This window comes from Canis lupus, chromosome 24 (assembly GCF_011100685.1).
Source record: "Canis lupus familiaris isolate Mischka breed German Shepherd chromosome 24, alternate assembly UU_Cfam_GSD_1.0, whole genome shotgun sequence".
NCBI classification, from domain to species: Eukaryota; Metazoa; Chordata; class Mammalia; order Carnivora; family Canidae; genus Canis; species Canis lupus.
In genome coordinates, this window is record NC_049245.1 from 24,796,426 (window position 1) to 24,923,515 (window position 127,090).

Sequence of the window (127,090 nt, forward strand, 5' to 3'; positions counted from 1 at the left end):
TTTTACAGGACTGCTGTGAGACAATGTGTTAAAACTACTTTATAAATTACCCCAAAAATCCTGTGAAAGTTGGTTATTAGCAGTATAGGTTTTCTGACATGATTACTTCTCTCCCCACTTCCTAATACTTGCATCTTATCTTTTAAATTGTTTTTTTTTAAGATTTATTTATTTTTATTTATGATAGACACAGAGAGAAAGAGAGAGGCAGAGACACAGGAGGAGGGAGAAGCAGGCTCCATGCCGAGAGCCTGACGCGGGACTCGATCCCAGGACTCCAGGATCACGCCCTGGGCCAAAGGCAGGCGCCAAACCGCTGAGCCACCCAGGGATCCCCTTAAATTTTGTTTTAATCACTTTGCAGTTTTATTAGAATGGTGTCTTTTAATTTGCTGTGATCCTTTATGGACGTATACAGAATATAAATAAATTACAATTATTTCTAAAGAGCAATCTCCCTGAGAGCAAGAAATATCCTTCACTTGTTTTGTATAATAACAACTTACAGTAGAAATATATGTAGCTAGAGGGGCACCTTGCTGGCCCAGGCAGTGGAGCATGTGACTCGTGACTCTTGGTCTCAGGGTCGCCGAGTTCAACCCCCATGTTGGTGTAAAGACTACTTAAAAAAAGAGAGAGTGAAAGAAAAAAGCAGCTACAGAATGAACATTTAGCTTTCATTTCTATGCAAAGGTCAATGGAGGTACTTCATACTGAACTGCTAAAATAAGCTGAACTATAGGTCAGAGAATGATCCAGAAAGGGATTTTTTCATAGGGCTTGTACTGATAATGACTGATGATCTAATTATTCATTCCTTCTTCCATTTGTCAAAGTTTATACTGATGCCTACTGTGAGCCAGGCACTCCTAGGGCACTAGAAAAACAAAGGCGATTGACCCAAACACAGTGCCCACTCTGAAGGAGCTCACAATGCAGGATGGAGAGTGGGTATAAAAAATAATAGTTTCCACCTGGGGCAGACAAGACGTAATGGGGGTGGGTATTTGAGCACACATAGGATTTCTCTAGTCAGAAGGGGAAGTGAGGATGCCAGGTGGAGGAAACATACAGCGTGATCTTTTCAGGTAACCCTAAGCGGTTCAGTTTGCTCAGAGAAAAAATGAATTAGAGACTCAGAAACAAACACAGGTCAAATTAAGAAGAGCCTTGCAGCCTCCAGGGACCTGGATTTTATCTTGAAAGGGAAGGGGGTGTGTAGTGGGTGAAAGATGCTGACAGCTGGAATTGAGGGCTTTGGGACATCCCCCACCTGATAGATACAATTCGGCTCTCTAAAAGGCAGCTCCATATTGCAAATTGCACCGTTTGATGATTACTCAGCTTATGGAGACAGGATTTGGCTCTGCAGGCAGAGGTATTAAAAAACGGCCTGTATGGACATAGGCCAGCTGAAATGCTGAGAAGAGGAGTCAAGTTCAGGACCTGAGCTGGACTAAGTGACCTCTAAAGTTTCTTCTAAATCTGCAATTCTGGGGGATCCCTGGGTGGCGCAGCGGGTTAGCACCTGCCTTTGGCCCAGGGCGCGATCCTGGAGACCCGGGATCGAATCCCACGTCGGGCTCCCTGCATGGAGCCTGCTTCTCTCTCTGCCTCTCTCTCTCTCTCTCTCTCTCTCTCTCTCTGTGTGACTATCATGAATAAATAAATAAAATCTTTTTTTTAAAAAAATCTGCAATTCTGTGATTCTCAAGCAAGCCCAGTAGCTGAACTGGTGCTGTGGGCTGGGATCTGTGGCTGGGGAGCTGCCCTGGGCAGCAAATGGGTTAAGGCTCAAATAACTTTTATATATGAATTAATGTGTGGAGTTGGGAGCCAAAATCTGTTCCATTAATTTTTCCATCCATTCCAGGAGCAGTTAGGTACACACAGTAAAGTTTATTTTGGTACATGGTATACTTCACTCCATTAAAAATAAATTAATCAGCAAATTCCTGCCTGGCTCAGCTCTGGTTTATGTAAATAGTGCCCAGCTGTAATGAGTTACAAGGTGTTACTATCTCACACACACAGAGGGGGCTTCACTCTAGAACTCCGCTCGCAACAAAAGCATCTTAAATAAACTCAGAGAAGGCGGTCTGATTTGTAATGTTTTCACAGAAGTGGGATATACCTCACCCATATAGAATTTCTTTATATGACTCATTTTATAGCAAGTTAAATGAAGGAAGTTTGATGGGGGAAGGAGGGGCAATATGGTTCCCCGCCCTCTTTCTTCAATGCAAAGAAAATTCCCCAAGAAATGACCCATACTCAGGAAGGAGGGGACTGATTCAAGTGCACAGACTGAGCTGACTCTGCAGCACATGCTCCAGAAGTTGGGATGGGGTTAGAAAGCTGGGCACGGGCTTGGCCCTGGGATGGTACAACTAAGTCAGAAATAATTTTCTCCTCTTCTCCCCAGTATCTCACGTAAAGGGAGTCAAGAGAGGAAAGACAGCATGTTCCTCACCCCGTTCGGTAGGGAAGTGACAAAAGGACCTAAGTTCTTGGAACTTCTTTCCAAATGACTCAGGATGTGACAAGCCCCTTGGCCATCAGAGGCCTCCTGGGTCCCAGAGGATGGAGCCTAGCAGGCTATGCCTTGGACATAACAGGGACATCTCCATCAACTGGAGATAAGAGCAGCAGCAGAGACCTTCCTGACCTCTTGCCCTCCCTGTCTCTAACTGAGCTGGGTGGGGTCCTCAACTTATGGCAACTGCCATCTCAGATAAGTTTCTAAAAACCCCGGAATAAAGAAGAGCCATGGCAGAGATAAGTCTCTGTTTCTTTTAATGGCCAACTCAACCCCATGGCTCAAAGCCAGAGGACAGAGCATGGTTACCCGTCTTGACTCAGCAGCATTCCAAACTGCCCCTTGGCCACAGCGGGCCCTTGGTGGAAGTGTCCCCTTTCTAACCTATCCCAAACTCTCTGGGGCCTTTAGGAAAAGTTGTCAATCACGTAGTTGCTGGAGGGACCAGGGGAGTGTGTGCTGGAAAGCTCTTGCTCCAGGCTTCTCCTGAGGGGTGGATTCCTCAGAAGAGCTAAGGGTTCTCCCAGCACTATAGTCCACCAGATCAGACTTCTGGGCATACTAAGAGGAAAATCAACACAAATGGGGCCAGATATTTGACAGATGCTGTTTGAAGGTCAGTTCAGGCCACTTTCTGCAGGGTTCTGGGCCAAACAAGCACCTCTCTCCTGGCAGTTCCTCAAAGCCAGCTGGCCAGCTGTTCAGAGGCATCAGCCCATCAAAGACCCTCGTCGTTATAAGTTGGGGAATGGGGCTTCAGGATGCTCTGAGGATTCTTCTCCACGAGAGGGCGCCAGCTCACCTCCCCTGTCAGAAGCAGATCCTCCCCATTCATGGAGTCCAGGTACTGCATCTGCAACAGGGAGAGCAGGAAACAAGACAGGGACAAGGGCAGGAGAGACATAAGATGTCATACGGAACCAGCCTTCCAATGGAGAGGATGGTGGGCGGGGGGAGGTTTGTGGAGGGGACCTGCCCGTCCCATGTCCTGGCACAGCAGATCTCTGATCTCTCAGATTATTTCATTAAAGTGGGTTGGGAGAAACACATCACTGGGGAAGCTCATTAGAAAGGTTTAAGGGAACTCCCCATCATACCTCTGGATAGACAGACATACATGCCCTGATTTTCTGGACTGCAAGAACTTTCTAGGGAGGATGTACTGGGGAGACATGTCCTTGGGATGTGTGTGTGTGTGTTTTATCTGTCTATTCAGGGCAGGAATGGTACTCAAGGTGAGCCAATTCCCTTTTCTGAGATTTAAGTTTCCTTGTCTGAGAGAGGGATAGTAACATGCACCCCACAGGACTCATGAAAAGATGAAATGATACAACATATGTACACTGCTAGTCACTGGCACTTTTTAAATTTTAACTATGTATGTCCCTAATGTTCTCTAGTGAGCCCCAAGCCCACGATTAGTGGACCACCATGCTGGCCAGTGGGCCCAGCTTCACCTCCTGAACAGCAAGCGGAGAAGCGACTCCTGTGATGGAGAATGGGGAATAGCTGTGGAGAAGGTGAGATATGGGTAGTTCTGCAAGAGGCAGGTGATCTAATGAGTGGCCAAGTCTCAGGAGATGAAGGTGGTCTCTGGGAAATCCTCCCCAGGCTGCTGCTAGTAAGGAGGACAGCAGAATGAGAAATGCTATCAAGGGGAGATGTGTATCACATCAGGAGCGAGAGCACTGGATTCAGAGAGATGAGGCTCCATTGTGGGGTGAGAAGGCACTTGGGAGAAAGGGAAGGGACAGGAGTCTGGAGGCCTCATCTTAGTCCCTGGATCATCTCCCTCTTCAAGAATTCCTTCACTCCTATTGTTTCACCTTCAGGCTGCTGACCCCTGAACTCAACTTACCTCTCACAGATACCTCAGGTCTAGATCTCCACATGTCCTGTTGTCTTCCAGAGCAAGGAGAGCAACTGACCTATTACCTTCCCTAAAATATACTCCTCTTTCCAACAACTCCATTTCTGTCCCTGATGCTACCACTCTGTCCATCTTCTGCGCTGGGAATCTCACCATAACCTCTGACTGGGTCTTGGGCTACCCACCAAGCCAACTAGGATTATGGTGCAGAACTAGTCTGCTCAGGACCCAGCTTCTTTGGTTTCCCGAGCAGTGCACTCATACTTAGTCTTGCTTTTCTTTGGCCTTCCACAGCACTTTGTTTCTACCTGTATCACATCACAAACTGACTTATTCCAGGGTTAGCCTTGTGCCTGACTGGCTTCATCGCTAAACCATGAGCTGGCTCAAGGACAGGTCTGGGTCCTATGAATTTCTACTTCCTCAACAGAGTGCCTGGCACAACAGATATTCAGATGTTTTGCTGACAGGACTGGGTCCCCATCAAAGCTCCCTGATTCCTTAAGAGCCCCATCACTGTTTTTCTATTGCCTGCCTCTCATTGGACAATATGGGACTTCTTCTAGGGGCCCTGGTGTGCAGTCCCTTGTTTTAGAGCCCTCAGAGAGGTCCCAGCTATGCCCTTGTTGTGGCCCCTGGCACAAGCCCACCATGGCAGATGGAAAAGTTAAGCTGGTCTCTCAAAAAACTCAGCATTTGCTTTGCCAACTGCTACTTGTGTCTGACAGTGAGTCCAGTCAACAGTGTGAGTCTCAAGAGTTCTCTGTGGGTGGAGCCCTCTGGCCACAGTGCCTTCTCCCAGCTCTGTCAGATTTGAAGAATAATCAAACAGAAGTCCTGGCTTCTGGGGGTTCTCTACTGTCTGGGTCTGAAGAGCCCCACTGTGTGATTTTTCTAGCGATCAACAAGCTGTTCCTGCTGGCTCTGTCTTCTCCCCCAGAGCCAGGGCCTGGCCTTCCCCTTCCTGGCTGCTGAAGGCTTGAAGGCTGTGGATACAGGTGAATAAGAGAATAACTGGGGTGAGGCCCCTTCAGCTACAGGGCCAGGCCCAAGCCCAAGAAGCAAAGGTGTGACTCATGGGACAGCCTGAGCTGATGAACTGTCTGGAGCAGCTAAGGCCTCTAGTGGCTACATGAATCACCAGCTTGGGGTTGTAGGCCAGCTGTGCCATCTGACTCATGGGAGACCCTGGAAAAGCCCTTATGTTCCTGTTCCCTGTCACTCAGTTCACTCATCTATAAGGTATGGGTTTCCCATCAGTACAGGATCAGGGGACAGAGATCAAGAAGTGAAGCCATGGTTTCGAGGAAAACTATGTAGTTAAGCAGTCCTCACACTGGAGTTTTCTATTAGAAGTTTTAGTGTCAAAAAAAAAAAAAGAAGTTTTAGTGTCAGGGAGCCTTGGGGGAAGAGGAGGTTGGGGAATGAGGCGTGGGAAGAGGCTCGAGGGATGTCTGTGGAATGCTGCTTGGAGTCTGGTCCTGCTAGAAATCAGGAGGGGGAAACATGAGCCTTGGAGCTTCGAAGTGGGGACAGAGGGGGTTACAGTGGGTGACTGCACTGTACCCCATTCCCATAGCCTACAGGACTGTGTGTGCCCGGGGTCTCATAGAGCACTGGGCACATAACAGGCAATCAAAGGTGTAGTGAATGAACGCCTAAAAGTTTTTGAGAGCTGACTACTCAGTGCCTCTTCTATCTCATTCCCCATCCCCACCCCAGCTCATGGCTAGGCTGCTAACGTGATATGGTCAGAATAACCTCAGATTGGCCTATGGAAACTCAACCTCTCCCAATCCTCTGCAAGTCCAGCATCCACAGTCCTCAGGAAAGACTTGCTTTCCATGAGCCTCTGGAGGCGAGGGGTAGAGCTGCTCACCTGTTTCCTCACATACTCCACCAACAATTCAAGCTGTCGAGGGTCTTCACATTTCTGGTTGAAGAAGGTTCTCCAGAGGGCAGCAGCCAGCCCATGGTCATCTGAAAGGATCCCCTGGAACACATAGTACAATTGGTCTTCCAGAGAGCTGGGGATATTGTGAATATGCTGGAAACCACAGAATTGGACTGGAAAGGCCTTACAGACACTACAAGAAAGAAATAGGGCAGCTACATGGTAGAGTTGGAAAGGGTCTTCAGAGAGCATCAGATCCAAACTTTTCATTTTATGCAAAGGAAGGACATGGGAGTCGGGGGTGGGGGCAAGTGACTGGCTAAGATTAATGTGGAAATGGGGTTCATGTATGGCTGCCCTCCTAGGCCATAGCTCCCTCGACTCTCCCGCACCATACTTGACCCAGCAATACTTATGAGGCCAGGAAGAGAAATGGTGCCACAATGCTCCTACTGCTATCTGTAAGGAATGGGCACAGAGTAGTGTGGGTGGGTATTTTTTCCCCAGAAACAGATTTGGGCATAGGCTGTACCTTCTCTCCTGGTCCAAGGGCACACATCTGCAAGGCAGCTAGCTTTATGGGGAAGGAAAACAGGCACCTTGGCCTCACTGTCAACCATCTCTGGGTTGGTCATGGCTGACACGGCCTCAAGTACAGAAATAGGCCATTCGGAGGACTGCCATGAGCCAAAAAAGGAACGCTCACAGAGCCTATGTGTGTGTGTGCCTAATACTGTCCTTTGCAGCACAGAAAAGGGCTATGTTAAGAAGCCCAATGTCACAGAGGCTAATCAGCAGCACTTGGGCCTTGGACTAGGGCCATATCCTAGCTTGGACCTCTAAGGGAAAGAGAAGGGAGAGTCGGCTTCATGGGGTGAGGGTGACTGAAGGGAAAGGCCCCAAGAAGCTACTCTGTCCAGAGTAGCTTCCTCAGGGACTGTCCAGGTGCCAAGGTCATGTAGACCAGACAAAACACTGACTGGGACTCAGAAGTCAGAAGGCCTGATCAAGTCCTGGCTCTGCTGCTACTAAGCTTAGAGATGGTGGGCAATTCACTACTCATCTATGAAACAGATGAAACTGCTTGCCCTACACACAGCATCTTTGCATTATAAGAGTCAGATCATGTAAAGGTATTTTGTTAAATGTAGTACGTCAGATACAAGGATCAGGAGCTTGCTTTGGTAGGCAGCTGTGGATATAGTTCAATCAACAGTGAGATCTAGGGATCAGACCACCTACATTCAAATGGCAGCTCTGTGTGGCCCGCTGAAAGCCACCAGCCCTTCTCGAGCCTCAGTTTCTCATGAGCCAAACAAACACAGCAAGATCCAGCCCACAGCACTGTTGTGAGAATTCAGAGATAATAGCCAAGACAGGTTCTATAAGTGGCAAAGCATTATACGAAGACCCCAGATCATGTCTTCAGTGTGATGTTGTGGGCTGGCCTCTGGGACATGGTGGCATCTGAGGTCTGACTTTAGGCTTTCTGCCAGGAAGGGCCAAATCCAGGATGGGGTGCTGATAGTTTGGTGGAAAAACATTCAACCTATTCCAAATGCCCCCTGCTAAACATCCCTGTAATTCCCCAGCTTAAGAGGCTGTGCTGGTACAATGGCTGAGTCAGGAAAATCAGCTTCTTCTGGCAGATGGGGACAGGGCCCAAGAACAAGCTCAGGCACATCACCATTCTCCAAGCTATTTGCTAACACAACAGCCTGCCTGTGTCTGAAGTGCCCTGGGCACAAACTGGAGTGCTGCTGGCAGCGACCCACATGTGCTACATGGAAAGGAACAGGAGTGGTAGCGGGTGTCATGAGGACCTAGAGAATGAGCAATAGAGCACAGGACAGCAAAAGCCATGGGAGCCATGGCCTGCTGCAAATAGGCACGCCTAGCAATGGGTGAGATGGCTTGGAAAGGGGCAAGTCCATAATCAGTCAGAAAGAAAAGGATGACTCAGGACTCAGATTAACAGTGATAACACCTGACTATTCCAGGCTGTCAGAGTTCTTTCACACACCTGATGACTACGTATGCCAAGAACAGATATTATTATCCCCATTTGAAAGATAAGTACACAGAGGCTTGGAGGTTATCTAGCTAATTGATAGTAAACTCAGGACCAGAATGCACTGGTGAGTTTAAGGGATGATGCCCAACTAGCTCTATTTACGATGCAGTACCTAACACAGAGTACAGGGCGGCAGGGGGTGGGGGTGGGTGGGGGATAAAAATGGCTAAATAAATCAATGAACCCAACACTTCAGCCTTCTTTCCACCCAACTGCTATGAGTCAGTGAAAACAAATGGGAGACTGGTTCTGAGAGAGAAATCAGGAAAGGAAAAAGAGTGTTTGGCAGCCAAATATTAGTTTGCATATCAATTTTCCCACAACTTACTATGGGACCTGCCTGTTTTCCCTCACGACACAGAAAAGCATGCTTCAGGAGACTGGGACACCTAGGTCTAGAGTAATTGAGAGGAAGCCTGTGCCTTGAGAGTCCTGGGTATGGTTAAGGGTTTGGAGTGGCAGTCTCACTCAGAAGACTGATTTTGACACCATGATGTGCTTACCCTGATGCTGAGAACACAGAGTCACAGCAAAATGGTCTCAGGTCATAGGCAGCTGACAATCTAGTTGAAGGGACAAGCTAGTGCATACCAAACAACAGCACAAGATTAAATTCAGGAGAATGAACAACTGCCAATCTGTACAGGGAGACTCCAAGGTATACCCTGTGCATGGCTGGCTCCTCAGTCTTCAGTCTTAGCTTCTATGACATTCTACTTGTAACCAGATCTTTATTTGCTTGTTTACCTGTTTATTGCCCATATCCCCACTAGAAGGTAAGCTCCAGTGGGAAAGAACCATACCATGTTTGTTTTATTCACCAAAATATTCCCAGTGCATCCCATATGGTAGGCACTTTATACCTGTTGGATGGATGGATGGATGGATGGATGGATGATGTTGAAATTCAGAGTAAACAAACAGATCTAGAGAGGTCAGGAAAGCTTTGTGGAGAAGGGGGCCTTTAAGAATGGAGAATGTTTAGAGAGCTACATTCTAAGAGAGAATATATTGGTTCACTGAACATTCATACAGAGAGTGCCTGCAAGGTACCAGGCCCTGAACCAGGCCCTCAGACCTAAAGCTGATAGACTTGGCCACTGCCCTCCACACCTAGTTGTCCAGGAGAGCTTCAGTCAAGCACAGGATGTCCACGGAGCAGTGGGGCAAATGGCCTCACTTGGAAAGAAGGTTACACACTCAAAAACCATGGGAGATAACAGTGGATAGGACATGTTGGGGACAGTTGACAGAAGGCCTAAAAGTGCCATGGAGGAATTTGGACTTAATATAATAGAAAACAGGAAGTTTCTGAAAGTGGCCAGGATAGGGGCACAACCCAAGCAACATTCTAGGAAAAGTGCTGTAGAACGGCGCTGTCCAACTTCAGTGGGACTGCCATCCCACTCCCGCAAAACTCATGTTAAATCAATGACGTGTGTAGTATGCAATCTAAATTGCTCTCCAATAATTGAAGATATTTGGTGGATTGAGAATCAGGAGGTCTCCATTTTAACTGCAAATAGTCCTATTTTTGTAAGCTTATCTCCTGACTTTAATTATTATCTTCAGACTGATAACACTTCCTCCAGCCTGAACTCATTTCTTACTTTCATCCTTTATGCCTTTCCTCCCTTCCTCATTCTTCACTTGCCACATGCCAGGTACCATGACAAGCAAAAGAAATGCACACACAGCAGACACTGCCACTACCCAGAAGAAGTCCCCATCCAGCAGGGGTGACAGTTAACACTAGTGTAGCAAATGCTGTGGAGTCCAGGGTGGGTGAACGGAGTTGAGGATGGGGGAGTTCCAGGCCTATTTTCCAGAAGTAGTGCTGCTTGTATTAAAAAGCTGGAGGTCACCACAAAATAAGCATAAAAGCACATGTTTTGTTAAAAAGATGAGGTATGATGAACCCTGTTAGTGTGCATACAGGTGTTCATTACAGCATTTTTTTACCTTTTCGGTATTTTTGAAATTTCCATAATAACAGTGGGGAGAAAAAAATGAGACAGATGCTACCACATGGGTGAACGCTGAGGGCATTATGCTAAGTGAAATAAGCCAGTCATAAAAGAATAAAATAAAAAAGAGTACATGAGATACTCAGAGGATTCAAATTCACAGACAGCAAGGAGAGGGTGGTGGTTACCAGGGGCTGGGAGAAGTCTGAGGGCAGAGTAAGGGTTTAATGGGTACAGAGCTTCAGTTCAGGAAGATGGAAAAAGTTCTGAAGGTGGATGGTGGTGACAGCTGCTCAACAATGTGAATGCACTTAAGACCACTAAAATCTGTAACTTAAAAATGGTAAATTTTGGGCAGCCCGGGTGGCTCAGCGGTTTAGCGCCGCCTTCAGCCCAGGGCGTGATCCTGGAGACCCGGGATCGAGTCTCACATCAGGCTCCCTGCATGGAACCTGCTTCTCCCTCTGCCTGTGTCTCTGCCCCTCTCTCTCCTCTCTGTGTATTCTCATGAGTAAATAAATAAAATCCTTTAAAAAAATGGTAAATTTGGTGTTACATATATTTTACAATGAAAAAAATGAGATCTAAAAGTTCTGATGTGGAAAGAGGCCTAAGATATATTGTTCACGGAAAAACGCAAGGTGCAGAATAGTGCATGTAGTGTGACTCCCATTGTGTAAAGAAAATATACAGATGTCTGTGTATGCAAACATCTGGAAGGACACCCAATAAACTATTAACAAAGTTTTCCTCTGGGACAGGGAACTGGGCAGGACAGGAAAGGAGCCTTCTATTTTCTACTTCAACCTCTTATTTGCAGTTTTATGAGTTTTTGAAATGAGTATGTATTGCTTTTATAATTAAAGCCATAAAAGTGTGTGATGTCTGGCAGCCCATACTGTTTAGATGTGTATTCCTATCTCTGGAGGCTGAGACTGTGACTGATTTGCCTTTGTCCCTACATCTAGCACCTCACAAGGACTCAATAAATGCTACTAGCTGAATGATCTGACCATATTATGCCATTTGTGCTCTTTTTCCAAGCACTAGGCAAATTGCTGGGCATAGTCATTCCTGTTGCCAAGTCACTGATAATGAGGAAATAAATTCTAAGCTGTGATGGCAGATAGTGATGATGTCCCTTGAAGGTTCCCTCAGAGTTTCTCACCAAAAGTCTTTGTATGTAAGTGATGAATCCCTGAATTCTACTCCAGATACCAATATGTAAGTGATGAATCCCTGAATTCTACTCCAGATACCAATATTGCACTGTGTGTTCACTAATTAAAATTTAAATTAATGGGGTACCTGGCGGGGCTCAGTGACTGAGCATCTGCCTTTGGTTTAGGTCATGATCCTGGGGTCCTGGGATCAACTCCCGCATTGCGCTCCCCACAGGGAGCCTGCCTCTGCCTATGTCTCTGCCTCTCTCTCTGTATCTCTCATGAATAAATAGAGAAAATCTTTTTAAAAAATTAATTTAAAAAAAGTCTTTCTTGGGGGAAGTCAATGTTCTGCTTAAAGCTTGGCAAATGATCTTACCTCATCATATCCCAAGATTGCCGCATAGAAATTATTTGTCATAAGGATCATGTTCTTCTTCAGGATATAAGAATTAACCTACAGAAACAAAATGACAAAAACAAAAGTATGAAAAAAGGGGGAAAACCCCCAAAAATATTATTTTTGCCTCTTAACTATGATAAACTCCTAGTAAAACAGAGAGAGAAGGCCCCTAACAGTTGAACTGTTAGGCTACCTCCGTTTCCCTGATCTGTCAGGATTCTCCCCAATTTGATAGCTTCTTTTGGGTTCTGATCACAAAGCAGTAACTTGGTTTAATGAGCTGAGCCCCAGGTACATGTCAGGCTTCATGGTAGACCCCATGAATACAAAGTATAAGAAATGGTTTTTTAGCTGGAGGAGCACACAGTCTAGTATGGAAAAACCGACATGTAAAAAAGAATTAAACTGTAATATGTTGCCTCAAATTCTATCCCCAAGGTGGTAAACAATAAACTAATTTTTTAAAAGATATTATTTATTTATTCATGAGACACAAAGGAGAGGCAGAGACATAGGCAGAGGGAGAAGCAGGGTTCCTGTGGGAAGTCTGATGTAGGACTCGATCCCAGGACCCTGGGATCACGACCTGAGCCAAAGGCAGATGCTCAACCACTGAGCCACCCAGGTACCCCAATAAATTAATTTTCATACAAATGATCTCTGCTCTGGGAGCAAGGGATGAGTTCTCCAGGAAGTAATGCTTATGTGACCCTTGGAGGAAAGAGGACATTCTAGACAAAGGGAACAAGGTGTGCAAAGGTGCAGAGGCAGGAAAGAAAATGTCTGGGGATGCCAGGGAAGGTAAATGGGCAGTAACACTGGAAAGGTAACGCTAGGATCAGGTTAGGAAATGCCTAAGGGCTACTCAAAGGAGCCTGTGGTATCAAAGACAGAAGGAAGAAGTGTGAAGAGGAGGGAGAGAGGGAGGACCTGGAGTGAGATGCTGAGGAGAAAGGAGAGCCAGGAGGCTGTGGGGAGGAGGAGAGAATAAACCAGCTGGAATAAGCCAGGCTGAAGTAGTAAGACCGTTAAGATTAAGAGACTGTTTTGAAATACAATTCCAGTGAGGCCACTGACACCTTGGTAGAACTTTTCTCAGAGAACAGCCAGGTGGGCCTTCAGAGTCTTATACTACAGCTCACTGAATATCTTCAGTAGGGTAAAACTCAGACCTCCAGACTTCTAGGAATATGCTTGAGAGCCTGCTCCATGTTTCATCCCAGCAGAAGGCTGGTGTAATGTGCAGTACATAAGTAAGGACTCACTGGATATTTAAACTGACAGATTTTAGAAACAACCAAGTTATCTGAAACTTTACATGGAGAATAAGATTTGTGCTTAACAACCCTGACCATAACCATGCCCACTGTCATCTCCTCCATTTACTAATAAGCACCTGGTTCTGGGCCACGTGCTTTATGGATATCATCTCCTCTAACTGTGACTGGAATTCAGAGGGTAGGTGTGCCAGAGTCACATTTTTACATACATAGAAAACTGAGCCTCAGGTAGGTGAAGGGACTGGCCCTAGTCCCACAGCAAATTAGTGATAAAGCTGAGATTAGCATCCAAGTCATCTGAGTCCAAAGTTCATGTGCCTTATGTTCCATCATATTCCTACCTCCAGGAGGATGATTTAACTTTGGATCATAAATCAAAGGAGTGATTTAATTCCATGGTTCATAACTGATCTGGAAAGTAGAGCAGAAAGGAGTACTAGAAGGACCTGGGTTTGGTCAGACAACCTGGGTTCAAGTTCTAATTCTGCTGTATACAGAGGATGCCATCTCGGGCAAGTCAAACCTCTCTATTTCCTTGCATTTCAAATGCTCTACACACAGGGCATTTGCTGGTTTAAACAGCAAATGAATTAGCATATATTCATTCATTAATTCAACAACGTATGCTGAAAGCCCCAGTAAACTGTAAAGTGCTCTGCACTTATAGAAAACTAAAACCAGTTCTAATAGGTATAATTTTCGAAGAAGAAACAAGAAGAAAGAAGAAAGAAGAAAGAAGAAAGAAGAAAGAAGAAGAAGAAGAAGAAGATGATGATGAAAGAAGGAAGAAGAAGGAGGAGAAGGAGAAGGAGAAGAAGGAGAAGGAGAAGAAGGAGGAGGAAGAGGAGAAGGAGGAGGAAGAGGAGGAGGAGGAGGAGAAGGAGGAGGAGGAGGAGGAAGAGAGGAGGAGGAGGAGAATGGCACAGCTCAAACTGGAAAATGTGAGAGTAGATATAGCTGGTAATACAATCCATGACCTTTCCCTCTACTATCAGTCCAGGCCAAATCAGACCTCCAGCCTTTATGTTCCTAGAGCTCTATCCACATTCCTCCTCCTGGATATACAATGTGGTTTAGAGATATTTATGTACCTGTCTCTCTCACTAGTCTGTGAGCTACTCAAAGGTCATAAGGAACTCTGTCTGATTAATCTTGGCACCCCCAACATCTAGTCCAGGGCCTGGCCCAGAGCAGGGTTTAAGACTGGCATGCTGATGGCTGAATCCTTACAAGGGCCTGAGTGTCACACAGAGTGTGTTCTGTCCAATGACACCCTTTTGTTTGTTTCCTCTTTTTTGCTGCTTTGAGTACCTTGCATGTTTCTAAAATTTCAAAAATATGTACTGCCTAATGTCTTATTGCATCATCTTCCAGAATGGGTTGAGGTGAAAGGCAGAGTCAAGAAACAAGCCAGAGTTAGAGTTCATTCCTTTTGAAGTGGGAGGATAGGACTACAACCTAAAATGTTGATACTCATTTTGGGGCTCTCCCTACTCCCATACAAGTTATTCTCCTAATCTTGCAAGAAGAATCAGAGCCACAAGCAGACGTCAGAGGTGTCAAACACAAAGGCAACAGCATCTCAGGTGCAAACATTCACTGAATCTGCTAAGCAGAGCTAGTTTATGTATTGTATCTAACCAGTAAACCTTAAACCTGGAAGGGTCATCAGAGATCACCTAGCTCAATGCCTCCAAGAAATTGGTGAACTAAGACCCAAAAAGGGGTAGGGACTTGTCTTGAGGTCACACAGAAAGCTACTGTCAGAGCCAGGATTAGACTGTGATTTCCAGACAAGTGCTTTACCTACTTCACCATCTGTAGGGGCATTTCCAGAGATCAGCAACATGGTAATATGCAAAACTCAGTTTCCAGCAAGGTTCAGTTACATACAAACACACTTTCTCCTCTTGAGATGCACCTACATTCTGGCTGCCTATGACCCAGGAAGAATGGAGAGCAGGGCTAGAATTCCCTATTAGCAAGGCTCCACTACCTCTGGTCCTATATTCTAACTCTAGTGACCTGTAAGCTGCCTCTCCCTCTTCCCTCTAGCTGAAGGATGGCAAGCAGCCACAGCTAGGAATGGCTTTCAGATATCATCACCCAGGCTGCATTAGATCATGAAAAAGGCCGTTCCTGGAAGAGGGTGGAAGCTCGATCAGTGCAGACACATGATATGCAGGCAACAGGTGAGGGTGAGTGAGAACAGCTTCCTGAACTACTGGACTTGCCCCAATGGGCCCTTCTAAACAGCCCAGCAGTCAAAGGAAGCTCGATACTCCCTCTGGTGAACCTCTGTTGGGATTTTATTCCCTCATTTAAGCTTTTGTTTGTTGGCATACAGGTTCTGTGCCCTGCTGCCAGATGGTTCTGTATGGAGCACCCTGCCCATGATGGAAACACAGATGGACAAACCAAATGAAAAACTCTTCCCAGATAGTGTTGGGCTGTTCTCTTAGTAAACTCTTATCCTTTCTATAATGCTTTGCTTTTCATAAAAACCCATACATACAGCACCACCACAAGGAAAAGGTTCCTTTTATATCAGTTACTCATATTTTCCCATTTATTTAAGCTATTAAAATTCATGCAGTTATTTTATAAGCCATCAGGATTTGGTGACTGGTATTACTGAATGTTTAATAATAAACTAAACAGAAGAAATCAGAGGGTTAAATGATGACTGCAATTCCTGTAATGACTTAATTAAATTTTTATTGAGTACATAAACTATGATGTCATTTCTAGCCAACCATGGGTCTGCTTTCCCAGCATGTCACAGGGTGGGAGCACTCAATAGGAGGCTAGGCTAAATGAGCAGCAAGTCTCAGCTGAAATGGGGAGGGGAGCAAGGCTCATGTAACACACTCAATAAATTATCCGTTCATTTTTAAACAAAGTCCATGAGTTATAATATATTTGCCATGCACTTTTTATGACATAATAAAAATGTTACCTTAAGGATTACTTAACACATACTACAAATGTTATAGCAGAGGCAGGCACAAGGGGCAAAGAAAACAAACACGAGCAGGCCAGGGACGGGTCCTGGAGTTTACGTCCCAGGAGGAACAGCATAGTATATTAAAAAGGGAATGCCAAAAAGGGGGTGGTGAGATACAAGAGTTCAGGGTTACTAATCAGCCAATTAATGAATGAGACAACCAACAGGGAACACAAGTAAAACAATAATGAATCTTGCAAGGCATATGTTTAATTAATATAGTATTCTCGAGGAGGAATATTAGCTTTAAAGAGATGCAGTTCGTTTGAGGCTAATTCGCTGCCCTCTTGCCCCTTTTAGCTATTGCTGCTCTTAAAGAAGTTTATGTGACTGCTTAACAGAGGAACCAGATTATGCAGATGGAGGGAGTGATGGAGGATCAAGTTTAAACTCCTCCAGGAGCTCTACATGGTTCTCTGTGATCTGTTCTTGATCATCTTTCCTGCCTCACCTCCTCCCACCTCCCCACTTTTAGCTCACCCTTCAGTCAGGATAAACTATATGCAATTTCCACAAACAGGCCTTGCTCTCTTATAGTTCTTAAGCATACTGCTGCTGGGAATCCTTCCCCCTTCTTTATCCACTGGGATGCTAACTCCTTTTTATCCTCTAAGACATAGCTTATAAATTATACCTTCTGCAAAGCCTCCCCTCTCCCCAGTCTAAAGTGCCACAAAAGTGATTCAAGTCCAGAAAGAGGTGCCAGAACTCACTGTTTACCCTGTTCCAAGAACTATGCTAAGAGCTTCATGCATGTGACCTCACTTAATCCTTCGCAATGACTCTGTGAGATAGGTACTGTTACTATCCCCATTTTGGAGAAGAGGAAACTGATATTTGGGAAGCTAGGAAATAGTGGGTCAAGATTAGAATATAGAGCAGTCTGACTCCAATGCCTATCTACATTAGAACAAACAAAAAATAATATAGCCACCTGTTCATGTACCTACAACTGAGATTCTTTATAGAGGCAGGGCTAAGAATAGCTAATATAGTCTTGGGTAAACACAACTTGGAGATTCCCAATTGCAATGGTGGCTAGAGATGGGTCACCAGATGGGTCATCAGTGGCCAGTTACTAATACATATTAGACATTGCTAGTATAGCTAAGCCCCACTCCTGAGAAAACTAGTGGGAGAAAGGGTGTGATTGTGGCATAGGAGGACAAAATGAAAGAAGGTTGGTGGGGACAACACAAGAACAGGTGCACATGAAGGTAAGAATAAGTTTTACAGCTACTGCCTTGAGGCAAAGCTATTAACAGTAGCAAGCTAATAAGAATTTGTTGGAATGGGGGAGCCTGGCTAGCTCAGTCAATGGAGCATGCAACTCTTGATCTTAGGGTTGTAAATTTGAGCGCCATTTTAGGTATAGAGATTACTTAAAAATAAAATCTTAAATAAAAAAGAATTTCTTGGAATCAATGAATGATAAAGGGTGGCTAGAGCTGCTGACTAAAAAGCATAAGGAATACATGAAATTCATCATAAGGGTAACAGTGCAAAAGATCGCAGGTCAGGTCTTTCTAGCAGTCAGAAACGCCATCAGCGACGCTTTGCACCATGAGCTACAGTGACTGCATGGCAATAGGCTAATGTGCATTGAACATCAGCCAGTCTATTAAATTTAATGTTAGAAATGAGCTCACTGTGCAATATTATGTGAAACACACAGAAACAGGTGAGAGGAGACAGAGAGGAGGACATGGAGAGACTAAATACACATGGGTGCATGCAATTCACTTACTTGTATGAAGACTAACAGATCTACTGAGGACCTCTTAGCAATGATCACAAAACACTATAAAATAAAATTCTTTTTTTTTTAGATTTTATTTGAGAGAGAGAGAGAGAGAGAGAGAGAGCATGAGTGGAGGAGCATGTCAGGGGGAGAAGCAGAAGGAGAGAAAGAAGCAGACTGCCCACTGAGTGGGGAGCCTGATGTAGGGCTTGATCCCAGGACCCTGAGATCATGACCTGAGCCAAAGGCAGATGCTTAACTGGCTGAGCCACCCAGGCATCCCAACAAAATAAAATCGTGTGTGTGTGTGTGTGTGTGTGTGTGTGTGTGGTAGATCCAGAGAAAACTGTAATTAATACCAAGAAGAAAAGGAAAAATAATAAAACATGAAAAGATGGACAGTTTCAATTTCTTCTTTCTTCTTTAGAAAATCATGTGAGGGGCACCTAGGTGGCTCAGTGGTTGAGTGTCTGCCTTCGGCTCAGGCTATGATCCCAGGGTCCTAGGACCAAATCCTGCATCAGGCTCCCTGGAGGGAGCCTGCTTCTCCCTCTGCCTATGTCTGTTTCTGTGTGTCTCGAATGAATGAATGAATAAAATCTTGTTAAAAAGAGAAAATCATGTGAATCTGAGTAAAGCATATTTCAGCTGTGATGAAAAGCCAACCTAAACAAAACATGAGACAATTCTTACATCTTATTTTAATAAATCATTTCAAACTTTTAATGGATAGGGAAGCTTGCTACACTGAAATGCCTTTTTAAAAATATTTATTTACTTACTTTAAAAATCCTAGTCTTGGGCAGCCTGGGTGGCTCAGTGGTTTAGCGCCGCCTTCAGCCCAGGGCGTGATCCTGGAAACCCGGGATCGAGTCCCATGTCAGGCTCCCTGCATGGAGCCTGCTTCTCCCTCTGCCTGTGTCTCTGCCTCTCTCTCTCTGTGTCTCTCATGAATAAATAAATAAAATATTTTTTTTAAAAAATCCTAGTCTTGCAGCTTAGAATCTACATATTCAAGATTTGCGCAGCCTGATCATGTCTTGAAAAATGAGGTACATGGTTTGGCAGGCATTCCTACAGAACCACCAATTTTAATTTCTGAATGGCTGCAGAGTACAGGAGCCTTTTCCTCAGGCTTGGAAAAGAGCAAAGCAAGAGACATCTGTCCTTGAAAATTAAGATCATTTACCCACTTGACAAGGCATTCAAACACATCAGTAAGTCTGAAATCACCTTGAAAAGAGCTGATGAGGGACATTATGGTCCCGGGAAGATCAAACTATCACAACAATTTATTTCTTCTATGTCAGGACATCCAGATAAGAGGAAGATAATAGCTATAATCTACTTTGATTTCTGAAGTTTTTTATAACATCCCAGATGGCAAGACTCGTGTGTACTGCAGTCAAAGGGGCTAACACAGGCTTGAAAGAGTCACTATTTTAACAATAGCACTTAGAGCACAAAGTCCTAAGAGAAACATTTCGGCGGGGGGCGGGGGGCGGGGAGTTTCCCCTGAAAATCTTAACTGATAAAAAAAAAAAAAAAAAATCTTAACTGATAATAATTACAATAGTGGTGATAGTAACAATAAGCATACATCACATTTGATTTATGTGTTCACATATACAATCTTTTTTTTTTTCTCACATATACAATCTTATGTGTACCTCACGACCATAACCTTGCCCTTCTAGGAGCTCACAACCTAGCTGCTACTTCTGTCCCGATTCTATAAACAAGAAAACAGAAGTTCAAAAATGTTCAAGGACTTGCCCCAAAGTCACACCCTGCTTGTGACAGTGCTATGACTTTTATCTCAGACAGCTGACCCCTAAATCTAGTGTCTTCTCTAAAATGTCACACCTTTCTGCTTCTGATGCGTCATATCAGAAATGGAAGAATCACGTAAGCAAAAAAATAAAAATAAAACTGCTAATTCCAATACTTTGAAAAACAAGAATAAAATGGAAATGACTATGAATTGTTGAAAAGTTATTCTAGAAACAAGATGAGATCCCAAAAGGTCAAAGCACAGTAGCATGCATAAGCCAAAAAAAACAATAAGTAATCGGATGAAGGAAGGGTTTGACAATTTATATAGTAATAATATAGCCCCAGAGCAAATCTCTGGTCATGAGCTGATAAATGAGAAAATTTTAATGTGGACATATGAAAAGAAATTCCATATACAAAGGTCAAAACGTTTTTTTTTTCCCTCTATAATTGTAATAGTTAAGAGTCTTTGTAGTCTTTGTAGTCTTAAGTCTACCATACTTAAGAAGAAACATGGAGAAACCAGAGATATTTCAGTGATGAATGTCAGATAGGTATGGTCATACTGGGTTGCCATTGGTCATGAGCTGGGGCATTCAAGATTCTGGACAAAAGGAAATGTCCAGAGGCTGTACCATGAGTTGGCCTGGTTGTTTTCATCATCAGTCTCAACAGATCAGCAGATTTTGGAATTACTCTGATACTGCCTGAGGTGACTATCACTCACTCTCTGCATCCCTTCCTTAGGGCCAGGACCTACTCCTCCCTAACTTCATATGAGTTGGCAGACTGCTGACCATGGAAACCTAGTCCCTCATCATAGAAATCAGCAGAGAATCCCAGCTAATCTAATCTGACTCTTGCTTCTGAGCAGAGATATCCAAAGATAAAAGGTGGCTAAAGTTGGATCATCCCAAAGAGACTATACAAAGTTCCTGTTACAGATACTGAGATTCCTAAGCTTCCTGAGGCCTGTTGTCAAACTCTCCTTTCCATTCTGTGACCACTAGTTACTCTCCAATAAATGCCTTTCTTAAGTTAGCTGAAGTCTGTCTCTGTTGAGTGCAATCAATGGATATACTGTCATTCATCGATTCAATAAAACCTCTCCATAATAATATAATAACAACATTAGCTAACATTTGTTGAATGCCTCCCATGTGCCAGCAACTGTATTAAAAGCTTTATGTATTATCCCTTTAATCTTCACAATAATCCTAAAAGGGGGATGTTATTGTCCTCATCTTACAGAAGATACATCACTTCATTTTCTGTGAAGTCTTTCAAGTTCCCCAAAGTTTGTTGCTTTTTCCTTCACATGGATTTTAATTAATTTCCACCAAGAAGGCATACTGTGCTATTTTAATAATCTGTTTATAATTTGCCCCCCCCCCAGACTGTGAGCTCCTTGAGGGCAAAGATGGTGCATTGCTCAGCACATGTCTGTAGAATGACTCAATATAGTATTTCCTATCATAATTACCTCTTGTATTGTGATATCCATCCACTTTGACAAATTTCTGAAAAGCTCCCTTGAGTACAAGGATTTGAGGAGGGGTTGAGCAGGTCTGTGTACATGTGAGCAGGTCTGTGTACATGATGCTGTCATTTTCATGGTTTCCAAACACGACTATAGACCAAAGAGGCCCACTCCTGTCCTTTCAGTGTGTCCTCACATAGTCTCTGAAACCCCACACCTCTCTCAAAGCAGTGTCTTCCACTGAAATATTCAAGACCATCTCTATTTCCATGACTACCATCTGCTAGTGTTCTAGACCTGAAGTTAAAATACTTTAACAGAAGTCTGAAGTAAGAAGGAGAGCTTTCACGGGACACCTGGGTGGCTCAGCATCTGCCTTTGGCTCAGGTCATGATCCTAGGTTCCTGGGATCAAGTCCTACATCACAGTCCCCACAGGGAGCCTGCTTCTCCCTCTTGCCTAAGTCTCTGCCTCTCTCTGTGTCTCTCATGAATAAATAAATAAAATCTTAAAAAAAAGAAGAAGAAGGAGAGCTTCTGACTGAACAAAGCAAGAACTTCATGACTGTCAGGGTAAGAAAACACAAAGTGGACAACTCAGTTTTTCCTCTCTCACTGATCATTCTAAAGAGATAATATTCAACTAACTCTCTAAAGTCAACAGGTTAAACATTAACAGACCTCTGATCCTTGTCTGTTCTATAACAAGCGATACAGAAGAATAACTAAGAAACTTTCTAAGAAGTGCCCTTTTGCTTACACCTCCAAGTTTAACAAAGGGCTTATGCTCTGCTAACAAGTGCCAGTGCACAAAAGTCTTGATTAGGCTTTGGTTTTCTGTTACCGAAGACAAGATTTGGAAAGTGAAAAGTTTTATTTATTAGTGGTCATTAATGACCAATAATCAAGGTAGAACCAATCAGCAAGGCAATCACCTGAAGTATAATAAGCAAAAGATAATTCCATTCACACCTATTAGGATGGCTATAACTTAAAAAAAAAAAAAAAGGAAAAGGAAAATTGTGTTAGCGAGGATGCAGAAAAACTGGAATTCTCAAGCAATACCGGTAGGAATGTAAAATAGCACAGCATTGTGAGAAACAGTTTGGTGATTTCTCACAAAGTTAAACACAGAACTACTATATGACCTAGTAATTCCATTCCTGAGTAGATACCCAAAAGAGTTGAAAGCTGAGACTGGAACAGATACTTGTACAGCAACGTTCATAACAGCAGTATTCGCAATAGCCAAATGTGGGAAAAGCTTAAGCATTCATCAACAGATGAATGGATAAACAAAATGTGGTATCTACATGAAATGGAATAATATTCAGCCATAATAAGGAATGAAACTGATATATGCTACAATATGCATATACCTTGAAAACATTATACATAATGAAATTAAGTCAGATAGAGAAGGACAAATATTATATGATTTCCCCTTCTGTGAGGTACCAGGATAGGCAAGGAGGCCTACAGGACTTGGGGAGTGGAAATGAGGCAGTTTTTGTTGGGGATGATGAAAAAATTGGTATACATAGTGATGCTGGTTACATAACATTGTGAATGCATTTAATGCCACCAAATGGTACTCTTGTTAAGGGTTAAAATGATAATAATCATGTATATTTTACCACAACAACAAAAAAAGAAAATCTCAATTATAAATAATTTTTCTCAAACAAGAATTTCAATCTGTGACTTAACCATGTGTATACATTAAAGCCTCTCTTACAATATTTATCCCGTTCTGAGCAGTAGTATCATGAAGTAACTTATGTTCCTTGCAGACCACAAGCTGTCCAAGTGTGGAATTCTACATCGTCTTGTACCTTTCACTAAGCATCTACTGAGTGCCTACTAGATATAAGGCATTATAGCATGCAGTGGACATAAAGGACGAATGAAACCCAGTAGCTATCCTGAGGAAGTCTGTGATCTCATGTGAAAGACACACCACACACAAATGAAACACCTAGCACACTATAAAAAAAAAAAAATGGCAGTAGTGAGTCTGGGGCATGAAAGGCTTCAGAGATAAAGCAACATTTATTATATTAGATATTAAAGGGTGAACAGGGATTACTACCTCTCAGACTGAAAGAACAGTATGTGCAAAGCCATAGAGAGGTAAACAAATACTGCATTTTCAGAGGAAAATCTGTAACAGAGAGGCCATGAATGGGAAGAAGCAGAGGCCAAACTAGAAAGGCAGTATGTGTTTGATTAGAAATGGCCCTGAATGCATGAGAAGGTCTAAGCACAGAGAAGTTGCATGGACAGATTTATTTCCAAAAATTAATTCGAGAAGTATAGAGTACAGACCACAAAGTAGGGGGAAAAGCCAGAGGTAGGAGTACCAGAGGAGGCTGCACCAATGGCCCAGGTGAGAGTTGGTAAGGAACTGAATTAACATAAGTGGAAAGAGGAATAAAGAGAAAGGAAGGCTTTCAAGAGAAATGTCTACAACAGGATTGACAGGGTTTGATTATTAGGTGTAAGGGGAGGAGGCTGTGACTCACACATAATCAGACCTCACTGAATGCTAGCTGAAAAAAGAATGCAACAGTTAATATGTAATCATAAGCTGATGACTTTCTGACCTTGGTCACACTCAGGGCAGACAACCAATCTTATAGGGTTTTAGCAACCACAGTGCCCTCAATGTCTCCTGTGTTGCAGTAATGGAAAATCCTACTTGAACAAGATGTAATATGAGCAAGATGTGTACTTAGCTTGAGCCCGGCAGGCGTCTCCAGTGGAGCAGGAGTACAGAACACCAGGGCCTACGAGCCTGACCCTCTATCCCAGCAATCTATTCACTACACATTAGTGGATATCACTCATCTGGGTCCTCTGCACTCTACCTGCAGTTATGAGGTCTGATCACTGTCAGCAAGATGCTGACACACCTTAGGTTTCCAGAGATACTTGCAGGCTCCCAAATATACCCTGGATCTCGCTTCTGGACTTCTGAGTACAAGAAAGCTGCAGGCACAACATTACTTTTTTAATTGATTTTTTAAATTAAATTTAAGCAGACTGGGGACAGTGGAAAACTTACAGGATGCTTGTTCCCCACCAGTACTGGCCATCTCAAGTGCACAGACATCTAAGCAAAACAGATGAAAATGGATAATTAACATGCTAGTAAGTACTTTGCTAATGGAGCCTAGGCACTATCCCTTGTCCTGGATGCCAAAGATCTAAACATCCCAGAAGACCTGGAAGCAACACTGTCCTTTCTCACTCAGCAGTTCCCAGACAGACACATCATGCTGCCTGGAAAACAACATTCTCTGAGGATCCAAAATCTACCCCCTTCCCAATCTTGAGGTTCCTAGCCCTTCTACTAAACAGTCCTGTCTTCTCTTTCTCTGCAGTAGCGAGGAGCAAAAGAGATGGGCTACCCTAAGTAACTGGATCACATATGTTAACTGTGACTCCCGCTGGGCAGAGGAGGTCAGGCCAAAGTCTACATCCCCAAAGACAATGCTTGTTTTTCACCACTGTCTCCTTACTGCTCACTGCTCAGATTCATACAATTTTCCAAATACTGTCCCTGTGGTAACCTGAGAAACAGGCTGGTCCCTCCTCTGGAGATGAGCAAACAAAAGCTCAGAAAGGGGAGTCACCCATTGTCACTCCACTCATAGATGGTGATGTTCACAGAACAATGTCATCTGAGTCCTAGTCCAATATTCTTTTGTCTCAAGACTCAAGACAAGTGCCATTCCTCTGAAAGAATGCTGTAGAAGTATCCTGCAAATGGCTGAGCTTGGATTCTGGTAGAAGGGCTCCTGCTCAAGTAATGAGAAGGCCAATGGTGAGATGAACAGTATAAACATTTTGCCTAAAGGAAAAAGAAAACCTCAGTTGATGGGACACCTGGGTGGCTCAGCAGTTGAGCATCTGCCTTCGGCTCAGGGTATGATCCCAGAGTTCCAGGATCGAGTCTGACATCAGGCTCCCTGCATGGAGCCTGCTTCTCCCTCTGCGTCTCTCATGAATGAATGAATAAAATCTTAAAAAAAAAAAATCTCAGTTGGGATGCTGTATCTATTAAAGAGCTGCTTTCTCTGGCGATCTGTATTCAAGTTCCACTTGGACGTTAGAAATGCTTTGAAATTTAAGTAAACTCTAGGCCCAAGTAGCTCCATTTCCTCACACTGTGACTCTGGAAGACAAATCTCTGAGATTCAGTTTTGCCATCTAAACTATGAAGGGATCCCTGGGTGGTGCAGCGGTTTAGCGCCTGTCTTTGGCCCAGGGCGCGATCCTGGAGACCCGGGATCGAATCCCGCGTCGGGCTCCCAGTGCATGGAACCTGCTTCTCCCTCTGCCTGTGTCTCTGCCTCTCTCTCTCTCTGTGACTATCATAAATAAATAAAAAAATTTTTTAAAAAAATCAATCTTTCAAAAAAAAAATAAACTATGAAAACTGCCTTTTTTTTTTCTATTTTAATTATCATGCCAGATACAAATACCTAGTAATAAAAGAGTCTCACATGTGATAACTCATTTAAACCCCCATACTACTGTAAGATGAGGTACATACAATAGGCATCCCTTTCTACAGAGAAAAAATGGAAGCACAGACACTATGGACCTTACCCAAGGTCACACAGCTGGCATGGGGTCTGAGCCTAGTCTGGCTTTGCTGTCCAAGGGCTCTCAACCACTGTGATTCTGCGTTAGAAAGCAAGTTACAAACCCAACCCATTTCTCCACCTGAGCAGAGGTGCCAGGCTGCCAGGCTCCATTCCTCCTTTCAGACCCTGGGGGCTGCCTAGTTTCCCGCACCTTCCTGCCATCATACTCGGTACTGTGCTGGGCCAGCCTCCCTAGGAAAGTCTGCAGTGAAAATACAACAAAACAAACAAACAAACAAAACAGGTGAACTCAAATCTTACTGGTTCATCTATGTAGTGTAGAACCTAATCTAGGAAAGATTCGACTTCATTTCTCTTTTTGCCATAGGCTAGTGACTGTAAGCCCTGTAAGATCATTTCTCTCTAATATACCTTCTACCAAAAGGATTTGGAGATTAGCACATGGTGAGGGACAAAAATGTTCCCTAAATGAATAAATGAATAAAACAATCCTTAACAGAGCCATAAAATAAATAATGCTGCTGGACCTGGAGGGGGAAAAATTCAATTGTGCTTTCATCTACAGATGTATATTCAGTATTAACCATCCACCAAACACTGTTCTAGCAATAAACAAGAGCCAATTCAGGGGTGCCTGGCTGGCTGAGTTGTAGAGCGTGCGACTCCTGATCTTGGGGTTGTGAGTTAGAGCCCCACATTGGGTGTCGATTACTTAAAAATAAAATCTTAAAAAAAAAAAAAGGGAGAGAGACACAATACTTGAACTCCTAGAGCTTATATTCTAAGAAGGGGAAAAGGGCAAAATAAAATATTCAGAATGTTAGATACTAATTTTAGTGCTACTGCCCAAATCCTGTTGTTCAAGACTCCTAAAATGAGAACTGCCCAGTGCTGTGTATGGTGTTCTGATGAGGGGATAGGATGGGAGTCGGCTATTGCTAAATGCTGACAAGCCCTGATGTAAAGGTAGGAGAAGCTGCTAAGAGACAGAAGCAAGAACATGTGATGGAAGCTTTACTGCATATTCCTGGACAGGTCACATGGTCCCATCTGTATCCCTAGCACAGTACCCAGCACATAGCAGGCACTGAGTAAACACTTTATGCCAGTGCAGAGTATCTGGGAACTGGGAGGGAGGGAGACTGGAAAGCCTCCTGCCTTCATCTCTATCACTCTGCTCTCCACCACCGTGCCAGATAAGAAAGAGTCAAGGGGATAGCAGAGGAAAATTTATCAAGAAAATATTATTTAGGGGTTTCTGGGTGGCTCAGATGGTTAAGCATCTGCTTTCAGCTCAGGTCATGATTTCCAGGTCCTGGGATCCAGCCCTCCAGTCAGGCTCCCTGCGGGAGGTCTGCTTCTCCCTCTCTCCCTCTGCCTTCCCTCCCGCCAGCCCCCGGCCCTGCTGCCACTGTGCACACATACGCTCTTTCTCTCAAATGAATAAATAAAATCTTTTTTTAAAAAAAGAATATATTATTCAGAATATGTTTTACCCTTATATTTAGCATAGCTATCTCAATACCCATCAAGTTTTTTCTTTCTACTCTCCCCTGGAGCCTCTTGCATTGCAACAAAACTACTTGTTTGATCAGATCAAGAAGCATTTCCTGTGCTCTGTGCTGGACCCTGAGAAGGCTACTGGAGGATGCCCCAAGATCCTCATACTCAAGAAAGGTACCATCATACTGGCAAAGTAAGACACAAATGTCAATCTGGAGTGGTTAGAGAGAGTTTCAGGGGGAGTCAGTAGAATGTGGATGGGCAGAGACTGAAGGAAAAGCTCTGCAGGCAGAAAAGATAATCAAATGATGGCGAATCACAAGAAACCCTGAAGACAGGTTAAGGGGATGGCGTATAGCTAGCAGGTCACCAGGAGACACCGTGAGTTTCTGTGTAATGAGTATTTGACATAAGCAGTGTTTAAGAAGATGAGACAGGCTGTTAAATGATTTGCAAGATGCATCTAAGATGGAAGAGGGTCGGGAGGCGGGGAATCAGTGAAGCAGCCGGCAGCGAGTGGACAGCGAGGTCAGGACTAGATGTAAGCGTCAGTAATACAGCTCATGTCCAGAGAGTGGTTGTGGTTCTTCCTGCTCCTTGGAGGACCAGACGTGTTACATTTATGGTGCATATCACTGCCACTCAGAAAGAGCAGCTACAACAGACAGCATTGACGTGGAGGAAGAAGTCCCTGCTTTCTAGCTAGGCCCCTTCAGGTCTATCACCACAGTATTTTCATCCAGCATTTTAGGGAAATGGGGAAGAGGACTGTTAGAACTGCCTCACCAATGGATCCGGAAATACAGTACATCCAGGGCAGCTATAGCCAATGTCTGTCTCTACTGTACCCCAGGTGTGACCCCCCCCCCTTAACTTCCAGAAGTTTTTCACGTAGTCATCCCGTCTTTAGTAGAGCCACTGTCCTCTGGTAGTGTCCAGTGCAGGATTAAACTCACGGGAGTAAAGCGCAGACAGTTGCCTACCTTCTGGCTTCACAAAGTGAAGGGTACTAATAATCTTGCCTTACCCTAAGAGGTCCCCACAGTGCTACTACAATCATTCCTTTTGCTGAAGACACTATTAACATTGCTAAAAATGCAAAAGTTATCTGGGACCATTAAAACATTATCCTATTAGCATCCATCAACAATTTAGTATGAATGAGTTTATCAGATAAGGTAGCAGTAGAGAACTGATTCTCATTCTGGTAAGAAGTTAGGAATAGACTCTTTGAGTTCATTTACTTATCCACTAACATTTGATGAAGGCCTATTATGTACTAAGCACTGTGCTAGACACTAGAACACTGACCTTAAGAGAGAATGATCAAAAGAGCAGTAACCTAGGAAGACAAATGGAGGTATGTATAGCAGCTCTAGAGAACAGCAAAGGTGATAGTACGATGTACTGAAAAGAAGAGAATAAATCAACAGTGAGTTTTAATCTCTGCTCTGCTATTGTGACCCCCAAACAAACTATTTTTTTCTTGCCAGGACTAAGTGTCCTCAACTGGAAAAGATTAAATTAGGATCATCTTTGTGCCCGTCAATCTCCAAGGAGATTGCCAGCCACTGAAATGGCACAAAATGTAAACGCTGACTGCTTTGCAGTTCTGACCAGTGAGAGCTAGCCCTGACTTAGGCTTCCTGCCATCAGCCAGAGCAGTCTGGACTTCTTTAAAACAGCATCTGAGGGTCATCACCAAGTGGGATTCTTCTGCCATCCATGTCTACCCATGGCTTCAGACCAGATAACTCCAGCATGTTCTGAATCCCCCTCTGGTCCCCAAACCACTCTAGTCTCTTCTGGGCCTTTGAGCTGAGGATAATAGAGAAAAGACCAGTTCTTCCAAGGCTACAGAGCAAAAGAAGCTTGGAGAGTAAGTTGGAAGTCTGACAAACTGCTGTTCCCTCCTGTGAATTCTATGCTGGGCTGGAAAACTCTTATCTCATATTTTTTCAAGCTGGAAGGGCTCTTAAAAATAATATGGGCCAGGGGTGCCTAGGTAGTTCAGTCTGTTAGGTGTCCAACTCTTGGTTTCAGCTCAGGTGATGATATTGGTGTCATGGGATTAAGCCCCACATCAGGCTCCATGCTCAGTGGGGAGTCTGCTTGGGATTCTCTTTCTCCCTCTACCACACCCCAACTCTCATGTGTGCACTCTTTCTCGCTCTAAAAATTAATAAATAAATCTTTAAAAAGAAAGAGAGAAATAATCTCGTCTAGACTCTTCACCTGCGTCTGCTGATTAATGGTGAACCCATGTTTAATTCCTTAGTCTTTTGATTCCAAAACTAGTGAGTAGTTTTTCGACTCTCCCCTCCTCTCCTTCCTCTAGGAGGAGGATCTTTTTTGGCAGGCAACTCAGCTTAGGACCTAAAGCACAGTAGAGGATAAACACTTCCTGTCTTTGAAAGAGAAGAGGTATAGCCATAAATTATCTGTACTCAAAATACCAAAGACACTAGAATTCATTTGAAATCCAAAGAATCTTAGCAGAAGGGCATAGGACAGGGATGAAAGTAGTAGTGTGGGAGACACTGAGAATGCCACTGAGTGCTTAATGGGAATGGTCTCCTACTTCCCCCACAACCAGGCACAAACCACAAGTCTGCTGATTCTTAACCCCAGCAGCTGAACTGCCCAAAGCCTACAAAAGGGGCAACACACACAGTTTACACCTTTTATTATTCTGATAGAAATTTCTCTCCTGGGAGCAGAAAGGAGTCAAAAGTCCAAAACCAAAAATATATATCTTTATAAGTCAGAGCAAAAGAAGTATTACAGCAGACAGTAATTTTAAAAAAAAAAAAAGCCTTAGTTGAACAGAGCAGAGTAGGAGGTGTTAGAAAACTCACTCCAAGTAATTTATTCGCTGGGAACCACAAAGGGCTTTCCCAAGAACAGCAAAAACACCATTAATTTCCCCAGTACCCTCCTTTCAAAGGGCTCCAAACACTTCACACATATCGTTTTAAATTGTCCTCAAAGGCTCCAAAATAAGGGGTTACTATTTCCCCAGGTTCAGATGGAGAAACTAAAACATTCATGGCCGCCATGCTCTGTCCTAGTCATCCTAACAGATTCAGCCAACATCACCTGAGTGCCTGCAATGCACATGACCTATGCCAGGCAGAACAGAGAATACAAAGATGAAAAATATGATCTCTGTCCTCCGGAGAGTCAGAATCCAGTGAGGCATGACAGATGTGTACATTCATCTTCTTGAAATAAGGCAGCCAATGCTAGGTGTTATAGGAAGGGTCCAAACAGTGCCCATTTTATCAAGTTACTAAAATGTGCCAAGCACTGTGCTAAGTCTTTACTAGTATCATACTGTTGTAGTCACACACTGTATGTGACTCATCTTACAGAGAAAGGAGTGGAGGTATGTAAGGTTAAGAGATTTGCTCAGGTCTTAATTATGGCACAGTATGATTAGAACCCACGTCTGTCTGGCTCCAAAGCCCCTATGATAGGAGTTAAGTGCTTGGGAAGTTACATACATACATACGTGACAGCAGAGCATCCTTTTCTCAGAGGCAGAGTAGAACTCCTACAGAGGAAGGAGGCCTCTGTTGGGAGATCCCTGGAAAAGGTTCTGGCTTGACAGCTCTATAGAGCCCAGCAGGGGCCCAGGTGGGGGTAACCTCTGCCTCTTTTGCCAATGCTCCATTTTGGAGACCAAGGAAGAAAGATTTGAGGGAAGAAGAGCTTATGGGGCAGCAGGCCACTGTTTGCAGACCAGACAGGTTAGAGAGAGCATGATCAGACTCGGGGAATCCCTGGGTCTTAACAAGGTTAATATAAATAGCTCTATTTTAAGCCCACAGGACAAAAAGCAGATGGGGGAAAGGAAAGGTCCTCCAAACTCTAAGAGCCAAGCAGAGCCTGGTACTATGGAAACCCAATCACCACTCCAACACTCTTCCCATTTAATAATGGGATCCTTCTGTAATGGTTTTCAAATCTTAATTTCAACCTATGAAAACAATAACAACAAAAAGCCTTTGATGGGCACCTGGGTGCTGGGTGACTTGGTTAAACATCTGACTCTGGCCCAGGTCATGATCTCAGGGTCCTGGGATAGCCTCACTGGGCTCCATGCTCAACAGGAAGTCTGTTTACTCCCTCTTCCTCTACTCTCCCCCTGCTGTGTACTCTCTCTCTCTAATACATAAATAAATAAAATCTTAAAGAAAAAAATCAACCATTTGATAGAGCCAGATACTTCTGTGTATTACTATCTCGATCAACACCAGTGATCCTGTCAATGAATAGGTTAGTCATTAGTTCATTTGCTTGTTCTTGTATTCTACCTACTTCCAAAAAAGGTTCAAGTTGGCTTCTAATGAAAGGCCTGTGGTATGGCCAAAAGTTTGAAAATCAGTCAGACCTGGACTTGTGACTTACTATGGTGACCACAGCCTAGTTCTTTGACTTTTTCTTCCCCTCAGTTCTCTTCAGCTGCAAAATGGGCACACTCTTCTCTCTAACCAGGCAATTTGTAAGTGAGACGAGATCTGTAGAATGCCTGTCAGAATCTGGCCCAAAATATACATCTCAACCAAAAAGAAAAAAAAAAGTAAAAGCGTTAATAAAGGGTATGTGTGAGAGAAAGAGGATAATGAAAAATTATATCAAATACGTAAATAAGGGAAGCTCTGTACTTGCTGGCAGCCATGGCAACAGGGAAGCAGGATTGTTATACCACTCTCATCGTTAAATAAAGGGAAACGTGTACATTCATCAGAACAGAGAAAGTTCTTAATTCTAAATGCAGAGAGGATAATCTACAGTTGAGTGGATGTGGATGTGCACATACATACATATGCACACTTACACCATTTTTCTCTCCAACAGGAACAGGGCAAAAGAGCTCTCCAGAGCCCTGCTGCCCCTCTGACACCACACTACTGCTGCATGCAATGAAGTACTTCAACAGTTAAAACATTTTTGTGCCAATATTTTAAGAGTGCAGAAGGTTCCAAATTACATGTAAAATAAACAATGCCAGACTGTGAAAACTCTTGGCTGCAACGTTCTCTGATGTTAACAAGAGTTTCTTTATTACTGTAACCTTTCAGAAGTGAATAAAAATTATTTCTCTGCCCTAGTTTTGCCCTCCAGTAAAAGGGAAGAGAACAGTGACCATGGAAAGAGCTGTACAATGACCTCTCATGAAGGCTAGGAGGCTGGGAAGGGGGCAGTTTAAAACACAAAGCCTTCCATATATGTTTCTAGTCAAAGGTTAGAAATCTAGTTTGTGCTGTGCTGATCATATTGTTAAATTTTACGTTCCCGATATTTTTATGTAACTAAAACCCTCAGGGGGACCAGAGGGTATTTGCAGGGAGCCCAAACTAAGCTGATGCTAGGAGAAAACCCAAATCTTGATCAAGGCTTCTTAGCCATTCAGGAAACCTCATTACTCTGAAATTGAGTCTGAAGTACCCTTAAAAAACAGCAGCTGAACTGTCTGCCTTCAGCTCAGGGCATGATCCCAGGTCCAGGGATCGAGTCCCACATCAGGTTCCCTGTGAGGAGCCTGCTTCTCCCTCTGTCTATGCCTCTGCTTCCGTGTGTGTGTGTGTGTGTGTGTGTGTGTGTGTGTGTGTTTCATGAATAAATAAATAAATCTTTTTAAAAAAAAAGAAAAGAAAAACAGGGGAAAAGATCTACAGGTGGCCACGGCTTAGACAAAATAGGTTCTTTTGCAGACCTTTGAGTCAATGAGTCTGAATATTGGACACCCAAAAGGATCTCAAAATGGGAGCTAGTCTGGATAAAAAGAGTCTACTTTCAGCACTGCAGGAAAAGGAAAAAAGTTACCATACAAAGGCAAACATGCTCTGTCCTCTCACACCATCCTGCCTCTACCTACACTGTTCCTTTGCCTGGGGCGGGGGGCGGGGGGGAGGGTTTCTCTTGTCTATTAAAAACTTTTCTGAAAAGATACAACCCAAATGTCATCTACCCCAAGCTTCTCTCCTTTGGGCCTTCTCAGCAATTTTTAAATATCACAATCTCTTAATATTGTAATCACCTGCTTCATATGTGTGTCTTTTCCTATAAGACTGGGGAATTGGGGACAATATCTTCATCATCTGTATACTCCAGTGCCTAGCAGAGTACCTGGAAGCTAGCAGGCCACAATAAAATGGAGGAAGAGATGGGTAAATCTTGTTTGTGTCTGGGAACAGAAATCAGACAGAGAATGATGAACTGCTAAAAAAACAGAACACAAGCTCTGGGATTTAACACAAGGCTAGCTTTTCAGACTCTCACAGAGTTGCGGAATGTTAAGTCTGGAAGAGAATTTAGAAATCATCTAGCTCTCCTCCCCAGAGAGGTGAGGTGATTTGACTTACTCGAGCTCACTCAGAGAGTGGCCAGGCTGGCCAGAACTGGGGCATTATACCACACCACCCATTCCTTCTCTTTACTATCAAAAATTATAGGTGTAAATATTTATTTGGCAGTGAGATGAGAAATATGATTAAGACTACTTATTTTGAGAATGCTATTTCATTATAAACAAATAACAATGGATGTCATGCTAAAATTCAAACTTGACACAAAATGCTCTGAATTGCTCAAAAGTTAAACCTAACATCACTGTATGACCCAGCAATTCCACTCCTCAGTAATATACCCAAGAGAAGAGAAAACCCATATTCAGACAAAAACCTGTACATGAATGTTCACAGCAGCATTATTCATAAGAGCCAAAAAATGGAAACAACCCAAATGCCCACCAACTGATAAATGAGACTAAAATGTGGCATATTCATACAATAGACTATCCGTAAAAAGAAAAGTACTGACACATGCTATAACATGGATGAACCATGAAAACATGATGCTAAGTGAAAGGAGACAGAAGGGATCCCTGGGTGGCGCAGCGGTTTGGCGCCTGCCTTTGGCCCAGGGCGCGATCCTGGAGACCCGGGATCGAATCCCACATCAGGCTCCCGGTGCATGGAGCCTGCTTCTCCCTCTGCCTATGTCTCTGCCTCTCTCTCTCTCTGTGACTATCATAAATAAATTAAAAATTTATTTAAATTAAAAAAAATTAAAAAAAAAAAAAAAAGAAAGGAGACAGAAAGAAAAGTCCACATATTATGATTCCATTCGTATGAAATGCCCAGAATAAATCTATGGAGACAGAAGTTACAGGAGTGGTTGCCAGGGGCTGGGGTAAAAGAGGAATGGGGAGTGACTGCTATAGGGCTTAGAGTTTCTTTTTGAGGTGATGAAAATGTTCTGGAATTAGATAGTGGTGACGGTTGCATAACACTGTGAATTTACTTTTTAAAAAAGCACTTAAAATGGTGACTTTTATGGCAGATGAATTATAGCTCCATTTTTTTTAAATGGAAGGAAAAAAAAGATACAATCTCTGCCCTCTAGGAGCTAACAATTTAACTGGCGTGAAGACCAACATACAGACATGCCTAAGGACTTGGAGGTTCAGTGTCATGTGACAAGTAATGTTATGCAAGTTAGAGGAAGAAGGAAACAACGCTTAAGTTAAAAATCTTAATGTTTATGTTACAGCCATAGTTCTTAGTGATCTTTTCAGGCAGTAAAGTAGTGATTAAGAGCATGGGCTCTAAAGTTTGGCGGCAGGTTTGGGTTCTAATCCAGACTCTCATATTTACTATGTAAGACTGATTAAATTACCTTACCGGTAGGTGGAATAATAATTTCCTAAAAAGATACCTACATCCTAATTCGTGGAACCTGGGAAATGCATCTTATATGGGGAAGAAAGGACCTTGCAGCTATGATTAGATTAAGAGTCTTCAGATGGGGAGGTTATTCTGGATTATCCAGGTGGGCCCTAAATGTAATCACATGGACCCTTAAAGAGGGAGGCTGAAATTGGAGTGATGTGGCCACAAGCCAAAGAATGCCAGCAGCCACAAGAAGCTGGAAAGGGCAAAGAACAGATTCTCCCCTAACCTCCAGAAGGAGCACAGTCCTGCTAAGTTCTCCATTTTGGCCATGAAGTTCTGAAGTTCTGGCCTTCAGAACTATGAGAGAATGAATTTGTTTTAAGCTACCAAGTTTATGGCTAGTTGTTACAGCAGCTACAGGAAACGAATCCACTAACCTCTCTGATCCTAGTGTATTCATCTGTAAAATGAGGATAGAAATAATACCTATCTCACATGTGAGTATTGCAAAATTTAAAGTTCATATGGTGCTTATAAAGTGCACAGCAAAGAGAAAGTTCTTGGTAAATGTCAGCTACTACTACTGGTGACCTGTTTGTCTGTATTATGCTGAAATCCTCAACTTTCCCAGCCCATGCCCAGATACTGCTCCCATCAGCAGGGAGAACAGTAAAAGCCAGAAATCAGGAGACTCAAGTTGTGCTCTTCGTTTGGTTTCTAAGTTAAATTTATTCAACTCTCCTGGAGCCAGTTTCTCCATTAGTTAAATGTTAAATGTTAAAAGTTTCTCGTATCAGACGAGAGCAGTGGCCCTCTAACTGCAGGGTGTGTGAAAACACAGATTGCTGGACCCTACCACCAGAGTTTCTGATTCAGCAGATTGAGGGTCGGGCCCTAAACTTGCATTTTTAACAAATTCCTAAGTGATGCTGAGGCTGCTGGTCTGGGGACCACATTTTGAAAAATCTCTGGTCTAGATTATTTGAAGGTTCTTTTCAGTTTTAATAGACACCCCACAGAGGTAGCATTCAAATAATAAACACTGCTGTACCAGGCTGAAATAGCTTTACAACTAAGTTCTTTTCCTATGTAAGAGAGTGGGGGATGGGAGGGTATAAAGAACACGGTTACGGACTAGTTTTAACTTTTGAACTAAGCAGAATGAAAAATCTTAAGCAATAGTGGGAACAGGAAGAGGCTGTCTCCTTATCCAACATGCTGGCCCCATTTTAATTTATCTTAATCCCACCTTTCTGCCTTTTCACCAGACCCCTCCCCCTTATGCCCTTCTCGAGAAACACATCTAGATGTCTCCTGAATTCATTTATTGGCTTTGCCGTGCGCAGTATAATACTGCCTTTGTTAGTCTCCCAGCCCAGCCTCTCCGAGCACGGTGTTCAGTCGCGGTGTTCTCTACTCTTAAAAAAACACAACCAAGGAGTCTCTGAAAAATAATTGTAAAATCAACTAAGGCAAATTCAGACGATGTGGAGACATTCAGACTCTAAATGCTGGAAAAAGAAACAAATTCAGAACATTGTTAGCATTCTCACCTGTCTTTTTTTCCCCCCTTAATCTCTATGAGTCCTGTTGAGTAGGAAACCTCTGCCGTATTGGATTAGAAACTGAATAAAAGGGGCCTGGGGCTTGGGACTGCACTGAAGAAATGGAATGCCTCGAGATTCAAGAAAAGCTGTCCTCTTAGCCTTTGGAAGGTGATTAAAGGCTAGGGAGAAGGAACCTGCCATGAAGTTGATCCTCCTCCCACACCCCGGGAGGGATCACAGCGTAGTAAAGCTGGACAGTAGACTGGGAATCAGCATACCCTTGCTTGGGTCCTCATTCTGCTGTTTAAAGCTGCATGAGCTTGGACAGAACAATTAACTTCATTGGGACCCCATTTTCTTACTAGAGAAATGAGCCACTGAGACCAAATCTATAGTCCTTACTCTGAGACTCTAATGTCTCTGGGGAGACTTCTCAAAACACACACCTCTGAGCCCCTTCAGACTGAGAGCCACTGAACAAAAGAATCTCTAAGGCACTCAATCTAACATTCTAAGGTTTATCTATTCTATAAAATGAACTAGAAATATAAATGATGAGGCAGAGATTGTATCTTTTTTCTTCCATTTAAAAAAAAAATGGAGCTATAATTCCCAGAGGCAGGGCAGAGAGAAAATTGAAACTTTCTGAGGAGGAAAGATGGTCAGAGAAATTGAACCCAGGTGTGATAAGAGATCATTCATTAAGTCAGTATTTGGAAGATAGTGCTGCCAGATACTAATAATAGAGGCAAGTACCCGTGTTCACCCAAGTATCTGAGGAGTGACTATGTTAGGCATTCTGTGCTAGACCAGAAATCCGAGGATCCTCACTCCAACTAATGAGCATGACCTACACAAACCCACAATTAGAGTAGAGCATGTTAAGTCCTATTGTAGGAGTTTGTGCAAAGTGCTGCAACAATACAGAGAAGGGAGTGGCCAAATACACCAATATTGTCGGCTGGTGGGGGCGGGGAGGTGCTAGGAAAAGCTTGATGGAAGAGGTACTATCCAGCTGTGTCTTACTGTACTACGAGCAGAGAAGACAGGTGTTAAGACCACATCAGACAAAGGGAACTACATAAGCAAAAGCCCAGAAGCATAAAGGAATATGGCATACTATAGCATCAGTGAAAATCTCACATGAGTGAAACCTGTGTTTGAGTGTAAATGTGTGACTACACATGAATATCTGTGTATTAGAGAAGTCTGCTGGCAATCAGACTAGAAAGATGGGTTGGGGCTAGAATATGAAGATTTCTTTCCCCCCATTTTTCTCTTTGAAAAGTTTCAAACTTACTTAAAAAATGGAAGAGTAATATAACAAAAAGTTGTATAATTTTTAGATTCACAACTGTTACTATTTTTAATATTTGTTTCATCTCTCTCCACATATACACACACGTGCTTTTTCTTTTGCTAAACCATGTGAAAACATCAAATCTTTTCATTCCTAAATACTAAATACTGTATCTTCTAAGAACATTCTCCTATATAACTACGAAGGGTTCTCCTGTTCTATATAATTACAAAGGGTTCTATAAACTGTTGCTAAGCTATCTGAATTTTGCACTAGGATTTCTAGACAGAGGAAGGATACGATCAGATGTGGAATTTGGAAAAACCTCTGGTGGTTTATAGGGTGACAGGGTTCACTAGCGTGGGGAAAGTCCAGAACTAATTAGGAGGTCATGTGCAATAAAGGAGAGACAATGAGGGTTGATAAGAAGCAATGAAACAGAAGAGTGGAAAAAATCCAAACATATTTTGGGCAGAAAAGTGACAAGACAATTTGGGTGCAGAGGATGAGGCAAGAGTTGAGGAGGACTCTAAGAATTCCAGCTTGGAGGGGCTGGATCGATAGCAATGACATCAGAAGTGAGACTGGAAACACAGGAAGAACAGGTTCATGGAGCTATTTATCCCATCTCCTGAGAGGTTTATTTAGGAGAACCATTATGGAAAATGGCTTTAACTGTGCCCAATGTACACAGCTCTAAGCAGTATTACAACTATGATACAAAAGATACCAAAGGGAACTGGGCACCCAAAGGAAAAAAAAAAAAAAGTGGTAGGCTGGAGAGCTAAACAGTTCTGAAACAATGAACTGAATTTGGAGTACTTAATATGAAGAGTACTTAAGAAAGGTACTAAAAAGACAGGACAGTGTCAATGCACCAAGGCAGCCAGGGCTTTGAAAATGGAATTAGAAAAAAAAGAAAAAAGAAAGAAAAAAGAAAATGGAATTAGGTCACTGTGTTTCTTCTACAGAAATTCCGTGAGGTAAACTGAAGATATAGCAAAGAGGACCGAATTCACTTACGGATTTGTTCAGTCAAGAAACATTTATTGAATGTCTACTAAGTATAGAGCTCCATTTCAGGTACCAAAGGAATATAAAGGCAAACAAATATGAATTATACCTCAGGCAACTTCCAAACTATAATTGCAGATAAAAACGGCTGTGAAAAAAAAAAAACCGGCTGTGAGAGAGATAAATGAGAATGTGCATAGATAGGAGTTTCATGCTCTATTTTCATTTCAATTTCAGAAAGGTTTACAACTTCTCTTTCAGGGATGATCCCTGAAATGAAGTGAGTCCAGTATGCTGCCCAGAAGGACAGGCGAAATGAGCCATCAGACTGGCATTCTGCCTGTATGCTCCCAGGCATCTGATCAGTCAAAAAACTGCCTAAAGTACATACTCCATGCATCGTTGCTACCTACTGAGACCTGGGGTCATGAAACTTGTGCAGAGAAAGGAATGCATCTACTAAAGATAAATTTCAGTTGGGCCCTGCTAACGTTCATGAACCAATCCCAAAATGAAATTGCTCTGCCTTCTAAGAATTTAGCCTTCTCTCACCTAATAAACAAATATCTACTCCAACAGCTTAGGACATTTAAAAACTTCCAAAAGAACAACTGATATCTGGGAACAAACATGTCTTTATTTTTAAAGACCTGGAGCCCAAGGAATTGCTTTATATTTACACTCCATCATTTGTATCATTGGCTGCAAAACTATGTCCTTAAAGTGGTCCTCATATTTTAAAACAATACCTATGGATGGCAGTGAGTGTTAATTCTGACCTAGAGATGCAAGGTATAGCAAATTTTTTTACCTTATGGTAAAACAGAGGAGTTTGTTTGAAAATTTCTGTGGGGAGGTAGGGAGAAAAACAGAATGGAATTACAGAGGCCTAGAAGAAGATTTCCAGAAAAACTAAAGTATGTATAATTCTTTTTACCACCTTTTATAGATTTAAAGTCTTTGTTTAGAATCATAAAAGGCCTCATGTAGAAGTTGTTTTTTTTTTTGTGGTTTGGTTGTTGTTTTAGTCAAATCCATTAGAAGATGGGAATGGATGGAAAGAGAAAAACTTGAAGGTAAGGGAAACAATTTCTCTTTTTTTCTTACAGTATTTAAGACTAACAGAGCAAACAAATATGCTCAGAATGAAAAGGGGGATAACTCTCCACCCCACTTTTTCTAATACAGATAGGGGGCTTCCAGAACGGTCTTCTGTTGTCAGTTATTTACTGGACATGGATTAAGTCAAGGGGCTATGATAAGCACTTTGGAGACTACAAAGAGGGATACAGGGGATGCAGCCCCCCAGGCAATTCACCTGGAAGATAGTCAATACTCATGAATAACAATGATACAAGATAGCCAGAAGGGTACATATAAATTACTAAGGTACTTCCAGCTAGTGGATCAACTGGGACTGGCTTCTAGTGTGGGATGGAGGGATGTAAAGGAATTGGGGCTGTGGTGTTTAGGCAACCTAGTGTATGTACTGCACCAGGAAAGACATAAATAAGACAGGAAGAGCAAGGCATTCAACTTGGCTGAAGAGTATGTGAAGCAAGGCTGGAGTGTGATGTTCATTGAGTGCTTACTATGTGCCAAGCACATGTGCTAGAAGGTTTCACATATTTACAGTTCAAGAAAAGCTAGAGGAAATGAGTTTGGAGAGGTAGTCTGGAGTGTGATCACAGAGGATCTTGCAAAGCAAAATGTTTTCTAAAAAGAAAAGTAGAATTTTACAAAGAAGTCCGGTTCAGCCCACAGCTGCTCCACCTCTTTCTAGGCCTTCTGCATGGTCTCAGGAGGCAGCTCTGCTAGAGAGAACAAAAGACCTTCAGATGACAGGAGGCTCATCCTTATTCTGGAATGGTACTGGCAAGAAGTCATCTAAAGTCTTGAGGAGACAACTGGGATTCCAGGGACCACTGATAAGGGTAAACTCAGAATTTCTTAACTACTCCTTCCCACCTAGTCTCCAAGGCTTGGAAAGCTTAAACCTGCTCATTGTAAGCCACAAGGTGGAGATGTCTGGCAGAGCAGAACTAAGAGGAAGTCGTTTAGCCAGCCTAAGGTTACCATTAACACTTTGAGCCACTGCCTTGAGCTAATTTTTATGTTTGTTTTTTAAGTTTGGTTGAAATGTCACAAATGGAAAAATTAACTAAAGCGCCTGGGTTAGCCACAAGACTGGACACACCTGGCTGCAAACCCAGCAAAAGAAACTTACTTCATTAGTAGGAGAGGCAGAAAGTGAAATTTACATCTGAAATGTGCCTGCACCAGGAGAAAGTGCTGAGGCCAAAGGCGCTGTCTGTTTTTACAGCTGTGTCAAGTCTTAGTTCTCTACTCTTACCAACACTCAGGAGTGAGGCAAGGGCCCAAGGAAAAATGGTCTCCAACCTCTTCAGCTGCAACTCAGCTCACAAAGGTTTTTAAGAACCAGTTAATGAAATAAAACAAGACCAGATGAGGTGATATAATGAATTTTATTTCCACAGCTAATTTATATGTTTAAATCCCAAATAATGTTTTTTTTTAAAGTTAGAACACTCTAAATTATTCATGTGATTTTTGTAACCTCAAATTTAACACTTGCATTTTATACCAGCTCCACTAATGATATATGAGTCTGCCTTGTTTTTCACAATAGTTGGGCTCCTAAGAAGCTGATAAAAAGCAAAAAATTTTTAATAAAAATATCCCCACCAAATAAGATTGCAATTCTAATTTCAAAGGAGTTCTTGATTCAAATTTCTGATTCATCATTAATTCACAAGTGGCTCCACTCAAAGTAATAGCCTCTAAGAATTCTTTGGCATGAAAAAAATCACCACCACATTGATCAGTCTTATAAATTCTACTTTTTATATGAGTTTTCTTAAAGATGTACACCTGGGATGCCAAATTACACAGAGACAGATTTACAAATTACCACCTTCAAATCATTGATTTTTTGAGGCACCCCAACAACTCACATTTTTTAAAGAATAAACTGAAGCACAGAGGAGGAGACTTGGCAGCCAGGGTCAGAACCAGGTCAGACTAGCTTAGCTTCCTACTACTTTCTTCAACTGTATGTCCCTAACTTTTCTCATTTCTTTAGGTTGTACACACACAGAAGACTAAGAACTCTATACACACAATCACACTTGTAACTTAGAAGTGGTTAAAATATAATTTTCTTGCCTGTATAAAGCGTGTCTGTTTATACAATGAGCTTGGAAAGGGAATGGGGGGAGGGCGGGGGGACCAAGTCAATTGCAATAGAAAAGCAATAATAGTAATTTCCCAACTTCCAAACCTCTGTTATTATTAAATCACCACCTTTATTTATAGTCTTTGTAAATGAACTGGGGCTTGGCATTTCTCTTCATACAGGTGAATTTACAAGTCTGTACTTGGGGAGTATTATGGATCATCTAAAACTTTGCTCTTCAAAGTGTGGTTACCACAACCTCACCCTGCTCCACCTGTGGCAATCATCACCTGAAGCTTTCTAGAAATGTAGACTCTCTGGCTCCACCCCAACCTACTGAATCTGTACTTTAGCAAGATCCTCAGGTGGACCATAGGCACATTAAAGTGTGACAAACACCAATCTAACACCTTGCTCTAAAGGACAACATCATATCTAGAAAAATTCAGAAAGAAAAATGGCTCAATAAAACAGGAGGAAAAATAAAGAGGAAAAACTAATTCCTACAGGACTGCACTGATACACACTTGGACTAGAAACATACAAATCAAGTATCGCCTATCTGATAAGTGGGCTTTGAAACAATTTTAGAGGCTGAAATTCAATTTATTCATCCAACAGTATTTATTCATCCACTATTTACTACATAAGCAAAAAAACTACTATGTAGTTAAAAGAGGTCTCCTGCCTTTATAAATATGCAGTCAAGTGGAAGCAATGTTTTAAAGTAACACAGAAGGTTCAAAGTGCTGGAGATTAGGATGGAGATATTTATGGAGGTCCGAAGGAAATTCATGGTGACGGGATAAATAACTGAAAGATTCCTGTAGTTCAAGAGTTAGTAACCTATGGCTCATTAGCTATTCAAATTGTGGACAGTTGTGGCCCACAGGACTCTAGCAGCCCAACTGTCCAGCGAGTTTAGTCAATAGTGACAAGAAACAGGTTAACTAATTAGAAGAGCTACTGTTTCATTGCATGGCAGTCGGCCAAGGCTTTGGCTGGCCCAGGGGTGTCACTGGTTATCATTACGTGATGTGATAGTAGCAGCACCACCCTATGTCCATTAGGTGCTGCCATGGAGTTGGATAGTAAGTACCTGAGGGCATATGGAACACTCCGTGGGATTAAGGCTGCTGATACCACTCTGGGTAGCAGAGACATCAGAAAGGCCTGACAGTGAAAAAAATGGAACAAGGAACCAAAGAATACACAAAGACAGCACTCAATGACTCCAAAACAAATGATGATGATGCTGATGGCAACTAAAACTCTGACATATGCTATCCTCTTCTTGGAATAAACAGAAATACCAATGGTCTACTGTCTCAGAGAAAGGCATGTGAATGTCATTGAAGACACCTTTAAGACAAATCTATGTCCACTGTGCTTCCTATATATATATATATATATGTGTGTATATATATATATATACATATATATATATATATAGGGCCTCCAAAGACATGAGAATTTAGGAATACCCTCTCAGTAGGCAACCATCATCTCCATGATTTAGCTTCAAAGACCTCAATTTTACACATATAGTAAGCACATGATACCATTAGACAATGACAGGAGTGTGTGAAAATAATTACAATAAATAAAACGTGGTGACAACCTCCCACTCAACTCCCATGTAGCATGGAAAAATCTCTAAGACATATTGTTGAGTGAAAAAAATTAAATACATATTAGTACACAGAGGATGATTTCATGTATAATCTAATATACAAGGACGCCTGGGTGGCTCAGTGGTTAAGCATCTGCCTTCGGCTCAGGGCGTGATCCTGAGGTCCTGGAATCAAGTCCATATCAGGCTCCATAGGGAGCCTGCTTCTCCCTCTGCCTAGGTCTCTCTCTGGGTGTCTCTCATAAATAAATAAAATCTCAAAAAAAAAAAAATAAGTATACACACACAAAATCAATGCTATATATTTTCTATAGAGAACATAGAAAAGATCCTTAAAAGATATACACCAAAGTGGAAACAGTGATTACTTCTTAAAAGGAGGTAACTGGCCAGGAAAGAGATTGACGATTAAAGGGATTTCAGTCTTAATTAAAACATTTTGAATTTTTTTTTTTTTTAAACATTTTGAATTTTAAAAACAAACGTAAAGTAAAAACATCTTAATATAGGGGCACCTGGCTGGTTCAGTCATGGAGTGTGAAACTCTTGACCTCAGGGTCGTAAGTTTGAGCTTTCATATGGGTGTAGACATTACTTTTAAAAAATCTTTTTAAAAAATCTAATATATATATTAAGTTAAAAAGCCAAGATACAAAACTATGTATGGTTAAGCCCATTTGTGTTATGTTACAGAATATACATTTATAATTTGCATTTATATAGGAAACTAGAAGGATACACATCAACTCTTAACAATGGTGACTTTTGGCAGGTTGGAATGGGGAAACAACACTTGTCTTTACATTAAATGCTTTTCACTGTTTGATTTTTATTCTATGAACATGTATGACTTTTATAATACATATATAAACTCTGTTTATTCTTCAGTCCATAGGGAGAACTTTGTAATGGAAAAAAAAACAACCCATTTCATGACCCCATCTGATGGTTGTGCTTTAGATGATCCTAAGCTAGGAGGCTTAAGGAGAAAAAACAAGGGGATAAAACAAGGATTACAATCTACTAAAATATGGTCTAGATGCAAAAATACACAAAAGAAGAGATTACTATTTATATAAACAACTGTTTCTAATGCTTTGGTTTCATCTTTCCATTACCATTACATTCTATGTTTTATATGTATATATCCCCCTCTCTCAGGTTAATTATTAAATGTACTAACATACATTTTCAGCAAGTATGTTGCCAAATTATTCTAGGTTGTTAGTGATCAAGGAGCTTGTTTTTCAGTTCCTGAGGACAGTGCCGGCCCAATGCCAGGGTATTTCGATCAGAACTAATTTAGAGGAGGACTAGTTCAAACATTCAATTGGTGTCAAAGGCATAGTACCCTAAAACTTGATTACTATTTGATTTCTTCCATTCAACAAATCCATCCCTCTTACCACCATTATTTGGGATTAATAATTCCATTTTCAAACACAGGATGTCCTTGCATTGACAAATCATAATAATGTGTGCAAACACATAAAGTGTCCATGGTATGTCAGTCTTCATAGAGGCAGAAACAACTCTAACTGAATTACCACCTGACATTAGGCAGCATTACACAGAAATCTAAAAGCAAAGCTATTCTAGAACAGATAAAACATCAACTCAAGTCAAGCAATCCCTCACTGGAGTTTTCCTGGACCATAATCTAACAGCATTTTACTTACCCCCATAACTCTGCCACGCTGCTCAACATCCTCCCACATAAAATGAACTATGATCCGACACATATATTTCCCACTCCGGCCTTCCTGCTTCATTCGGACTAGACACATCCTGGGTGGTAAGAAGACATAAAAAGTAACTAGCTGTTTCTAATTTTTTATCACACCTTATAATTATACTGAAGGTCAGCTCATCTTGGTAATTTCAGTAGAGAACACATAATAAAAAAACTGGAAGTGATCTTGTTAAAAAAAAAAGAAATTTTCATTGAGGTACAACATAAATACTGTAAAGAACATAAATCTTAAGTGTATAGCTTGATGGATTTTTACATATTATATATATATATATATACACACACACACACACACACACACACACCCATGTAAGCAGCGAGATATCTAGAGATACGTCTATCTCAAGATAGAGATTATTTAGAGCACCTGAGAAGGCACTCTCCTACATGAAAGGAACCCACATTTAGTTATTAGAAGATAAGCAAGACAAAATCGTTCATTTTGCTGAATGAATACAGGAGTCCTATACAAGGGAAGTAATTTGCCCAGCACTACAGAGTAGTCTGTAAAGATGGGTATAGTGCTGTGCTGTCCAACACAGAAGCTACTAGCTACATATGCCTATTGAGCACTTGAAACGTGACTAGTTCCAACTGACACGTGGTATAGGTTTAAGATTTCAAAGATTTAGGGGTGCCTGGGTGGCTGTTGGTTAAGTGTCTGCCTTCAGCTCGGGTCATGATCCTGGGATAGAGCCCCACATCTGGCTCCCTGCTCAGTGGGGGGTATGCTTTTCCCTCTGCCCCTCCCCTTGCTCATGCTCTCTCTCTCTCAAATAAATAAAACATTTAAAAGATTTCAAAGATTTAGTTCAACAAAAAGACAAATACCTCAATTTTTTTATACTGCTTACATGCTGAAATATTATTTCAGATATACTGAGTTAAATAAAACCAATTATTAAAATTCAGTTCATTATTTTTCATTTTTTTTAAAATGGAGCTACTAGAAACTTTTAGTTCAATATATGACTTGCGTTGTTTGTTGGACAGTATCTATCTAGAACACAGATCACAGAAAGTATTCACCTGTGTAATTATCGTTTCCCGCATTACAATGTAAGTTCCACTGAGGACAAAGATCAAGTCCGGGCTTTTTTTTTTTTTTTTTTTTTTTAACCACTATATACCCAGGGCTTAAGTGTAGTGGGTACTTAATATTTACTTGCTAAATAAATAAGTGAATAAAACACCTCAGAGCTAGTTTAGGGCTTCTTCTCCTATACCACATTGCCTCTAATCAGTCTATAAGGGTCTCTGCTTAAGACCTTCCATAAGAATTATATTTTTAGGGGATCCCTGGGTGGCTCAGTGGTTTAGAACCTGCCTTCGGCCCAGGGTATGATCCTGGAGTCCCGGGATCGAGTACCGTGTCGGGCTTCCTGCATGGAGCCTGCTTCTCCCTCTGCCTGTGTCTCTGCCTCTCTCTCTCTCTCTCTCTCTCTGGCTCTTGTGAATAAATGAATAAAATCTTAAAAAAAAAAAAGAATTATATTTTATTAATTAGTAAATATGTATTATACTTAACTATAAATAAGAATATAAACCGGGTCATCAACTTTCCAAACGAGTTCCTTATCTCATTCTTAATGAGCTTCCTTATTTCTGTTACCTCTCATTAATTAGTTTTTAAGCGGCTATAATAGGACTACTCACCAAAAAGACAATTCTTGCTATAATTATGGAATATTCTATCTAAACTGACAATTCTGTCTCCATACACAATCCTACCCATTAAAATCTACAAATTAAAAATAAAATAAAGTAAAATCTACAAATTGAATTTAAATTTTTAAAAAATGTAAAAAAAAGAAAATCTACTAGCAATAGTATGATACAATGGAATGATTCCAGCCTGGCCTGCCTCAACATCTCTGGTAACCACTAAGATGGAGAAAAGAAAACATACTTATCAAATCTGCAGATGACAAGAAGTTGGGCAGGAAGACAAATATGCTGGATGACCCAACTATGAGCCAAAAATACTTCAACAGACTGTTTAAATGGGCTGAATCTAATAGAATGAATTTGAACAGGAATAAATCTAAGGTCCTGTACCTGGGTCTTAAAGAACTGCATGTAGCAGTGCAGGATAGGTAAGTCATGTCCATCTATGTGTGAAAAAGTCTAGGAGGCTTAGGTTGACAATTAACTAACTTCAAAGGAAGTCAAGGTGATGATGAGGCTGCCCCCCAAATTAATGTGATTTTAGATACAGTAACAGAAATATAATATCTTCCATGTGCAACAGTGAAATTTTTGTTCCATTCATCACAGGTCAGACTCTACTTGGAATACTACCCATAGTTTTGAACATCATATTTTAAGAGATAAGATGAAGAGATGAAAGATCAGAAGATAAATACCCTGAGAAAAATAGCAGAGTTGCTTTAAATATTGTAGAAAAGTGATTAGACTATTTGCCTAAGAATTAGAACCAAAAGGTGAGCCACAGAGGGAGAAAGAATTATTCAACACTGAACATTGAAAAAAATAACTTTCTAACAGGAGAGTTTCTGAAGTTTCAAGTGATGGAAAGAATAAACCCAAGACATAGAGAATCTGCCTACTTCTGAAGGACAAATAAATCCTTTGTGAGAACTCAGCTATTTGATAGGTTGACTACATGACCACCTTTTAACATCCCTTCCAACCATGAGGTTTGCTGATGTTATTTTAATTCTTTTTTTATTGTTTTAAATATTTTATTCATTCATTCATGAGAGACATAGAGAGAGAAAGGCAGACACAGGCAGAGGGAGAAGCAGGCCCCATGCAGGGAGCCCGAAGCGGGACTCGATCCTGGGACCCCAGGATCACGCCCCAGGCCGAAGGCAGGCACCAAACTGCTGAGCCACCCAGGGATCCCCTGATGTTATGATTTTAAATTTGTAACCTCTGAACCCAGTTAGTACCTAAGAATTAACACTTTCTAACAATAAAAACAGGTCACGGAAAAAGATCTGGCTACTTCATATGATGTAGGATATATTCCAAAGCAGAAACAAACTGGGGAAATTTCAATGGTCCTTTTTTTTTTTTTTTAAAGATTTTATTTATTTATTCATAGACACAGAGAGAGAGAGGCAGAGACACAGGCAGAGGGAGAAGCAGGCTCCACACAGGGAGCCCGACGTGGGACTCGATCCCGGGTCTCCAGGATCACACCCCAGGCTGCAGGCGGCGCCAAACCGCTGCGCCACCAGGGTTGCCCAATAGTCCTTTTTCTTAAGATTTTTCTTAAAGTTAATCAAATCGTTCATGTCAGACTCTCACCTGAAAAGACACGGTGAGTTTTGATGCTTACATGTCGTCAGAGGCCAATTCATCAACAGCAAGTGAGGTAATGGAATTCTTCATTTATTTGAAAATTCTGTAGTTTGTTAATACACCTGCCCTCTGAGGTTTAAAAGGCACAGATTTTCTCAGACCATAAAGTATACATTATGCTATGCTCACCTCAAGTGTAGCTACCATCTGTCACCATAGAACTCTATTACAATACCATTGACTATACTCTTGATGATGTACCTTTGATCTCCATGACTTACTTATTCATTCCTTAAACTGAAGGCCTGTATCTCTCACTCTGTTGCACCCATTTTGCCCATCCCTCACCCTCCCTTCCCTCTGGCAACCATCAGTTTGTTCTGTGTATTTATGAGTCTGTTCTGCTTTTATTCATTTGGGTTTTTGTTTTTGTTTTTTTTTTTTGGTTCCATACATTAGTAAAATCATATAGTATTCTTGTTTCTCTTATTTAAAATTTTAGCATCATACACTCCAGGTCCATCCTTGTTGTCAAAATGGCAAGATCTCAACGTTTTTATGGCTGAGTAATATTCTACTGTGTGTGTGTGTGTGTATACATATCATATATATTATTTTTTTAATATTCTTTATTCATCTATTGATGAACACTTTGGTTGCTTCCATATCTTGGCAATTGTAGTTAACACTGCAATAAACACAGAGGTGTGTATATCTTTTCAAATTCATGTTTTCACTTTTGGGTAAATACCCAGTAGAATTACTGGACCATATGGTATCTCTGTTTTTAATTTTTTGAGGAACCTACAGTGTCTGCACCAATTTACATTCCCAACAGCAGTGCATGAGGGTTCCCTTTTCTCCATATCCTTGCCAATGCTTGTTATTTCTTGTCTTTTTGATTCTAGCCATTCTTACAGATGCAAAGTGGTATCTCACTATAGTTTTGATTTGCAAAGCCCTGATGATTAGTGATGTTCAGCATCTCTCCATGTGTCTGTTGGTCATCTGTGTCTTCTTTGGAAAAATGTCTATTCAGGTCCTCTGACCATTTTTCATAGGATTATTTATTTTGGGGAAATGTTGAATCATATAAATCCTTTATATATTTTGGACATTAACCCCTTATCAGATATATCATTTGTGAATATCTTCTCCCATTCAGTAGGTTGCCTTTTCATTTTCTTGAAAAAGCTCTATATAAAAGCTTTATCTTCTGGTGTAGTCCAGGTATTCCTACTGTCCACACTTTATAATTGAGGAAACTGAGTCTTAGAGAAGTAACTTGCCTAGAGTTACAAACCTAGTAAAGGGTAAGATCTGAACCCTGATCATCTGATCCCAGAGTTATACTGTCTTTCTGCCTCCTGTAATGACTAGTACAAATCTTACAGAATCCATTTACTCTGCTTTCCATTTAATCTTCACAAGGGTAATAACAGTTTCAAAACTAGCATCACATTAGAAAAAGCATATCATAAGGGGAAAGACTGGCTAACTTGAGGCAAGCATACCTACAACAACCAAAAGTAACTGCTGGCCACCTAACAGGAAAGAAAAAACTAAAAATATATTGAAAACAGGGATCCCTGGGTGGCGCAGCGGTTTGGCGCCTGCCTTTGGCCCAGGGCGCGATCCTGGAGACCCGGGATCGAATCCCACGTCGGGCTCCCGGTGCATGGAGCCTGCTTCTCCCTCTGCCTATGTCTCTGCCTCTCTCTCTCTCTCTCTCTCTGTATGACTATCATAAATAAAATAAAAAAAAAAAAAAGAAGATACATAAAAAAAAATAAAAAAAATAAAAAAAATAAAAATATATTGAAAACAAACACACAAAAAATAGCACAGCAACTGAGACTTAACAGTGAGGAGAACACACTCAGCACAACTCAAAAAAGATAGCCTGGCAAAGTGTAACTAAGAGTTATCAGAACCTCCTGAATCATCCAGAAAAGCTTAAAGTACATGGCAGGTGAAAAGAAAATGAATGAAACAAGTTCAAAACGGTAAACAAAAGCAAAAAAGATCTGAAGATCCCAGTACCCACTACGAAACAAACCCAACTGTCAACAATCATGTTTGAGTCACTAAGTAAACTATATTCCACAACAATTGAGAACACTAGGTTTATATAACAGAATGGGATAGCTCTACTTCAATTTACATTATGGATGCATTCCTCATAATAAATGTTTAAGTGTTGAGAAGTCAATTACATTTTACTACTGATTCATAATTTCAGAGCTCTGTCCTGGGAGAAATGGCAGAGGGAAAGGGGCGATACTTCCCTGCTAAAACGTAGTAAGAACTGCCTTTATGAATGCAAAGTAAACTTTAAAAAGAGATAATCTTCCACTCAAACCTAAAGCTGCCCTAAAAATAGACTATTTTTTAAAATATTTTTACAGGGGTACCTCCATAGCTCAGGGGTTGAGTGTCTGCCTTTGGCTCAGGTTGTGATCCTGGGGTCCTGGGATCAAGTCCCACATCGGGCTCTCCGCAAGAAGCCTGCTTCTCCCTCTGCCTATGTTCTCCTCTCTGTGTCTCTCACGAATAAATAAAATCTTTAAAATTAAAAAAAAAATTAAATAAAAAATTTTTTACAAAGAAAGAACCTAGCAATAAAAATAATCTTGTATTAATTAATGAAATTAACCATTCCTTTAACAAGTATTGACTAAGCACCTACTCTGAGTATAGACTTAAGTCTGTATATAAACTACTGTTTAGGAGCAATTCCAGTTACCCCTCCCAAGTTTGATGATGTTCTTAAACCCACAATTTATTATTGAGGTTTTAAGCTTCACAGTACTATCCTTGTGTCTCAGTGATTCCAGTGGCTCATAAATAATACTGATCTTATTTACATATAAGGAAAGCAAATAACCCAGCTAGCAAAGTAAAGAAAAAAAAGGAGTGGTCAAGCCCTAGCCTTGGCTCCCAACTATCACTAAAAGGAAAGCACAGAGGTGGGGGAAAAGGGAAAAATACTCACTCACTAGGAGTCTCAATAAACAAAGGGCTAAATATAAATTTTACCGTATGGCAAATAATAATAGTGATTACTACCGTTTATGACATCCTCCAGTAACAGACTCGTCACTTGAAAATGCATTTGCATTCACTCTCTCTTTCATCAACTATAACTGTTCCCATTTCACAAAAACAAAAACAAAACAAAAAAACCCCTGATGCTATGAGGAAAGAAGAGAAGGAAGTAAAGAGGCTTCATCCTCTAGGCTTATAAAAATGTTGCAGTGTTTCCCCATCTTAAAATAAAAAATGTTTCCTCTCCATCTTGTTTCTCCCTTTAGTGACCACCTTTCTTAATCACCTGGAAAGCCTTAAAATGTAGTTCATAATTACTTTAAAAACCTAAGTTGCGGGATCCCTGGGTGGCGCAGCGGTTTGGCGCCTGCCTGCCTTTGGCCCAGGGCGCGATCCTGGAGACCCGGGATCGAATCCCACGTCGGGCTCCCGGTGCATGGAGCCTGCTTCTCCCTCTGCCTGTGTCTCTGCCTCTCTCTCTCTCTCTCTCTCTATGTGTGTGTGTGACTATCATAAATAAATAAAAATTAAAAAAAAAAAAAACCTAAGTTGCCCAATGGAAAAGAGCAGAGCTGGAATGAAGCCTGAACTCCCTCTCTTTCCCCTAAGGTTCAGTATCTCCCTGGGCAGTGTCGGTATCAGCATGTTCCCCCATTCTGTGACAGCTAGAGCCTCTTCCTCCTACATCAGACAAGGAGGAAGACAGGAACACTGCCTGCAGAGTTCAAAGGAACAAGAGTCCTAACCATGCTTTCCTCCTCTCTGCCTAAATCTGGGAGGGAAAAATTCTTGTTATTCTTGACGCTGACCTCCTGCCATGTATTGGCAGTTCTGAGTATCCTGTCCCGCTTGTTCTGTTTGGGCCTTCTGACAATGCCAGTTGTGTTTTGGCCTTGTTTCTCCCTAATGGTAGTTTATAAAGCTGCTCAGAGAGGATCTGATTTTGACTTCAATGAAAACTAGTGGGCATTTAAGGTAGGTCTGTCACTCCGGCTGCTATGAAGGAATCCCAAAAGGGGCTTTCACGTAGCTTGTTTCCCTTACTCTGCCACCAGCTGAGGCCAAGCAAGGAAGCAGAGCCTACATGCCCACACTCAAGTCTCAGCAGTGTGCTAATGAATAAGTTTATTTATTTGTGAGCTGGCATGCTTACCCTTTCCCGGGGCTATGTACATGGCTATCTCCACTTAGTTTCTTAAACTCCCTCCCCGTGAAGCCTAACCTTTATGTGTGGAATGTGGGGGCCACAGGACAGTCTGTGGACAGACAAGTGGGGTGAAGCACTTCCTGAAGCCATCTCACCTGACATTGAGGCTCCTCTAGGAACTACACCTGGCCCCTGTGGCCCGCCTGTCAGGTCCACTATAGAGAACAAGCTCCTGGGTAGCATGTACCAGTACTTTTAGGTTATGCAATGTTGATAAAATGATGCTGCATAGGCCTTTGGTTTGTGCAAAAAGCTACATGCGTGAATGAACAGAGTGACTGGATGGGGGAGAGAGAGAAAGGATGTGTACATGGCCAGGGCTCACCATATATAGCAGGTCTGGAGCTGCTGGAATCCAGCGAGAGCTTGAAAGCCCTACAGCTACATCAAAACTGCTGTGGCGGTTTTAAAGAGCCTCTTGCAAAGGCCAGGAGAATCTGCCAGGGTGTCCTCTGGCTGGACTGAGACTGGGACCAGTCTGTTTTCCAACCCCTTCCTACCTGCACAAGTTACTTTTCTTCTTTCCCAGAGGCTTCTTCCCCCAGACTTACAAAAATGTTCCAGTGTTTCCCCCTCTTAAAAAAAAAAAAAAAAAAAAAAAAAAAAAAATGCTTCCCCTCTGTCCTGTTTCTCCCTCTAGTGATCATCTTTCTTAATCACTTGGAATGTCTTAAAAAGTAGTTTATAATTACCTCTTATCCTCCTAAAAACTCCTTAACACCCCATGTGCTCTGGTTTTAGACCCCAGGAGGCCAATGCAACTGCTTCCTTTGACCATCTCCAGGCAGTCCCCCTTCCCCTTGTGCTTCCATAAGATCTGCATGTCTGCTATACATAGCACTTATTACCCTGTACTGTTTTCAGGTCTACTTACTTGTTGCCTCTCCCAGAACATAGACAGTTCCATACAGTTGATGATCAGTGCTATGCTGTTCATATTCATGGGAAGAAACCCCCATCCCCATGACCACCAAAAGGAGACACTCGAAGTACTGCAGAAGGAACAGTTAGCTTTGAATTTGAGTCTCAGATCCTTCATTGCAGATGAAGAGGCCTGTGACAAATTCCTTAAAATCATCAAAATCATCTCCCCAATTGTAAAATGAGGGGGTTGAACTAGATGTGTTTTATTTTTTATCTTTTTAAAAATATTTACTTATTTACTTGAGAGAGAGAGAGGGAGAGAGAGAACAGGGGGGAGGGGCAGAGAGAGAGGGAAACAGACTCCCAAGCTGACTCCACGCTAAGTGTAGAGCCAGATGCAGGGCTCAATCTCATGATCCTGAGATCGTGACCTGAGCTGAAATCTAGAGTCAGTCACTGAACCAGCTGAGCCACCCAGGCACCTCTAGATCTGTTGTTTTTAAGCTGTGGTCTGAGTTTCCACAGAATTATGTAAGGGTCCCTTACCAGTGGGCACATTGTAAAGATCTGAAGTGAGGTCATTCCCACTTCCTCAACCCAAGTAGCAATTCTTTATCTATTCGTACATGGTAACTGAACATAAAATTTCATTTTTTAAAAAGATTTTATTTATTTATTTGACAAAGAGAGAGGGCACAAGCAAGAGGAGCAGCAGATGTAAGCAGAGGGAAAAGCAGGCTCCATGCTGAACGGAGTAGAGTGCCTCAACATTGGGGTTCAATCTCAGGACCCTGGGATTATGACCTAAACTGAAGGCAGACACTCAACCAACTGAGCCAACCAGGCACCCCTAAAATTTCATTTTTAAAAAGGGCTCAGCTGGTAAAAAGATTAAACCACTAGACCCCTACACCTGCAATGCTTTACATTTAAATCATCTCTACACACAATGTAGCCTTCAAACCCAAAATCCCGAGATCAAGAGTCACATGCTCCACAGATCAGACCAGCCGGAGCCTCTACAATTTACAGATTTATGTTTAAGAATAAGCAGGTACTTCAAATAATAAATAGCATTAATAAATGTTTATTTTAAAAGTAAATTAATTAAATAATATTAGTATTAATAAGCAATTATTTAATTATTACTTCAGTAGTTTTAATTACCAATGAGGAAAGCAACTTAATACTTTGAGCCACCCAGATCTATACTTTGAATTTCCTCTCCACCATGTACTAACTAGTTGTTTGGGCAACTTCTCTGACTTCTCTAAGCTGCTGATTCCTCATATGTGAAATAAAAATAAACTAGTTGTAAGAATGTGTGAGAAAGGGATCCCTGGGTGGCGCAGCGGTTTGGCGCCTGCCTTTGGCCCAGGGCACGATCCTAGAGACCCGGGATTGAATCCCACGTCGGGCTCCCCGTGTATGGAGCCTGCTTCTCCCTCTGCCTATGTCTCTGCCTCTCTCTCTCTGTGTGTGACTATCATAAATAAATAAAAATTTTTAAAAATTAAAACTTAAAAAGAAATAAAGAAAATTTAAAAAAAGAATGTGTGAGAAAATATATGTAAAATAAATAAAAGATAAATAGATACTAGTAAAAAGCTTAGTAATTATTATATTTATGATACACCTGACTTTAAAATAATTTTTAAAAATACAAACTGCAGGGGCACCTGGCTGGCTCAGTCTGTGTTGCATGTGACTCTTGATCTCTGGGTTGTAAGTTCAACCCCCATATTGGGTATATAGATTATTTAAAAATGAAATTAAATAAATAAATAAACAAAATAAAAATTAAATAAATAAAATTAAATTTAAAAATACAAACTGCAATTTACTCTCTGCATTCCATCTCCATCATAGGCATATTCTAATTTTATTTAACCAATTCCGTTTTCTAAAATTAACTTCTGCATCTAGAAAGTATTAGTATTTCATGACTACAAGAGAAGTCTCTAACAAATCTATTAAAGCCAACATAAATTCCAGCTACATACATGTAACCACCAGAGAAACTTAAGTAGGAGCAGAGCTCTGTCATTCTCACCCAACCAAAAGACAACACCAGGACCTTTCCAAATGCTGTGGGGCCCAAGTCAAACCTGGGGCTATCAGTTACTTAATGAACAATTATTGATACAAACTAAGAGTAAGACATGGAACTGAGGAAAGTAATACCCCATTCTCAAATCTTTCTGAAAAGATAATAAAAGTAATTCTTGCTCTCAATAAATACACCATCCACAAAGAAGACTGAAACAATAAAACATAATAATGTTTGTATGACCAAGGTGTCTAAAATTCTGAGAACATAGAAGAGGAACTAACTCTTGCCCTCAAAGGGTAGGGAAGGCTTCAAAGAGAAGTAATATCTGAGTTGGATACTGAATGAAAAACAGGAGTTTGTCAGGTGGAGAGGAGGAAGAAGGGCTTTCAGGACAGAAGAAAACTTTGTACAGAAGACTTGATATTTCTATTATTTAATATTGTATTATCTTGCAGAGGAGAAAGTGGTGATGATAGTGGTACCTAGAATAGCACCATACGAGACTAGCAGAGGTGGCATATTTAGTGGGGTATGAATGCCATGCTAAGAAACATACTTTGTCCCGAGAATAATGGAGAATAATTAAGGAGTGTGTGTGTGTGTGTGTGTGTGTGTGTGTATGTGTGTGTGTGCTGATTCAATTTGTATTGAGAAGACCAATGGCATATGAAGATGGAAATTGGAGGCCCAAGACCAGTTTCCAGGTACTGCTGCTTATAACCCAGTAAAATCAATTGAATGGATAACATCTTAAATTTTTCTTTAAAGTGAATTCAGGGATCCCTGGGTGGCGCAGCGGTTTGGCGCCTGCCTTTGGCCCAGGGCGTGATCCTGGAGACCCGGGATCGAATCCCACGTCGGGCTCCCGGTGCATGGAGCCTGCTTCTCCCTCTGCCTGTGTCTCTGCCTCTCTCTCTCTCTCTGTGACTATCATAAATAAATAAAAATTTAAAAAAAATAAAAAATAAAAAAATAAAGTGAATTCAAATGGAATGGAAAATATCAGATTATCTGACATTGGTAGGGATAAGTTTTTCAAAACTGTAGTATCAGATATGTGTGAGTTCTGGGTTGCAAAGTAAAATTTATTTTTTACTGTGGGTCATGGTAAAAAAAGTTTGAGACCAGATAAAAGGGTTTCTGATGTGGACGCCTGAATGGATTGCAGTGCCATTGTCCAGGACAGGGAACAGAGGAGGAGGCCTGCCTTTATTAAGTCCACATTTGGATTCAGGGAAGCCAGACAGCAACCTTTCTTAACAATTTTTCAGCAACCACAGTCAAAACTAATCTTGTTCAGCAAAGACAAAGGACACATGGTCATTGCAGCTGCAGGCTCACATGAATACACAACTGATAAGGGCCCTCTAGAAACTGGAACTACCCAGAAAAACTTTAGAACTGGTGAAAGCAGACAGGATAAGGGAATCATCAACACCTCCCCCAGGGAACTAAAAGGATGTGAGAAATCCTGTCCCTATTCTTTTTTTTTTTTTTTTTTTTTTATTTATTTATGAAAGTCACACATAGAGAGAGAGGCAGAGACACAGGCAGAGGGAGAGGGAGAAGCAGGCTCCATGCACCGGGAGCCCGACGTGGGATTCAATCCCGGGTCTCCAGGATCGTGCCCTGGGCCAAAGGCAGGCGCTAAACCACTGCGCCACCCAGGGATCCCCTCCTGTCCCTATTCTAAGAGCCAATTGGGAGCAATCACCCTTGGGAACCCAAGCAAGCTTTCTGCAAAGTCCACTTCCAGGGTATTCTGTTTATTAGGGGTTATTTTTTTTCTTGAGGGGTGAGGAGGATTCTTTTATAACTGCTTTCTAAGCCTTTCTACTTCTCCCTCATACTACCACCTACAGGAGTTATTTCAACCCTACACATCTCTAGCAAGTCGACTTAGTCCCATAATACTGGATTTGGCTACCCCGCAGTTATCCTCCTGGAGTGTCAGGCTAAGAGAAGAAGGCAGGAAGAACATAGCTTCTCCATAGATTTGGAGTGGATCCATTACTCCTAATACCCCTATTGCTTAGAAGAGAAAGTTTCCCCAATTCTTCTTGGAGGATGACAGCACAGTTGGGCACCAAACCGCATTTATGACAACCCTGACCATTAAATTCCTCCATAAACCTGCTTTAGACACTTCAGACAAGTGGCTGTCCTCAAATACTCCATGTCCTTGCACATATGTTCTGTGTTTTGCTCCTGATATTCCCTCAACCTAGAATGCCCTCCTTTTCTCTGACAGAAATTCTACTCATCCTTCATGGTACATCTCAATGTCACTTCTACCACAGAGCCACTCTTTACCCAATAATCTCAATAATCTTCTCCATGCCTCCAACACCAAATTTGGTTTTAGTCATACCTATAGTATCTGTTTGCACCTTGGGCACAGCACTTCTTTCACTGTCATCCATTATAGGCAATTGTACTTTCAGCCTGGTATTTGCTAGATTAAGTTTCTTAAGGTGCACCCCATGTCAAACCCTTCTCTCCAAAGCCCCACAGTCCTTAACTACAGTGAGTTCTCAATAAGAATTTGCTGGTTCAAACTGAAAAGCTATTGATTCATTCCACCAAAGCCTGCAGATCATAACAACTAAAGAGGAATGGGGGGGGGGGGGAGGAGACCAAGTGTAGATCTGAAGCAGACAGCCTCCCTCCCCCTACTTAACTGGTAGTAGTACTCCCCACTCCTCTGAGAAATTAAAACCAACCTCAGCAAGGAAGGCACAGCAGGCATGTTTGGAAATGGTGTCTATCTTGAAAGAACTATAAGTAGTTTCAAGGTTCTCTTGCCCACTATTAGTCAGGGATTGACCTTGGGATGTGGTCACAAGGATTATATATTTTATTTTGCCATCCACTCCCTCTAACACTCTGATACCTCTAGCTATATGGGTAATAAAGAGTCTTTCATACAAGCTCTGAATATTATCTTTGAGCTCCTCTGGGAACAGCCTAGCCTCCTCTCAACCCTCCCACCTTTCCAGTGAGTAATTCTGCAGTGCCACCTCTGCAGTCCTCTCCTTTTGAAAAAGTGGTTTTCCTCTCAGTATATCCAGCTTCCCTCCCTAAACCTTTTCTTAACCTTCACCATTCAGAAAAAAGGTAGCCTGCCTTCTCAACTGCCTAAAAGACATGGTACATTTCAAAGAATAGACAGAACTAGTAAAGGTTTTGATAGTTGTGGCTTCCTCTGTGATCCCATAGGCACTATTTACTTACTCAGATTTATTAAAGAACTTAGCCATTCTGACTTATCACTATTGTAAATGTCTTATCTCCCTCATTAGACTGTGAGCTTCTTGAGAACCACTGTTACTCCCAGCAAACTGCCCAGGACATAGTGTGCACTCAAGGAAGTACCCGCTTATAAAAAATAACATAAAATAAGTTGCCATCTTATGCCCCTTAGCCAATCTCAGTGTCTATGAGAGTTCAGAAGGAGAAATATTTCAGAGGTGATCAAAACCAAAAAGTCTTTATATAGTAGTCTGTCCTGTGATGCAAAGCTCAGCTGAAGGCAGTCTCAAACAAGGGTCCTTTTGACAGAGCAACCATTCCCCACGTTCCTCAGATACTCACTATGGTCAAAGTAGTAAACTTAGTTCTCTAGAATTTACTTTCCCGAGATCTGGCAGTTCAATAAATGCATTCCCCAGCCCCCACTTCAACGTCTCTCCTATATCCTTCTGACCTTTAATACTGTGTGTAACATTAGATGAAAAATTGATTTTTTTTTTTTTTGGCTACTTAATTTGCAGCTGAAGAAAAAATATACTGTTTAAGGTGTTAAATATTTTTACATGCAACAAACCTGGCATGAATCTAACCTGTATGCACATTTTAGAGGTACAGGCGTAAATGTCAGTGCTGTAATTTGTTATAGGTTTCTGATGACCAGCAATGAAAATGACCACGGATTCTCACAATTCAAACCACTTTTACGTAAATGTGAACTTTCCTAAAACAGCCAAGGGAGAGAACTTTCCATCTGAGCTCAGAGAGTCTCTTAGAGATACTGATAGCATTGTTCACTAGGTTAGGTGTTCTTTGAGAAAAGCCTACAAATACTAGTTTCTTTCTGGGACTATGCTTTGACCTTTAATAAAAATGTGCTTTAAGACACTAGTTATTAAAATGAAAGGAACAGTTTTTAATGCCTAAACAACTGCCATTTTACATAATCAGCCCTGCTGAAGGCTATACCTTACAAGTCAGCAGTGTTAAAAAAAAAAAAAATACATTTGGTAACTTCATTTAAATTGCTCACTTACCAGACATGAAGTAGAGTTATAAGAAACCATGAATTGAATGTATCAGGCATCTGACATCCTAGAAAATAACAATAAAGTATAAATATGTGAGGGTTTAGAGAAGGAATACTGACTATATATTAAATATTGGTAGGAGTCTATTCAACTCAAATACTTGGCAGTTACAGTGCTCTCTGATTATGCGACCATGAGAGGGCCAGTGGAACCACAGGACAAAATGACAGACTGAAAGAGCATTGAATACAGCCAGAATGCATAATCCTCACTTTAATCCTGAAGAAAGGTATTGAATGCCTTCCAGTTACAGCCCTGTACCACTTTGCTGTGTGGCCTTCAGCATATCGCTTTTCTACTCAGATGCTTGGTTTTCTCACTTTGTATAATGTGGCCTAGATGATCTGTATGGTTCCTTCCAACTCACATGCTATTTTCCCTTTCTGGTCTCAAATTCATCTGGAAAGGTAGGCAGATACTACTTTACCTACCCCACTTAAGTATAGGTGTCTTTCACTGGAACTCTACTGAGAAGTCTAAGTTCTAGTTTCTTTTTCCCGCCTTCCTTCTTTAAGGCAACTCAGTGTACTATGAACATGGGTATGCTAAATGATTCACCCAAAATAAATGACCAAGAGAAAAAATGGGGCTCTAGGAAGCTGCAGATGAATAAGAAAGCATATCACATCTAATGAAAGGCCATTCATCTCCCCCCAAGAATGACAAAACCTTAAGATATTAAAACTCAGGTCAATGCTTAGACATCCATATCTCCCAATTCTCAGATGGCTACGAAATGCCTCTGGCTAGATGAGGGCCCCCCCACTGAATTTACCCTTTTATCACATAACAGAAAGAAAAGCTGGTGCAAGAGGACAAAGAAAAGTGACTATCAGTGATCAATTTGGGCCCTTTGGGTAGAATTTGTCCTACCCTGCAGTAAACAATGAAATATACAATGTACTAAATGATGACAAACTGGGGCCACTAGGAGAGAAAACACAGAGCAGAATCTCTGTGAAGAAGAACACTAACATCACCAATAATAATAAAGAACTCTAATTCCTTGCGGGCTTACTTTGTGTGAGACACTGTAACTGATGCTTACATGCACGAGCTCAATGAATCCTACCAACAGGCCTATGAGGTGGGTATTAACAATAACCTCAATGACAGGTATGAAAATGGACTCTCAGAGAGATCATGACAATTGCCCAAGCTCACACAGCTATAAAATGAAACATCTAGGATCAAATTCAGATCTGCTTGCTCCTAGGCACTTCAGTCTTAATCACTAACTGCTTCTCTAATACTAATATATCAGAAACTAACATTCGCTAAGGACCCATATTTCCTGCCAGGTCCACTGCTAGTCACATCAATACATTATCTCACTTAGTCCTCACTTTAACCCCGAAGGGAGGCATTATAATCCTCAGTTTAGAGATAAGGAAACAGGCTCAAAAAGGCTAAGTAACTTGAGGGCAGACACAATATAACAAGCTAGTGGTTGGGCTGGAGTTTAAGTCCAGGTCTGTCACAAAGTGACACCAAAATACTCTGGTGAGCTTACTGGGAGGTGCCCAGCAGTTGTCAAGTGGACTTCCTCTTGGAACCCAGCAGGAGGGAGGTGAAGGCTGGCCTGGCCAACCATACAGCTATTAAGACACATGCCATCTGAGAGTGGGCCAACCACTCTCCACCTAGAACAAGAATAGCCATGAGAAACTCTCAAGCCCAGATCTGAAGTTGGGTCTTTTTTGGATGCTAGAACAAAACATTAAAAAGAAAAGTTTTCTTGGAAGTCTGTCTTTCAATCTGGAAAATGAAAATTGGCTGCTTCTAAAGGACAATCTGTTCAATTGCTACCTCTACATCAAAGCTTCTCAGCAGCCTCCAGGAGCCTTTCCAATTTTCTCCGAGAGGGAATCAATTCTTGGGCTGGAAAGCACAGACAGACAGACAGGCCAGCAGTTGGACCTGGGTCACAATTTTCCATTCTGGGGGTCGGCTCAGGGCTAACGATGGGAAAAGAACTGGCATTTTGATTCCCTGTACCCACTGGGATCAGAACAGAAACCCACAAAGTAAAGGCCTAAGAAACAAGACCACTGAATGTCAGACCATGAGCATTGCAAAAACATAGCAGATCTTTAGCTCAATGAACCGTGTTTAAACACTTCAAAGTTAAAATCCATTATTGTCTTTTGTCAAGATCACACTCTTGTACCAATACATCCTCAGTGCATTATTTTCTGAGGCTAGGTACTTTCATTGGATAAAAATTAAGTAATTCATCACTGTTATGGAGTGGTAGTATCAACACAGTTGTTTGTTTAATACAGGCTCTGGGGTCAGACTTTTCAATTCAAAATCTTGACTGTTATCTCTTACTTGCTAAGTGACTCTAGGTAAAATTATTTAGCTTTCTCAGTGCCTCAGCTGTCTTCTCTGTAAAAATGGGGAGAGTAAGAGAACCTACCTTATAGGTATTTGTGAGGATTAAATGAGATAAGGCTTGTAAAATGTTTAGTACAATAGTTAATATTTAATAAGTACTCAATAAATATTTACTATTGTTGTTTCTCAGTGTGAATTATTTAAACACTAGGGTTTAAAAATATCTTAAATAGCTCACTATTTAAGACTATGTCAATAAAATGATGAACCTCAATCACTGACTCAGAACTTATTCATTAAGGAGGCTCCTCTCCAAAGTATTAAGTCTAAAAGTATTAAGAGCTAAAGACAAAGCAGTTTTTAGACAGTATGGAATTTCAGTATAGAATTAAACACAAACTTTATTGATTGGCTTCATCTGTTCCAAAGTGCTCCTCATAACAAAACTCATCTCCAAAAAACCCCAGTTAGCAAGCCACTGCATGCTCACAGAGGGTATGCTCACTGATGCTACAAATGACATACACCATATCAGAACATCTTGGAAACAACAGGAGTCTGGCTGTGAAGGTATCTCACCAGTCAGAGTCCCCAAGGTTTAGGTCTCTGGATCAAGACCTTTGAGCTCTGAGATGATAGAGAGTCTATAACTTGGGCATTTTATGGGGGCCTATCCAAGAGACTACAGGCCTATTTTTTACTCACAAGCACACTGTGAGTAAAAAACTCATTCTTATACACCTTCATGAATTAACACTGGCTTCACTTTTGTTGGAAGAGTAAGGATGAGAATGCTGAGCTACCTAAGCCTCTATATCCTTTTAAAAAGTTACTGAATGCTCTGGACTCTAAAAGTCAAGCCCTAAAATACCAAAACTCCAAGGAAGCAACAGCCACTTTAAAGGTGTAATCTTGGGAAACAATGTATATATTCTCTTCTTTTACCCCAAATCTGTCTGGCCTACTCTTTAGAATCTTTTTTTTTTTTTTTTGGAAGATGCAAGAAAGTCTCATTATTTTGTAGATATTTCTCTGCCTTCAAATGGTATTTTTCAGATTGGCTCCCTTTTTTATTCACTACCCACAGTTCAGAACCACTTTGGTTTGATTTTAAAATGTAATATACCCACAAATGACAAAGATGGACCACAATGGAGCATAATACAAATGAACAAGCTATAAGTCTAATATTGAGGTGTACATAACTCTAAGATATATATATATATATATATATATATATATATCAGTTTATAATAATAGAGTATCTCCTAGAGGTAGTTCTCATTTAAAAGCAATAACATACAAAAAATATTAAAATGAATTATAATTTCTAATTTGCAGTTACATTCATTCATAAGCAATATGTTATAGTGGAAAAATTCCTGGCCTTTAAGCCAGACAACATATGATCAAGCCTTAGCTAAGCAACTTTGGGTTACTTAGTCTCTTAAGTTTCAACTATTTCTGAAATGAAAATAAGAATACAAGCCTTCCTACCCTATAAGGTTCTACAACTCCTAATGAGACAGTGTAAAAGCATACCATGTAAATGTGAATTATTAGCATATAATGGTAATAATAATTTTTATAAATTTGTATTTTTAAGTAGCTTACAAAAGCTTATAAATTGAAACATGATATGTTACCTTAAATATGTAATAATAACCTCATTAATCAATCTATAATACTAACTCAAGGATCTTAAAAAATGAGGACTAAGACAAAGAGAACTAGTAAACATTTCAAAATAATTATAAATTCATGAGTTATTTATGGAATCAAATATTAAATAGATATCTGAGGATGAGGTTTTAAAAAGATCTGATGAAAAGTACTTGAGGGACATACATGCAATCCAGAAATCACTTAAAAATCCAGCTTCTAATATGAATAGTTTCTTCATCAAGTAGACAAAGAATATTTTCTCCTTTCAGACCAATTTGTCGTAATATGAGGAGTTTTTAGAGATTAAAAACAAGCAAGAAAGTTTTCTTTTGTCACTATGAATAAATAAGAAACAGAAGGTAGACACTAAATCAGGATTATAAGTCAGTAGGGTATTTTAAGTTCCTAACATAACATCAATTTGCTGAAATTGTAAAATCACCAAAACAACTTGCATTTGGTTTTTAAAAACCAAAATAGCTATTAAATAATCCAAACTGCAACTAGCTATCTTCCTTGTTTAACATAATTCCATATAAATATTTGCTTTCCGTGAAAAATATCAAGATATACAGTTAAGTGTTTGTTGCTTGCAGGATAATGGCTGTTACCACAGATGTGCACAGCACACATTATTTTCCAAAATCTGTGGAACTGGAAACAGCTTAAACTTTCCTAATTACTTCACAAGTACCTGCTTTAACTAACTTTATTTATAACTAAGAGGTTTATGGCTTCAAAATAAATACTATATTTATGTAATCAATTGATAATGGTGGTCTAAACCAGTAAAACCCTTTTGGAAAACAATTTATCAATGGGATATAAATAAAAAATTATATATATATATATATATATATATATATATATATATATATATATATATGTATATACACCTTTTGACCCAACTGTCCTTCAACAGAAAGAAAACAATCATTAAGCATATGCCAGAACTAACCAAAAACAATTAAAAACTAGAAATAAAAGGAATGATTGGCATAAAAGTTCACTTCATGTCAAAATGCTAAGTAAAACATCCAGAATATAAACAGGATTTGTTTACTATGAGTATTCGTATGTAAAAAGATGCATGTGTGGAAAAAATGTCAAAGTACTGGACAAATTTTTAGGTTTCCTCTTTTTTCAAACTTGTTAAAAATGTCTTATTTATAGAGTTCTTTTGCCGTTGTTTATTCTATTAAAAGAGAAAAATAAGCAGCTTTTATTACACACTTTGTACAGGAAAAACTGTTTCACTAGTGACTCAAAACCTATCCTACTAAGATACAGTCATAAAAATGAAAAATAGATTCTTTTTTTTTAAGATTTTATTTTTAAGTAATCTCTACACCCAACATGGGGCTCAACTTACAACCCCAAGATCGAGTCACATGCTCTATCTACTGAGCCAGCCAGGCACCCCTTGAAAAGTAGCTTCATTTTCCTTTTCAGAACCATCGAAAACAGTAACTTACTTAGAAAGAATTCCTCGAAGTCAGTTTTCTCCACACAGCTAGTATACATGCGCAGAGCCGCAATCTTAATCTTCTAGACAAAAAAACAAAAACAAACTCAAGATATGACCAAGTGGATGTTCTAGTGCTATCAGATGTAGGTCACAACATCTTATATTTGTTCAACTAAGAGGATGAGGGGATCCCTGGGTGGCGCAGTGGTTTGGCGCCTGCCTTTGGCCCAGGGCGCGATCCTGGAGACCTGGGATCGAATCCCACATCGGGCTCCTGGTGCATGGAGCCTGCTTCTCCCTCTGCCTATGTCTCTGCCTCTCTCTCTCACTGTGTGCCTATCATAAATAAATAAAATAAAATAAATTAAAAAAAAAAAAAACTAAGAGGATGAGCCCAAACCTGTCTCTAGGCAAATTTAATAGCTAAACCAACATAGATTATTTCTTTCTTAAAGCTAACCATTCACAGACTTTACACAAATTTCACATTTTAAGATTCAGCATCAAAATGTCAAAAAGATTTTTCTAATATTTCAATGAAAATCTCTCCTTTAATTCAAACTTTATCACATTTGAGCCTATAAGCCACTATTCAGCATCATTCACATTAACTCTTTATAATCTGAAACCCCTTTATATTAAAAAGTACCCATTCTTCTGACCAAAATCAAACAAACCAAAAAAAAACCTCAATCCTTCAATGTTACCTGAGAAGCACTACTATCCATTGTCCTTTTTATACCTTGGGGAAAGAGTCATTTTTTTCTATATTTTCCCCAGTTTTATAGTTTGCTGATTAAGAGTTTACAAATAAGAGTTTTTAATGAATGCAAAATATAGTAAAAGGATCAGCTTTTTACTATTCCTCAAAGCACTAAGAATTCTTAGGAACGTGATTTGAGTAATGGTTTTAATTTTTTCACTGTGTACTTAAGATTTGTATATTTTACTATGTATACTTTGCATTCCTAAAAATAAGTCTAAAAGTGAAAAATAAATTCTTTTAAGAGTTAAATTGTAGGTCTGAAGACCAACTTAGTGCTAAAGTAAGGAAGCATTTCTAAAGACTTTCAAAATATTTCCTTAAGGATACAATTAAATAAATAAGCCCATCCACAAAAGGCTTATAGCAGCTTATTTTTTTCGTAAAATGATAGAAAATTACAAACTCAAATATGCAGACTAAAAAACACGTACAAACTGAGAATATGATACCAACTGAAGAAAAAACAATCTAGAATTTTAGTAAAGCTATATTATTAAGGTTCAAAGTCACCAAAAATATACTATATCCAATACAATATAATGCTCATTTCTCAATACATTCTACAGTCAAAACAACAGTGTCTTTAGGCAGAAGTACCCAGAATAAATTAAAGGGTTATGTCTCTAGTTGTAATTAAGATTTTTTCTTTGCTAATTGGAGGTCTGTTATGTTTTCAAGGCTTTTAAAGTAAAGCTCATATAGGGGAAAATAAACACATAACAACTGAAAAATAAATATATCTACATGGGAATAAATCAGCATTAGAAGCCAATTTAAACAAAACCCACAGTAAGACACTAAAAAAGAAGAGCAAATTAAACCTAGAAGCAGGCAGAGATATAATAAAAAACAGAAATCAATAAAATTGGAAACAGAAAATCAAAGAAGCCAAGGCTGGTTCCTTAGTAATACCAGTAAAATTAATAAAACGCTAATAGAACTGATCAAGGAAGAAAAGAAAAAAAAGAGAAGATAAAAATTAGTGTTATCAGGGCAAGTAGATGGCTCTGTCAGTTAAGCATCTCCACATCCGGCTCCCCACTCAGTAGGGAGTCTGCTTCTCCCTTTGATCCTCCCCCTTCTTCTGCTCTCTCTTTCTCATTCTCAGTCTCAAATAAGTAAATAAAATCTTTAAAAAAAGAATTAGCAGCATCAAGAACCAGAGAGGGTATCACAATATATCCAAAAGATACTCACAGAATAATAAAGGGATGATTATGAACACCTTTAGGACAACAAATTCAATTACTAGAGCAAATAGACAAATTCCTTGAGAAAAACACAAACTACCAAAACTTCCTAGAATAAATAACATGAATAGTCCTATACTATTAAAGAAATGGGGTTTCTTTAATGTGGTAAAAACAAAAAACAAAAAACAAAAAAAAAACCTCTCTCCAAAGAAAACACACTCAATGGCATCACCAAACATCAATGTTTCTTTTTTTTTTTTTTTAAAGATTTTATTTATTTATCCATGAGAGACAGAGAAAGAGAGAGAGGGGGCAGAGACACAGGCAGAGGGAGAAGCAGGCTCCATACAGGGAGCCGATGTGGGACTCCATCCCGGAACTCCAAGATCACGCCCCCTGGGCCGAAGGTAGGTGCTAAACCACTAAACCACCCAGGGATCCCCTCAATGTTTCTATCAAACATCTAAAGAAATGATACTACATCTACATAAACTCTTCCAAAAAACAAGAGGGAAGAACACTTCCTAGTTCTTTCTATAAGGCAAATATTACTGATATCAAAACCAAAGTCATCAGAAGAGATTAAAATTATAGAACCATAGTTTCATGAATATAGATGTAAAAATCCTTAACATTAACAAATATTAACATCAAATCCAGCAATATTTTAAAAAGACAATAAATCACAACCAACTGGGATTTATCCCTAGAAAGCAAAGCTGATTGGACATTTAAAAATAAATCAATGTAATTCACCATATTAGCAGGCTAAAAAAGAAGCCTTTTAACTTTGTTAACATCTGCAGCTCTAGAAAGCATTTGACACAGAAGTCATTTTGGGAAGTACTGGTCTGCATCATCATCAAACTAATGATATCCTAATATCATTATCCCAATGCTTTGGCTTTGACAGGCCTATTTCTATCCTCAAGACAGGGAGTTTAGGACATCTGTTAACTCTTCACTTCAGTCAAAAATAATTTATTGAGTACCTAACTCCGTGCCTGAAATGGATTTGGATGTTAGGAATAGAGCAGTAAATAAAAAGTCAAAAACTATTCTGTTTTCATGAAGCTTACAGCCTATTTCAGCTATAGACACATTGATACTTTTTTTTTTTTTTGCCAATAAACATGAGAAGACACTCAACATTACTAGTAACCAGAGGAATGCAAATTAAATAAAAAATGCCATTTCGCATCATCTAATTGGTAAATATTAAACAGTTTGACAGTATCAAGTGTTGGAAATGATACTGAACCTTTAAACTCTGATGGACATATAAACTGATAAAACTGATGAATAATTTACTACGCTTAACAATATTCATAGACTAGAACCCAGTAATTCCATCTCTCTCTCTCAAGAAATTCCTGTACAACCTAAAAGGTTCTGTCATTATGAAAAAGCTAAAACTACTGTCTTTGTTACAGGAATAGTTAAACTGTACTTTAATTATATGATATGAAGCTATTCAGCAGTTGAAATGAAAAAAATCAGATCACCACTCAAAAACATAATGTTGACTAATAAAAACAGGTTGAAAAGTGAAATATTATATAGTTTTTATGAACACAATATATAATGGTATATATATTGTTTATGGATAAAAAGATGAGTGGTAGAAGAACAAAAATTTACAAGGGAATAACAACCAACTTTCAAATAGTAATTATCTTGGTGGAGGAAGAAAGAGAAGAAAGGAGAAATGGGCTGGATTTTTTCTGTAAAAGTTTATCCTGGAAAATACAAAACTAAAGCAAATATGGCAAAAATTAATTATCTGTCAAATATGGGTACTGGTATATAAATGTCAACACATTTACAATTTTATCTTATTTTTTAAAATATTTTATTTATTTAGTTGAGAGAGAAAAAAAAAGAGAGAGAGAGAGAGATCACTAGCAGGGGGAAAAGTAGGGGGAGAAGCAGACTCTGCTGAGCAGGACTTGATCCTAAGACCCCAGGATCATGACCTGAGCCACAGGCAGATCCTTAACCACTGAGCCACCCAAGTGCCCCCACATTTACACTTTTAAGTAAAATTCCTAATGGCCTATTTTTTAAATTTTTTTTCTAACTCTGCAGTTTCCTTCAGATTCTAATAGAGTCCTCTAGGTTCATTCTGCCTGAGAAAGACAGATTTGCCACCAAGACCCAAATCTTCTCTTGAAAAGGTTTTTCCCACCACATGTTTATGAAGAAAGCCTTCATTACAAATAATAAAGACCTCACTAGACTGGCTAGTGTATTTATACAGTGCTCAAAATGTGGCAATCAGAAGCATTTTATAGTTCCTCACTTTTCCTGCAGTGAAGCCAAGCCTTTATACTTGGGTGAGCCATTTTCCTGGACAAATGTCTAAAGCAAGTCCCCTAAGACCATCACAGAGGGACTGGAAATAACAACTTGGGGAAAGAACTTCTTCCAAGATTCATGCATTAATATAAGTTAAAGAGGTGGGTGAACTAAATTCCACCCAGTCAATACAAATTATTCTGGTTCTCAGATGACTTCATGTTTATTTCATTCTAACTCTGGAAGACTTCATCAGTGTCCCTGATGAAAACACAAGCACCTAAGACAGCTTTAAGAAATGAAAATCAGCTCTCCCACTGACATTTGCATCTTGTGCCATCTTACAAGATGAAAAATGAATGTAGTAAAAGGTTTGCACTAACAGCTGTGTGAGAGTTGGAGGGGCTTTGAAGTCATTTGAACCTTCTATTCCATACTGGAATTCCTTCTACAGCATTTTTGGTTCTCAACCATCTGGGCCACTGTTCAAACGAGTCCAATGACCTTGTGAGGTTACCTATCCCCCTGAAGGACAATTCTTGTTAGATTTTTGTTTTATTGAATGTAAATCTGCTTCATGTAACATTCATGAAATATCCACTGCCCAGTGGAATACCTTAGATTAAGTTTCTTTTCTTTTTTCTTTTTTTTTACAAATACCTGAGAAGAACCATCACCTCTTTTATCCAGGGTAAGCATCCCTATTTCATTCAACCACTCTTCACTCAATATGATTCCTGAAGCCTTCACAAGGCTCACTGCCCACTTCTGAATGCATTCTAGTTTGTAAGTGTCCTTCAGAACAGAAATAATTTTTTGGCTTTATGCTAATCTGGAAACTGCCTATTCTATGACATGTGACTGAACCGGGCAAATGTTGTCCTTGTCTTACCTGATGTTGCTACAAAAGATAACGAAAAAGAATGGTTATTTCAGGACAAACAGGTAAGGAAAAGCTACACTTAAATTCCTAAATAAGAATCTAGAAGAAAAATGAAACTACATATGAAAATGTTACAGGAAAAAATGGAGGAGAGATGGTTGATAATGCTGATGTCAAGCAGATTTTACTTCCTAATGAAAGACATGTGAAAATACAAAACTCAAAGGATCTTTCCAGTGCAATCCAATACAAGTGTCTAGTCACAGATATCTAAGTCATCATTTGCTGAAAAGGGCTTATAATCTTTCAAAATGCAAAGTTATACTTATGTTTTCCACTCAAATCATACTAGAACATCATATTTTGATGTTTTGATGTCACAAATTTTAAAATAAAGGTTACAGAAGGTAGATACTGCCATACCACAAAGCCCTTTAAAATGCAAATATTAAGCACTTAGTTGAGGTCACAAGGAACCAAGAAAAATCAAAAGGCTAACTTAAACTACAACAGTGAAGAAATTTTCCTGATGATTTAGTAATCCTCCAAATGGTAGCCAACTTTCCCTCTGGAATCATAAAAAAAACAGACTAGACAAAAGCAATGGTAGCAACCAAGTGGAACTCAACCATCAAGAAATGAATAAAACAGTAAATTTTTCCTTTTTTTTCCCTTTCTGCTCTCATTTCCCTTTTCTTTTAATTAATTTCTAATTTTCAAACAAAACACATATTTTAAGTTGTTGAGTCCAAATGCCACAATCACAAACATTTTTTAATAAGGGAAAATATTCTTGTTAAAAACATTACCAGACATACCAATGATTATCATTTGCCTAAAGATTAAGATGTAAAAAAAAATAACTTCAGTGAATATAACTAATATTTCACTGATGATTAAAAAGGCACTTCGTAATCTTAGGGTCTCAAGAACATCATTATTACCTATATATGTGTTATCTTTTATACTTTTCAAAGTCTCTTAAAAATAAATGCTTGTGGAATCCCCATTTGCTTTTCAGAATTTATGTCAAAAGAGATTAGAGAGAGAAGCCTATACTTGCTGCAGTGAGAATTCAGAAAGAAAACTAGATACTCGGGATCCCTGGGTGGCGCAGCGGTTTGGCGCCTGCCTTTGGCTCAGGGCGCGATCCTGGAGACCCGGGATCGAATCCCACGTCGGGCTCCCAGTGCATGGAGCCTGCTTCTCCCTCTGCCTGTGTCTCTGCCTCTCTCTCTCTCTCTGTGACTATCATAAATAAATAAAAATTAAATAAAAATTTTTAAAAAAAAGAAAACTAGATACTGCAAGAAGAAACTACATGTAAAGTCTATATTAAAACTGAAATTCTAATTTGAATCCATCCTGTTAAAATTGTATAACTGGCATTATTTGATCATTTGGGGCAAAGCTATGATGTTTTCTAGAAAAGTCCTCCCTACTGCTTTGTGTTGATTTGCTTTGATTAACATATAACTTATGACTGATTAGGCTCATTCAACATTCTAGCAACCTTGAAAAGCATTAAAAGGCACTTCTGCAAAAAAAAAAAAAAAAAAAAAAAAAAAAAAGGCACTTCTGCTATAAAGGTAGAGAGAAATGGTAGCACCAGGAAATAACTGAGCTAATATTTTATTACTTTAATTGGTTAGAGGCATTGTTATAAAAACCCAGGGGCAATACATACCTGATGCAGAGAAGATAGTCATTCATTTATAGCAACTACTATAAAGCAAATAATGTGGTAGACCAAGACTTGACTAGGAATGACACAGCTAGCAAATATCCCTCCATAATAAGAATTACAATAAACTGCAGAATTGATTAATTTAAAAAATGCTTATTAGTAAAATTTTAATAAAAGTCACTACAATGACCTAGTAAAAAAATCACTTATGAATATGGATTCATCAGTGAGTAATATTTCCATTAAGAATGCTACCCATCTACTTCCTTGGAACTCATTTGTATGGAATATCATGTAGCAAGAGCCTGGAAAGTCCAGTCTTATTGGCTTACTTGTACTGAGACACTTTTAAGGAATCAGGTTAAGGGAACAGAGAGAGTACTCCAGACCCACAAATACATAGATCTGACTTGGGAGTTGGGGATGGGGAGGGCGCGGCAGGAAGCGGACACAATACATTTCAAAGTTCTGAAAATGTATGAATTTCACAAAAGCAAAGCAGAAGCTTTAAAAAATCTTCTATGAGGAGCAGAAGGCACAAAGCCCAAAATGAAAATGAGAAAAATTTTAAAAGACTTTACCCATTTACTGTATTTCAAAGGTCCTGTAAATCCCATGGCTTCTATTATCTTCGTGAAGGCACCAACCTTCTCCTCAACAGGCTGTGGGGAATCCTTGGTAGTAGAAAGCTATTTAATCAAAAAGAAGGGGACAAAATTAGTTGCAAAATCAGTTTTTTTAAAGAGTTATTTATTTATTTTATAGAAGGGGGGCAGAGGGAGAGAAAATTTTTTTTTTTTTTTTTTTTTTAGAGAGAGAGCATATACACACACACAAGCAGGGGGAGAGGCAGAGAGAGAGGGAGAAGCAGACTTCCCTCTAAGCCAGGACCCCACACCGGGGCTTGATCCCAGCACCTTGGGATCATGATCTAAACCAAAGGCAGAGGCTTTACCAACTGAGCTACTCAGGTGCCCAAGGAGAGAAAGTCTTAACCAGACCTCTTACTGAGTGCAGAACCTAACGTAGGGCTCAATCTCACAACCCTTGGATCACAACCTGAGCCAAAACCAAGAGTCAGGCACTTGACCAACTACACCATTCGGGCATCCTGAAAAATAATTTTTAAAAAAAGAATGCTTTTGGGCAGCCCCAGTGGCGCAGCGGTTTAGCACCGCCTACAGCCTGGGGCGTGATCCTGGAGACCCGGGATCGAGTCCCACATCGGGCTCCCTGCATGGAGCCTGCTTCTCCCTCTGCCTGTGTCTCTGCCTCTCTCTCTCTGGGTCTCTCATGAATAAATAAAATCTTAAAAAAAAAAAAAAGAGTTGGGATGCTTAACTGAGTGAGCCCCTCAGGTATCACTATAATCTGATTTAAAAAAAAAAAAAAAAGAATGCTTTTGTTTCTTATTAGGTCTAAGGGCATTTTTTATTGCTTAGATTTTTTTTTTTTATACCTAGAATTTCTAATTCTCATTTTTCTGGGCATCTTATCACTCAGTGCAAATACATCTGGAACTCCACATAATAGGTGTCCTTCAAATTTCAGACCCATCTTATTAACCATATGCCTATGAACCCATATCTAGGAAATAACAGATTTGGGCTATCAGAATAAAAGTGTTATGGGGAAAAAAAGGTGCTATGGAAAAGAGTACTTTTAAAAGTAAATCTTGACCCTCATTTCCCAAAGAATTCTGAGAAAAGGAAAGCTCTATGGTTTTGACATAACAGGAAAAGGAAAGAAAACTATTGTCTGAAAGCAGTCAAAAGTTATTCAAAATCATAATCAACTCAGGGCTCTGCAAGCCCTGAATAAATGTTCCTAAACTCATATTTTTTAGGGTACCTCAGTGGCTCAGTTGGTAAAGTATCTACCTCTGGCTCAGGTCATGATCAAAGGGTCCTAGGATCAAGCCCTGCATCAGGTTCCCTGTTCAGTGGGGAGTCTGCTTCTCCCTCTCTCCTTGCCCTTACCCCCTGATCATGCTTGCTCTCTCTCTCTTTCTGTCAAATAAATAAAATCTTTTTAAAAATAAATAAATAGGGATCCCTGGGTGGCACAGCGGTTTGGCGCCTGCCTTTGGCCCAGGGCGCAATCCTGGAGACCCGGGATCGAATCCCACGTCAGGCTCCCGGTGCATGGAGCCTGCTTCTCCCTCTGCCTGTGTCTCTGCCTCTCTCTCTCTGTGTGTGTGACTATCATAAATAAATGAAAAAAAAAATTAAAAAAAAAATAAATAAATAAACTCATTTTTTAGTATAACACATTTTATTAATGACTATTGAAAATATGAGTCCTGTTTGCAAATAGACTCCAAGAAAAACCTATCCTAATGCTAGGCCTCTCCAAATGAAGGCAGGCTATATAATCAATAAGAAATTCTCCAGAAGTTAAATATTACTTTAAACATATAATATGTCTTAACATATAAAAATCTTCACATTACTTTTAACATATAAAACCCATAACAATTTTTTTCTCTAAAGTGTTTTCCAAGCAAGACAGTACAAGAAGAGATATAGGACATAGGATCAGAAGCTGTAGATTCAAATATTCGTTGGTCTGTCACTTATCCTTGTGACCTTGGGCAAGTCACTTCATTTCCATTAGCCTCACCTTGTGCATTCAATAAAATTCCTTGCCTCATCCAGCTAACAATTTTGCTGAGATTCAAATAAGAACACCTGTGTGAAAGCAGTCTATAAATGTAGAAAGCACGAATAATTCTCACCTTATTTGTGGTGTGATACTTCCTACTCCACTGTACACCTACTCCAGGAATCTGTTCTGATCTACCACATCCTAAGAACTGGCTCATCGGGGACCACTAGGGGATTAAACAAAAAACAAATGTAAGCAACAGAGAGCATTCATTAGACAGTTAATCTGAGTAGAGCTGTTTCAAATAAGAACTATAGAATCTTCCCAATCTTGATTGATTAACCTAGTTCCTGGTGATCTGATCACCAAAAGAATCCAAGATGGGCACCTATGCAGGGACTCAATAAATATCTCTTGGATACCTGAATAAATCAAAGGATTTGGTCCTGGACACCTGGAACTAAATAAATCTGAGTCAACTCTAGGAACTACAATTGCAATAAAGACCTACCTAAATATTAGTAGCAGTGTGGTTGGTATATGTGGGGAAAAGACTAAATAGTCAGTTTTTAAGTTTAAAGCCTACTTTTGCCACATACAATCTGGGTGGCCACTTACTGAAGTGAGCAACTTACTGAACCTCATATGTAGGGAGGGTTAAAGAAGATAATACATGTAAAGTACCTTTCACGAAATAATGAATAGAAGCTCCCATCATCACTCACATCATTGTTTGGTGTTTTTTTAAAGATTTGTATTTATTTATTCATGAGAGATACAGAGAGAGAGGCAGAGACATAGGCAGAGGGAGAAGCAGACTCCCTACAAGGAGCCCAATGCGGGACTCGATTCCAGGACCCCAGGATCACACCCTGAGCAGAAGGCAGACGCATAACCAGTGAGCCACCCAGGTGTCCCCACTCATATCATTGTTGTTCAGATAAGAATTGCCTTCCTTGTATGTTCACATTGCACTTTAATGCACTTTGGCAATAAAATAGCCATTATTTACAATTATCATGTGCCAGGTTATATATGCCAAGTGCCTTACATATATTACCTTATTTAATCCTCACCATAACAGTATTAGGTTGGTATTAAAATCAAGACCGGGACGCCCAGGTGGCTCAGCGGTCAGTTTGTTAGGTTCATAGAATTATCGATGAATTTAGGAATAGTTTCCAAATTCTCAGTAATGTTATATTACCTTTACCCAAAAAAGGGGTGAGGGAACAGAAGGAGGGTTATCCCTTCAATTCTAGTTTATTCCAAGAAGGGACACATAAAATGAAAATGACTTTTTTCTTTAATCCTAATGAGGGAAAAATAGAATTTCTAATTAACAATTATTATTTACTTCTCTTTCCAAGTTAAGAGTATAAAAATTAGTTAGGATTCTCCTGGTCAGTCCCAAGGGAACTTACGCTTTAATTTAGGTATTAAACAAAGACTAAACACAGAACATACATCAAATACATCAATGTAATGGTTCATCTTTGTAAAATACAAAGTATTTAAATAGGTTCAAAGAACAACGGACAACCATTTCAACTTGCTGAGCTTTGGGGCAAATTCTCTTTTACTAGATTACATGATCCTTCTCTTCTCCCATAGCTCCAGGAGTAACCAATGGATTCCTATGTGACTGTCTCACCAACTGCTGTATTTTTGTCCTACCATTAGTTTCATGAGTTAATATTTAACACTATTTGAACCACTAGAGTACGTAGGTATCTAGTACCAAAAACAATAACTAGTTTCCCCATCCCTGTACATATCTATAAATATATATTTTTATTCTTTTGTAAATGTTCTTGCCCCCAAAATAGATTCCCTTGACCTTTAAAGACATCAATTTTTCTTTCATTTAAACTGAAAAGATGGGATCCCTGGGTGGCTCAGGGGTTTAGCGCCTGCCTTCGGCCCACGGCGTGATCCTGGAGTTCCAGGATCAAGTCCCACATCGGGCTCTCTGCATGGAGCCTGCTTCTCCCTCTGCCTGTATCTCTGCCTCTCTCTCTCTCTCTCATGAATAAATAAAATCTTAAAAAAAAAAAAAAACTGAAAAGATCCCAATAAACAACTTTTTGTATAAGAAAAAAAATTACCCTGAGATACTCAAATTTCACCTTTTCAAAAAGACCTTCTCTGGTCATTTTATCTAAAATAGTTTCTTATCATCCCATTCTTCTTTATGATAGCAGTAGCCTGTTCATTTCATTCATAATACTCATTATAACGTACAATTATATATTTATATATTTTATATTTTATATATATTATAAATTTATATATTTATGAAACTTGCTTATTTCCTATCACCACTACCATAAAGATCTACAAGGATAAAAATTAGGCATATTACCAAAATCAAATACAGTGTGTTAGATATGGGAAATACTCAAATATTTGTTGAATGAACCAACCCAACCACTCACTCATATGGTTATTCCCTACATTTCCTTCTTGTCTTTATCTACATGCATGCCATGAATACATACATCATTCATCCCACCTTTATTAAATGCCCATAATATACCAGTCTTTGTGTCAGGTTTTAGGATACAAACAATCCCTATCTTCAAGGAGCTCATAGTCTTGTGGAGAACAGAAAGAAGACTCAACACATGAAATGGAACCAAATATCATATTTTAAAAAGGTTAAAGGGGCACCTGGGTAACTCAGATCACCCATTCATGATCATACTCTCTCTCTCAAATAACTAAATAAATCTTAAAAAGATAAAAATTAAAAATAAAAAATGAAATAGTTAAAGATCATGTACCCCCTTACGCACACATACACGGAAGTGTTAGCAAAGATGCAGAGCAACCAGAACTCTCATACACTGCTAGTGGGAGTGTAAATGGTACAATCACTTTGGAAAAATATTTGGTAGTATCTATATAAGCTGAATGTATGCACATTCTATAAGACTCAGCAATTCTACTTCTAAGTACATACACCAATAGAAATGTGTACACATGTTCAAAAAACATCTACAAGAAATGTTCATAGCAGTACTATTAATAACAGCTCAAAGGGATCCCTGGGTGGCGCAGCGGTTTGGCGCCTGCCTTTGGCCCAGGGCGCAATCCTGGAGACCCGGGGTCGAATCCCACATCAGGCTCGAGGCATGGAGCCTGCTTCTCCCTCTGCCTATGTCTCTGCCTCTCTCTCTCTCTCTGGGTGACTATCATAAATAAATAAAAATTTAAAAAAATAAATAAATAACAGCTCAAATTAGAAATAATCCAAATACCAATCAATAGATAAATGGGTAAGTGAAACATGGTATATTTATATACTAAAATGCTACACAATAACAAGATTGAATAAACTATTACAACACAGAACAATAATGATGAAGTAGAGACATATAGTACATACATAGAGTATGCACTGTATGTTTATTTTTTCATACTGTATGTTTAAAAGACAAAACTATTTTATGATATTCAAAGTGAAGACTGTGGCTAATCTGGGCTATAGGTAGTGACTGGGGGCTCTGGGTAGTGACTAAGGGGCTCATGGAGTTTTTTAGGTTCTATTTCTTGATCTGGGTGCTAGATAGTTCACTTGTAATGATTCATTGAGCTGTACACCTGATTTATACCTTTATCTGTATTTTTATTATACTTCAATAAAACATACAAAAATGCTTAAAAGGTGTGTAGTAAACAGTGTAAACCACAGAAGTTTGGAGGGAGAAAAGAATTACCAAGAGTTATCCAAAAAAACTTACAAAGAAGCCTTACGAAGTGGGCAGGATAGAGAAGGTGAATGAGAAGTCAAAGTGGATGAAGCACAGTAGAGTGGAAGAGAAAGCACTGAGGCAGAAGCCTCAACTCTGCCTATCACAAATTTGTTTTGGAAACCAAATAAAACAACATATGTGAAAAAGATAAACAAATTACAATGCATAACATAAATGCAAAGACCTATTCCAGACAACTCCAATGATGAACTCTTTTGCAGGCAAGCTCCTCATTAAAATGAAATAAGATATGACATTTATTTATTTATTTATTTATTTATGCTCTCAGGAGATTCTGAAAGAGACCTTCCAGAAAGAAAGAAAGAAAGAAAGAAAGAAAGAAAGAAAGAAAGAAAGAAAGAAAGAAAGAAAGAAAGAAAGAAGAAAGAAAGAAAGAAAGAAAGAAAGAAAGAAAGAAAGAAAGAAAGAAAGAGAGGGAGGGAGGGGTGGGTGGGATGGGGAAGGGAAGAGAAAGGAAAAAAAAAAACAAGGAAAGAAAGGAAGGAAGGACTCCAGCAATTCTGAAATACCATGGTGTATGTAACTGGTCTTTTTAGCAAAACTATAAGCTCTATCAAGGCATAGTTTATCTTATACTTCCTTTATTTTCTGTCCCATTACTCAATATCATTCTGGGCACAGAGTCGGCCCTCAATAAAACTTAGGTAGATTTTTTTTTTCCAATGGTGTGTGTGTGTGTGTGTGTGTGTGTTTTAAATAGAAGGACAATCTAGAGAAGGTCCAGAAAAGAACCACAGGAATGACCAAAGAGATGAATAAAAGGTCTTAGTGGAAAGGCTAAAATGAATTGAGGCTGTTTAGCTTGGAGAAAAAGCAAATGAAGAACTAAGGAGTAACTCAGAATCACACTTGAGCTGGAAGAAATCTCAGAGATCTAAATTCAACCTTTTCATTTCGCAACTTAAGGTAGTTTTAGGACAATTTTTTTTTTTAAGTTTCAATTTATACAGTGAGGATAAAATTTACCTAAGTAGCATGAACATACATATAGCAACAAAAATAGCAATTACAATTTATTGAAGATCTCCTATATGCTTAATATTTTACTCATATTATCTCATAACAACTTTGCAAAGTTGATACTATCTTCTCTCATTTTAGAAATGAGGACACTAAGACCCAAAGTAGTATAGTTCATTAAGGGATTAACCATATATTCAGAGCTATCTTCTTTCCCCTACATCAAACTGCTTTCTAAAACCTAAGTAGAGGGTAGCCCTGGTGGCTCAGCGGTTTGGCGCCGCCTGCAGCCTGGGGTGTGATCCTGGAGACCCAGGATCGAGTCCCATGTCGGGCTCCCTGCATGGAGCCTGCTTCTCTCTCTGCCTGTATCTCTGCCTCAGTTTCTCTCTCTCTACACACTGAGCACAAAGATCTTGATTTCTAAACATTCCAAATACCACTCTCCAGTTAAAGGAACCAGGACTCCTTAGAGAAATTGCTGAATCTAGGGCTAAAGCAAAGAAAATACAACATGAACCTGAAGTATCTTGTGATGTTACAAAATAAAGAATGTCCAAAAATGATGAAAGCACATAGAAAGGAACTTGAAGGAGTTCCTAAAAGCCAAATCTGGTTAAAGATTCCTAACTCTGGGAAACGAACTAGGGGTGGTGGGAGGGGAGGAGGGGGGGGGGTGGGGGTGACTGGGTGACAGGCACGGAGGGGGGCACTTGACGGATGAGCACTGGGTGTTATTCCATATGTTGGTAAATTGAACACCAATAAAAAATAAGTTTATTATAAAAAAAGCCAAAACTGGGACAATTTGATCAACAAAATTAATAATAAGCATGATGAATTACAACTCACAGAAATATCCATGAGCTCATACTGATATAAATAATTAAATAAATATATAGAGAAGTAACAGCTCTTCCTTACAGTAGAATTCTAAGCAATAAATATAGTCATGATGGAAATAGAAAATCATCATTATATAAACACCACAGAAATGATTGCAGTCAAGAACCATCAATAGAATTACCACATAATGCAGTAATCTCACTTCTGGGTATACATCGAAAAGAATTCAAAGCAGGACCTTGAAGAGGTATTTGCATACTACATCACTCCAGCATTATTAACAATAGCCAAGATGTGGAAGCAATCCAAATGTCCATGAAAGTAGATAAAGCAAATGTGACATATATACATAACGGAATATTATACAGCCTTAAAAATGTGAAATCCTGGGATCCCTGGGTGGCGCAGAGGTTCAGCGCCTGCCTTTGGCCCAGGGCGCGATCCTGGAGACCCGGGATCGAATCCCACATCGGGCTCCCAATGCATGGAGCCTGCTTCTCCCTCTGCCTATGTCTCTGCCTCTCTCTCTCTCTCTCTGTGTGTGACTATCATAAAAAAAAAAAAAAAGAAAGATTAAAAAAAAATGTGAAATCCTATCACATGCTGCAACATGGATGAACCTTAAGGACAGTATGCTAAGCAACATAAAGGACAAATACTTTATGATTCTACTCATATGTAGTATCTAAAATAGTCTAAATTATAGAAACAAAGTAGAAATGTGGTTGCTAGGGGTGCGGTGGGTGAATTGGTATTAAATAGGTATAGAATTTCAGTTTAGCAAGATGAAAAAGTTCTAGAGATCTATCATACAACAATGTGAATATACTTTACACTATCAAACTATATACTTAAAAATGGTTAAGATGGTAAACTTAATGTTATGTGGGTTTTTTTAACCACAACTTTTAAAACAATTAATTAATTAATATTCTAAAAAAAGAACCACTGATGGATGTTAAAAGCAGTGAGCAAAAGTATGATGAGAATAAGGATATCTGCATAGTCTCTAAGTATCTTCTCACAAGGTACTTATTAATTACAAAGGGGAAAATTGTAACATTATAGTAGGGAAACCTGACAGACACCAACTTAATAATCAAGTGATCAAAGTTAACGTCACCAGTAACAAGACATATTGGCATCATATATCCCCTATAATTATGCACTGAGAAGGGAACATCACTTTTGCCAAAAGTGTATAACCTAATTATAAGAAAATATTAGACAAACTCAAATTGAAGAACACAAAAAAAGGACATAAGTGGGAAAAATTCTGGTAAAATTGTACTAAGTTACATAGATTAGTTAATAGTATTATATCAATGTTAATTTCCTGGTTTCAATAATCGCACTGTGGTTATAGAAGATACTAACATTAGAGAAAGCTAGATGAAGGTTATATGGGAACCATTTTTACAACTTTTCTGTAAGTGTAAATTATTTCAAAATTTTTAAAAATGTTTTTAAAGCAGACTCATCAAAGTATGACAGAACTTCAAAAGGTTATTTAGGAAAGACAGAGGTGAGAATACAATGTCCCTAGCTTTTTGAAAATGGTAACAGGGTTATAGCATTGGACATTACCTTTGAGATCATCTGATACTATCATTCAACCAATGAAGAATTCTTGTTATGCCCTTAACAGTCTTCCAACCATTGCCTGAATATTTCTAGTAACAGAAAATTTACTATGTCAAAATGCACAAGACAAAATCAGACAGGGAGACAAACCATAAGAGACTCTTAATCATAGGAAACAAACTGAAAGTCGCTGGAAGGGAAGGGTGTCAGGAGGACAGGGTAACTGAGTGATGAGCACTAAGGAAGGCATGTGATATAATGAACACTAAGTATTATATAAGACTAATGAATCACTGAGCTCTACATCTGAAACCAATACTACATTATATGTTAATTAACTGAATTCAAATAATTTTTTAAAAATACTGCCCACACATTCCATGACCCCACAATTCTAATTACCACAAAGTTCTCCATTCTGAGCTAAATCTGCCTTCTTGTCAGACATGTACTTGAGGAAAACCAGAGTTTTCCAACAAGGGGTCTTCAAAGTGGGAAGATGTGCCAATGAGGCACCATATGACAAAATGTCCAGATTATTTACATTGGCTAAAATTACATCTTGTCAGCATGAGATAAACCATCCTAAGTTATTTACATGAATGCTTTGCTATAATGTTGTCCCAAAACCTAATACAGTATCTGGTACATATTAGGTACTTAAGAAATGTTTATTGATTGAAAGAATGAGGTACAAGTCTGAGATTCACATGAAGAGTTACCCCTCCACCACCTATGCACACAGAAAAACAAATGACTTAGAATTCTATGATAAATCCCATTAAAATTTTCCAATAGACAAAAATTAACAGAACATATTCCAACTCTGAAAAGAAATAGCTATATGACTACACAAAGTAGAATGCCTCCTCTGTACAGACATATTCTTTATTTATTCAACATATATTTAGCGCCTACTCTGTGCCAGGGTTAATGAGAAGCCCAGGAAGTACAAGCACAAACAAAACATGTCCTCAGAAGGGCAAGGCTTACACATGTTAAAGAGAATTACACTATTTTAAATAGTTTTAGTATATTATATTTATGTGAATAAATTATATAGCATAATTTACATTAAAATATTTTAATTGCATCAAATATGAAAAAGAAGTTAATGACTACAGAAGGAATTCATATAAATTGGTAAGAAAAATAAATTTGCACAGATAAATGGAGAAATGATACAAGCATATGATTTTTTCAAACTAGAATATAATTGATAAACATAGAAAAATATTTAATCCTGACAAATAAAGAAATACAAAGCAAAACAAGGTAACATTTTCTAACCAATTAGTTTAAATTCTTTTTAAAACACCAAATTCAGAGGAGGTAATAATGAAATACTAGTTATATATACACTGCTGGTGGCACTATAAATTAAAACAACCTTATGGAGAGAGAAATTGCTCATATTCATTGACCCGGGTATATCTTCCTAAGAATTTATCTTTAATAAATAATTTAAAATTTTAAAAACTATATATCAAGAAAATAGTAACTATTTAAAGCTTATAGTGGCAAAGAAATGGAAATAATTTTAATATCAAACAAAGCTTAAGTAAAGAGAATAACACGTAGCCATTAAAAAAATTATTTATATAATCTATCTAACATGAATAATGTCTGCTTTAATAAGTGAAAAGGCACCAGAAAATAAAATTCTGTGGATATTTGTTAAGGTATCTAAGGAAAAAATTAGTACACATACACACACACATAAGGACTGGAAAAAAACCAGCAGATGTTTTCACGTTTGAGGTCATGGATGATTTTTATTTCCTTTATTACTAAATTATTTGTATAATTAACAAAAATCAGGAGAAAAAACTCTCAAGGAGGGTCCAAGGTAATGAATCATGTGGTCAATGGTAAACTAGGACTTCAAATAATTGTTCCTTGGATTTTGTGTTCATAAAAAGAAGAAAAAAAAAAAGGAAGAAACATTTCTTACCCCAAATAAAAGTGGCACAATGTGGCTACAAAAAGAAAACTGAAGTTAACTCTGAGATGAATATCTGGAAACATTCCCAACAGTAAAAATCATCAGACTGTAGCATGGTATCCTAGGCTAAGTTCCACTGCTGGGGTATTTAGAAGCAACGCCCTAGACACCATACTGTAGGAATCAGTCCTGAGTTGGCACCACAGAGACCCAGAAGTGGTCTCATGAGGTTTTTCCATCACACAATTTGTTTGGCTAATCTATAAATATATGACATTTGCAAATAAACACTAAGGTTTTCATACCAAGCAAAGGAACAACAAACCTTACCTGGAAAGTACCAGACAGAGCCCTGCCCCACTTTCCCTGTGTAGAAGACACAGGTACCAATCGGCTACATACTGGAAACCACTGGGAAATGTTAATCCGGTTCCTCTAGAGAAAGAAAAAAAGTGTCTGTCAAGAATTTATAGCCAATTCCATGTATAGAAGTTTAGAAATCCTGCCAGAACAGGGTACATGAAAGGAGAACTTCCAAAATAGAACCAGGACCAACCCTCCCCATGCTCTTCTAAGGATAAGATGTATCCCTGCCTATTCCTGATCTATGAACTCTAGTAATGGCTGATTCAAGCAGGGGGACATGGGCTCCCTCTCAGGAGAGTAACAAAATAAGCAGACTTCAGGCATTTTACAATTAGATTATCATTTAAATAAGAGTTTGCAAGGCCTTTTCAAAAACACTGACCTGTCTGATCCTCACAGAATCCCTTTCTAATAAGCAGTATGGGATCACTATCATCCTCAAAAGGATGAAAAACAAGGGCTGAAACTTATAGGGTGGGAAAACACAGTAGGGCAATTTAATTTCCAAAACAGGGCAGCCCCGGTGGCGCAGCGGTTTAGCGCCGCCTGCAGCCCAGGGCGTGATCCTGGAGATCCTGAATCGAGTCCCATGTCAGGCTCTCTGCATGGAGCCTGCTTCTCCCTCTGCCTGTGTCTCTGCCTCTCTCTCTCTCTCTCTCTCTCTCTCTCTCTGTGTGTGTGTCTCTATGAATAAATAAATAAAATCTTTAAAAAAAAAATAATTTCCAAAACAAAAGAGGGAGATTAAATGGCTGTTAGAGTTATGAATGAAGTTCAGTTTTCCCCTCTGGTATTAACTGAACTCAGAAAGGTCTTGGCCAAAGTAAAAGACTAGGCTGGGGAAAGGAAGAGCTCTATTTTGCTAAATGAGAAGCCTACTTTATTTTACAAACCTTATTGAAATACATTCCATTGTATAATGGCATTCATGTACATAGTACTGGAGATCTCTATTCTAGGAACCAGCTCTGAGGGAGCCAAGGGTTTCTTTCACTTGACCTGTAGATCCTAAAGGGCCACAATGAGGACTGGATACACAAATAGTTTAAAAACACCTTGTCAGGGGTACCTGGGTGGCTCAGTAGGTTAAGCATTGGACTCTTGATTTCAGCTCGGGTCATGATCTCAGGTTGTGAGATCAAGCCCCACTTCAGGCTCTGTGCTGAGCACGGAACCTGCCTAAGATTTTCTCCCTCTGCCTCTGCCCCCCACCCATTCCCCACCCTCTACTCTCACTCATGTTCACACACGTGCACACATTCTCTCTTAAAAAAAATAAATAACAGCACATAGGGATGCCTGGGTTGCTCAGTGGTTGAGCCTCTGCCTTCAGCTCAGGACATGATCCCGGAGTTCCAGGATCAATTCCCTCATTGGGCTCCCTGCATGGAGCCTACTTCCCCCCTGCCTGTGTCCCTGCCTCTCTCTGTGTCTCTTATGAATAAATAAATAAAAATCTAAAAAACAAACAAACAAACAAAAACATAAACTACTGTACTAGGAGTCAAAAGATCTGAATTCTAGTTTAAACTCAGCTATTTAAATATGATCTTTACAAATAATTTAACCTCTACAATGCACAGGTTCCTCATATAAATTATTAGTAATACTTATGAGCACTTGCTTTGTGCTGAGAACTTTTCTAGGTACTTTACATATATAAGCCCATTTAAAACTCACAATCAAGGGACACCTGGGTAGCTCAGTGGTTGAGTGTCTGCCTGCAGCTCAGGGTGTAATCCCGAGTCCTGGGATCAAGTCCCACATAGGCTCCCTGTGCCTATGTCTCTGCCTCTGTCTCTCATGAATAAATAAATAAAATCTTTAAAAAAAAAAAAAAAACTCACAATCAGCACCTGGGTGGCTCAGTCAGTTAGGTGTCTACCTTCAGTTAAGGTCAGGATCCCAGAGTCCTAGGATCCATCCCAATATCAGGCTCCCTGCTCAATGGGGAGCCTGTTTCTCCCTCTCCTTTCCCTACTCCCCCTGCTTGTGCTTTCTCATTCTCCCTCTCTCTGTCAAATAAAAAAAAAAGCTCACAATCACCACCCAATGACTAAGAGTATTGCTATTATACCATTTATATGGATAAAGAAACTGAAGTATAGATAGGATAAGTAATTTCCCAAAATCACATAGTTAATATAGTGAGAAGGTTAAGATCTAAATCCAGACAGCCCAACTCCAGAATCTAGGTTCATTTACGGGAATATTTCCAAAATCTCTCCTAACACTCTATGATCTAGTCTTGAAACAATTAAAACACAGTATAGTACAATGCAAAGAGCCATGTACTTGGGACTCAGAAAGCACTGGCTCCACTGTGAGCTAAAAGCCTTTGTCGTCTCTTCTATAAAATAAAGAAAAAATCCCTACTTCTCAAGATTTAAGAAATATCAACAAATGTATCTTGCAGCATGTCCAACTCAATAAATACTAAGTTGAATCTGAATCTCCATTTCCTCATGAGTAGACAGGAAGGGATAGGGGTGATGTGGAGAAAGGTGTAGGGATTTTATTTTTTTTAAGTTTTATTTATTTATTCATTCATGAGAAACACAGAGAGAGAGAGAGGCAGAGACACAGGCAGAGGGAGAAGCAGGCTCCATGCAGGGAGCCCAACGTGGGAGAATTGATCCTGGGTCTCCAGGATCACGCCCTGGGCTGAAGGCGGCGCTAAACTGCTGAGCCACCCAGGCTGCCCAGGTGTAGGGATTTTAAACCTAGAGATGCTTTCTAAAGTGTCTCACAGTTTTAAAACTGTATAACTATTTTTAATATACCACTCACAACACCTTATGCTTTAAATGAGAAGCAAAGTTTCAAAATATTTTATCTCAGCTGAGATCTGATCTGTTGGGATAATGTTCAAATAAGAGATAGTTACTGGCTTTTTGTTTACTAACACTGAATCATTCAATGTTAGAAGTTCCTTTCCTAAAAATGTAAATATGGGATAAGATGAAATTTCTGCATACTCAAGCCCAAAGCAAGGGAAGAAAAGTAAAGGGAAATTACAAGTAGGAACAATGCAAACTTTTGAAAGATTTTCTGGAGAATTTCATCATATTTTTCACCACGTCAACATATTTTCCCTCTGTAATTTTGGTTCTACTTGGTTTTATGCCAATATCTTAAATCAGTCCTTATTAGAAGAAAGAAGCAATCAGCTCTGTTCTTTCCTTCTCCAATCCTACAACAATTTCTGTCCAAACCCTTAACTGAAACTGAAGTGCAGCAGAGTGTGTCTAAATCCCAAGACTGTTATTAAATAGCTGTGTAACCCTGAACTAGTTATTCAACATTCTGGACCTCCATTTTCCCTTATATAAAATGGGAATAATAAAAAGTACCTCACAGGAGTATTCCAAGGATCATTTATAAAAGCATCTCAAGAACACTAAAACACACATAAAATCATCATTACTGTTATTAACAATTGTTAATAACAATAGTTGAATTATGTATATAAGCTTCTCTTTTCACCAGCAAACTGTCATAGCAGCAAGAACCATTTTTTAAAAATATTGTTTTGAACCTGATAGTCCCTTTCTCAAAAGCTTGTGGTGCCTCCAAGTGCCCCCTTTAGTCAAACTTAAACACCCAATCTTTACCAAATAGACTCCTCTAGACTCAACTTTATTCTTACATACTCTACCTTGTATTCTCCATTTAGGAGTTCCAAAATTTGACTCAGATCCTCTGGTTTGGGAATTATTGCTCCTCTCCACACAAGCTAATCCCCTTCTAGTCATTTCCTCTGGGAATCTTTTCTTCCCTCTTACCCAACCCATGAGCTCATTACCTTCAAGAAGTGTCCCCAGACTCAGGTACTGGTTCTATGGACTCTACTTGGTTCATTTTCCTCCCCACGTTTCCCGGTACTTCATTTATAAATATAAACCTGTGAAAGTACTTATCTCCCTCGCACAGGTACTAACATATTAGGCCTATAACAATTAGCAACCTCAATTCTCAAGTTTAGGAAAACATTTATAGCCACTTCCAATGGTTATTACTGCTTTAACTTAGGATAATATATACACCATAACAAAACAGGAATTAGTTTTATTGTCCTTTTTGGCCTCATCAAAACCAAAACTTTATTTTTTTTACAAAACCAAAACTTTAAAGACAAGTTTCGTGTTTTTATTTCCTGCTCATATTGTAAATTGCAGATTGCAAATGATTTTACATTTGTACTTCAAAATATTCTGACATACCAATTTTTCAACTACACCTTAATCAGTCCAATGACCAGCCTTTTGCTGAATGTGGTTTTAAAATACAGTATTTTCTATGGCTTACTAATGAACAGGAAAAGGCTTTACAAGGAGCCCATTCTTCTATTCTCTATAGTTTTATGTTAATAAAGTGAACACAAACACTGAGTTATTAGCAAATACTGAATAATCACTCCTAGGGTAAAAAGAAGCTTAGGCTCCTGCAAGCCTCTAATCACAACATTTTCATCAATCAATACATAACCTTGTGTGTTTCTGTTAAAGATATCTTAGTTACATATTATACATGTGTAATAAAATACATATAAAATAAATGTGTGTATATATATGTATGTATATGTATATAGTATATACATATAATTGATTCATTAACATTGAACTCATGGCCAATAGCACTGTGTAACTCACTCCTGAACAATGTTTATCTAACACATAAATTTTCTCTGAAAGGAACATCACAGCTTTCTTGTCCTTAGCAACACTAGATAGCACAAGATGGCACTAATATTTCAAGGCCATATTAAACACGGAAATCACCAACAAACCACAAAAATGCAAAAAACATGGCATTAATTAGACCGTGAAAAGGATATCTGTTTATAGTATAAGAGCTAAAATAGGAAATTAAGAGTATCTATCTCAGCTAGGAACTTGCATGTTGCAGCTCAAATTTTTCACTCCTCTGCATATATCCATAAATGACCACAAAAGTGCCATGAGTACTGATTTTGGGATTATAAATAAAATTTAACAAGTATAATGAATTAAAAAATACAGAATCTATGAATAATGAAGATTGACCAGAGTCACCAAATCTCCTCTGCAAATGTCCACTGGTTCCTGTACTCTGAATACTCATCCAATTCCATAACCCAAAGGATAAACACTACCTTAGCAAACTGTCCTGCAAGTTACAAAGTGGTATGCTATAAAAGGATACTTAGAAGGAGCAGAGAATGTTCAATCATTCCTTCCATAATTACTGAATACTCTGCCTCTTCCCATTTTGTTGGAGGTGTCCAAGCTTCTTAAAAGACTGATTAAATCCGGGAGAGATTGAAGCAAATCAGTAAATATATTAAGATTTAGCAAACAAGCATATATATTATTACAAATATTAAGTTTCTATTAGAGAAAAGAGTTAACAAGTATGAAAAGGCAGAAAGGTACAATAAGCCCTGTGGTCCTAGGGTGAATTTTGAGTAACTAGTATGGGTTTTTAATATGTATAGATAAATATAGAAGCAGATGTGTGTTTATGGCCTGGGTGGCTCAGCAGTTGAGCATCTGCCTTCAGCTCAGGACATGATCCCAGGACCCAGGATGGAGTCCTGCATCAGGCTCCTTGCAGGGAGCCTGCTTCTCCCTCCGCCTGTGTCTCTGCCTCTCTCTCTCTCTCTGTCTCTCATGAATAAATAAATAAAATATTTTTTAAAGTGTGTTTATGTATATGTATATACATACATATACTTCCTATCCCTGTCTTGATAGGTGCTAGGGGCAATAACTACATCTAGTATTCAGGCTTAGTTTCTAAATAGCAATATTCACTAAAAAGGACTAGTCTTCTTCAGAGAAAAGTTGACATAGGAATGAGGTTGATGCTCCTTAAAGCCTTATTTGCAAAGAACCAGCATTATTTGAACTGTTTAGTAGTTTTTGGTTTTTTTTTTTAAAGACTTTATTTATTTACTCATACAGACACAGAGAGAGAGAGGCAGAGGAAGAAACGGGCTCTCTGCAGACAGCCTGATGTAGAACTCGATCCCAGGACCCTGGGATTATGTCCTGAGCCAAAGGTAGACACTCATCCACTGAGACACCCAGGTGTCCCTGTTTAGTAGTTCTTTGGAAGACTTCATTGGTAAGGCTGTCCTGGACCTCACCCAATATGAAAAATGTTTCCCCAGGAGCACTGGCTCAAAACAAATAGAGGCAATTGTTTAACTTCACGGCTGCCTAAGGCAGTAGATAATACTTGTGGGAAACAATAGGCTAACAAAAAAGCTTAAAAGGAAAAGCAAAAGAATGAGCTGTTCACAAGGACTTTGATTAATTTTTTTTTTTTTATTTATGATAGTCACAGAGAGAGAGAGAGAGAGGCAGAGACACAGGCAGAGGGAGAAGCAGGCTCCATGCACCGGGAGCCTGATGTGGGACTCGATCCCGGGTCTCCAGGATCGCGCCCTGGGCCAAAGGCAGGCGCCAAACCGCTGCACCACCCAGGGATCCCCTCACAAGGACTTTGAAAAGGTCTAACATACTCCTGGGAATGTGAAAGCCATGCATATGCACAGGTCTGTGTACATGAATAGGAAAGACCTGAGACTCCTGGTTGACCTTGATGCTCCTCACAAGTAGGAGTGAAGTTTAAGACAGAAATGTTAAATGACTAGTAGAATGTTGATGGTATGCCCCTACATGTGCACAAAGTCCCTCAGCAAAAACCAGGAGACTTATTGGTTCTAAATATTTAAGGAAGTCTCCAATTACTATTTGACCACTAAGCTGAGCAGAGACCACTCAACAAAGAGTACAGACTTTACAGAATTAATTCAGAAAGGTCACTAAACAGAAAAATAATAACAAACTCTGGAAAAGGACAGAGCTGATTTCCAGAGCTGCCACACTCTATTATTTAAAATGTCCAGTTTTCAACCAAAAAAAAAAAAAAGAGTATGAAACATGTAAAGAAATAAAAAAAGCATGGCCCATACACAGAGGGGGTAAAATCTATAGAAACTGTCCCTGAGGAAAAAAATGAAAAAGAAAGAAATTGTCCCTGAGGAAGTTCAGGTGTTGGACAAACTAGACAGACTTTGAACCAGCTATTTTAAATGTAAAAAGAGAAACCACACCTAAGGAATTACAGCAGAGTGTAAGAATGCTATCTCACCAAATAGAGAATATCAACAGAGAGATTATTTAAAAAAAAAATAGAAATTCTTGTGTTGTAAAGAATAAATAGGGATCCCTGGGTGGCTCAGTGGTTGAGCGTCTGCCTGAATTCAGCTCAGGGTGGGATCCCAGGGTCCAGGATCAAGTCCCACAACAGGCTTTCTGCAGGAAGCCTGCTTCTCCCTCTGCCTGTGTTTCTGCCTCTCTCTGTGTGTCTCATGAATAAAATAAAATAAAATCTTAAAAAAAAAGAATAAAGAAAATGAACATTTCACTAGAGGAGTTAAGCAGCAGATCTGAAGAAGAGAAAATCAGTGACCATGAAAATAGGTCAACTGAGATTATCCAGGCGAAGGAACAGAAAGAGAAAAGAATGAAAAAATTTCACAGAGCTGCAGAGAGCTATGGGATACCATCAAATGTACCAACACAGGTATTATGGGAGTTTCAGAAGGACACGAGAGAAATACAGGGACAGAAAAATATCTGAAGAAATATTGGCAGAAAACATCCCAAATTTGATAAAAACCATCAATCTAGAAATCCAAGAAGCTCAACTAACTCGAGTAGCATAAATTCAGAGGAATCTATAAATAGACATATCATAATCAAGCTGTTCAAAGACACAGAATCTTGAAAGGAGGAAGAGAAGCTATTCAACATGTATAAGAGATGCATGAAAACATTAACAGCTGATTTATCCTCAGAAGCCATGGAGGACAGAAGGCAGTGGAATGAAAAATTAAGACAAAAAATAAGAAAATTTGTCAACAGCAGACCAGCTCTTGCAAATACTAAAGGCTGAAATGAGACCTCTGACACTACAGTAACTCAAATCCACATGAAGAAATACAGTACATGATAAAGGAAACTATTTAGATAAATTAAAAATACAGCATAAATGTTTTTTTGTTTATAATTCTTTTTATTTCTGTTTTTATTTTTAACTTAAAGGGCAACTGCATAAAGCAGCAATTGTAAATCTATGCTGATGTACACATGATGTATAATATATAATTTGATGACACTAATGGCATGAGGGACTCAGGAAGGAATGGAGCTAAATAGAATTAAAGTTTTTATATATTACTGAAATCAAGTTGATATTAATTCTAACTAGATTGTTATAACTGTACTCTCCATGGAAAACACAAAGAGAAAATAACAACAAATAAAAAACAGGGGCAGCCCTGCTGGCGCAGCGGCTTAGCGCCGCCTTCAGCCTGGGGTGTGATCCTGGAAACCTGGGATCGAGTCCCACATCAGGTTCCCTGCATGGAGCCTGCTTCTCCCTCTGCCTGTGTCTCTGCATCTCTCTCTCTCTCTCTCTCTCTCTCTCTGTGTCTGTCATGAATAAATAAATAAAATCTTAAAAAAAAAGTAAAATTTTATACCATATGCAAAAATTAACTCATAATGTATCAAAGACCTAAACATACAACCTAAAATTATGAAACTCTTAGAAGAAAACATAGGGAAAAGCTTGATGACATTGGATTTGGCAATGATTTCCTGGATATGACACCAAAGCCCGGGCAACAAGAGAAAAAATAGTTAAGTTAGACTTCATCAAAATTAAAAACTTTTATGTATCAAAGAATACTATCAACAAGACAACTATCAAAAAGACAACCCATGGAATGGGAGAAAGTACTTGCAAATCATTCATTTGATAAGGCACTGAATCCAGAATATACTAAAAAGAAAAAAATCCTACAACTCAACAACAAAAACTCAATTAAAAAAATGGTCCAAGGGGCAGCCTCGGTGGCGCAGTGGTTTAGCACCGCCTGCAGCCCAGGGTGTGATTCTGGAGACCTGGGATCGAGTCCCACGTCAGGCTCTGCATGGAGCCTGCTTCTCCCTCTCTCTGTGTCTCTATGAATAAATAAATAAAATCTTAAAAAAAAAAAAAAAAAAAAAGAGTCCAACACTTAACCGACTGAGCCACCCAAGCGCCCTGGTAAATGCCCTAAAAATGTTAGCTATCCATATTCTTGCCCAGGAAATCTCAACATCTTATTTTAACTACATCCTCTATCTCAGCTTACCTACTATCTCCTGAACACCAACTCTCCAGCTGCTTAAAAAAAAAAAACAAACAACAAAACACCACCATCTCCAGCTGGATATGTTCAGTGAAGGACACTGCTATATTAACTGAGACATCAAAGGCAGACCCGGGGGATCCCTGGGTGGCGCAGCGGTTTGGCCCCTGCCTTTGGCCCAGGGCGCAATCCTGGAGACCCGGGATCGAATCCCACGTCAGGCTCCCGGTGCATGGAGCCTGCTTCTCCCTCTGCCTGTGTCTCTGTGCCTCTCTCTCTCTCTGTGACTATCATAAATAAATAAAAATTAATAAAAAACAAAAACAAAGGCAGACCCGGGACTCACTATTAAACATCCCTCTCCCTCACCCTCATATCTAACTTTTCACCAACTCCTATAGCTGGTTTCCTCAATACTTGTTGAAATCATCCCTTCCTCTTTAACCACACTTTCCCTCTTAGTACAGGCCTGCCTCACTTCTTCTAGGATTACTTGAGTAACTTCTGACTGGCCTTCAGGACTTGAATCTCAGCCCTCTGATCCATTCACAAGTGCTACAGTGATCTATTAAAGAAAAAATCTAATAGCGGGCATGAGGGTTTACTACAATGAGTTTTTTTTTTTTAAACATTTTTGTACTTTGAAAATAAAATTTTTTAATTTAAATTTAAAAATGAGAGGAGAGGGATCCCTGGGTGGCGCAGCGGTTTGGCGCCTGCCTTTGGCCCAGGGCGCGATCCTGGAGACCCGGGATTGAATCCCACGAAGGGCTCCCGGTGCATGGAGCCTGCTTCTCCCTCTGCCTGTGTCTCTGCCTCTCTCTCTCTCTCTGTGACTATCATAAATAAAAAAAAAAAAAAATTTAAAAAAAAAAAAAAAAAAAAAAGACCACAGCTTTAAAAAAACAAACAAAAATTTAAAAAATAAAAATAGAAAATGAGAGAAGAAACTAAAGCATTCTCCTGATCAGTGACGACTGCAGGGGCAGAACCATAGGAGAAAAGGACTTGCAAAAGAACACAAAGAAATTTTGGGGCAGGAGTGACATGTTCAGTATTTTTATTGTGGTGATAACTTTTCAAGTGTATATCTATGTTAACAGTTATCAAATTGTATAATTAAATAAGTACAACTTACTGTGTGTCAATTATTCTTTAAAAATAAAAATAAGTGGGCAGCCCAGGTGGCTCAGCAGTTTAGTGCTGCCTTCGGCCCAGGGGGTGATCCTGGAGTCCCAGGATCGAGTCCCACATCCAGCTCCCTGCATGGAGCCTGCTTCTTCCTCTGCCTGTGTCTCTGCCTCTCTCTCATGAATAAATAAATAAAATCTTTTTAAAAAACTTAAAAAATAAAATAAAAATAAGTGTTTCAAAAACCTTTAAAAACAAACTCTTTTGCCCTAAATACAGACACTTTGACATAGATGTCATCTACAGCATGACAGATGATGCCAAGCAATAAAAATATACATCACTGTCACAGACTACCTGCCTATCTCCAGCAGAATTCACAAAAGGTCAGGGAATGCATAACCTTGTCCTAGAACCTAGTCTCCAGGGCCAGGTGCAAACTGGGGACCACAGGAAACCAGCCTGGACACTGAGCTGTTATCAGTTCACGTGAGGTTGCACACCATTCAAACCTCCTCAGTGTGCACTTGCAGCTTACCCACGATGCATCTCCTCCCTTTGCCCATTTGAAAAACTCAGGGTCTCACCCTATAAAAATATCTTAGTGGTTTATATAATAGGCACGAGAGCAACTTGAGAATGAAGATCGGGTTGTTTTCAACTTGAAAATTATTTGAAAATAAATAAGTAATTAATTATTTGGAGGGAAAACCCTATTAAAAATAAATCTTCTCTTGCTTAAACTATTTTCAAAGGCTCTCCTCTGCCTCAGGATAAACCTCTAATCCTAACCATGAAACACAAGGCTCTGACTCCTCTCCTGATATTTCCCCATAAATGTCCCTGGGTCAAGCCAACAGATAATGTGTACAGTTCTTGACTGTCATTAGTAGCATAAGCTAACGCTTCTCTTCCGTGGTCTCTCTCCCATTCTCTATCTAGTGCTCTCACTCCGTTCAGGCATCTCTCCCTGATGGATGCTTATACTCAACCTGAATTAGGTGTATCTCTACTCTGCTCCTGTAGCACCTAGTACAAACTTCTATCACAGCATCTCAAATATTTTATTAGTAGTCCTCTTTTCTGTTCTCCTATTAGATTATAAACTTGACAGAAAGATCTATGTTTTGCATCCTCAGTCCCTTAGGTAGTCCTTAGAATGTAGTAAACTCTCAAAACAGTTGCTAAACTAAAAGGAAGGGAAGAAAAGCACTTGAATGTCACCTGTATCAATTGATCTTCTGATCAATCCTAGCAAAATTACTGTTAAGAAAATCAGAGGTTCAGAGAAGAAGTTAGGTGACTTGCTCAAGGTCACATTCATAGTAAGTAATGGAGCCAAGCTTTCAACCAAGGCACTTCAAACTCCTAGACGGGTAGATTTCCTATATTTGTGAATTCCTCAGCGCCTAACTCAAATATCTCTTCAGAATAGGTAATCAATAAATATATGCTGTTTTCATGTTTACTGCCACTTTCAACAAGTCCTAAGGGAGATTCCATTGCTTTGTCACACAGCACATATAATCGATATGATCTGATTCTATCATATAATAAGAGGCCTTTAAAGAATCACAGTATAAAGTGAAAGTGATTTTTAAACCTAAAAAGGGGGATCCCTGGGTGGCGCAGCGGTTTGGCGCCTGCCTTTGGCCCAGGGCACGATCCTGGAGACCTGGGATCGAATCCCACATCGAGCTCCCGGTGCATGGAGCCTGCTTCTCCCTCTGCCTGTCTCTCTCTCTCTCTCTGTGACTATCATAAATAAATAAATTTTAAAAATAAATTAAACCTAAAAAGGTAAAAGTGACTTTCCTTATTTAAATTTGGTTTTTATCAAAAAAGATGAAAAGAATAAATAGAAAAAAAAAGGACTAAAAGAGGGCAGCTAGGTGGTTTCTATGGATGCTATCACCTATGAATAAATCTGCAAAAATCCACATACTTGGGCAAGAATATTTAATGTATCTAGGACAGCTACTAACTTCCAAGACAAATAAAGGTGTTCATTTCAGATGTATAGACCAATAAACTTGTCCTCTTTTCCATGACATATCCACCTTAAAAACTAAGTAACTTAGGACATCCAGGGCACTGGCTGGCTCAGGGGTTGAGCGTCTGCCCGTTGGCTCAAGGCATGATCCTGGGGTCCTGAAATCGAGTCCCACATCGGGCTAGAAGCAGGGAGTCTGCTTCTCTCTCTGCCTACATCTCTGCCTCTTTGCGTCTCTCATGAATGAATAAATAAATAAATAAAAGTTCTTTTAAAAATAAATAAACAACTTAGGACATCCCAGTTGCAATTTCCAACAGCCGATTCTCAAATGTGAATCAATTTCTGCCCTGGCATCAACAATTACTTCACCAAGTGAATCTTTAAGTTATATGAGCTCTTCTCCAAACACTTCTAAACAGCAACAGAGTCCCGCACTTTGCTCGGCTGACAAGTAACACAAGAGGTAAAACTGCAGTCCTTGTAAACCGTACATAAAAAGATTAGAAACCTAAAGTGTAAGTAACAACTCACGAGACTGTCAGAGGCAGGAGTGAAAAAGTGCTCTGAAAAACAATGTCCTTGATCCAATTTTTCAAAGACTTGCAAAATTGTAAATACTCCCATCCCTCAATGATTAGTAACTAAGCTCTGTATCTTCCTTTTTCTGCTGTCACTTTCTTTCTCCTTGAATTCCCAGATGTTAGGGTATGCTGGAAGGATAGGGACTGAATCACAAATACAGTAGTTTCCCATAGGGGTGCTAAGAAGTCTAGTAACCCTTCCTTACCTACTTCATTAATTCCTTCAATAAATATTTCTTGGACACCTATGACGCGTCATACACTGTTAGGAAAAGGAAAAACGACAGACACGAGCCCGGGTTTTGGGGCAGCTTTCAATGTGACAACCTGTAATAGTATTCCACTTAACTGTACAGTTAAGAATTGTCTTGCCGATCTCGGAAACAAGCCCAGAGAACCTCAGAAACCAAAGGGACTGCAAATTAACGTCGTTTTTTCCCATCGGGACACTGAGGCCCGAAAGTGACTCGTCCAAGGTCACACTGGGCATCAATGAACAGAAACTAGAACCCAGGTCTCCCGAAACTCCAATCAGTGCCCCCACGTGCGGCCTTTCCCTGAAGGAAAAGCGGTCGCCTGAGGTGACTAAGGAAAAAGCAAACTTCGCCAAACTTTGGTCCGATGTCACTCTCTCCCTCCCCCAAAGCGGGGGAAGCCACGGCCGAAGAGAAGGTAGGGGGAAGTGGGACGCTGCCTCAGTTTCCCCCGCAGAGAGGCGGCCAAGCAGCCTCGCTGCCACACAAGCTCCCCCCCTGCACTTTGCTCCAGTTTCTCCCGTCCTGCCCTCTCCGACTCCAACCCTGAGGCCCGGCGGCGACCGCAACAAATGATTCCTTCACTCACAAGGACTCGCACCAGCAACGCCATGTTCCTCTACAACCATTTCCGGGTAAAGGGTGGCCTTCCGGAGTCCCCGCGGCCCCCACCCCTGGACTCTGTCGTCCTTTCGCCGGCGGGTGCCGGGCAACGGCGGCGCAGGCGTACAGAGGCCGCCGCGCTCACGAGCGCGCGCTTCCCCTTGCTGTGCGCGAGGCTGCCTGGCCCCGGCGCGCGCCTGCCGTTCTCTCCCTTCTTCCCCGCACGTCACAGACGCTCGAGTGCGCTCCGCAGCACCTGTCCTCCTTGACCCGAGGTCTCGGGCTTGTCAGAGCTCTCCCTACCCCGCTTCACGCAGCCTCACTCCTCAGAGCCCCGTTGGCTGAAGGCTTCCAGATCCTACCCGCCCCTCCCCCCCCATCCCTACCCCTTGTCACTGGGAGATTGAAAGAAACAGGACTCTGGGGGATCCCAGCATTTAAGGGCTCCCTAAAAAAAGAACCTGAGAAGGGGTTGCAGAGGAACGCAGGAGAGTGTTCAGCTGAGTCCCGAAAGTCAGGGGACCAGGGTAGTCAATGGGGTGACCTGAGGCCTGAAGAGAAAAGAACCCTTGGGGTTTCTGGCTGGTTGGTGGTTTCATGGGAACATCTTTGAGTATTGATAGGAAACGATTGTGTAGGTGAGGATATGTAGGAAAGAAGGGTGCAAGGAGTTTCTTGAGGAGGTGTGAGAGAATGGCCTTGGCTGGAGGACCTCTTATCCCAAGAGCAGTCGAGGAGAGAAGGTGTGGGTGGATGCTCCTGGGGCTTTACTGACACCAAAGGGACAGGATGTTCAAGGCCTGCCTTCTTTTCATTCAGTCAACAAAGACTCAGTGAATGTTCACTATGTGCCAGTCACAAGACAGGTGTAGATAATGGCTTTGTGGGGCTCCTACACTGGTGGGAGAGGCACACAAAAATCTAGTAAACCAATGAAAAAATAATAATAATTAAAAATTGTGAAAAAAATTATGGTAAGTGTTGAAGGCAACAACAAAGAGTGAAACTTAAGAATAACATAAGAGGCTACACTTCAGATAACATGGCCAGGTAAGGCCTCTCGGAGGAGATGACATATGAGACCCAAAGGATGAGAAGGGTCTAGCATTTGGAAGTGACTTTGAACATATTTTATCAGGAAGTATTGGGGAATGAGAAAGAGGAAAAAGGGATGCCTGGGTGGCTCAGCAGTTGAGTGTCTGCTTTCCCCTCAGGGTGTGATCCAAGAGTTTTGTTGTTGCTGTTGTTGTTGTTGTTTATAGGAGTTCAATTTCCCAACAAATAGCGTATCACCCAGTGCTCATCTTGTCAAGTGGCCCCCTCACCCAGTCACCCCAACCATCCACCCACCTCCCCTTCCGTTACCCCTTGTTCGTTTCCCAGAGTTAGGAGTCTCTTATGTTCTGTCTCCCTCACTGATATTTTCACTCATTTTCCCTCCTTTCCCCTTTATTCCCTTTCACTACTTTTTATATTCCCGAATGAATGAGGCCATATGTTTGTCCTTCTCAGATTGACTTACGTCTCTCAGCATAATACCCTCCAGTTCCATCCATGTGGAAGCAAATGGTGGGTATTTGTCGTTTCTAATGGCTGAGTAATATTCCATTGTATACATAGACCACAGCTTCTTTATCCATTCATCTTTCGATCAGGAAGTTCTGGTATGGGGCTCCACGTTGGGCCCTCTGCTCAGCGGGGAGCCTGCTTCTCCCTCTCCTTCTGCCTGCCACTCTGCCTGCTTGTGCTCTCTGTCAAATAAATAAATAAAATCTTCTTTTAAAAAAGAGAGAGATAACTCCCTGCAAGGAGCCTGCTTCTCCCTCTGCCTATGTCTCTGCCTCTCTCTGTGTCTCTCGTGAATAAATTAATTAAATATTTTTTTAAAAAGAGAGAGAGAGATCAGAGAGATAACCTTGTTAATCAGATTCAAGAAGCAACTGTGAGGGGTGCTCTGGGATCATGACTGACTGAGCCACCCAGGCACTCACTAAGTTTCCTTTTACCAGAACCTTGCATCCCAACTCCTTCCACTCTCTTAAAATTGAACTTCCTGGGATCCCTGGGTGGCGCAGTGGTTTGGCGCCTGCCTTTGGCCCGGGCGCGATCCTGGAGACCCGGGATTAAGTCCCACATCGGGCTCCTGGTGCATGGAGCCTGCTTCTCCCTCTGCCTGTGTCTCTGCCTCTCTCTCTCTCTCTCTCTCTGTGTGTGTGTGTGTGTGACTATCATCAATAAATAAAAATTAAAAAAAAATTTTTGAACTTCCTTCCAGATATTTTGCAGTGCTTTCACATACATATACATATTCCCTCAGAAAATATAGCATTCTGGTTGGTTGGTTGGTTGGGTTTTCTTTCTCTCTCTCTTTTTTTTTTACTTATTTGTCATTCTTTTTTGGACAACATTCTTTTTTGCTCACTGAAAGAAATTTTATCTTTTTAAATTTTTAATTTAAATTAAGTTAATTAGCATATAATGTATTATTAGTTTCAGAGGTAGAGGTCAGTGATTCATCAATTTTATATAGTACCCAGTGCTCATTACATCACGTGCCCTCCTTAATGTCCATCACCCAGGTACCTCATCCCTCCTCCCTCCCCTCCAATGACTCTCAGTTTGTTTCCTATGATTAAGAGTCTCTTATGGTTTGTCTCCCTCTCTGATTTTGTCTGGTTTAATTTTTTCTCACTCCTCCTATGATCCTCTGTTTTGTTTCTTAAATTTCACATATGAATGAGATCATATGAAAATTGTCTTTCTCTGATTGTTATTTTGCTTAGTATAATCCCTCTAGTTTCACCCATGTTGTTGCAAATGGCAAGATTTCTTTTTTTTGATGGCTGAGTAGTATTCCATTGTATATATATACACACCACATACTCTTTACCCATTCATCTGTCGATGGGCATCTTGGGCTCTTTCCATAGTTTGGTATTGTGGACGTTGCTGCTATAAACATTGGGGTACAGGTGCCCCTTCGGATCACTACATTTGTATCTTTGGAGTAAATCCCCAGTAGTGTAACTGCTGGGTCATAGGATAGCTCTATTTTCAATTTTTTGAGGAACATCCATACTGTTTTCCAGAGTGGCTGCCCCAGCTTGCATTCCCCCCAACAGTGTAAGAGGGTTCCCCTTTCTCCACGTCCTCGCCAACATCTGTCATTTCCTGAGTGGTTAATTTTAGCCATTCTGACCAATGTGAGGTAGTATCTTTTTTTTTTTTTAAGATTTTGTTTATTTATTCATAGAGACACAGAGAGAGAAAGAGGCAGAGACACAGGCAGAGGGAGAAACAGGCTCCCTACAGGAAGCCCAGACGTGGGACTGGATTCCAGGTCTCAAGGATCACACCCCAGGCTGTAGGCGGCGCCAAACCACTGCGCCACCGGGGCTGCCCTGTGAGGTGGTATCTTATTGTAGTTTTGATTGTATTTCCCCAATGCTGAGTAATGTTGAACATTTTTTCATGTGTCTGTTGGCCCTTTGTATGTCTTCTCTGGAGAAATGTCTGTTCATGTCTTCTGCCCATTTCTTGATTGGATTATTTGTTCTTTGAGTGTTGAGTTTGTTTGATAAGTTCTTTATAGACTTTGGATACTAGCCTTTTATCTGGTAAGACATTTGCAAATATCTTCTCCCATTCTGTTGGTTTTCTTTTGGTATTGTCGACTGTTTCCTTTGCTGTACAAGAGTTTTTATCTTGATGGAATCCCAATAGTTCATTTTTGCATTTGTCCTATATTTTGCTGCTTCCTTTTTTTTCACTCAAGAGTTGTTTTTTTATTTTATGTATATTGCTCTGTATCGATCTTATTCATGTCCTTTTTTTATTATTTTTTTATTCATGTCCTTTTAATAGCTGTTCTATCATATGATACAGTTGACAGACATTTGTTTCCTTTTTGTTGTTATTGTTTCTATGACCAGTGTTTCCATCAATATTCTTGTACATTCATGAGGAAAGTTTTAATAGCTCCAATCTACCTCTTTTTTTCTTCAAAATCATTTGCCAACCTGGGATTAGCAGAAGAGAGAGCTGATAGTTGGATTCAAGAAAGGATTAAGGTTTTTCCAGGTCATCAGCGCAAAGAAAGTGATGCTGTTGTCAAGAAAAAGGTTCAAGTGATAGGCCAGGAAATCTGTATAGTGAAGGATTTCTTTTTTTTTTTTTTTTAAGATTTTATTTATTTATTCATGAAGACACAGAGAGAGAGAGGCAGAGACATAGGCAGAGGGAGAAGCAGGCTCCCTGCAGGAACCCAGATGCAGGACTCAATCCAAGCATTCAGGGATCATGCCCTGAGCCCAAGGCAGATGCCCAACCATTGAGCCACCAAGGTGTCCCCATATGGTGAAGGATTAAAAGACAGGAAGAAGCTGTTAGGAAAGAAGAGGGGACAAGTGAGTAAAAGAAAAATGTAATGAGAAAAATTCAGTGACTTTTAAAGGATAAAAAGTTGTGATCAGGGGCATCTGGGTGGCTCAGTGGTTGAGCATCTGCCCTTGGCTCAGGGCATGATCCCAGGGTCCTGGAATCGAGTCCCATATCAGGCTCCCTGCAGGGAGCCTATTTCTCCCTCTGCCTACATCTCTGCCTCTCTATGTGTCTCTCATGAATGAATAAAAAAAAAAAAAAAAAGCTGAGATCAGGGAAGTCTGGCTGGTTCAGTCAATTAAGCATCCAACTCTTGGTTTCGGCTCAGGTCATCATCTCAGGGATATGACATGGAGCCCTAGTTGGGCTCTTCACTCAGTGAGGAGTCCGCTTAAGATTTTCTCTCCCTCTCCCTTCTCCCTGTCTCTGTCTCTGTCTCTCTAACATTTCTCCACACTGCCTCTACCCCTCAAGATTCCCTTGCTTCCCTTTAGAGATTCCACATTGAAATTCAATCATTCATTAAAGAAATATACTTGCTGAGTATTTACCATGATCCAGGCTCAGATCTAGATGCTGACAATACAGCAGAGAATTAAAGTTCCTACCCTCATGGAGTTTATAGTCCAATGAAAGGAAAGAAACAATAGGCAAATAAATATACATAATCTAATGTCAGGCATTGGTAAATGCTAAGCAGGACAAGAATAAAAAGTAATAGAGCAAGGTGCTATCTTAGATGGGCTGATCAAGCAGGACCTCACTACATTTGATCAGAAATGTTAATGATGGTGTCTAGGTGGCCCAGTCGGTTCAGCAGCTGCCTTCGGCTCAGGTCATGATCCCAGGATCCTGGGATGGGCCCCGAATCGGGCTTTCTATTCAGTGTTTCAGTGCTTCTCCCTCTCCCTCTGCCTGCCACTCCACCTGCTTGTGCTCTCGCTCTCTCTCTCTCTGTCAAATAAATAAATAATCTTTAAAAAAAAATAAATATCTTTAAAAAAAAGAAATGTTGGGCAGCCTGGGTGGCTCAGCAGTTTAGCGCTGCCTTCAGCCCAGAGCATGATCCTGGAGACCCAGGATCGAGTCCCACATCGGGGTCCCTGCTTTTCTTTTCTTTTTTTTTTTAATATTTATTTAGTTATTTATTTATGATAGACAGAGAGAGAGAGAGAGGCAGAGACACAGGAAGAGGGAGAAGCAGGCTCCATGCCGGGAGCCCGACGTGGGACTCGATCCCGGGACTCCAGGATCGTGCCCTGGGCCAAAGGCAGGCGCTAAACCGCTGAGCCACCCAGGGATCCCCGTCCCTGCTTTTCCTTCTCCCTCTGCCTGTGTCTCTGTCTCTGTCTCTCTCTCTCTGTCTCTCATGAATAAATAAAAAAAAGAAATAAAAAAAAGAAAGAAATGTTAATGAAATGAGAGAGTGATCCATGTAAATATCTCAGAAAAGAGCATGCCAGGCAGAGGAAGCAACAAGTGCAAAGGCCTCAATATGGGACAATGCTTGGTGCTTCCAAGGAAGTACAAAGAGGTTATTACAGAGCCAAATGAATAAGATAGAATAGGAGATGAGGTCAGTAGGGGATGAAGTTGATAAGGTAGCCCTCGAGGCCAGATTCTGAGAGGACTTTGTTGGCCAGTATAGGTGTAAAAAATCACTGGAAAAGGATGCCTGGGTGGCTCAGCAGGCTCAGCAGGTTAGGTATGAAGGGTAGACATACTTTTCACTCTACCCTTTTGTCTTATTTGAAGTTTGTACTTTATCCATATATTTACCTTTGAAATTGAAATAGGGGCACCTAGCTGCGTCAGTGGCTGGAGAATGTGACTCTTAATTTCAGGGTTTGAGTTCAAACCCCATGTTGGGTGTAGAGATTAGTAGAAATAAAATCTTTAAAAATAAAATAAAATAAAATAGGGGCACCTGGATGGCTCAATCAGTTAAACGACCAACTCTTGATTTTGGCTCAGGTCATAATCTCAGGATCCTGGATTTGAGCCTTGCCTCCCACTCTTCACTCAGTGGGGAGTTAGGTTGAGATTCTCTTTCTCCCTCTCTCTCAGCTCCTCCCTCTCCTGCTCTCGATCTCTCCCTCTCTCTCTCAAATGATAAATACATAGATCTTTAATAAATAAACAAATAAATAAATAAAATAAGAGCACTTGGTGGTTCAGTTGGTTGAGAGTCCAACTCTTGGTTTTGGCTCAGGTCATGATCTAATGGGTCATGAGACTGAGCCCCTTGTCAGGCTCTGCCCTCAGGAGGGGCTGTGCTTGAGGATTCTCTCCCTCTGCCCCTCTCCCACTTGCTCATGCTCTCTCTCTCAAATAAATAAATAAATCTAAATAAAATAAAAACATTCTTGTCACTCAAAATCCTGTTCCCCCCCAAAATTTTGCTCATTGATTTTATGGAAAACACAAAGAACTAGAACTTGATCCCTGCTCTCCAGGATAGTACAGTTGGGGTTGGGAGGAGTAGGTATAATACATATTCACAATTTTTTTCACAATTTTTTTTTAAAAAACAGTGCAAAAGAATGAAGTTGGACTCCTACCTCACACCATATGGAAAATTAATTCAAAATTTATCAGAGACCTAAATGTAAAAAGCTAAACTATAAAACTCTTAGGAAAAAAACATAGGAGTAAATTTTCATGACCTTGTGTTAGGTAAAAACTTCTTAGTACAACATCAAATCACAGATAACAAAAGAAAAAATAAACTGGACTACATAAAAATTTAAGTTTTGGGGCAGCTAGGTGGCTCAGTTGGTTAAGCATCTGCCTTTGGCTCAGGTCATGATCCCAGGGTCCTGGGATTAAGCCCCACATTGGGCTCCCTGCTCAGAGGGCAGCCTGCTTCTCCCTCTCCTGTTCCCCTGCTTGTGCTCTCCCTCTCTTTCCATCAAATAAATAAATAAAATATTTAAAAATTTTTTAAACTTTTATGTTGCAAAAAATACCATCAGAAAAGTAAAAAGATACAGAATGGGAGAAAATATTTGCAAATCAGATATCAGACAAGAGACTTGTGCCCAGAATATATAAAGAACTCTATAACTCAATTTTTAAAAACCACCCAATTAAAAATGGACAAAGGACTTGAATAGAAATTTCTCCAAAGAAGATCTACAAATGGCCAATAAGCTAATGAAAAGATGATCAACATCAATAGTCATTAGGGAACTAGAAACACACACACACACACACACGCAATGAGATATCACTTCACACATTCACTAGACAACTATAATCAAGCAGACATACAATACAAAGTGCTAGCAACAATGTGGAAAAACTTGATCCCTCATACATTAGTGATGGAAATGTAAAGTGGTACAGCTGTTCTGGAAAAGAGTCTGGCTGTCGCTCAGAATGAAAACAGAATTACCATATGATGCTTAATTCCATTCCTAGGTCAAAATTAAAACATATGGCCAGGGATCCCTGGGTGGCACAGCGGTTTAGTGCCTGCCTTTGGCCCAGGGCGCGATCCTGGAATCCCGGGATCAAATCCCACGTCGAGCTCCCGGTGCATGGAGCCTGCTTCTCCCTCTGCCTGTGTCTCTGCCTCTCTCTTTCTCTCTCTCTCTCTCTGTGACTATCATAAATAAATAAAAATTTAAAAAAATAAAATAAAATAAAACATATGGCCACACAAAAACTTGTATATGAATGTTCATCATTGCATTATTCATAATAGCATATAAAAGGTAAAAACAGGGCAGCCCCAGTGGCGCAGCGGTTTAGCGCCGCCTGCAGCCCAGGGCATGATCCTGGAGACCCTGGATCGAGTCCCGCATCGGGCTCTCTGCACGGAGCCTGCTTCTCCCTCTGCCTGTGTCTCTGCCTCTCTCTCTCTCTTTCTCTCTCTCTGTGTCTCTCTGAATAAATAAACAAAATCTTAAAAAAAAAAAAAAGGTGAAAACAACCTAAAAGTTCATTAACTGATGAATGGATAAATAAAATGTGATATATTTAGAAAATGAATTGATATTCAGCAATAAACAGGAATGAACTACGAATAAGTGCTACAATATGGATGACCCTAGAAAACATGTTTAAGTGAAAGAAATCAATCCCAAGAGGCTACATATTGCATGATTATAGTGAAGTGTTCAGCCATTCACTCCCATGGCCATTTCCTGGACTGTATTACTGGAATTATTTTAATTCTGAAATTTTTAATTTATGCCATTCTGTGTTGTTACAATCTTATTCTCTCAGCTTTCAATTTAATTTATTACTTCTAATACACCTGTCATTCTATCCCACTTAGACTTTCATGCTTTTTATCTCTTCTCTTTATAGTCTGCCAATGCTCTCCTCTCTGTATTTCTCCTATCTAGCTCAGACCCCATGGTCTATCACTTCAATTGTTCTCTTACCAATATTAAACTCCCTTGTTCAAATGTCTTTCTATCCTGTCCATCTAGAAAGACTCCAACCCTGTAATTGTATGTGTATTCCGTGCCTGCATCCAGATTATTGAGTACTTTGGGGGGAAATCATGCAAGGGGCCTATTAGTACCACAAAATATGGTTACCCACCTCTACTATGCTCAACTTAGCTTGCTTTCTTTAGGACTGCTATGTATAACTGTATTAATTTCCTAGGGCTACCACCACCACTACAACAATAACAACAACAACACACAAACCGGGTGGTTTAAAACAGTGGAAATGTATTGTTTCACAGTTCTGGAGGCTATAAGTCCAAAATCAAGGTGTTGGCAGGACCATACACTATCTGAAGCCTCCAGGGGAGGATCTTTTCTTACTTTTTCCTAGCTCTGGCAGTTGTCAGCAATCCTTAGTGTTTCTTGGTTTACAATGGCATAACTCCAATCTCTTCTTCTGTCACTACATGATCTTCTCCCTGTCTGCCTGTCTCTCTATCTCATCTTTTGTAAGGACTCCAATCATATTGCATTAGGGCCCAGCCTAATGACCTCATCTTAACTTGATTATATCTATGAAGACACTTTTGCTAAATACGGTCATATTCACAAGTATGAGGGTTAGGGCTTAAACGTCTTTCTGAGGGACACAATTAAACCCATAACAGGAACTTTTTCTACATTCCTCAAATTTTGACTCTGACCCCTTCCTACTGTCTCTGGACAGATGGCCTCATCTCCTACCTCACAGAGAAAATAGAAATTAGAAGCCATCAGAATGAGACTTGACTTCCCACCATTCAAACCTACTTTTATTGTATGTGTGTGTCCTTTCTTTTTTTTAATTTTTTATTAAATATTTTGTCTTATTTATGCATTAGAGATACAGAGAGAGAGGCAGAGGCAGAGGGAGAAGCAGGTACCCTGTGGAGAGCCTGATGCGGGACTCGATCCCAGGACCCTGGGATCATGACCTGAGCTAAAGACAAACGCTCAACCACTGAGCCATCCAGGTGCTCCGTGTATGTCCTTTCTTCTCTTCATTTCATGAAAGAATTGCTGCTTTTCCTATTTAAAGCTAATCTCTTAAGGGTTCTTCAAACCTGACGTGTCCAAATCTGACCTTATCATCTTCCTCTCAAAATCTGTTCCTCCTGTGTTCTCCTTCATTGTTCTTGAATGGCACATGGTCCACCCAGTTGCCTGAGCAAAAAAGTCCAGAATCATCACCCTTGACTTTGCTTCTCCCTTACTCTGTCCATCCCAACATTTCCCAAGTTCTGCCTAACAGACCAGAACCACAACTTCCTTGGGTTTGTACACTACATGTCTATTAATGAAGTCCATACTTCATATTTGCATTTAAGCACCCACATTATATTCAATTGATTCAATTCAGTTCACAGCTACCTGTAATACTCTCTCTCATCTGAAGTTGTGAAATCATATTTTAAAAAATATTTTATTTATTTATTCATGAGAGACACAGAGAGGGAGAGAGGCAGAGACACAGGCAGAGGGAGAAACAGGCTCCGTGCAGGGAGCCCGACATGGGACTCGATCCCGGGACTCCAGGATCGTGCCCTGGGCTGAAGGCAGGTGCTGAACCGCTGAGCCACCCAGGGATTCCTGAAATCATATTTATATGGTGGGTTTCATGCATTCTAATGGATAATTGGACTCCCCTCCATTTTATTTCATCTCTCTTTTTTTTAATTTTTAATTTTTATTTATGATAGTCACACAGATTGAGAAAGGGAGGGGCAGAGACACAGGCAGAGGGAGAAGCAGGCTCCATGCACCGGGAGCCGGACGTGGGATTCAATCTCGGGTCTCCAGGATCGCGCCCTGGGCCAAAGTCAGGCGCCAAACCGCTGCGCCACCCAGGGATCCTATTTCATCTCTTTTGATTCAGCCTATTATATTATCATCCTAGCATCCTTTGGGATCTTTTTTTTTTTTTTTTTTTCCTTTGGGATCTTTATCTTCTCCTTCATTCATGCATGGAACTTGAGGATGTGGTCGGTCATTGCAAGATAAGAGAAGTCAGGTAAAGTGCTAAGCACAGTACCTGACACATAATAAACCCTTGATAAACATTTACAGTTGTGATTGTTATTATTATCTCAACACTCAGCATAGCATCTGGACCATACCAAAGCCTCAATAAATATTTATTGATTAATGAATGAATGGATGGATCAAAGGTTGATGGAATGAATAAATATCCCCTCTCCAAAATCCCAGGTCCATTAAGTTTGATACTCTTATCCCTCTTTCATAGACAAGGAAACCAAAGCTTAGAGAGTTTCAGTTGGAAAGTGGTAAAACCAGAACTGGAATCCAGATCTGCCTGACTCCCAAGCATGTATGACTAATCCTTCCTTACTCTGCTTCCTTACATGTGACACAGATCAAAAGAACTAGTTGTGAAGTCAGAGTGAAGTCTGAGAGGTTTCCCCAAGTTGTGTGTCCAGACTTTAGAAAAGCAGATTCTCCTACATATGGTCCTGGGACATAGGGATGTGGAAGGGGCTAAAAGATGATGTCACAGCACTAGGAATCTCACCTCTTTCCACCCCTATGGGCCTCTCATCTTCCCTGGCCTAACCTGTATGCTTAGCTATTTCTCCCCAGAAACTAACATATTGTGTGTCCCTAGGGAGAAACTTAGGAACAGGAAGGGAAGCCCTAGGAAGGTAATTTAACTACTTGCCAGGACCAGAGTCAGTGGAATTGGAGGTCCAGAGGAGTAGCAAGAATGGTACAAAGAATACTAAGACTTGGGCAGCCTGGGTGGCTCAGTGGTTTAGCATCTGCTTTCAGCCCAGGGTGTGATCCCAGAGACTCGGCATCAAGTCCCATGTCCGGCTCCCTACATGGAGCCTGCTTCTCCCCCTGCCTTGTCTCTGCCTCTCTCTATGTCTCTCATGAATAAATTTTTAAAAATCTTAAAAAAAAAAAAGTATACTATGACTTGCAGGCGGCCTGCATTACCTCTTTGGGTGTCAGCTTCCTCATCTATAAAATTAGGAGTAGAAGTCCTTACCCTACCTGCCTCACAGGGCTGTTGGAGACACAATAATGATAACCACTAATATTTATTGAGTGCCACCACTATGCTGGCCATTGTGTTGAGTGTCTTTCATATCCTCACAGTTAGCCCTATGAAATAGGCATATAGTCTACACCTCCCCCCTCCTTCCCCCTCCTCCAGCCCCGCCCCTACAAATGAGGAAACCAAGGTTCATGGAATTAAGTTACTTGCCCAAGTAACTCTAAATGACAGTTCTGAAATTCGAAACTGGGCTGCCTTTTGAGTACTTTAGAGTGGTGAGCGTGTTTGTGAACCTCAGCTGGGAGCCTGTTTGTGAATCTCAAAGAATGATACAAGTTTCCTGCCCTGTTGCATTCAAGTATCCTGTACAAGTCTACAGCTTATTCTGATTGAGACTGGAGATGGATGCCTGGTAGAGATCGTTGTCCAAGGAGGCAGCTGATCTGAATGGTTAGGATAGAAGAGCTGTTTCCCACAGGGACCTGATTGGATCCCTATAGTCTGGGGAGGAAAGGGGGAGGGCACACAGTCTGAGTGGCTCTTTTGTGAAAGCAAGTTCTAGGGCAGGTTGAGGTAGGAGACAAAGCTCCTAGGTACCAAGCCAGACCACAACAGTCAATTTGGTGCCCAGGCCTTCAGCAGGAAGAGCACAGGGGCTGAGATGACAGGAAGCCCTCTGACAGGGCTCAGGCAGGGTGCCACTCCAGTCTGTCAGACTTTCCAAGAAAGTAAGGACACATAGCCCAGAAAATCAGTGGGTGTAGAAGCCAGCCCCACCTGTAACCCCTTCATCCTCTGCCTCTCTACCTTTGAGTTTCCAGCCACCCTGCTTCTACACTGCTCTCCCTGTGTCCGCAGGCCACTGGTTGGCTTCCCCAGCACTGCCTCCAGGCTCACTCTCCTCACTCACACCAGAACTCTGTCTGCTGTGGCAGCTCCTTTGTTTACTGCCAGAGCTCGCAGGGCTGCCACCAGCCAAACACAACGAAGCCTGGCCAGGGAGGGCTAGGCTCCAGGTGCAGACTGGCCCCTAGGGACAGGTAATGGCCTCCAAGCCAGGGAGGCAGCTCAAAGGTAGGCTGCCCCCTGCACTGGGTTCTTGTTTCAGATTCTGACAACCCAGGTTTCAGGCCGAGAGGGAAGGGACACAAGATCTGCCCATAGCTGGGCAGGAATCCCTACTGTTGAAACAGCTTTGGCTAGGAGCCCTGGGAATCAGAGACCCAGCTGGAGAGAGGTGGGGAAAATGTTGAGGCCCCCTGGGTGGGAAGCAGAGGCCTAGACTGCCTTCTCCTGGTCCTCCCTCTCTTCATCCTGAGTCCTTAGAACAAAAACTTAGGTGCCCACATTTCTCTACCAGAGGGCTTCGTTCCCCTCCCGAGCATTCATGCCTCATGCCCCCGCTAAGGAGTCTAGTGGATAAAGGGAAGTGGGCATTTACTCTGGGCCAAACCCCAAGCAGGAAACATTGTCAGGATATGTCTGGCATTTGTCTGTCTAAGGTTAGTGGGGAAGTTACTTATCTAATATATAGTTACGTATTTGTATAATATATAATGTAAAGAGGAGGGACTTATACTCTGTTTCTGGAGCCGGGGTGATGGTTAGGAGGTGATGGATGAGCTGGGAGAGGAGTGGTAAAGGTGCCAAACTGAAGGGTAACAGGGCCACAGACAAGATCACACAAGGAACACTGATCAGTGGCAAAAGGAAGATGCCCCAACAGGAGAGGAGCAGATCCCTGCCAGCCCAGGTTCCCCACTAAAAGGTAGAGAGCCCTCTAAATGGTGGCCATTTGACTCTGTGAGTAGGCAGGGAGGTGGGGCACAGATAGGTAGATGAAGTGGGAATGATTTTAGAGGAAATGAAATCCCCAATTTCCCTCCCATGTAGGGATCCATTTTGGAGGCAACAGTTTGACTCAGGAATGTCAAGAAGAAAACCTAAGTCTGTTGCCAGGCCCCAGAAGAGCAGATGTAGCTCCAGACCAACAGGCCTTTGGAAGGAAGGGAATGGGGTTAGAGGTAACGTTGGCCCTGCTCAGCCTGTACTCTCTGTCCCGTTTTCCTGCAGGCAACCCACCTCCCTTCCCTGGGTCCCTCATTCTTTGAGGGGTCACTGGGTCTCCTGGAGTAAACAAGAAATTTGCCACAGTTTTAGTAACAGTTTTGCTTTTTATCTCATCAATGTACATTTTAATCTAACAGTCTAACAGCCTCATACTCCTTACCCCAGCCCAAGCCCTCACCCCCTCTTGCCCACCCCCGCCCAATCAGCATCACATCTGCCCAGGGGCAGGAAATTGCCAGGCACAACGGTGATTCAAGGAGAGGGTGGCACCTGTGGCTCTTCCAAGAGGAGCCCTCCCCGGAGAGTCCAGAAGCCAAGAAAGCCCCAGGTAAGGAGAGGTTGAGGGCTGAGTCTCTTTGGAAAGCAAGGTCTCCTGGGTCTTAGTCCCATTCAAGTCTGTCTTCCTGGATCAGGGCAGCAGAAGGGCAGAAATCCTCAGACAAGGGGACTTGTGGATAGAAAGGAACCTCAAACCCAGTCCCACTCAGAAATTAAGAGCAAGGCTGTTGGAACCCCTCCTTCCACACAGGCTGTGTAGGTGCTTTTGGCTGCTGCTTCCCAACCTCTTTGCTCCTGGGAGTGTAGGGTAGGGCTCTTGTGACCGGCATCCTGGGATGTGCCCCCCAGGAAGATGGAGGGCCAGTGCTGCTACCTGCAGCCACAAGACTCCACAACCATGTCCTCATATTGCTTATAGACCACGTTGTTGGCGGAGTCAATGAAGAGGATGCTGATGGGACTCAGTCGTGTGGGCACACAGCAGGTTGGTGGTGTGGACTCAGGGTCCATGGAGTTCATCAGGGTCTGGATGACTGCGTGGTTTGTGGGCTCCAGGTGGGAGCGCAAGGGGAACTCACATAGCCCCTCACAGTGGAAGGCCTCGTATTCAAGGGGTGCAATGATCCAGTCATCCCAACCCATGTCTTTGAAGTTGACATGCAGTGCCTTCCGACTGCAGCGGGCCTTGGGGTTCTTGCTGGGCCGTTTGCCCTGGCGCGTGGCCAGTGGGGCCCGCCTTTTTCGCCGCTGGCTGAACAGGTACTCATACACAGTCTTATCATCTTGACCTGATCGGGCCTTAATCTCATTAAAGAACAGGTCCCGTTTCTTGGTGCGGCCAAATACCAGGAACAGGGCCTTCTCGTGGACCTGCCTGGCAGCCCGGTCAAAACCCAGGCCACGGAGGTCCACGGCCCGGCCCCGTTCCCAGGCCTCCAGCTCCAGGCACAGCTGGGCCGAGTTCTTAAAGTTTCGGAAGAGCTTCCAGATGTCGAACACCTCCCAGCCAGATCCGTCCAGGCCTGGCACGGAGCGCACATCCAGCAGGGCTGCCGGCTGCCGGCCGCTGGGGCAGCTGGACAGCTTCAGCTGGGCAGCCCGCCCGATGCTGGGGGCCACTGGCTTGGCCGTGTCCGAGGGCTTCTTCCGCAAGATCCGCAGCTCGGCCCCTAGCAGCCCATCCTTCTCCAGGGCACTAATGTCAAACACGTACCTCTGCTTTCTGACCACAGGACCTCGGTCATCTAGAGAAAACACCCAGAAGTCATTCCCTGCAACCTCACCAAGACAGCCAGTCCCCTCAGGGGAGGGCCATAGCTCTCTCCCCTCTGGAGACAGCTTTCTTTAACCTCTCCCCTACTCTGACAGAGGCCAAGACCCAAACCACTGAGAGCCTTTTTCAACATAGGGGAGCCTTCCTAAACAGCAGACCAAGTAGAGTTGTTTATCCGTAGATGTGGTGTGGTGATTTGAACAATTCCAGGTGTTTTGTCAATGACAATGCATGTCAGAGATGCATCAGCCTTAAAACTGCCTCTAGCTATCCCTCCCCATCTGTTATCTTATATGATATCTCCTTGGAGAGATAGGTGGGGTGGGTATTATAATTAGCTCTATTTTTCCGGAGGAGCAACCTGAGGCTCAGAGAAGTTTGGTGACTTGCCCAAGATCACCCAGCTAGGAAAAAAAGCAGAGTTGAAACTCTAGTCTAGAGCTTTTTATACCCAGTCCTGAGCTGCTCCCACTATACCTCAAGGAAGATCTTGGTGTTCTCGTTTTACAAGTGAGGCATGGAGAGGGGAAGTGACTTGTGTAAGTTAACACAGATAGTTCAAGGTAAAGCTATAATTCAATTTCCCTGGCTTCCTCGTCTAATGAGTTTGTTGTGTACAGGGCTTACCCTGCTGGGTGTATAAGTGTGTGTGTGAATGACAGTTTGTGCGTGTGTGTGCATGTGTGTATGTATGATTGGGCTTACATGTGAATATGAAAGGTTAAGTATAGTGAGTGACGTGTGTATGATTGCACTTGTGTGAATATTTGAAGGATATGTACGTATATGTGTGTATATGTAAGATGATTCTGTGTATACATGTAAGAAGGTGTGTGTTCACGTGTGTACATGTGTGTGTGATTCAGCATGTATGCATAAATATAAGGCTGTATGTGTGTGAGAAACTCTGTAGTGTGTCCGAATCAGCATGCCCTCCTTCCTAAATACCAATTTGCCATTGGGAAGCATTCATACATTGCTCTAGAAGGTGACTAATTAGGCCTTTAAACTCCCCATCTCCCCCTCTGCAAGCTCCCTTAGAGCTGGGGGGCACAAGGACTTATTTTATGAGCCCCCAAGGGGTCACAGCTTTCCCTGGCTGGGCAGGCAGCCAGGCCACCTCCCCCAACCCAGCCAGACCTGCTGCCTTCTGCTTCCTCCCACCCTGTCATTCCCCCACAGGCTAGCTCTAATGAGGAGCCTCTCCCCATCTCTGACCCCTCCCCCACCCTGCCAGCCAAAATCCCAAGACTCCCAGAACCAGAGCATAAGACCTACAAGCAATCCTAGCAATAAGTATCCATCTCCCTCTTCACACTTACAGAGAAACTGAGGCCCTGAGAGGGCAAGGGACTTACTGAGATCACACAGCAAAGCAGAGAGGGGAAAGCCAGAACAGTAACACTAGGTGAGCATAGGGAGAAGAGAGGGGAACAGATATCCTCCCAGGTTGATGAAAAAAATGATCTGCATTTAGGATAGAACATAAAGCATTCATATTTGAAGGACTCTCAGAAATTACCCAATCCAACCCCCCTATAGTTGTGCAAATAGGGAAACCAAGACCCCAAAGGGAAAGGGACTCTCTCAAGGTCACACTGTGAATTAGACCCTAAGTCTGCCACACCCCCACCCCGCAACCCACCCCGCACTCCACCATGATTCCAAGATGCCCCATTTAGTGTCTTCACCTATCCTGCCTCCTCTGCCCCCTGTAGCCTGAAGGCAAATTTGCAGAACCACAGCTCTCTAGAGATTAATTTCTCTGACATCTTAGAAAACCTCCAAACCTCCAGAGCCTGGAAAGTCTTGCCAACCCACCTAGGAACACAGCATGGCCTGGTAAGAGACTTAAAAGTGTGGTCCCCAAATCTGCCGCCAACTGGCAGGCCCCGTCTCCTGTCTGGGCTTCGGCTACCCCTTCTGCACCTTGCAGGAGTTGGCTCTGCAATGGCCGGCAGCCTGGGAGCCTGGGAGCCGGGATGTGGGAGGTACGTCCCTGATACCACCCTGGGCCGATGCACACACTGTCTCCCGCTGGTGCAGCCGTGCAGCAGCATCAGGGCTCTGGAAGGCCCCTCCACACATGCAGGTGCCCCTCCCTCGGAGCCGCGCCCCTGCCGCCCCACCCCCTCACCTTGCCCTTTGTCAATAAAGCTGGTGATGGTGTTGGCCAGGCCAGCCTCCAACTTCACGCTGCTGTTGCCTCCCTTTCTGTCAGCATCGGACAGCGTCCTGTACAGCGAGAGCATGTACTCGTGGGGCGTGATGGGGGGCGGGCGGAACGGCTCCTTGGGCTCTGGAGGGGGCCCAGTCTCCCTGGCCTTCTTCAGCAGGAAGGGGCCGGGGACAGATCCTGCCTTTGGAGGTGCCTTACCCCCAGGAAGCTGTCCTTTGGGGGTCACCGTCCGCGGTGCCGCCTGCCTGGTCTGGGTAGGGTGTCCTGGCTTGGGTTCAGGGCTGCCCGGTCTGGGGGGCAGCTTTTTAGGTTCATCCTTCTTGGGCTGTGTCAGGCCTCCCGTCTGCCCGGTGCCCCCCTTGGCCCTGGCATTGGCGGCCCCCCCACCATAGCTGTGACCCCCTGGTCTAAAGACGCTCCGGGCCAGAGGGGGCCTCTCCTTGGCTTCCGCTTTGGCCAATCCCGGCCTGGCCCCCTGGGGTCTCTGGCCCAAGTCAGGGGCACCCAACACAGTGCAGATGAATTCCAGGTCCAGCCAAGCCAGGTGCCAAAGCAAAAAAGTGAGGAGTTTGGGGAGTCTCATCCTCTGGCCAGCCGCTGAATGACACCAAAGAGAAGGGCGGCAGCAGCGAAGGTGCCTCTGGTTTGGCAGGAAAAACCATGAACGGAGTGGACCCCCAAAAGCAGCGGCAGCAGCGGGAGCGGCAGAAGGAAAGGCTTTCTCCTCAGTCTGAGACTCTTTAAGTCTGCCGGGTGTGTGTTTGTATCCAGTCCCATAGTGGAAATGCTCTCGTATCCAGACGTGCACCGTCTCCAGTCAGCAGCTGAAAATAACTCGTTCTTGAAAGGAGAAAGCCGACCGCCCCCTTTCTCCTGCACAACTGACTGAGGGCTTCAAGGAGGCTTGTATAAGGCTGAGGGATTTTTCCAAGAAGGAAGAATGGCGTAATGCTGCCTGTGTGCTCCAGTTTTTTTTTTTTTTTTTTTTTTTTTTAAGTTTTGAATCCTTTCCAGTGAAAATACTTCACACACGCGCACACACACATACACACACACACGCCTGCAGGTGCTCAGAAAAATCTTTTACAAACCTGAACTCAGGAATTGGAAACGGAATTCCAACCCAAACCAATTTAATTACTCTCTGATGTCATGCTGTCTAAACTCATTTAAGTGCGATATATTTATGTGAAAAAAATCACCGCTGCCCTTTCGAGGCCACGGCTCACGGGGGCTCTTGGCACAGAGCCTCGCAGCAGGGCTCTAGGCTTAGGGGGCCCTCTCAGTCCGTGGAGCAGACTCAGGAGTCTTCACCTCCACCTCAAGGGCCAGCCCACCCCACCTTCCTGAGGAGAGATACTGAGGAATGAGCTCAAGATCTTAAGCCCCAGAAGCCTGGGGAGTGTGGGTTTTCAGTTAAGTCCTTGGGGTGTTTTAAAGCAGTTTCAACCCCTGCGTCTAGTCTGGGGCCTGATTTGTTGTTGGGGGGTGGCGGCACAGATGGCAGCATTTACCCACGGTGGCTTTTATTTTAATAAACTTGTGGTGACCCAGAGACAGAAAAATATCTGTACCCACTACATCCCTCCCCCTAAGTCCCATTGACCGAGCTCAGATGATTTGTTCAGGCTTCAGGGGGCACTGCCACCCCTAAGCCCACTCTTTCAATGGAAGCAGGTCCAGGGTGTACCTCCCTACCACCCCAGCAGAGACAGACTCCTGAGTTTTGTGGGAAAGGACTGGCTGAGTCCAGAGGTGGCAGCTTCAGCCTGGGGCAGCAGCGGCCCCTGCAGGAGGCTGGGAAAATGATTTCCCACATGATGTTTTTCTGGTAGCTCTGGAAGTCTGAATTTCAGCCGGACTCATGAGGGAAAGCTATCCCCTTCACCTGAAATATCAACTCTCACAGCTGGAAGAGCCCTCATCCTGAGAGCTTCAGCTGAAAATTCACCTCCTCTGGGAAGCCTTCCCTGATCCCAGACAGAGCCAACTACCCCTTCTTGTATCTGTCGCTATAACACTTGTCACGCTGTAAGAGGCAGTGTAGGGATAGCAATCAGGAAAGCTTCCTTCTTAGTCTGAGATTCTTTGGGCCTGCCTAATGGAGATCTGTTCTCATTTTAAGGTCACCAGATGGGTTTCCCGCATTACTTGGCACAGAGTAGAAGCTCAGTAAGGGTTTGATGAATGAAAGATGAAACCAGGTTGGGGTGTCGAGGTAACTGGCCAACCCTTTCATGGTGATGCTCCCAAATCCTTGCTGATCTTCAGAACACAGCAGCATAACTTGGCCATTTCAAACTTCATGTGGTGCTCCTGGGTCAGAATACCCCGTAGAGTTCCATCTCTCCATCTCAAAGGACCAAGGCACCATCAGGCACTCTTTGGGGCAGCTTTAAGGAAGAGCTGAATTCATTACTATCCCTCCCAGTTGCCCAGATTCACAACACTTGGCCTCCCTTTGACTTGTCCACACTGAAGCAGTTGTCTCTGACACTCTTCCTTCCTCTCAGTCCCTCACTATCTCGATCTTCCTCACCACTTACTACCATAATTGGCTTCTAAGCCTCCAAGATCGCTCTGTTCTAAAGCTCTCCCTCTCTAAAACCTACTTATTGAAAAGTGCCAGCTCAAGGGGCCCCGGGTGGCTCAGTTGGTTAAGTTTCTGCCTTTGGCTCAGGTCATGATCCCGGGGTCCTGGGATGGAGCCCCACATAGGCCTCCGTGCTCAGCAGGGGATCTGCTTCTCCCACTCCCTCTCCTTGCTGCTCCTCTGTTTGTACTCTTTCTCTCTCTGTGTCAAATAAATAAATAAAATCTTAAAAGAAAAGAAAAAGCACCAGCTCATGTGCCCTCTCCTCCACGAAGGCTTCTCTCATCCACTAGAAAACATGTACTTTTTTTTTAAGATTTTATTTATTTATTCATGAGAGACAGAGACAGAGACAGAGAGAGAGGCAAAGGGAGAAGCAGGCTCCATGCAGGGAGCCTGATGTGGGACTTGACCCAGGGACTCCAGGATCACCCCCCCCCCCCCCAAGCTGAAGGCGGCCCTAAACCGCTGAGCCACCCGGGCTGCCCAAAATATACACTCCTAAATTGACATCACACATTTTCTGTGCTCCTTCCCACTTGGGCAGCTTAGAGTTTACCAAGTTCTGCCTCTGTCCCCTTTCTCAAATACAGTTCATTTCTTCTACTCTGTGTATGTACTTTTTCCCATTTTTTAAAATCATAATTTAATCGCTATGACTGTGATAATTGATTTAGATTTCTATATCCTCCATCAGATTATGACTAATCGGTACATATTCATCTTTCACTTATTCCCAGCACTGGGCACAGGGTCCAGCATCTAGCAGATTCTCAGTGTGTGTAGAGATATGGATGAGTAAACCTCTAAGAGACACTTATATACAAAAGCCATAATTTTCAACTTCAAGATATAGTTACTTATAGACGTAACATGACTTCCCTGCTGGACTCTGAGTTCCCTACAGGGAAGGATTCTGTCTCGGCACTTATCTGGCACTTTGTAAGCTTGATTTAGTGAGCAAATGAAGGGATGAATGAATCAAACAACGAAGATGTCCCTGCACGTGGTTTGATAAAGAGTGAAGACCCCTGGAGACGAGCAGACTGGTTTGGAATCCTGGTTCTGCTAGATGCTTTAGTGCATTGTGTGATTTTTGGAAGCCTCTACACCTCTCTGAAACTTGGAACAAGGATCACAAGAAGTACTTACATCATAGGGTGTTTGTAGGGATTCAATTAACTGAATCATAAAAGGTGAGTAACCTCTCACCTGACAAATATTCATAATAGCTACTATTTATTGAGCAGGTAGTCAAATAAACTAAACTCCAGTTTTCGCAGTCCACTGTATTTTTACCCTATTGATCTTCACAATAATCATATGATGAAAGTGCTCCTGATATCCCCATTTTGCAGATGAAGAAACAGAAGTTCAGAAAGGTCACTTTTTAAGCTTAATTCCTGCTTTGACACATTTTATGCCTAAGAATTCTAACTTGGCCTTTAGAAATACAAGAAGTAAAAGGGTGGTGGAGGTGATGCTGGTATTCCTTTTTTTTTTTTTTTTTTTTTTTTAGAGAGAGAGAATTTAGATATTTTATTTTATTATTTTAAAAAAGATTTTTATTTTATTTATCTATTCATGAGAGACACAGAGAGAGGCAGAGACATCAGCAGAGGGAGAAGCAGGCTCCATGCAGGGAGCCCAATATGGGACTTGATCCCAAATTCCAGGATCATGCCCTGAGCTGAAGGCAGATGTGCTCAACCGCTGAGCCACCCAGGCGTCCCTGATTCTGGTATTCTTGGCTTTCAGTCAAGGTCTCATCCAAAGGACTGGGACTTCGGGGACACAGAGGAGTCTCAGAGTAGGGGCACAGAGGCTATTTTTGGGGGATCAGGGAACTCCAGAAATGGCATGGGAGCAGGGAAAGGGGACTCTGAGCTAGCTAAGAAGGCCCTCTCCAGGGAAGAGCCCAGGGGACGGACCTGGCTCTCACTATAAAGGTGACTAATCACTTCAGTCCCTTCTGGTAATTGCAACCAGATGCTGCCGCTGGCAACGCTTCAGTCCCAACCTATTTAATTACTGGGACGCACAGTCCCTAGGCCTCCCAGGTCCCCCAACTTCCCCCACTCCTGTCAGCAATATTAATGTCAAACTTGAGGTAGAGGATAGAAGCCTTGGAAGCCACCGGCATGGAAATAATCCTTATAGTACCTTTTGCCATGAAGAACCTTTAAGTTTTATATGTTTCCCCATCCATTATCTCTTTGGTACTCCACAAAACATCCTCTTAAAGTTGGTGGGCCAGAGTATTATTATCCCCATTTCACAGATGAGCAAATAGTGAATTGAGTAATAATAATAATCATCCTTTGCTTTTTTTCAGGCACTTAGCAATTTTCAAAGTGGTTTCACATTCATGATGCTATCTGAGCCTCCTGGGATCTCTCAGAGCCAGTCCAGCACACAGGACAGTGGCTGAGAGTCTAGCCTCCAGGATCAGACAACTCAGCTTGTGTCCTGCCTGTGCCTCTAACCAATTGGGTGACTGTGGATATTCATTCATTTATGTACTTAATTATTCAGCAACTATATATTGGGTGCCTACCGTGTTGACAGGCTCTGCACCTAAGCACTCAATATCTAGCAGTGGACAAGACAACCAAGTCTGCTGAAACCAAAATTCTGGTGGAAGAGATGGAAAAACAAGCAAACCAATGCATAACTTCAGAGAATTCTAAATGCGGTGAAGAAAAATTAAGTAGAAGTTCAGAAAGGTCACTTCAGAAGGGTCAAAGGAATGTTTGTTTTAGATAGGAATGTCTCTTTGAGGGAGTGAAATTTGAGCAGAGATCTGGAGGTAGTGAGGGAATGAGCCACCCAAAGGTCTGGAGGATGATCATTCCAGGCGGAAGGAATAGCAGATGCAAAAGCCTTGAGTCAGGAAAGTGCTCTGCATATCTATGAACCAAGAGAAGTTGGTATGGCTGAAGCAGAGTGAGCAAGGGGGGCGGGGGAGTCAGAGGAGATGAGGTCAGATCATGCCAGGACCGCTTTGACTATGGCCTTGCAAGGCAGAGAAAGGAAGTTGGATTTTATGGTTGATGTGGTGGGAAACCCAACGGAGAGTTCTAAGAAAGAAAGTCTGATTTGTAACATGATTAAGAGCTGGGCTACCTACCTTTAATTCCTGATTCTCAAATTCACCAGCTGTGTAATCTTAGGCTAATTTAATCTCTCTGTGCCTCAGTTTCCTCCTATATAAAGTGAGAAGAAAAAGAATATGCCTACCTCATGGAATTGTTATCAATTGTTGTTGTAAGTTCTTAGAACACTGTCTCATGCATAGTAAGCAGTACATAATGTTACCTATCTATATTTTTTTTAAAAGTCACTTCCAAGGGCACTTGGGTGGTTCAGTAGGTAGAGTATACAACTCTTGATCTCAGGGTTGTGAGTTTGAACCCCAAACTGGGCACAGAGATTACCCTTAAAAAGTCACTGCTGAACCTATTTCTTTACCTATAAAATTAGGATAAAAATATCTTCTTTTAAGAACTAAATTGTATTTACATCTGTAAATTGTATTTACATATGTTTCATTGTATGACCAGCATACAATAGGTGCTCCATAAATTATAGTTAAAAAAGAAAAGGGGGGATCCCTGGGTGGCGCAGCGGTTTGGCGCCTGCCTTTGGCCCAGGGCGCGATCCTGGAGACCCAGGATCGAATCCCACATCAGGCTCCCGGTGCATGGAGCCTGCTTCTCCCTCTGCCTGTGTCTCTGCCTCCCTCTCTCTCTCTCTGTGACTATCATAAATAAATAAAAATTAAAAAAAAAAAAAAAAAAAAAAAAAAAAGAAAAGGGTTCAGTTGTTAATATGCTACCCTTGTTCACAAACGAGGAAATTGAGTTTCAGAAAAATGAAACGACTGACACAACATCACATAGTTAGAAATGACAGAGGCAAGACTCAATCCAGACACATGACTCAGAATCTAGTGCTCTTCCTACAAGAAGGAAGGTTGATCTTTCCTGCTATCACCCTACATGTTAGGAGTTGGCAGGGAGGAAGGCCCAGAGTCCCTGATTCTCCTTCTGTTTCTTCTGATCTGTGGGTCCTGGGCCTTTCCCATCAAGGGAGCCCAGACAACTCCGCAAGATCAGAGCCACCTAATCCTTCCCCCCAAACATTCTTCTGGCTTGTGTTGTTTAAATTTCCCAGGAACGGTCAATCCTAAAGGCTCTCTCCTAGTGAGCTCTCCATGGCTCCCCCAGCTGAGCTCCTCGGGAACTGCACCTTGTCAGGGAGAGGGCTTTCTGTCCTAGGTCAATCCATTCCAGTGGCTATAATCTGGAAACTGTGCAGGTGTCTGTGTGTTTCTGTCTGTATGAGACATGAGGTATGAACAGAGTAACCATATGTTTTTCACTTTTATTCTTTATTTAAAATTTTTTTAATGTTTTTGTTTTAAAAGTAATTTAGGGGCACATGGGTGGCTCAGTTGGTTAAGTGTCTGCCTTCAGCTCAGGTCATGATCCCAGGGTCCTGGAATAGAGCCCTGGGGTCCGGCTCCCTGCCCAGTGGGGAGTTTTCTTCTCTCTGCCTTTCTGCCTCTGTTCCTCTGTCTCTCTCCCCACTCATGCTCTCTCTCTCAAATAAATAAATAAAATCTAAAAAAAAAAACCCTTTTAAAAACTATACATATTAAATAAATAATACAAATTTATGATGAAAAAAATTCAAACAGCACAAAAGAATACACAGAAAGACCCATTTCTTCTAGTCTTTCCTGGAAAGCAACCACTCTTATCAGTCTCATGGATAATTTTCTATGCAATATGAGGTATTTTTAAAAACGTTTTACTGAAGTATGATACCCATACTGAATATATTCCAATTACAAATTAAGTCATGCTCATCGTAAAAACAAAACGAAACGAAACAAAAACATTAGCAAAGCTTTTTAACTAAAAGAGAAAGTCCCCTTGCACTTCTCCCCAGTGTCTCTCCCTGGCGGTAACCATTGTTAATATTTGGGACCTAGGAACCTTATTGTCACTCTTGAACTCAGAAAGCTCAGATTCTTGCTAGACTTCTACTCCTCCCTCCATCTAATTTCATCTCCTACTTTGCACATAAAATTCTAATAGATAAGTAATATTATCCCCATTTTGTAGCTGAGATATTTGAGGCTCAGGGAGTGGAGATTGGTTGCTCCAGGACACGAGGCAGAGCCAGAAGTTCAAACTCAGGTGAGTGCATCTGCCTTCAATTTCAATGCATTTTGCACTATGTTCTTCCACTTGATTCCTGTCTGGAATCTTAGAGCTTAGTTGCTGTGACACATGAAGCAGCAGATAAAGTCTCAGGTTAAAATATAATTAAGGACTCTTTTTTTTTTTTTTTTTTTTTTTTAAGAAAGAGAGGACCTGGGCAGCCCTGGTGGCTCAGAGGTTTAGTGCTGCCTTCGGTCCAGGGCATGATCCTGGAGACCTGGGATCGAGTCCCATGTTGGGCTCCCTGCATGGAGCCTGCTTCTCCCTCTGCCTGTGTCTCTGCCTCTATCTCTCTCTCTGTGTCTCTTGTGAATAAATAAATAAAATATTAAAACAAAAGAAAGAAAGAGAGGACCTCTGTGGGAGCTGTCACCAAACATCCTTTATTGCCCAATTCCTGAAGGGTAGTGAAAAGATGCCACCTACTTTAAGAAATGTCAAGCTTGGGCAGCCCGGGTGGCTCAGTGGTTTAGTGTTGCCTTCAGTCCAGGGCCTGAACCTGGAGACCCAGGATTGAGTCCCATATTGGGCTCCCTGCATGGAGTGTGCTTCTCTCTGTGTCTCTGTCTCTCATGAAATGAATAAAAAAAATTTTTTTGTAAAGAAAGAAATGTCAAGCTTGGGTGAGTTAGTTACTTAGAGCTAGACTTTGTCAGTAAGAAGGGGCTAGGACTAGAATGAGACCTGCCTCCTGAGGCAGGGTCAAGACCAGGGAGAAAATATCCAGCAGGTGAAAGGCTCTGTATTATTATCTAATTATCCAATCTAAGAAAATTTATACAATCCAACCAAGTGGCAGAATCAGCAAGAGGAATGCCCAGAGGAAATCCTCCACATTCTGCAAACATCCTATGCTCTTGTAACCACTATGCTGTGTGCACTGTTTGGAATGTCCTTCCTGCCTTTCTCTGCTCAGCAGATTTACCTTTTACAATCAGGTTATAACATCACTATAGAGCCAACCACTCCTTTATAAAATTTACTACACTGTATGTAAGAAACATGTGTGTATTCTCCTCCTTCCCATGTGGATCTGTGAACTGAAGCTCTAGGCAGGGTCCATGTTTGATTGTTCTTTGGGTCCCTTCCAGTGTCTAGCTCAGAATTTGGCACAAAGTTAGGTGCTCAATCAATATTTATTAATGAGGAACGAATGGACTCAGATGGACAGCAGCAAGTTGTTCATAATCTACTGCAAAATACTATATTCTTTTTACGCCTCTAGCTCTGCCCCAGGTGGGTAACTAGTAATGAGAAAGAGTGGAATAGTTGGGACATTGCCTCAATTTCTTCCTCTCTGTCATCCTCATCTTACTTCAGCCACTTGAGGTGAGGTGTTGACATGGAGAGGAAGACGGGGAAAGGAGTGGGAAAAGTCTTCTTTGAACTAATAATGCATCTGCCTTTATGCTTTTTGGGTCTGGCCAATGTTTATAGCTGTTCCTATCCATCATCAAAGCTTCATGGGGTGCTTTTACAGGCTCTTCAGGGGTTCCCTGCTGGGCCTCTGTCCTGAATTTCTCTTAACAAAGGTATCTCTGTTGCCAGTAGTCATTTGTCTTCTTATTTCTGGGGTCTCTTTTCCCCTCCAGGAGGCCCTACTGAACAGGACCCAGGATGGGCCTATGCAAGCTTTCTCTCACTTAGCCCACATCTGGCCTTCAGAAAACATTTCATGGGGTGCCTGGGTGGCTTGGATGGTTAAGTGTCCAACTCTTGATTTCAGCTCAGGTCATGATCTCAGGGTTGTGAGATGGAGCCTGGAGTCGGCTTCATGCTGGGAGTGGAGTCTGCTTAAGATCCTCTCTTTCTCTCCTGCTGCCTCCCCTAAAATAAACAAACAAAACATTCCCTGACAAATTCTGGGAGAGCAGCAATATAGCAGCACTCTCCTGGGTCTGCCACCAAAGCAGTTATCAGGCTTGTCTCTTGTTGCTAGATTTCCCGGGTAGGAGGTAGATCCAGTCACTGTGTTCTCCAACAGCAATGGGGACGAATTTGGCACCTCAAATGCCCCTGGAAGTTCCCTCTCCCAAATCACCTGGCCTGAGCAGCTAAATATTCTCCAAGAAGGGTGCAGACTCATAGCCAGAAATAGTTCCACACAAATTCTCTATCCTCCACTCTCTTGACCCCATAGATAAGGGATTTAAGAACTTTAAAATAGATTTTAGGCCATTAGAAAAAAATACATACGGTTTTTACACCTCACTTTGAAATTTCACATATGTAAATTTAAAAAGAAAGAAAGTCAGTCAGTCCAGGCAGTCTCTTGGCATGGAGTAGGGAGAGTATCTATAAACAATGAGCAAGGCTGGGGTGCAGGATCCATATTTTGGTGCTGGAAGAGGGTTAGAATATAAAGCATGTTCCAGAGATAGAATTTGGAGTATAAAGAAAGAAGCCTAGTTCACCTAGAGGGGACCGACGTTGGTTTTCTTTCCACTGATCCATCATCTTTCCCACCAATGCAGCCTCCTTTGAGGACCTCTCTCCACTCTGGTTCATTAGACAGACTGAATATGGCCAGATCGATTAAGTCTTTTCTCAGAGAGCACTAGGGCCTCAAGCAATTCAAGTGATGTGTATGATTCCTTGTTTGCTTGTCTCAAAATTCCTGGCACTTTGAGGAACATTCAAAGGCTGAAGTATTCTTAAAGCCTGGAAAACCTCTAGGGGGGATGTTACCAACCACACATCAGTTAACTCTACTTTCTGCTCTGGCCCAGACAAAATACTCAGTTGTACTACTTTGTGTTTTAATACAATTGCCAACTTTCTGTTCATATGTTGTATTATTATTCAACACTAATACATATTAGATGCTCAGCAAATGCTAAATAAACAAATGTGAATAATAAACAAAATGTGAATGAATAAACAAACAAGGGAATGAATAAACAAATTCCTCTTTGCAAAGATCAAAGTTTAGTTTGGTTTTAATCCCCTTCTACTCCATTTACCCTTTATTGGTAGTCTGAAACCTATGTTCACGCCTCACGGTCTTAAAACATAGTATGTAGTTTGGTGATGGATTTTATACTATTAACCTTTGTAACACTGAGGCTGACTTGATTTATACATTCAATGGATGCTTAACACCCACCACCTATCAGGCTTTGTGCTAAATGCTGGGAATAAGTTAGATATAGTCTCCTGTCCTTATGTTGTTGTTTTTTTTTCTCCTGTCCTTAGGAAGCTTAAACTTTATATGGGAAGAAATAAGTAAACAAAAAATTATAATAAGTGGAAAATGCTGT

The 127,090-nt window shown here is 41.1% G+C and overlaps 2 protein-coding genes across 7 annotated transcripts; both read right to left on the bottom strand.

Moving 5' to 3' along the window:
* Window positions 1-1,879: 1,879 nt before the first annotated feature.
* UQCC1 (ubiquinol-cytochrome c reductase complex assembly factor 1) lies at window positions 1,880-98,503 on the bottom strand. 6 transcript variants are annotated; one of them, XM_038572103.1, is made up of 12 exons: window positions 98,348-98,501; window positions 84,571-84,675; window positions 75,257-75,352; window positions 73,101-73,208; window positions 65,700-65,772; window positions 60,166-60,223; window positions 45,364-45,472; window positions 25,928-26,050; window positions 24,261-24,308; window positions 11,887-11,964; window positions 6,289-6,402; window positions 1,880-3,392 (listed from the first exon to the last, which is right to left on the bottom strand). In XM_038572103.1, the coding sequence occupies exons 1-12, from the start codon at window positions 98,369-98,371 to the stop codon at window positions 3,258-3,260; spliced, it is 1,071 nt and encodes a 356-aa protein (XP_038428031.1). In that variant the 5' UTR covers window positions 98,372-98,501; the 3' UTR covers window positions 1,880-3,257. The 6 variants fall into 6 exon arrangements, with proteins under 6 accessions (XP_038428031.1, XP_038428033.1, XP_038428034.1 ...); XM_038572105.1 differs by lacking the exon at window positions 75,257-75,352 and having other exon boundaries at window positions 98,348-98,503; XM_038572106.1 differs by lacking the exon at window positions 25,928-26,050.
* A 13,971-nt stretch (window positions 98,504-112,474) lies between these two features.
* Window positions 112,475-116,960, bottom strand: GDF5 (growth differentiation factor 5). Its single transcript, XM_038572109.1, has 2 exons — window positions 115,965-116,960; window positions 112,475-113,798 (listed from the first exon to the last, which is right to left on the bottom strand). Exons 1-2 carry the CDS (start codon window positions 116,587-116,589, stop codon window positions 112,924-112,926), a joined length of 1,500 nt encoding a protein of 499 aa, XP_038428037.1. The 5' UTR covers window positions 116,590-116,960; the 3' UTR covers window positions 112,475-112,923.
* Between the last annotated feature and the right edge of the window lie 10,130 nt (window positions 116,961-127,090).

Coding starts and splice junctions, on each gene's coding strand:
- UQCC1 (XM_038572103.1), bottom strand. CDS start 98,371: ATGGCGTTGCTGGTGCGAGTCCTT. Junction 75,353..84,570: donor CTCTGTCTGGTACTTTCCAG/GTAAGGTTTGTT, acceptor TTAATCCCCTAG/TGGTCCCCGATGAGCCAGTT. Junction 6,403..11,886: donor CAATCTTGGGATATGATGAG/GTAAGATCATTT, acceptor TATGTGTTCCAG/GGGATCCTTTCAGATGACCA.
- GDF5 (XM_038572109.1), bottom strand. CDS start 116,589: ATGAGACTCCCCAAACTCCTCACTTTTTTGCTTTGGCACCTGGCTTGG. Junction 113,799..115,964: donor CTTTATTGACAAAGGGCAAG/GTGAGGGGGTGG, acceptor TGTTTTCTCTAG/ATGACCGAGGTCCTGTGGTC.